We start from the raw sequence: 139,942 nt of genomic DNA, 5'->3' as shown, positions 1-139,942 counted from the left end.
TGGTCGGAATTCGTAAATTCCACTACAACTTTGGTGCCCCAATCCTGCCTCCTGAATCGTGCGCTTCTCACCTATATGTAAACAAGCTGCTGGCACGTTCCGACAGATAAGACGCCAGGCCCCGGCAGCATCATCGGTCTCTGTGGTGGGTCCGAAAATGAAATTGAAATTGAAGTCAGTCGCCGGGCGTAAGCCAAAACCAACCGGGGAATCACTTAGCGGAGCGTGTGGTGGCGTCCGTTCCGGTAATTTGTGCGGCTTCTCCGGCTAGACCTATGTGCATCATCTGAGATCGGTTGGCGTCTCGAAGATTTGCTTCTTCTGCTCGCTCGCACGCTCGCTCTCTCTTTCTCTTCGTCTCGGCGCCGTCATGGTCCTGCTTTGGATTTTTAAGGGCGCTTCGTAGATCAGGCGCAGCCACGTCGCGCCACTGGGACGTTGGAGCCTCTCTGCTGCCCTGCACGTGTGTTAATTGAGATTCGGCGTGTTATCTTTCCCTAAATTTTTCACCAACATACAAGCGTGCTGATGAGGGAACGTTTGTTGTTTCCTTTTTTGTATTGGTCCAGCTTATCTGGTGCGATGGACGTGTAAAATTAATTTAGTTAGATGTTGTTTTTTCCTTAATGTTTTCCGTACTAAGCTCACGTTCGTTAACCTCGACCTCGGCCACACTTATCAGAACAATTTGGAGAAGTTTCCTTTTTTGCCATACGAATTGATTAACGGTTTAGCCTGCGCCGTGCACGTGACTACAGTTTTGAGGAAAATAATCTCTCCGAATGCTTCCCTGGCCTAACCCACCTCACTTCATTGTTGCATCGAAATGGACGATTCGTCGTGAGGTTCACTTTGTCATAGAGCCCTCTCCGAGACGCTGCTGGCAACTTTGTCGTCTCGTCGGCCGCTTCAATAGTTTCTCTTCGCGACGGATCGCGATTTAAACAAATTGTGTATGTGCCAGTAACTTGTGGTACTAAAAGGGCCGCATCCCCAGACGCCCATCCTTGGCATCGCAGCGTTTAGCGATTGCCCTTTTGCTGGGCGGGCGTTCGCATTCAATTAGCATCGCGCCGGGGCTATGTTTTGCCATTTCTATTGGCCCGTTTTTCCGGCTCACTAGTCAAATGGTGCTCTGTGAAGACCTCCTGCGCTTGGTACCGGTCCAAAGTCTCCGTGGAAGCTCCGTTTCTTCTTTGCACGATTTGCACGATGCCATTTGTCAAAGTGGGATTCAAGTTGGAATCAAACTCTTGAAACCGTTCCAGGAGCGGCATCGGCGCCAAAAGCATCGGCCAGCTGTTCGGTCGATTCCGGTGTGAGGAATGTTTACCCTTGTTGTCCACAATTAATCATTCGGGCATGAAAAATATGCTCTCGCCCCTTCGCGCAATCGTTGGTTCGCAGTTACTTTTCGCCGACGACATTCCTTATGGGCTGTGCTGGTCGTATTGCTGTAACCTAATGAAGTCGTTGAGGCTCAAGAGCGTAAGTACACAGTTACACAGATAACTCGATGGCTTCATGAGAGATGCTTTCCTTTCTTTCCGACGACCACCATCGTCTCATCGATTTATCATCGATGTCCAGGAAATTGACGACACACGACGATGACGATGAAGATGCTGAGATCTTCAACCGGGTAGGACTCCCAAAAGTGAATCGATCGATCCGGCTGAAGAATCGGGAAACAGATTGTATCTCCTCGCGTTGGACAGAGCTCGAGCCCTCAACCGGCTAATCGGATTACATCGGCGATTCTTTCGTCTTCTTCGTCGCGGTTGACTGGGAAATCCGATTTTAATCAAATGGAAAGGTTTGTGCGCGTGCTTGCGGGGGAACTTACCTCGGATTGGAGGCCCTCTTACGAAACGGACCGGGATTGGGCAGCAAACGTTCGCCGAGCAACCGAGCTGCAGCCACGAATGGAGATTAGACTCTAGTCGAACCGGGGGACTGATTGGGGATCGACCGTGAAGGGGTTCGTGAGCCGGAGTGAGTCACCGTTTTTTGTGGAACTAAAACAACAGCCGCTCCGTGCCCCTACCGTTTTAAAAGCGAAAGCTAAACAGTATTTGATCTTATCGATTCTGAGACCTCTTAACCCGCGAGAAGTGGCAGGCTGAAGATAGCAAATCATACGACAAATGACAGTTAGCAATGGGATTGCGTCACAATACTCCAGTCCTGATGTGGACTATCCTTGCCGGGTTCAAGGATTCGGAATCGGATTGCGCCCTTGCGAAAACGAGATTTTTGCAAACTAAAAACAGTTCCTGGAACTGTTCGCGTCAAAACCTAATTTCTGAAAATTGGATCAACCGAAGGCCAACGACAGCGACTGTCAGCGAAATCTGATCTGAAAAGGTGCTTCCATTGAAACCGGATTAAAATCAGCCAAAACAAACATTCAGCTACGAGGCGCGAATTGGAATGCCAAATTTGACGGTGATTACCGACCGTTCTTGTCGGAGCAGCATGTCCAGACAAAGAAGGATCTCGATGATGATAACTGTAACGATGCCCGATTTGCTGGCCAAACATTGAACGTAATTGAACGAGACTGATTTGGCAAACACTTTCCTGTGCAAACGCTAATCTAGGTGACGTTTGTGAGGTCCACTCATCGATTCTGGTAATCAATTTGCGCGTGCGAATTAGGAGTCACCTTACGATAAGAGGGGGATTGCGATAATTTTTTGAGCTAATCCACCTGAGCTTTGTCAGGCTAGTTTGCCAAACAAAGTGTTTGGCCAACACTTTACACATCGGACGCTGGGAGGTGCGTCGACCACTGGAAACTGGAGCACCATTAAGTCCTTCGAGAGGCCATGGGAACACCAGCCGGGTAATTGAAGCTTCCCAGATCTCCGAAGACAGGCTGGCCTTCGGATTTTCTCGAGGGCGTACTGCTGGGGTATGATCTAATTTTCCGGCAGTGATACCGCCTTCCTGGTAGCGCCGCGGCTCACAACCATTTTGGCCGCAGGCGCGCACAGCATATTTCAAGCATTTTTATTGTTTCCGCGTCCGGCATGGCGGTGGCAGCCTTGTTGTTGTCAGTAAACATATTCGCCGCCATCATTATGTTGCGTCGCGTAGGTTGGCGAATTGTGTTGGCCTCTCGTTGGTCTCTCGGTGCTTGGGAGATTGGGAAAACTGGCGGAGTTATTTAGCTACCGCTGCCGTTGCTGCTGCTGCTGCTGCGTGAACAATTGGAAAACACACGCCCGCGGTGTTGGTTGCTCCGGCTAGTTGGAGGTTAAATGGACGAATGGAACGCGCCCGTCTATTTGACGGCACGCAGGAAGTCTCATGGCACCACCCGGCTGGGAACAGCCTGCGGTGTAACGCATTTAGAGCGCGAGATCTAAATATTTGTGCAATATTCGCATGGTCTAGATTTCCACCGAGCAGAGCACAGCTCAGCTGCGGACAGCGCAGCGCACACATCATCTCCAAGTGCGCGTTGGAAAATCAATATAGCAGATCCGGTCCGGAGCAGCAGATCTCGAGAGGGAGGCAAGAAATGTAGGGCAAAGTTTGTGGTGGGCGACGTCGATTTGCTATTTTTCGCACCACGCACCACCGGCTCAACATGTGGGTGAACCACCACGAACGCCTTCGAAGACAGCCACCGGAGATAAATTGGAGCCGGGCGGGTCTGTTGTCCCTTAGAAACCACCAGTGTCACGCTCCGGTGTCGATGATGAACCTAAACGGTTCGCATTTGTTTCAAATTTCGCTGCCAATGAGTTTCCCGGAGGCTAACGATCTCCTTTGGGGACTTTTGGTGATGATGGTGAGTGGAACTTGATGCCCCCCACAAGTAATGAAGATGGGTTTCTAATGAGTGGAGCGAGATGCATTAGGTGTTGTGTCCCCTAGGATTTGACCCATTTTTCGTATACCCTTCCTTTGGGCGGTCTCCCTCGTCTCATCAAGTATTTCGCAGATTACTTTCGTCCCCAGGCAATTCTGACGACCATTAATGGTGCGGAGCAAGAGTCTAGTGAACCCGAAGTGATCGACGGCTTGTGGGGTTCCCAGCAACGACGCCAACTAGACAGACGTCTAGAGCCCCCGAGAAGTCACAATTGGAAGATTGATTTCACTGACCGGCAAAGTCCAGTTTGACACAGAAAAGAAGTTGAGCGTAGGGCGCGACTGGTCCCTTTCTCTGGTGGTGGGGCCCAATGGAACCCGGGTTGGGCCCCGGCCCCAGGGGTTGTCACTTTAATCTAATAACCATTTCGAGCAATTGAGTGGCGCTGCTGCGGCGCGAGAATTCACATTTTATTCCGCCCAATTGCGGCGGGGTCGTGCACTGTTGTTGGGGTAGTTTTTGCGTCGTTGTGTCGGGACAGCGTTTCTAGTTTCTATGAGCTGGCCATTCCCTTATACCCGGATCCAAGATCCGGGCCTATCGCGAACCTGGGCGCCAAGTGTGCATAGTAATTTAGAAACGGAAGGGGTCATTTCATATGCACCGCCGAGCCGTGTAATCCATAGTAAAAGGGAAACCATTAAAAGATCAAGTTCCTCTCGAGGCATTTCGCCCAAATGGACAATGGCGCGCTGGACAATAGTGTGAGTCCACTATGTACACGGAATTCCCGCATTGGAATAGCCGATCTAGGGGACGACGACAGAGTAGCCGATAAAGGGGATTTTCCTTCATCGTCGCCGGTGCCAAAGAATTCTCGCGTAGCGTTTAGTTCCGTCGCACCCAAAGCTGGTGGTTTGTGAACTCCCCAAAAAGGGTCGAAGGTCTATGACAAAAGTTTCTTGGCCGCGCTCTGTGTCACGGTGTCGACGGTTTTTCCACCTTTCTGCTGGCATCTTTGTCGCCCAGGAGCGGCGTGGACATGTGGGCTCCCCTAGTCCCCAAGAAAGGTGAGTTGGAAAACTAGCACGCCGATGTATGCCCCTCTAAACGACCGGCGCACTTGTATGTATCGTAGTTTCGGAGGGTCCCGCAGGTCGCATGAACTCACCTTTTTTATGTCCGCAATTCCCATTTGAACCCCTCTCCTGGCTCTGGCGCCGCCGACTTCTTGGACGTCGGTAAGTGCGCCATATATTCTCAGCCACCTTCCATGACCGCCGGGCGATGCATGCCATGTTAAGGTCTCTTAGAGGGCCATACGCGGGTCTCTCGACCACAAAGCTCACAAGGGGGTTTTCCGGGCAAAGTTTTCCCCAGGTTTTTTTCCTTGGCGAAACCGTTTTCTTCGCTTCTGAAAGGTGGGTCCAAAATCGACGGCCCAAGAATCAGAGGTACACCTTGTGTGTGGTTCACCCGGCTCACCGCCCGGCACCGAGCGGGTATGAATTGCTTAATGACCGGAATTGCTGAATTAGCCATGTCCGCCCCGGAGAGTAATCGTGTTGTGCTCTTGGTCGGCCAGCCAGAGGCCAAAGGGGTTAGCTTCGTGTTTTGCTTTATGCTGTGGCAAATCTCGTGTTCTAACGCACCCCGCTTGGTGGCCAGTGGTGTAAATGTTTTTATTCAAAACCCGTGCATCGAGTTATGTTTTACTTTCGCTGGGCTGTGGTTAAGGAACGAAACGGGGGAATGGCCACCACCGGATCGACCCACCGGAGAAAGTGCGGCAACCAGTTTGGGGAATCCCACTGTAGCAGCAGACAAGTGTTAGACGGTGAAAGAAGACGATGACGCTAATGAAATGAAGACGAAAGACGATGTGATGAACTAGATAAATGAGAATGCACACCGAAGGGGAGATCCTCCAAAAACTCGTGACGGTGTGTGTGGCTGACGAATAACAGCCAGGAACGATTTATCTTTCCGTCCGACGAGCCGACATTTCCTACTCGCCACGTGAGTGTGAAGAGTGGGTGGGAATAAAAATGATTTTTAGTGTCAGTTTTGAGAAGATCATTAAGATTGTGCGGCCCCAGGTTTGGTGTTTGCTGGTGGGGCTCGTTCATTACAGAAAACGCGCCTCGCGTTCCTTAATTTGTGCACTTTCTCACCCCGACACGGTGTGTTTGGCAACGTTTCAAACTGACTCATTTCTGTTTCGGTTTCTGTCGTTCATTTCGGTTTCTCGACTCATTCGGTTTCTGTCGTTCTGACGGCGGGCCGACCGCTTATAACAGCGGCCCCAAACATTTTACTTTCTCGCCGCTGAGAATTGGTTCACGCTTAATTAGGCTACGGTTGATTTGTGGAATAAATTTTCCAAAAACTGTTTATCATTTACATAAGAATGAATGGTATTTTAAATTGCCCACCAGGGCGCGCGTGCCAGACGCTCTTCCTGGAGATCCCCAAGCGTGCGTTTTTGGAGATCCCCAAGCGTGGTGTGTGCGTCAAAGTCCTGTGTCAGCAATTTGCACTTGTCTTTAATGCAATTTTAATGGCACCGGTAAACGAGCGGCTAATGGGTACGAGAACGGGGAGCCCGACCGACGAGTGCATTGCAACATACCGCAGCAAGAGGCCAGGGACCAGACCTTATTAGTCCGGCCGCAGTAACGTGTGTGCAAAATATGTTGGGGTTTGCATACACGTTCGATGCAAAACGAACAGAGTGAAGCAGAAGAAAAATGGAACAGCGCCCGGTATGAGCAATAAGGCGGCCGGTAGATATTATTTTAATGTACCCAGTTAAGGATCACATACCTTGTGGCGCCGATGGTGCTGATCGAGCGTTGGGGACGCAATTTGGTCACGTCCGAAGGGGTTGCATTTGTTGTGGACGATGTTAACACGTGTTAGACGCGCTCTGTCCATCATTAAGGGTCTTCTCTCCTTGCGTTGCGGGCTTTTGTACGACAGAAACGGTCAGCGATCGGTTGTTCAATGGACTGGACATTGTAATTAGTTAGGACTTTACCATAGACACGCATCATTGCATGATTCTTACGGTCCGATCTACGGATCGGACACGTTGTTTGTGTACGATGCAAGCGAATGGTGTTTGATTTCTTTATCACGGACTTCCGGGTGTTACGTTTGGATTTTTTTTGTTTAGTACTTCGTTTTTGTTAATGCTTTATCAACATTGACATGAAACAATTTAACACTCCTATTTTACATGATCCTGACTCAAAAAAAGAGGCTAAAGAGTGGTGTGAACCTGGTTCTTCGGCTCCGAAACGAGATCGTGACCAAAAATCGGCCAAGAAGATCATTTTTTTGGGATGCGAAAGGATTACTTGCAAACTGGTAAAACAATAAATGTTGATTATTGTTCTCAGCTTCTGAACCAACTGAAAGAGAAACTTCGTGAAAAAAGACCCGGTTTGAAGAAGAAAACAATCGTCCTTCATCAGGGCAGTTCACCATATCACAAGAGCAATTTGAAAAAGACAAAAATCCTTGAATTAGAGTTCGAATTGTTAGAATATTCACTGTATTCACCAGTTTTGTTTTCCTTAGCCAATGCTTAATCTAATGTACTCTTAAACTAGTTACTGCACACGCCCCGCGCTCTCATTATTATTTAATTTTTAATTCCTAATTTCGTTTTGAGGGATTCGTTAAAATGTTGGTCATGTAATTAGAACCGAGTACTAGACAGTTTTAAGCAGTTGGAACGGTTTTAAACGTGCGTACTACGTAAGCATTTTTCCGATGCGAGTTTTTTGAGGAGATGTTGATGCTTTTCTGAACTGTGTTGTCCGTCTAGATGCGTTTTTCCCATACCCATTCTTTCTCCCACGCCGGCATCATTTCACTTCTGGTCCACTTACGAACACATCTTATCCCTGCGTTGGTGATAAGCTGGCCATATATGTTGATTGCGCACGTCGGAAGTAATTGGCGTAATCTATTGACAGTAGACTCCCGAAGACACCCGTTGATCAAGTTTAATCGGCCGAGTTGAGGGAAAATTTCCGGCAGCCGAAGAAGGTCATCTTCATCGTACTACAAAAGTCAGAGAAAAAGAATCATAATTTTATAACCAATCGATCATTCATCAGATGCGTTGTTCATTTACTTTATATTCGAGATGCAGCGTAAGGTAACGAACTTTGTTTTTAGGGATGATGCTGATGAAGAATTTTTTAGTATCAACTACCATCAATTCTAAATAACAAAGATGCAGTAACCGGTCGATTCCGTAAAGACCCTCGCACGATACCTGAAAAAAAAATCAAATCTATATTACATAACACTGGAATGGCAATCGTTTAGTCTTCTTACCACTTCTGAGTATGTCAGCTGCAAACGAGTAAGTTTTGTGAACTGGCTGCAAATGAAATAAATGGACCTTGCTGGAATCACGTCACACCCTAATTCCAAACATCTTAACTGTGGCGCAATCTTCAAAAGATCCTCGAGGAAACCGAGCGTGCCTTTGTGATCAAACGTTGTTTCATTAATACACAAAGATTGGAGCGAGTGAAGCGCTTCACACCCGCGAAAAATGCATGCGCTCAGATTATCCAATCTTAGATGCTGCAAGAAGACACCACATTGAATATGATTACGTTGCAACAGAGGTTCATACATTACATGCTTACCTCTAGTTCAGTCAGTTTCGCCAAAGATTCCAACGATCCTTCTTTACAGTTACCTTCATTTTCCCTACCGATTAGGTTAATACCTATGATTTCTAAAGACATCAACTGTTGACTGTGGTTCACGATATCTTCAACTAAGGTTTTACATAGGTAAATGCCGTCGAGGCGAAGACGCCGCAAAGAGGCAATTCTTCGAAAAAACTCGTGGTGTCGAAACAAACAGTATCGTTGAACGAATTGTTCATGTCTACCATAATCATGTATGGATGTAATTGACAACTCCTCTACAAGAGGAAGCGAAGTCATTGCGCAAAAGCGGTACAATAAATTTCCTCTACGGAAAGTAGCATAAACATGCTTTAACTGGCCACTTAAAAGTCTCCACTGCTCCAACTGGTCCTCAGAATCACAAAACATTTTCAGACCATACAAAGAAGGGGCGATCGTATGCCAGGGGAGTGCACTTTCCGGAAGATTATTGCCGATCTCCAAGCGTTCTAACTTTCTCATAACCGGGAGCGGTTCAATCATTTCGTTCATTTTAAAGGGTTCACCAACAATCGACAGATGCTGAAGATTTGGTACCTCCAGCAAAATCAACCGTGACGAAAAGTGCAATGAATAATGCCCTATTATACGTAATGACGAAATATTGAACGCTTGGAATATTTTTTTCGCATACGCAAAGTCCTCTCCGCCTAGTTCAAGGTGGCGATATTTTCGGTTACTTTGGAACACATCCTTGTCCCTCGGAAATTTTAGCACCAGCTTCACACGATCAATTCGACGTCCGGAAAATGTTAAATCGTACCATCGTCGACACACTCGGGACGCTTCCTTCAGGTCATCGACGTCAAGGTGGTCGAAAATCATCTCCAACAGCTACGAAAAACAAATACTTTTTGAGCAACTTAACCTGAACAAGAAAATTAGAATCACTCACTTCGGTTGGAAGGTCATTAATCGTCGGATGCTCCATGCTTATCGCAGAAATCACTTTATCACGCGGTCGGTACTTTGTTGGGCAGCATTGAGTCGAACGTAGCACAGCATGTAAACAAGTCTGTTGGGCGCGCGCTTTCTCCGTATCGAATGACTTAGCGCACGTCTGACAGCTCAACTGTCAGCCCGCTTTTGACAGTTCGTTGATCCGACTTGAATGTTGATCCGTTTTGAATGATCCGTTAAAAGTCGTTTTGAGTGTTCAATCTGTTTTGATCTTAGTTGATAAATTCTGTTGGATTATTTACTGCTGCATCTTGTTTTACCACAGCATCGATTGAAAGCCATATATTCTCCGGATCAACCATTCCCCATTTCGGCAATTGTTTCGCGAACTGTGTGGCTGATTGCCATTGTTCAGTGGAACATATAAACATACAAACATTCACTGAAGAAAAAAAACCCTTTTTCATCGGGACGAATTATCGAAGCTCAAAATTTATTGAACAACCCAGTAGCTTTCTCATATTTTATTAGGCTGTTTGCTTTTGTATTTCCCAATTATTGAATGGATTACCGAAAATATCTTCATAAATGTAGCTCTTTGTTTCTAAGCCGAACCTAACATCTATCTTCTCTTTCCTTCTCATTGCAGGTTGGTTAAGAAGAAGCACAAAGGGACACCATTAGCGTAAGGGGAGCACTCCCCGCGTTAGGAGCTGCAAATTGATTCTGTAATGACATTGTCACCTAACCTCACTCACACCCGGACCGAACCGACCGACTGAAGTCGGGACTCCGTTGTCTGGCGGGTCGGTACGCCTCGTCGAAGTGGCCGCACTGCTGTTGCGCGGATGATGGATGCTGAAAATGGAATTTAATATTGCGGTGGCGGTGTGGCCCGAGAATGCACCCGAGCAGCATCCCTCCCGAGAGTGGAGGTCATCTGGTCACATTTGCATAGAGTGCACCACCGTCCAGAGTGGTCCTCGTGGCCGACTCCTCGTGGCCATCATCCGTTTTAATATATTACAATTTTTCAATTTGCAATTCCCCCCTCGGCGGCCATCGATTGGATGGGCGGGCTGGGTCGGGTGGGCAGTTTGGTGCGAAGATGTCGCCCTGTCGAGGTCGCCCTTAGCCCCCCCAGTAGTTCAACACCCAAACGGTCACCGGCCTTTTTTCTAATGTCCCAGCACACCAACGTTGGCCACAATATTAGCGCATGAGTGGGTGTCCTTTACAGTTTATTACATTCTTTTCGTAACACACCACATTGCGCATATCGCTCTTGAGCCAGCCGTCCGTGTCGGCTGTGGTTTCGTGGTCTCTCGGCTCCAGACCGAGCTATCCAGGTGGCCGCATCGGAGTGAAAGAGCTGCAAAGCAAATAAATAGAAATCGATATTGGTCGCGGTTCGAGGTTGGGTTAGGTGTCTACCGCGGGGATGTGGGGACCACGGGGCAACAGGTTTGCGCTGCGAGGTACAGCAGCGCAACAATCTAGTGGCTCCCACCCCATCTGTCAAGCGCGAATTCTTGCATTTCGGCCGATTTGTACGCCGTTTTGTGTTGATGGAAATATATTCCACTAAAAGCAAGTGCAGGTTATGCTCCCATTTTAACCCCACCGGCTTGGTTGCTTTCTTCTTGACCTTTTCAACCCTGGTGTGGTTCGCCTTGGGTTAGATAATCAAATTAATGTTTTTCGAGATGATAATTCGATCGAGCCGACACTTTCACATCGAGCGAACATCTTGCCCACGGAACGATATTGATTGTACTTCGATTATTCGGCGCGCCAATAAGTGTATGTTGCCAGCCTATTCGGTGGTGTGGCGTGGTCATTAATTTTATGCCTTCCCTCTTGAAACAGCCCCCTTCACGGTCGCCGACACAAGTGGCCGTTTGGTTAACCTCGCGCGCCGCCTAAAATCAGCAACCCGCTGTTCGCCCAAAAACTGCTCACCGGGGCTCTCGTTCGTTCGTGAATCACGTCGTGATGGCCGCTTTATGGCACACATTTACCGGGGGATAACTGCTGTGTGTGTTTCGTAACGTTACTGGCTTTTATATGACCCTCGTGGAGCTCAGGTACAGAGACAAACGTCGGTTGTTTGTCGATCCACGCCGCGGATGACGATGATTGCGCTGCCTGTCGATGGTCGATGGTTACCCAACGGAACGCGTGGCTCTCGCCCGTTCAGTTCCGGTTTGGTGAGTGTTTGTTAGTCAATCGGCGGAAAAAAAGGTTATAAAAATTCCATCCAACTCCCTCGGACACGCGGGAATGTGAACAAAATGGTCTAAACGGAACGATGCCCGTTGGTGCAATATAGTTGTCCGAAATCATCGAACGCGACAGACCCGTCGATCGGTCGAGCCTTTTTGGGCCGGACGGATCCACCACTAGAGAATCGCGTCGAGAAGTCATCATCCACGGTTCTCGTGTGGAGTGTTGTTGTGGGGCTTAGCCTGAACCTGACACCACCACCCGGGGTGTTGATGCCAATTTATTGAACCAGCGAACCGTGTGGCCGGCCGCCTTTCGGTCCCCGTTTCGGGCAAAAGGAGTGGGTTCGACCGAACACACTGGCAGTTACATTTTTAATTGGGAGCAATTAGGGTTCATCGCGTTCCGGTTCCAAATGACACAGAACCCCAGCCACCCATTAGATCATCGTTTGGGCCGCGATCGTGAAGAACTAGTTTCGTTCGGTGGAATTCTGCAAGCGCCGGCTGGATCGGTTTTCGTGTCCCGTTTTGACTCCCGGAAATGCTGGCGATCAGAATCAGGAATATTAGACAAGGTGTCAATTCCAACGGACCTCGGATCTGAACAGTGACGACAACAGACTCGCCATTCGGATGAGTCACACCCCGGTGGATAACGGGAGTCTCGCCTTTGCCCGGTGCTCGTAATGAGCGGAACACGTTTTTCCCCGTAACGCTCGACAATCCAGTCGCCCTGCTTTCGTTGCTCGATGTTCATTTTCCTTTTGTACGACACTAAATAAAGCAATGATCTCACATGCGCCCCTCACGGTGCTATGTTTAAGACGATGATGTCGCCCTCCAGAATGAAGCACGCGACACGCGTTTCGGTAGCGCAGCAATCACGGCTCCGGCGGTCGATAAGTTCAAACGCAAACGGAGGATCACCAGCTCTAGATCACGTGAAACACGACAACGGGTCGCCACGGGCCGATGATCTAATGGAGCTGACGAACCGCGAGAAGCGGACAAAAGTGAAGGCTGTGGGTCCGCTCAGGCCCAGTTATTTTTTCGGGCCATACCATGCAGATGACCACCACCGGGAGGAAACTGGGTCTGTGTTTGACACTGAAGCGGCTGCCTCAGTGTCACCTCGACCTTCCTCGACGTAACGGCGCGTTTAATGGCGTGTTGTTGGTGCATCGCGGTTTTGGGTCCGTTCCTGAAAAATACGGATGCGGAAGGTGCACACCACCCCTAAAGCGCGCCCAACTGGGGGGCTGCACATAAATTAGTGTGCCACGAGGTCAGCGTCACTGCATTGTGGCCGAGTGGCCGTGTTACGCGCGCAGACTGTTGGGTAGAATAAATCACGTCCACGCGAGAGTCGGTCAGCAGCAACCCTCGAATTCGCCTGGGGTTCGCCTTTATTTTTTTGCTCGTGTCCGCTTAATCCCCCGTGTCGGCCTGCTGGCGTGAAAAATTGCGCGCGCGCTCGTATATTTTCCCAATCGGTGGGAAAATGTGTGTTACACAAAACGCGCGGTTTTTCCGGGCCCAGGGTTCAAAACCGCACGGGAACAAATAATTAAACATTGATTGAGAGATCGGCATTACTTCTGGCTGCCTGCCTGCCGGATGGCGGGATGATGAAAATCGTGGGCTGATGGTGGACTGTTTGTTTGTCCAAATTCCGGGGTCCAGTTTAATGTTGTTCGATTATGAATTTTGTTCCCGGCCGGGGCGCGCACTGTTGGCACAAGCTGTTCAAATAATTCCATCAACTAAATTCGGATGGCAACATGTGTTTTGGGTGCACACACGGAGAGAGATTATTTCGACAATTCGCCCATCAGTTACATGGCCCGGTCCGATTAGGCCATTAAAAACCTTTCACTTTAATTCTACAAAAAGGTATAATGGATGGCTTTCGTTTTAATAAGAAATCATTTGTTTCCCCCCCCTTTTGGCGATGGAATTTATTGGGAACGTACGCTAAAAATAGAAAATACTTTTTCTCACCCGGAACTGTGTCTAATTCCCGGAGCGACTTTCGCAAATTAAAGGCTCCTCTCGCGATTTATTGAACTCAATGGTATTGGGCATCGCGATTAATCGATTTCTCACACCGAGCTGCATCTCGTAGGCATCTCGCCTGACGGCGCATTTCGGCATTACTGCCTGTCAAAAATATCGTAATTCATGCTAAACTTTACGGGGATTTAAAATTGCTTCTTTGCGAAATCACCCCGTAATATCTGTCATGCGATCCTGCCTCGTTGCGAACGGCGCGAGGGACAGGATTACGGGGCAGCACCATCATAAAATGCTTCATCTTTCTCGACGGGGTTCGGCAGTACCCAGGAATGTGAGCCCCATACACGTCGGGCCCGGCCGTTTTGGGATGCACGGCTGTGTGCCGTCATAAAACATCCTTTTTCGGGACCACCAAAAGGGGGAGTCGCCGTTTCGAATGACATGGGGCAGGGTCCCGGCCCGGGTGTTTGAATGCTTTTTGTCGGTTTTGATGTGATCGGTTATGTTTCCTGCCGATCGCGCCTTGCCGCGAAAGAGAAGCAGAAGGAATTCACGCGATCGCTACACGCCGATACCCCACGGCATGCATCACGCTTTTGTGTGTCCTGTGTCTTGTTGGACAGAGCAACCGACAGCAAACCGGGTCGGGCCAGCTGTTGTGTGCATCCGTGGAGTGAAGTTTTTGTGTTGGGTTTTTGAGGCCCCAAAGCTGGTTTCTGACACAACCCCTGGCGATGCCGCTCTGGGCCGTTCGTGTTGGGGTTAACAAATGTTTAAGATTCCTCCCGGTTTTTTCACCGTTGAGGTTTCGTTGGACCCGCCCCGATCGTCAGGTATAGCGCCCTTTAGGTTGTGTCCCGGTGCTGCTTGATAAAGTGTGATAAATTAATTGCAGGAATGCGATAACCGAAATTCTAAGGGGTGTTCTTATTTTATCATTAAAGTGGATCATAAATTTGGAGCGAAGCATAAATTCACGTTACACGTTGTTGCGCGGATTACAAACATCATCCAATCCGCGGTCTGGTTTTTGCTGTGATTAATGTAACAACCCTGGACCCGGGTGGCCACTTTCCTTCTTCCCGCCCGGGGGCCAAACGATCGGCCATCCTTCACCTGAATAATCATAATTCTTTGTTGCGCAAAACATTGCACCCGCTCACTCGCGCGGCGGGAAGTGGTACGGCGCCGGGTTGGTGTAACATATTTATGATTCCAGCACCGCACCACACCGCAGCCTGTGTAACTGGAGCACTTATGTTTGCTTCACTTCCAGGTTTCCACTTTTTGGCTCACTCCAGCTGTGTGGGCCCGGGAAGAATTGGTTTAATTTTGACTGTTATTTTTCCTCTCGCGTCCGCGCGCTGCGTACAGGGAAAAACACGTTGCATCCATAAACTGTGCCACGACCTGCTTGTTTGTGGTGCTCTTCTTTTTCCACCCTAACGCCGGTGCACGCCTTACCCGACCCGAGAAGGATGCTGCAAAATGGAGGATCATTTTTTCGGGGAGATTCATTGCCACCGCCATTGCGCGCGATACGTTGTGAAATTCGGGAATGATGGAGATTGTGGCCTGGTGCCTTCCAACGGAAAGTGTGCGGGTTTCGAATCGGTAACTTTTGCAATTTGGAAGTACCGGGCGAAAAACAGAAGGAGCAAGTTGCGCAGCATCGATTAGCTAAATAGTTGCCGGTGGATAGTGGCGTAACTTTCGGACACGGGCTTACATAAATTATGCTAGAGAAAGTGTTTCAAAAATGAGTTCTTAGACTGGGAAGACTTTGGAATGGAGACCTCAGGGATCCAGAAGTGCCTGTGATGGGGACATATTGACCGAAGGCTCTCCGTATAATAGCTTTGCTTCATTTCTTTCAACTTTACTTTCATTTCCCCTGTCTGTTTTTCGGTTTGTGTCGAGGTTTTCAACCTTCTGTATCGTTTAAGGTCAATGACGAAACGTCAGCGCAAAGCTGAACATTCTTTCATCAATTTGCTCTAACCACGAAACGCTCAAATGCTTCCCGGCTGCACTTTCAACTCCTTTTTTGGTGTCATCAATCACATACTGCAGACGTCACAGCGCGTCCCCGATGCTTAACCTGTCAACTCTTGCCACAGGAGTATGTCATCCCGCCATCGGACCTCTACGGCTTGACGGCTTCGGTCAGCAGCTTCACGTCCGCGAGCTTCACACCCTTCGTGGCACCGTAACACTAATCTTAATTGATTCGATTCTGACAACCGCCAACGCACACACGGCACATGTCGTCCTCGCGTGAGTGCGATCTCTGCCTCACCCAGCGAGTGAGGTAACCTGCCACTGCAACCCGACGCGGCATTTTTACTTTCACGCAAAAGGTTACGCAATGTCGGATCTCCCGGTGTCTCGATCGGCAAAAAATGGCCGGGCCCGCGGGTTAGAGAGTCGTGTAGTCGGCGCCCATCGTCTTAGCAGCCCATCTCTCTTCGTCACGCCGGACGAAAGCAAATTTCAACGAAATAATCTCGTGCACCGCACCGATCGGACATCTTTCAATTAGTGCCGCCGCGTGTGCTGACGTCGGCGCGTTCGTGCCGGACTGGGCTGCAGGTTTGCCCTAGACGATGTGTCTGGGTCCGTAGTACGGGATCTACACGGGATCTTCTTAGAAAATATGTTTCGGGACGGGCGAACGGGTGAAAGTGACGGAATTAACGTCGCACGCAAAACAAATCACCGCTTCGTGATTGGTGTTGATTGCTCATTAATTACCGGAACGCCACGCTGAGTAAGCGTCTTCTCGGACGCTGTGTAAGTGTCCGCACCGAACGAGGGTCCGCCTAAGCTGGCGTAATTTCCTTGGCATAGAGAGGAGTGGTACCTAATTTCTTTCAAGTGCCCCGAGGCCCAACTTCGGGGTCGTCCAAGAATTGGCCAACTCTTCCCTCTAAAGTGTTAAAATTTCGAGGTGCACCACCGTTTCGGCCCTCACTGTAGTGTGGCGAGGACGATGGCCTCTGATTTATTGCAACGGCCGGTGGCCCATCAAGTGGTCTCAGGTTTTGATGACCGCCGTGGCCCGCGGACTTCATGTAGCAATCATGTCGTCGGGCGGGGCGCGCGAATCCTGACGCGCACGATGAGGGCATCAATTTTCGGCCACGACGGAGCTCTCAGTGACGTCCTCGTCTGGCCGAAAAGTGTGTCGCCGCGAGTTGTAGTGGCCGGTCAGCGAAACAGCTGTAGCCTCCAATCGCCAGCCAGCCAAGTCTGAGGCCACCGGACCATTCGTGTTATTAGTTGGGGAGCTATGAGTTGCGGACCCAACCCTCTCTGTGGCGAGAGGTCGAAAATAGTTTATGAGAAGTGCGTGGCGCACCCTTCCAACGGTGACGACGGGGACGACGTGTTTGATGAGGGGGCAGAGCTACCGTTTGGCAGCTACCGTGTGCGGTAGGAGGGCCAGTGGGGGTTGTACTCTAACATTGGGTTAAAAATACAAACCACCACCGACGCGCGCGGACTCTTGGTGTTGACCACCACCGATGACTGGCGGCGAAGTCCGTGGGTACTGCTGTGTCCGGCTGGGCGTCAACCCTTCATCCAACAGGTCATTAGGTATCACCCCCGTGCTCTCCGTCCGTCTAGAGGTTTGTTTCGTTTATGTTTAAGGCAGTGGCGCGCGGTGTGTAGAACGAAACCACATAATCTATGTTATGTTCATTCGGCAGCGCTGTTGCCCCGCGATGTGTTGCTTCTCGTTATGCGCGTCTTGCGAGGAGTCTGGCTCCTGTTGGATCGCTCTCTGAAGTACCGTGAGTTAACACTTTTTCTTGGGGATTTTGAATTTGTGCTAAAGGCATCTCTAATTTTTCTCTACACTTCGCTCCGAAAGGGTAAACGAGACAGCGAAAGAGGAGCGTAAATTGTTCGGAAGTTGGATTTAAATTTGCGGTACAATCGACGAAGCTATCGACGGTGGATGGTTTTGGTCTCTGCTATATCGACGATCGTGAAACGATTTTCTTAGCAATGACCCAAACCACTGCATCGATCGAATCATGTTGTGCGGGTTGCATACCTTCAGGCGCTTAAACAGTATGTTGCGTTTACGTTCGAATTTTCGCAATGCTGTTATTGCTACAGTTTATATGATTAATCACATATTTTTCTTAACAACATAAAAATAAGAAAATAGATTTTAAGTTGCAAAGAAGTTTATCATGAGATTTTGAATGGTTCAAATCGATGGCGCTCTCTTAACTTCATAATTGAATTCGGGATGTGTGGTTCCCCGTTCGAAGAACCTTCCCCGCGGCTTGGTGTCGCTTTTCATAACTTCAACGTCTGGGCCAGTCAGTGGTCGACGACGAACGGTGTTTTCTTTTTCGGGTGCGGTGCGTCTGGAAATGATTTCTGGCGTGTCTCTGGCATTCGTCTTCGCGTTCGTTTGGTGCTTCGTCGCGCGTGTGTACGATGTTCGCAGTGCACAAAAATGAAAAACATGCTTCAAAACATTATTCAACTTCGGCCCTCACCACCACCACCAGGACAGGAATCCAACATCAGGACGCACGACCGCAGTGATAAAGAATAGGTTAACTGTACTTCTGCGCCCCGCCCGGGTTTGGGAGCGGCGCGTTCTTGCGCCGCAGACGGACCGAAAACTTTCTTTTGGGAAAGTCAATTTTTGCGCAAACTGAAAACGGGCGGCGGGAGGTCACATTAACACCGAAAAGCGGTTCATTAAAACCCGGCACTTACCTTACCCGCCCCAGAGAGAGACACGAGTTCGCCGGATCGTGCGTTCAACGATCCGGTAAGACGAAGACGATGATGCACGGACGGGACGGGGCCCCAGAAATGGCCAAGAATTTCTTGACCCGGCGAACCGGTCCCTCGGCTCGGCTGCCTTGGCAGGTTGCTGCCCGCAGAACGATGCTCCGAGCGATGCTCCACACGTAGGCACACGACGCACCGTAACACACAACTCCACTTGCTGTGTGAAGTTTTTCGAGAGTTTTTGATTAATTAGAAAACAATCTCTCAACTGGCTCTCGGGCGGGTGGTGGCCTGCACTACCCGTACTCTAATGGCCGCTATGACTTTGAAATAGCGTGCGTAGGGCTGGGCTGGGCATTCGCCGCCGACGACGACGACGACGGGCTGTGGCTTTCATGTCGAGTGATGCTTTCTTGCACTGCCGGTCGGGCCGCCGGGTTACATCATAACACTCTGGTGAATGTAATCTGTTTGTAGGGGCGTTGGCGGTCCCAAACGAACGGTTCTTGACTTTCTAAGGAGCGCTTTAAAAACGTTCAAGCTGCCGGTGCCGGCGCGTAATACGATGTTGTGCGATGTATGGGAACCTCTTAAACTACGCTTAAGCAATGCTAAATTCAATTCAAAGCACGATAAGCAATGTGATCACACTGGAATCCACTTTACGAGTTTATTGGTGATAAATTAATATTAAAATCTTGGGCTTCTAAGTGCGTGCGGCGATCTCATCTGAAATCTCATTTTGGTTTTCATTTTTCTTCATCTCGTTGTAGGTAATGCTCATCACGCTTCGGACCGGAGCATAACACACCAACGAGATAAAGGATCGTGCCCATCGCGGCACATGGGCATTTAATTAAAATTCGCCTAAAATGCCTTCGCCAATTAGCGATACCGATCCGTCACCTGCTTAAGGCCCGTCGCAAAGTCGGCTCATTATGAGCCCGGTTTGGGCCCAACGGGACGGAGGTTCAATAATTTCAATTATTTTTAGTTAAACAGCATAAGGACTCGAAGGGCCTGTTTCTTATTCTCGGCACGTCCCGACACTACGCGTCGCGTGGTGGCGCAGCAACATCTTACTTTAAATTGGTCCTGAGTGGCGTCTAATTAGTCGTTTCCATTGCACCTTCCAAGTGCGCCCCCATCGTCCATTGGCCCTTTCGCGCACCGGCAGCATATGGCATGTGTTGCAACATGGACCAACCCCGCTTCTGGTCTCGATTAGACAAATCGGCGTCAGACGATGACAAATCGTGGATGATTCGGCTTCGGACGGCTTTTTGCGCGCTCCCTTTACGGTGTAAGCCTTCGGAACGGCTAATCAGACTCACTATGCTAAGGTCGCGGGGAGCCGGGTCACTTTATTGGTTTTTAAGTGCACGGTCGCCATATTTGGACCGGACCGGACTGGCGGCGGGCGGTTGGCCAAGTGTGTCCGTCCTTCATCCTATGGCTTCGGTGGCCGTGTTCGGATTTTTTGCCACTCACGGGTTCGTCCTCTGAGCCTCTGATGCTCTCGAGAAGACTGGGTCTGGAGTTTTTCTTTGCTACAGAAAAATCCATTTTTGTATCCGAAAAAATATGATCCGCGCAAGAGGCAAAGAAAATTCAGCGCGGGAAAATCAAGCCAAATCAATCGCATCTCGCCTGAGAGATGCGACCTTGGTGATCGGTTTCATTGGGTGGCCCACCTTCTGGGGGGCCAAACTCTATTGAGATCGGCTGCGGTGCGCGGAGGGGACCCAAAGTTGAGCGGAATCTCACGAATGGTCTCACGGTGACCGACGGCCGCCGAGTGCTGTGGAAAGTGCGCCATCGGCACGCCAGTAAAGATAATTTTGTAAGTAGATTAATGGGTTGTGGCGGCGGCGAGTGCCATCAATTCGGCTCATTGATTTCGACAACTGTGCCTGGGAAAATTGGTCCAACGAAAAATTGGCCCATTGCGGCGGTGGTCTCTGGCTCTCTCTCTCTCGTGCTTATGGTCGGTGCGCGCTACGCCGCACAACATCGCCAACGGCCAGGAGGTTGATCGGTCCCCAACAGCATAACGAGTATCGATTAGATCCATCACGAGCGATTCGAGTCATTCGATTGTCGTTTCGTCGATTGAGTCACTTCTTGTGAAATTATTTAGAGAAAATTCTTTTTTTTGTTAATGCTTTCAACATAAACATCGGTCAAACCGCGTTGGTTTGTGGAAAGGACAATGAACTACGAGGTGTGGTGAAAATACGCCGGCCAATTGCTGTCGAAGGGAGGTTTTCTTGGGCAAGAGTTTCTCCTATAAATTGGAACGATGCTCTTCAAAGTTGAAATGGTGATGTCCCTACATGCAATGGTTCAGTGTTTGGTTTGAATTTTCCCAATGCCGTCGCACCTGACGAATGCTGGACGCGAGGCTCTTGATTCATAATAAAGTCATAAAGCCAACAGGCCGAATCCCACGGAAATGGAACTGTTTTTATCACTATTAACATAAGAAAAAGGCGTCGAATCTGCAGCTCCAGTTGTACCGAGAAAAGCAGCATCAGTAATCTCTTGAAACCCGAGAGCTGGGCGAACCTTCCAGCGAACCGATCCCAAAAGGACCGTGTCGGACGACTTTCGTTAGACTTTTTATTATCAAACGACATCGCCTGGCAGTGGACCAAACACTGAAAGAAATCCGAGAGGGATGGTAAATTCCGAAATTTAATTAGACCGTAGCCGGCCTGTATACGGCCCGTAAACAGTCGACCGCATCACAACGTCGTGAAGGTGTACAAACGCAACGAGAGAAAGGATCAGCCATCAGAACACCTCGTATGCGCCACTTCTTGACAACACCTTGTGCCTTGTCTCTCTCTCTCTCTCTTGGGCCCGTCTTGGAGAAAAAATAAGGCCCGTTCTCGACACCTTCTCCTTCGCTCTCGGTACAAGGCGTGAAGAAGGCTCTGGCTGGCAGCATATGCTGATGGAATGTTGCCAGCGCAACGATCGTCGTTGGTGCTTTGCCAGCTTAACGGCAGTTGACAGGATTTGAACGATAATTCATAAATTTTATGATCCCAAACGCGGCCGGCAGTACAAACTGCTGGGCTCCTCGCGCGCAGCAATCGGATTCGCATCGAACGAGGAATGTAGTTTGGGGAGATTGTTATGGTTTTTTTGCTCCCCTCGGTCCTGTTCTTGTTGGTGGAAAGATGTGCCCGACCGTTCCGTAGGAAGCGCACAATCTTTCCGGTTCGAGATGCAACAAATATTCTGGTTCCTGAAGCGCTCGAGAGCGCTTCCCATTATCAGACCCGTCGCGGCTTACCGTTTGGTGTCATGCCGTAAACTTTAAAACCTTTTGCCCCGTTCACAGTCGCAGTATTGACTATTTAATTACTTACGTGCCTTTACGCGTATTTTATGTGCGAAGAAGAATGATGGCTCCCTGGTGCGTGGTACGTTACGTGTATCTGCGGTCTGCAGTGCGATCCGTTAGGCGAACCCGTTCCTCGAGTAACAGTGGGCTGTGCCAATAAGATGGCTAAACTTGTGCTAAAGATTTACTGCAAAATGGATCAAACCGGCCCTTCGATTAAAATGCAACAAAGTACCTCGAACAGCCAAGCTAACCTTCTCTTCATAACTTATTTTGAAATCGATTCGTGGAACGTCCTCCTAAGACGAGGGTCCGAAATGGGTCCTTCTTTGAATTGAAAGCTGTAAAAAGCGTTTCAAGACGGTTTGAAGTGCTCTCGTCATCCGTGCTCGTCCTTTGCTGGTTGGCTGCCTCGCGCGATGCCGCCGGAAGCCACGATGAAGGCCATTTTTTATCAATGTCCACAAGCGAGCGACCTCCAGATGACGTTCCGTTGGGTTCCGCGAGTATTGCACGAGAAAATAGAAAATATTCATTCTTCCGCGGGAGACACGGTCAAGTTCCCCGTAAATCAATCAAACAGAAACACCCTGAACGGATCCTGTTGGCCACGGGCTCGGAAGGGGTGCATCAACTGCACTTTATTGCACGCTCTATCGAGCATTTGCCGAGGGGACTAAGGTCACTAAACACAATCGCCGTTTCGGTCGATAAAATGCCCCAACCGATCGCGTGTGGCGCTCGCTAATCATCGCTTAGACGATCGAACCGCGACCGAGCGGGATTCGATCGGAATTTTCGGCGAAGGGAGTTGATTGCCTCCGTTTCTCGGGTTAGCTATCCACTTTCCGTCGGCGAATGGCGCTTCCGAACCCGATCGAGCGTATAATGAGAGCGTTTAGGGGGAAATGTATTTCGTTTTTCGGAGGTGAATAATTTATGATTCGCCCACGAGGTTGGGCCTTTCGCTCTCTCTCTCTCTCTCGCTTCGATTTTCTTTACCAAGAAAAAGCTCATTATGCAACGGGGGCTCGGATATTTTTGAAACATTAGAAAATGAAAAGTGTTGCGAGCAACAGCAAAAAAAAAACTGTTTAATTAAGGTTGGGCGCATAAGAGATGTGTGCGATCATTACGCCTGCCTGTGGTCCGAACCGGTGACGGAAATGGTGGCAGCACGCGTTCCGTTTTCTGGTCCACCATAAATTTGAAGATCTTATGCTGCTGCGGCCTCTGCACCGCGAATGCACATTCTCTTCGTTCGGGTGAAATGGAACCGAAATTGAAACCGGTTTCGCGTTGCTGGCCAACGACTTCGCGATCGAACTGAGATTGCACCGAGCACGGTCCCCCCGGAGGGCGCATCAGCCAAACAGAGCGAGAGAGAGAGAGAGAGGGCGAGAGAAGGGACATCCAGGCGATGCAACCTGCTTTGGTTTTTGGTACTTTCCTCTTCAGTTTTCTGTCTCGCTTGCAAAAATAGCGCGGAAAAAGTCGAGAAAACGAGACGCGGGGCCATTTGCATTCGCCCTCAGCTTGCACCACTCGGGTGCATCGGGATGCAACACCCTCTGCCTCTTGCGCCCCCTGTTTGCCCCAGTTGCTCCCTAACCTTGATTGTTTCTCCTTCTGCGACTTCAAGGCGCACAGCGTTCTTGTCGCTCCGGTCGCTCTGAGGTCTCTGAAAGGTCAGTTTTTTGGTCCTGTTCCTTGTGAGCGATCCGGCGTATAGTGTTTGTGGTCCCGAGAACCTTAAACGAGCGTTCGGTGGGTGTGGAAAATCATCTCTCAAGACCATCACGACGGGCTACGGCGGCGGCGACGACGACGGAGCTAATGTTTCACGATGACGAAGCCGGCGTTCCGTGAGCCGTGGCCGTTCGTTAGCTCACAATCGTCGTCCACAATTCGCTGCAGTCAATCAGTGCGGCCAATGTTACTGAAATTTGCTATGCTTTTCGCAGTAGCAGTGGCGCTTTAATTGAGTTTTTAGACTCCAAATTCCGATTCAGGTCTTTGGTATACGAAGATACGACGCGATGATGGGCGTCCAATCAACGGTTTTCAGGTGGGTTCTGTGGTTCGGCTGTCTCATTTACACCTGACATTTGCAAGGCGTTTTCAGCTGTCGCTCGGTTTTTTATATCCCTTTTTTAAATTAGTTTAAGTCGTGCTTTGACACAAGGCTGTTTTTTCTTCATTTAAGTGAAGTATCGTTTTTGTTGCTTAATTTTCCATTAAAAAACATTCTTTATTGTTCAAAATTGTTTGCAAGTTCGGAACGACTAGTCGCTGCAAAACAGCTTTCAACAAACCTTTCCCTTAATGGTGTCTCATGTAGCGTGATATTTCCGGCTTATTGTTGCAGATGCACCAGGATATGACTGCACATTTTCAGTTCTCTAATTGTCCCCTTTGGCGCAAAATCCATTGTCATTCACTTGGTGATAGCCTTGCGCATGTCACCAAAATGATTCGAGAAAATCGAGTTTCTTTTCGATTTCTAAGAAAATGAATCATTGCTTTATACAACTTTTCTTACATAATCGGCAAAATCAAAAGTATTGCCCATGATTTGATGAGCCAAACCCGCTTATTACCGATCCATCTTTGCTGCTGCTTCCTGCCGAGCTCGAACCACGTGACGGAAATGTTTTGTCCATCGGCCCGAAACGCATCGCAACGATTATCATCGTTTGTCGTCCGAGCGATTAGTAAGCCCCACCGAGTTTTCATTTTAATCGCCAGGAAATAAACTCACTCAATCCCACCACCGCCCACCTAATCGGGGGAGGAAAAATGGCTGCCGTCAGCGGAAAAAATGTATACGTTTTATACTCGCCGCTCGGTGGCTCCTCGTGCGTGTCGCGTGCGTATCAGTGCCTCCATCGGTGCGCAGCATTACGCAACCGAAATTCGCAATTCGCATTAGAGCCGCGGCCTGCACAGTGACCATTGTTAAATCGTTGTGGGGGAGCGTTCTCTATTTCTGCACACCGCCGTGATGACCGTTATTAGTGTTGATTTGGCCGGTTTTTTTTTGCTGCTCGATCATTGCTTCGTCCGAGTTGTTTTGTCGTCACACTTCACTTCACGATGGCGATGAGGCGCCACGACACTGCGCCGCGTTCTGGTCACGTTTCTAACCCTGAACCCCATCCGCCGATCGATCTCGATGTTATAGTTGAAGGTCGCCACAGGCCTCACGGTGTAATTGGGAAGATCCAGTTTTGATTGAGCGATGGGGTCGCCGTCGTCGGTTTCGATTTTTACTGCGCCGCATTGGAGGGTCCAATTTTTGCAGGTTTAATTGGACCAGTTCGCCGGCGGAACGTGGCGATGTGCCGTCGAAAGCGGTTCGTTACAATTTTTGGGTGACAGTAAAAAGATGACCGATTGAGCAATTGGCGGATTCTTCTCCGCAAGTCGACCGTGAGAGATTTGGGATGAGTTGGGCATCTAATTAAATGCAGCCAGCTTGGTGCCACCTTGACACCGTTTTTTCCCCTTTCGGTGTCGGTTACTTCGGCGTTTGATTAAATAATGGAATGTGCGGCGCCCGCAAATGAGGTCTTGCTTGCGGATCAATATTTTAAGGCACTAAAGAGGTGGCATCATTGCTATTCGGAGTTCTCTGGTGTGAAGTTTATTGTTGCTTTGGCATTTTCTCATGTTTCAATCATTCTGTTTGCACAATTGCACAATTCAATTATTTACTTCCAATTTGGATTCTTTTCTCTGCTATACCTTTTTATTACTTCATTCTGTTCCATTTTCTGTTTTCTTCTGTCCTTTGTTTAGTGATTAGATAATCGGTCGATATTTATGACCTTTTTCCTTTTTTTTTTATCAAGTTTCGTGTTTATTTCTTTGCTATTTATTCCTTAAACGAGCCGCTCTTCGTTCATCCGCCCAAAAGAGCTTTTTATGAGCAAACAGTTTTTGGTCAATTTTGGCCATCACGAGGGCGTCTTTGGACAACCTATTTGGATATGCAAACTACAACATAAAAGCTCCCATCGAAAGACCTTGCGCTCTCGCGTCTCTTTGGCACAGTGTTTGTCATTTCCTGTGATCCCGTAATCTTACGAAATACGTTTCATCGCGATCGCTCGAAACGAAAGGAAAACGGTTTCGGTTTCTATTCGAGCGGGTTCCCAAAAACTCCAAAAGCCACCAGCGACCCAGATATGGTGACGTTGCTAGCGCACGGTCAAGCTGCGGTCCTATCCGCGCGACAGATGGTCTCTCTCGCGCGCCAAAAGGAACAATAAACATTATCCAAGCAACACTGCAGCTAACGGCCCGTCCGATCCCGAATCGGTTGCCTATTTCGCTTTCAATTCGCCCTAACTCGCGGCCTGGCACAGATTCGTTGTGGTGTGGTATGTAGGCAAAGTGGCAAAGGTCGGAGATAGTTGCGCCGGTTTTATGTTTCGCTTCCTTTCTTCACGACGGCGGCCACTGGAGGGGCACCAAAGGGCGACCTGCGCGCTGCACTGCACACTGGTGGTGATCGGTTTCTGGATCGCTTTGAGGGGGAACCCTCATTAAAATACGCGGACCACAAAACAGGCGCCGTCAGTCAACGCGCGTTATTCAAATCTTACCGTCCCGGGCCCTGGCCGTGGTCTGCCGGCAGCGGCGTCCCAAAAGATGTCCGAGATGCTCCGAAGGAGACCAAAGCACCACCAACTACAACGAAGTAACGAGATGCGGTTACGACGGGCCGACGACGACGACGTCTAGGACGGTGTTGGTTTTGCGTGTGAGAAAGTTACAGTTTGAGGTTATGTGTTGGCCGATGCCGTAACATACGCGTACCGAGTCGTTGGACAAGCTAAAAGTTCACTCAACAACGGCCGGACAGTAATCGGTATCTGACTCCGGCGAGTCTGATGGGAACCGGGCGCCGTTGTTTTCCACCGAGCGCGCATTCTAGGCTAAGATCGGAGCCACGGCCGAGGCTTCAATATGTTTATGGCGTGTCGGAAGCGGCATGTGAAGTCTATCTAGCGACACTCATCTTGCCACACGCATACGAGGTCAGGCTGCCTCTCCGATGTCGGTCACGTTTCATCGACGCCTATTACTCGGCGCTCCTTACACAAAGCAGGTCTGATCTCTGTCCGACGCGCGCACGTGGTTCACATGGCTAGGGCCAGGCACCAACAGCGCACAGATGATGTCTAACAATGACCAGAGCGAACCAGTGACAGATGGCCCTTCTAGTGGTGTCGTGATCAACAATTATCCGTTTGTTACGCTCGCTCTGTCGCGCGTGGAATGTTTCGATCTTTTTGATGTGTTATAAAACTATTTCCGAAGCATGCAATCCACGGACACCGGATGCGCCCCGACGATGTATGCGAAAAGTTCGTCGCCACGAAACCGCGATCCTCTCGGGGACCGGATGATGTCTTTAGCGCGATGCGGTCGACGCACTGCCAAACGCGTGCTTACCTCCATAAACCTCAGCCAGGCAACTCTTGAGAAATGTCCCCAACCGGTGGCCTGACATATGTCGGTCTTCTCCTCGCCAAGTTCGGTTGATTATGTGACCACAACGTGTGGCAGTTTATGACACCGCAAGGTCATTGCCAGAAAGGAGATCTCTTCACTGTGGACGCCATTTTTGGGGGTGAATCGCTTTCCACGAACACAAAAACTTGTTCCACAGCCGAGCCGGCCCGCCAGCTAGTTAGTCGTAAAATGGCGTCCTGCTGATGGAGATGTGGCCAGACCCTAAGCTGGGGATTATTTCGCTACATCAGAAGAGCGTATTGCCATCGTTCGGTTTCGGGTGGATGCCATTTTGGGAATTATTGAACTTCAGAAGATACAAGGAAAGTTATTGAATCGATACCTTTATTAGATCGTTCCTGATCCTATGGAGATCGCCAGGTTATAGGAGTGCTGGTCAGCAACAAAGCCGATGATTTGTCAGACATAAAATTATATTCCGATAGAGCGATGTACTTGAAATCGGCGTGATTAGCGTAATGCTGCGGGGGTCCATTCCAATATCAATTACTTCCCGGCAACATTAATGCCCACCAGAATTGCTCTCCGGGATGTCGAGGCTCGTCGCGGTGTACAAGCGAGGCGGTCGGCTCTCTAGGTCATTAACGGAACGGGCCCTATCCTGGGCGAACAGCCAGCCAGCCATCAATATACCGTTTCAGTTGTGAAAGCTGCTCAGAAGACTTACGGCCGATGCGTGTGTGCAGCGATCTCGCGCGATCATGACATAATGGCAGCCGGGCCGGACTCGCCCGACAAGAGAAACTAATGGCGGAGCCAAGAAGTAGACGGCACTGAAAAATGATGGCGCACACACTTTGGCGCTCCGAGAACCTCCCGAGAGGCCGCTTAAGCCCTGTGCGGTGATCACTGGGAGCCTAATCTTGCCTTGTCTGGCCGCCCGGCCGCTGTAGCCAGATGCCTTTGCGCGGATTGCGATTTATGGTCCCCGGGGAGTCGCTCGAAGAATTGATCGATCCTCGATTACCGGTTCTTTGCCCCGCGCGTCCGCGAGAGATAGCGGTTCGCCGCGCAGCAAGGTGCATTGCCTAGGATCCGAATCGATCCCTCGCCCCCCCCCTGGACGGATCGATAATTCTGTCCAATTCTTCACGCCCGAACTTGACACCATCCGCGGCACCGGAGAAACTGATACTTGAAGCGATTTTTATAACGCCCGAGAGGACCTCCTCAATCGCCGTTCGTGGGACGTCCGCTCGAGCCACCGAGGCGGGGTGATGCACTCGCGGGAACAGGTTTTGCTATTTATAAACGGCCAACGTAACCCCGTGTGGTGGCCCTTGCCCAGGAGTTCGTGACTGAACTTTGGCGTAAACCCAGAACTGGCGGCGGTGAGAGTCCAGCCCAAACATGGAGCAGCACAGCAGTTTTCCAACCACCACCTACGGACGTGGAGCTGGAGCTCCTGGGTTCCGGTGGACTTCCACATCGCCTCCGAAGGCGTGTAGGCCGTGTGCAATAAAGTGACGCGCCAAAAACAGGCCGCGCCCGATGGAAATCCGGACCTCGCGGTGGACAGCGCAGACAGAGCACACTTGAGGTTCTTCCATCCGGTTTTGTGCCGTGCCGGTGCCAGCATCCTTGCTCTTGAAAAGCCATGCCGTGATCACCACCAGCACCGATGATTCCCGAGTTCCTTTTTGGCGATGTTCTCCGGTTCGAGTTTCCTCCGGACAGCCATCCTTCTAGCGTTGTGTTGTTGCGGTCCAGGTCCGTCCAGGTCAAGACGCGTCATGTTGTCGCCGGCCAAGCGTCGTCGTGTCGTGCCTCCCTGTGCCCTGGAGGCCATGTAGTTCAGAGTAGATTCAAATTCTGCTTCCTACACTACGGCCTCTCGCCGGTATCCTGCCACGCCAAGGTTTTTATAGTCGCCCACCGTCGCTGAAGCGTCGAAAGAGGAATTAAGAAGCAGACCAAAAAAAAAAAATAAGACTTGGAATACCAATTCTTGCTCGCCCGGACCCGGACCACTCCCGGCTCGCTGGTCCCTTTCTGGTGACTCTTTGTCGTTCTGGAACTTCTGGCTGCTTTCCTTTATTTCGTTGCCAATTGGTTGCTCTCCGCTGCTGGACGTTTCTTGTGTTACTTACATTTCATTATGAGCACCGCACACCTCACCTCACGGTAGGACATTCGGGGTCCCCACCAAACAGGTTTTGGGCCAAACAGTGGTCTTCTCGCGCCGGCCCGTTGGCTTCTTCCCGGTGCTGGCTTCCTTCGGCCTTTTTTTTCGAAGTTATTTTTGATTATCGGAGTGAGCAAAGTCGAGCAACGTCAACGACTTCTCTGGGACGGTTCGTGGCGGTGCTGGTGGTGGCAGGGTTGAACCCGTTGTTGACCTGTTGACGACTTCGTCGGCGCCGCGGTATCCTTGCGTGAGCATCCTCGCGTGAGCCCTCGCACCGAAAATTGAACGTTTGACGATCCAGAACAGGATCGCGGTTCTCGTTTTCTGTGCTTCAAGTGGTCCCGTTCTCCCGGCGGAGAGTCTTCTCGGTTTGTTGCAACGATCGAAAGCCGAACCCACGCCAACTTCTGGCGGGCTGCCACCCGGTTCCTGAAGTTCCTTCTCGCCAAACAGGTTTTTCGTGTTGGGGTTTGGAAAATGATTTAATTGGAGCATTTCTTCAGCATCCCAGCCGCAGCAGCAGGATCAACGACTTGCTTGCGCTTGCAACGACCCTGTGGGCCGCGGCTTGATAGGGATCGTGTTCCTTGGGAGCCATGGGGTTTGTTGTGATATTTGATCGTGCAGGCGGATGTTGGCCCGAAGCAACAGGTGCTAGGATCGTTTGAAGGGTTTCGGCGAACTATTTTCCAAAAATCGACCTCCAGCTGGGCATCGAGTTTTCGGTTATAAATTTATAAATTGACTCCCTTTTTACTTGCTGTGTTTTAGAAGCTGCATTGATTAAATCATAGGTTTTTGAGGTTAACTTCCGATCGGCAAAATTGATCTGAACCCCAGTCAGAGATTGTAGTTAGTGCCAAAGGTCCTCTCATAATACGTTAGCACTCACTAAGAGGTTAGTTAGCTTTTCTTGATCTGCCTAAAATTAATAGTCGGAACATGTTTATATCTTTAATTGACTTTTAATTAATTGATAGTTTTAAATGAAGAGTAACAGCCCAATAGCCAACTGACGACGGTGTGATCGATGCACTTTTCTGCCAGTCAGTGGTTGCGCATCATTGGCCATTAAATAATAATGATTAAGTTGCGCGGGCCCATCAAACGATGAGACTCGGGGATTTCGCACGTGTGATGTCTTTGTCCCCGTCCCGAGAGGCCCTGCCAACTGCCGTTAGCCGTCGGTGTGCAAGGCCGACCTCGGCCTCAGACTCAACCCATATTTTACACACTGATTCCGCTGGCCAATTTCCCGGTGGATCCGTTCCACCAGATGCTTACTCTTCTGGATGATTAGTTCTCTCGGCTTTTGCTTTCGCACCGGGGCTGCTGCTTTGCTGCAAATACTTAACCCATTTCTCCCGGTGGGCTGCTGCCTGTGACTGAGATGTGCACTAACCGTACTCTGAACGGACACTTGCTGGTGCTTCCGTGTGGCTCGACGATAGAATTTAATTTTCCCCGCCGGTGCGCTTTCGAGTCGCACTCTCCATTGGAACAAATGGCCCAATGGCCCTGCGTCCAGTTGCAGCTGTTTTTCAGCAAGCAATTAGATAATGCAACGCATTCATTATGGCAAAAAAGGCCAACGGGAGCGCGAAGAACGTGCCGAAGAACGCGCGTGCGCGCGCAGATATGCGCCGGGCGCAAGAAAGGCGAGCGAATAGAGAGACGGTCGGGTCCATTAGAGGGACCTCATTGCGTGTGAAAAGGGAAAATTGGGCGCCGGGGAAAAAACGGATCGTGTCCGTTCGGGCTGTCCGGCTCAGTTATGCGCACCGTTTGCCCAATCGATGGTGTCATATTGCGTGTGTGTTCCCTTCTGGGTTGCAGAAGAAATAGGTTAATGTGTGACAGACTAAGCCAACGATGGTTGGCCAGCGGTCCTTGCGATGGAGGAAATTTTTCAATTAACTCTACCAATCATCCTATTAAGATCTGTTTATTGTTGACGGAAGGAATTTAACAAACTCATTTTTTCTTATTTGCAGGTAAGCATCGAATGATGAGGCCAATCTTAAACGAAACCCCGAACGAGTTCTGTGTGAGTTAAAAATTTCACATCTTTATGCCTTGTTTGGAAGACAATATTTAAACCAATTGAAAAGCGAACATCAAATCAAATGGTTGTGCAGCGTTGTAATAAAATCGACAAAACGGAGCTGCAAATAATAGTGATCGCGCTCACCCAATCGGACCCCGTTCATTTCCGCTGGGTAAACATCACGCCGATCCGCGCGGATTTATGCTTTATCTTATGCGCAATCTTTCCATCCTCAGATTTGCGGCACGATCTGTGAATTTATCTACGAAAATTACGGGTTTCCAATAGAGACGGGGCCGCCCGATTTCATGATGCTTGACCACCGACCACCTTACGATCATGGCGGTCATTTTTGTTGAGGGTCTTCTAATCAAATTGCTCGCCACACCTCTAACCGCGGTGCCGGGGGTGACCTGGGACACACTTTCTTTTTTATTGGGCCACCAGACGCGCTCTCAGTAGTATTGCAGTTGCCCTGGCAGTTGATGCTATCGCCCAGTCATAATCGTGCCAGGCGAACAGTCAGTCTCACGAGGCAGAAGTTGGTAAAAGTTCATAAAAACTGAAGGATGATCGTCGCAAAGTGGTTCGGCAGACGTAGAAAAAGCATAAAGTGGCCGTGCTCGTCGTGACCGTTTACGGTGGCATAACACACGACGATGGTCGGTGAACTTAGAATCGTTCTATTATTTAACTTTTTGCTAGACGAGATACGTGTTGTCGGTCTCATGTCGATTCCACCACACAGATTGCATAATTTCGATGCAAAAATGACTGCAAATGTCTTATTATTTAAATGTCTGTTTCAGAGTTGAATAACTATTTCGCTATTTTCCCATCGAAAGCGCTTCGAAATGTGTCGATCGCACTAGATCGAACTGGTTAACGCCACTTATCGAGAACCGCGTATTCTTTGATGATTCCCCTTCATTTGCTGGACCTGCCGACGACGGGCACTTGGCGGAGATCGGTTCTAAATGGCGGCCAAACGCTTCCCAATTAAAAAATGCCAAAGCTGGACAGAAAAAAACGGAAACTCATCTAATGTACAGCTTTCTTGACACGTTAAGCCTCTTGCTGCGCCATATCATGCATAGCGCTGGTGTTGATGATGATGCTGGTGGTTTTTTTGTGCTTCACCGAAGGACCTGCTTTTTTGCAAATGCTGTAAATTTTAATGGAGGCATCATCGCCGCCGTCGTCGTCGTCGTCGTCGCGCGTTTGCTCGCATAAAATAATCGCGGCCCGCGCAAAACCCTCAGCAGCAACCCGATCATCAACCCGAGCATAAAATATTCTACGCCACCTCGCTCGGACCGAAAGAAAACGAAACCTGTTTTGTTTTCTTCCTTTCCGCCGGAGATGGAGGATGTTCTGTGGAGAATATGATTTCGGTTTGGCTTTTCGTTTCACGTTCTTCGCCGGCCGCAGCATCTCACGATCGCTCACTGGAGAGAGAGAGAGAGAAAATAAGCGAGAGAATCGAGAGCGTGATCGAGAGGCCGCACATAATCACAATAAATGCCGTTGCGGATCGCTTGTCCACGGTGTGTTGTTGGTCGGTTGTTGGCCGGTTGTTGGTTGCGGCATATTCCGCGGTTTCGCTCTGTTTGCTTAGCTGTGTTGGTGTGCCGCTCGATCGCTTCTCTCTCTCTCTCTCTCGCATTCGAGCAGTTCTTTTCTCTCCGCGATCGCTCGATCCGCGTTCGAGTTCGCGAGTGATCGCTGGTCCCGGAGCGATGCTACCGGTTCAGTTGGTCGTCGACTTCCATCGGAACCGGTTCGCCGCGGATCGGCGCTCGGGCGATCGTTTAAAGCGCCGCTTACAGTCGTGTAATGGCCGCTCGGTTTATTAATGTTTATTTGGTAGTCGATGTTGGATACTAAGGATGTTGTGCCCTCGCGAGGAAGCGACATTAGTGCATTAGATTTAAGGTTACAGAAGCTCAGTTAGTAGTGATCCTGAGTGAGCCCCTCAAAGTGGTGCAGTGTGGTGTGAATGGTTGGTCCGAGATCGAAATTGAAGCCTCAACCTCAATCGGGGAGGTCCCTACGACAGTCAACAGATAACTGTGTGTTTGCAATTAATTTATCCCGAGAGTGTGTGATGTAAGTTGTGCGCTCCTCACGGTGCAATGCAGCAATGACGATGACCACCGTACGCCGACAGGATTATTCGTTCGAAACGGCCATCTGAAATGGCAAACACGCAAGCCACCACTCCGGCTCCGGGCTCAGCATAGGCCAACTGCAAACCGCTTCTCCGTGCGATCCATTTCGGGGCTTTCGGGGGAACGGATTGCATAAATCGGCGCGGCCGTGCCATACCGTGCCGCAAGAAACGGCGCAGCATAAGCGTCTCGAGGTGCACGCCAAAAGGTGCGCCGTGCTGCAGCGAGGCGTGCGCATCGTTCGCGCCGATATTTGACTGCACTTTCATATTTTTGTGGCGCGCTAATGTCGGTTCAGCTTGGTCGGGTCTCCGTCAGCAACTTCTCAGACAGACTAAGCCGGGGTTCGATGAAAGGAGAACCCAGCCGGATGATGCCCTCCAGCGGGGACGGGCTTCGGAGGGGGGATGCCTATGTCGGGGAACCAACGAACCGGGCTAACATTTGAACCCTCAAACATACACAGCACGGTTCTGAGGCCCGAGATTCGTGGTGGTGCCATATGCGATTCTCGAGTTGCGGGTTGAATCCATTTAGTTTTATGGAAGGGTGGTTTCCGGTACGTTTTATGCTGGACAGCGACAGGGCAACAGTGTTCATCGGTAAATTTGTATTACTTTGATCGAACCTGTGGCCCCAAAATTGGGGCGTTAATGGAGAGGATCATCTAACGATCAATTTACGCAATCCCAAATCCGGAACGCAATTCGATCGACGTGCGGATTAAACAAATATGTCTAACCGCCAAAAGAACGCACGCCGGCATATTAATCATTTGGACAAATTCAGCGCGACAAGGACACCCAAACCCGGTGGCCCTTATATGGCCCGGCGGGTGGCCTCTTAACGTTACATTAATTGCAGTCAATCGGTGTGGTTCGGTTCGGTGATGTCTTCCGTCAAGCGCCCCCCCGCCGACCACAAAGGAGGGCATTCAAAGCGGACTCCGGTCCTCTGCGAGTTAGACGAAAAGGTTCTAGTCATGCCCAGGCACGGTCAATCAAGAGTGAGCCTTTAATGGTTCCAACCCAGGCGTGTTATGCACCACATGCGCATGTCCCGTCCCGGGTGCCGGGTGTCATGTTGCAGGCCACCGAATAAGATCGAAAGACACAAAGTGAGATCATTCAGCCGCTAAAGACTTCGCAGAATCCGCTCGCCTCCCCTTCGGAGACTCCCAGAGCTCGTGTTGCTGCTGGTCTTCTCTCGGTGGGCTTCTTATTTTTGCAAAATGCGCCGCCCCAGAAACCCGGGCTGGCTTTTGTCTTTCCGTTTTTGCTGTTATTTGCGGGCCCAACGCTGTGGAACTCGTTCCACGATTGATTTGCACAAAAATTAAACTGCATCTGGAGCTGCCCGCTGGCGAGAACCGTCTTGGACTATGAATTGGTTTCACTTTCGACACTACCACCCGCGGGATGGCCGGGAGAATCGGGAGAAGGTCTCGAGAAGGTGCGGGACGCAATTTAAGCAAAAAACCGACAACCAACCGTCTGACAGCACAATGCGGATGAAGGCGGCAGTCGCCACCGTGCGGGGCGATTCGAATCGCGATCGGCTTGCGATCGGAGTTGCAACGACTAGGGGCTAGAGACTACCGGGACGGGATGTGGGAGTCAGATTTATCTCGCAGTCGGCGCAGCCCGTAGCAGAGCAATGGCGAGGTTGAGACCCCCATATCATCCTCCCTCAAGGTCAAGACCCGCGCCGCCGCCGAGAGTCGCGGAAGGCGAGCTTCCCGGAATGGGCAGCACCGGTCTCTGTGGGGTCTAAGGGGTTTTCTTTTCGCCCTGGTAGGAGGTCCCTGGTTCTGATAGGGCCCCAGAACCGGTCCGTACGACGAGTGACAACATTCTCCGAAGGGGAGCTATTCTATTGTTTTGGGGAGACTGGCCACAAGAGATCACCGATGGTTGTGTGCGCCTTGCTATCAAAACTGTTGGCCGCCGGTTTTTTTTTGTGGTGGGATGACCCCAATCCGCTTCTTCCAGGAATCGCGGTCCAAGGGATTCCACCACATTCCACCCGGTTCTCGGGGTACCGTTCCCGGGTTTTCGTTATTTGTCCCGTTCAAGCAAAGGAATCACACCGATATGCGATCGCGGTTTGATACGTTGCGGTGGAATTTGTTAGCTCACCGCCTTCTCAAGGTTGCTGAGGGCTCCCGCCCCGCTTTCTTGGAGGGTCTCGGTTTTGGGCGCGACCGAAAGAAGAAAGAATCTCGACGAACCTCTTGTGTTCTCGCGGATGCGCTCCAGTTCCAGAAGGCAAATATAGCCGACCCTCAACTCAACGGCCCAGGGGCTCGAAGCGATGCTCAGCGGCAGCGGTCTACACAGGGACACGCGATGTAAACATCCCGATAACGAACGGGAGACGAGCGCGGGTCTTAGAAGCGGCCCTTAGAAACCGGTTTCCTGGCACGGAAAGGGTTCCCCGAGCGAACGAGATGTGTGTTAACGGCGCGGGAACGACTCGTCTGCTGCTGTCGTCGTGATCTTACGAGGGTCTGTCGGCGGTTTGAGAAATCCAATCGCGTCTTAATTTGTCACACCGTTAGCCGCGGACGGATCGCGGTTATCACGTCGGGCGATCCGTCTCGTTTGGGAAGAAAGTTTATTGACAGGTGATCCGCGAAGATTGCCCGTCCGGCTGGCCGGCTTATGTCCGATTGTCTTCCGCACGACCAGAAAAAGAAAATTTCACCCCGAGGGCCTTTCTTCTACAGGCTCTCCACGCCCGAGCAAAATAATAGAGGGCGCGTGCAACATATTCCGCGCCCCGTGAATTTTTAATAAAGGCCACCCGGGCACGAAAACATTATAATCGCGCCCGACACACGATTTCCGGCACAATTATATGGGGTCACGCGGGAGCAGCAGCAGGCACAACAGTGGACAACAATGGTGGTTTGTCACGCGGCAGTCGGTGGTCGTTTTCCAGTCCACTTCATATCTTCAATCGGCAGAGCATGACTTTGACCGACCGTGGCACCGACCACCGACCGGGTGGTGGACAATCGACAATGGGACAACTAAAAAATCGGCTTTTCTATGCTTCAGCGGGCGCCGTTTATCGCGCCGTGCTCATCGGCATCGCCCCAAAACCAATCGTCACCCAAACCACGTCGCCGGACGAATCACGCACGCTCCCTGTTCAATCTGCTCACGATCCCCGTGCGCGCGATCTACGGATTCGAATTTTCTCTCGCCGCGGCCTAGTTTTTCCCCTCGTTTGTGGAAAACCAAACTGGAACTCGGTGACGTTATCTTCTCTGGCCTCGGAGGCGGCGGCGGTTTGTTGATGCAGACGAGTGAACGACACGGTTTATTTACAGCGCCACACCCGGTGTGAAGCGAAACCGATGTGGATGATGATGATGATGATGATGGCAACCAATTTTCTGCTGCCAATGCGCGCGATCATGTGTCCGTGCGCGCGCGCGCTTTTTGCTGCGCAGATTGAAAAACGCGTCTCGGAGCATGCAAGTAGCACACAGACTGCCCGCGCTCCACGGTTGCATCCCTCGATGCACCCTCAATCCGGTGGCCCAGAGTGAGGGGGAGCTCTCCCACTACCACCAGCATTGGAAATGCATTTGTTGTGCGAGTTTTTCCGCCTCATTTTTCGCGCTTCTGGCTTCAAACCTCTCGGTGGTGGTGGCGGAGAGCTAATTTGCACAACATGCTCACCGTGGCGCTGATTTCCACGGTAAGAAGAGGAGGCGCAAAAGTGTAATGTTTGCTATTTGCGTGTGCATTAAAAGTGGAGCAAATGGATGCATCAGCAGCCGCCAACCATCAGCACGCCAAGTGGTGCTCTCCGGTTCGCATCCGATCGACCTTCGACCGAAAGGGTACCCCATGAGCCACCAGCTGACGACGACCTTCCACCTCTTATGCTATTCGAGGGGGTCTCCTCGGCTACATTAACCGTTTGGTGGGGCGGTCTTACATCAATCAGTGTGTTTTGGGTTGCCTCTTTCGGTGCTCAGCTGAAGCACCATGTCAAGACCTCCGCTTAAGCTGTTGCCACGATCTTGAGCGATCTTCGGGGCGACAGATGGTGTCCGAGCGCACCGTCGTCCGCTATGCTGCGAACCTCTTATGCTACATCTGTCTCTGCACCGCACCGAGCTCTGTCGAGAGAAGTGTAAAACGAAAGTGTTTTCGTCGTCGCCGTCCCCCCCTTTAAAAGACGCAGAAATGGACAGAAGAAACTCCAGGCGCAGTGCTCGCGGTGCGTTGCGATGATTTAATTCAGTCACGACTCCGGGCACGTAATCCTCGACCACACTGAACACTTGCGGCCAATTAACTGTCTGCGCCACTCTCGTGCGTGCGTTTCAAATATTATGAGGTCGCGATGCGCCCAGAAGTCACCTTCTGGGGAGGGCTGATTTTAATTGAAACGCACGAACCGAGGCCCGAGGCTCACGCACGCGTCTCGTGGAGGTCATCATGACGAGACGAGTTCCCAGGCGATGTTGAGTTCCTGGTCCTGCACCTGGCATCCCACGTAACAATCGCCTATTTACATAATCAAATTCGCATTAATTTGACCATTGTGCAGAAGCACTTCCTAGAAGCGTTCGACAATGTGTCACCACTACTCTGGTGGGCCCCACATTACACCGGCAAGCCACCGCCTGTTCTCACCGCTTAGGTCACCGGTGGGGTCAACTAAAAGCCCTTGTACTCGGCGGGCGGCTCCAATTATGGTCACGACGACGGTGCTGCCCTTTGACAGGCCATTCTTTTGGTGGCGCCCGCGCCTCGCAGTTCGCCCTTTTTATTCGCCGCTGATCACCACTAACCCGCCCGGAGCGGTGGCCGCAATATTAAGTGTAAAGTGTTCGGTTCCCTTTTGTCGAATGAATTATCGCTTTGGGTTTGGGCGGGTTCGTCGCTTGTCGTGGCGTACCCGCTCATTGAAGTCTTTTGTTCGAAAGGCGATTTTATGGTGCGCGCTATCAGGATTCGATCGAATTGTGCGCTTTTCTCAAACATCGCGAAAGGGAAATTTCCCATCTTAAGTGACCAGGGGTGTTTTGTTTGCTGAATTTCGGGGTCCGGTTAAATCGCACGCCCCCCGAACAGTTCGCTTTCATCGCCGTCGCCCTTTTACGGAAAATAAGAGGCTATACCGCCGTCGGGTGGATGAAGAAGTAATACAAAACGCACTCAAAGCGGCGCTCCGTAAATTATGCGCAAATAAAGAGCGATTATGAAACCCGCGCTCTAACCGCGACCGACCGACCGGCGCCGACCAATCGTAATGTGTTTCGTTCGTTACCAAAATCGACGGGAAAATCGAAATCAAAACAAAACCGCCCGTCGCGAACCGCCCCTAAAAGATTCGGCGAGGGAAATCTTGGTCGGCGCGGCTACTCTTTATCGCGGTGGGTTACATGAAGAAGTCACCGCCTGTAATGGCTGTCGAAAGTGCCATCTCGCAACAGAGAGTGGCCAACAATCGAAGGCGAGCCATAATCCGAAATGGGGTGCCTTCTTCGCATTCTGTGTGTCCCCGTGTCGAGTGGCCCTTGCCGGGCACTCGCTACTATCAGATAAACTTCGGAAAATTTTCACCAAGAAAGCCATTCGGCCTTTTTTCTGTGGAAACGGAATTTCCTCCGAGCGCTCCGAGCGCCTGTCGATCATCGCTTTAAGAGGGTTTTATCATAATTTAATCAACAATTTGAAGGATGCCTACCACCATTAGCGGGTGTCTGGCCTTCGCTTTTCCTCGCCGCCGTTGTCTTTTTAAAGGGCCTCGCGAAAGGAAAGCAACCTCGTCCGTGCCTGGTTTTGCGTAATCGCGTGCCGAAGAAGATGCCGGGGGCCGGATAAAGTCAAGGGCTGATACGTGAATCTCCGCCGGGCCGCTTGTCAACCGCTTTCATCTCCTTTTGGCCGGCGTGGAAAATCCGGCCCGCCGGCCAGAAAATGGCGCTGAAAGTGAAATCGTTGTTAATTGTCGATCAAATCATCGCCCTGGCAGACAGACAAAAGAAGGGTTTTTCTTTGCGTGATCTTGCAAAAATCGATCGGAAAAATAAAAAAGGCGATCGAAAGGTATTTTGGGGTTTGCCGGGCCTCAAGAAATAGTTTAAAGCCCCAAACCAGAGGCCTTTGTCTATGTGTGTGTTCGGTTTGTGCCTTGAGATCGATAATTTGTGTTGATTTTTTTCGCTTTATTATCGTTTACCCAGTGTTCCGGGCCGCTGCTGCTGCTGATGATGATGATGATACAATTTCCTTTTCTTTTCGCGTTTGGCCGTTTTAAATGGTTTTCCAATTGATTGGGGAGGGCTTTCGTTTCACGGCGAGGATGCTTTCTGCCGTTTTTTTGTGGGAAATTCCGTTCCGTTCAAGTTTGTGGTTTCTTTTTACCACGTGTGAAGGAGCTCGTTTGAAAGGTCTGATCGATCAATTTGGTGTCGATGTTCGGCGAACCACCCGAAGCATTCGATCCTTCCCTGTCTGTTGGTGCGCCGTTAATTCGCGGACGATAGAACACTAAATTACGGCTAATTGAACGAGGTCCGTGTCGATCAAGTGAAATGCGCCGACAAAAGTTTCGCCGACCACACCGATCCGACTTCACTTCCAGGCGGATAGTCGTGCCGTTTAATGTCACTTTTTATGGCCGCAAACAATGTTCCGAACAGGGCACATTCAGATAAGGCAATGTGCTATCTGGAGTGACCTGGATCGGTGTGCACTCCTCGAGGTACTGGCATAATGCCGCTTGTTTATCAGAGCCTATGCAAAGCGGAGAAAGCGAAATGCATTCTCAGCACCACCCTCGGCAGAAATTACCGAAGCGTGTATTATCGTTCCGAATGGCGCAACTTTGTCCGGTGTTCTTCCAACCTCGACGCGACGACGTTCTACGCAGTTGAAGAAACTTTCACCATTCACGGGCCAAATGAACGGTTCTTGGTTTTCGATTGTCCTCCGGTTGAGTCCCCTGCCTTTTCGTAAGTTTGTTAACCGCAACCGGAGCGACTGTGGCGATTCTAGGGGTGTGTTACCCAACACGTTAGCCGCGTCGGCCGGGCAGACTTACGGACCACTAGACAGGCGCATCGTTCCGACAAATTAATCGTCAAGTTTCACTTTCTCCCAAAATTAAACACCCCAACAGACGGGGTCGGCGAGAGGGTAATTTTCTCCCTCAGCATGATTAAGGCAAAATTAGAGTTCAGCCTCGTCGAGCGAGATTAGCTAGACGAAGGGCCAACCAAGGGGAGTACTCGGAGCGCGAGGATGTTGCCGGACGAAAGCAGGAAAACGAAAACTGAAACGAAATTATCCAAACGAGACCCTCCCGCCCGTGTGTATGGAACGGTGTAAAATGTTGCTCCGGAGCATCATCAGGCTGTGTTTTTCTTGAACAGCGTTTTGCGTATTAGCGGCCCAAATCGTTGCCAGATAGTGGCCAGCTCGTGAAATTTCCTAATGCGCCTCGTGACGCGGTCATCACACTTCTCCGCCGCAACAGGGCCTTGGGAAGGCCCGCCGCTTTAAGACCCACAGAACACTGTTGAGCTGCTCCTTGACATAAGCAACAAACGTGCTCGGAAAAGGGGGGTGAATAAAGTGAAAGAAGGAAAATACTTTCCTAAAAGTAAGTCAATGGCCCGCCATCGACTCGATTGGTTTGGATGCCCCAAAGCACCGACTCGATATGTTGTGCTGTACGAGAAAGTATCTGCTCTCCGATGCTAAAACAACTTCCATATTTCGACTTGTGTTGCTTAACGAGCCAGCATTTTGCGATGAGTTCCTCGCACACACATGCACCCTTCCCCATTAAGTGGCCGTTGGTTTGTGAGAAAATTGATAAACGTACCTTTAAAGGCCAATCCAAAGTGTTGTGGGAAGGCTTCCTCGATTGAATCCTCGTCAATCCGAATTGGCCAGTGCTAGGGCGTTTCAATTTTTGCCAATGCCAATAATGCAAATTTTCAAAAACCCCGTAGCTGTTTGCTCATGCACCAATGTATATGTCCCTTAAGTTTACGCGACCATTGCGTAATGTTTGTCTGTGGGGAATACGGCGTACTGTTTGGGGACCCTCAGAGTAACCTCAAAAGCCGGCCACACCAAATCTGCCCTTTGTGGGATGTGAAAGTTAAAAAGAAAAATGAGGTTGACCCGGGAGTGGCCGCCTACGTAGGACGGTTTGCTATGAAATTTATAAACCCCTCTTGAGCGGTTCCTGGCGCCAATCCGGGAGATTGGCGTAAAGTATCGCGCCCCGTCAAGCCGGGTCTCGAGAGTGCAGACATTGGCCGAGCATACGCTCGTAAAGCGCCGTCGATCCGTGCCAATTAGTGTGAGAATTATGTCAGCCCGTGCCACGGCCCGTGATGTTTATGCGAATGAGGCCCATTTTCATTCCATCAATTTATTAGACCCCCGGGTTTGGTTGGCACGAACTGGCGAGGAATGTATCAATTGAGGTAGTAAAAAAAGGTGGCGATAATTTACACGCCCCAAACCGATCGAAAGTGAAGTCACCTCGTTTGCGAGTCCTGTTGTTAATGGTACGAACGGAAATGGAGGTATTAAAAATGGACGCACATGTATTACACATAATCACCTCCGACGCCTCTGTCGCTCTTTAACGGTTAATCTAAATTGATATTTAATAATTAATCATGTTATGTGGTCGATCGGTAACAACAATGGTCAATGTTTTGATCTGTCCACCCTAGGCTAGGGGCTGAGTAAATAAGGGGGTTTCTCACCAGTCTTTCTCCTGCCGCTTTTTGTCGGAGATGCTCCGATCCTCTCGTAACTGCAGCGGGCGCAACATTGCCCAACGATTGCAGTTGCGATTGCTGATCGCTGCGAAAATGTCACGTAGGTGTGCCACTCCGACCGGCCAAAGATGTGCAATGGAATTGTTTTCCGTGTAATTTATAGGTTTGTTCGGGAGGCTCGATTGCGGAACGCTGATTTTTGCGAAGAAGTTCGCACGCGTCGACGTAAAAAAGCGGGTCATCGGCGGATCAGTTGCACAATCCGCCAGACATCTCCCACCCGGTCCCGGAATAAATTATTGGCATTCTGCCACCCGGGGGGCGTGTTGTTGTTTAAGCGAAAGATTAATGACATTGTTTGGGTAGCTGTAATGCCAAAAAAACTCACGAATCAATTCGAAATCAATATTAATTTTCTGCTCCACACGCACTTTGCACACTCCGCGGTTACCCATTAAAATCGCCATCGATAGAATTGTTTGCCCGTAGAAGGTCTCTTTGATTGGCCTTTTTTGCCATCAAATTAATTGTTGGCTGCCAGCGCAGGTTGTTGCGTAATTTGAGCACATCTGCCGCGCAGCACTACGCAGAACGCAGCTGCTTTTTGCGGTCCTCTCAACGAAAAAAATGGCCTCAAAAATAATCGTCGATCCTCCGGTATGTCCTTCGCTGAGGCAACAACAGCAGCAGGTGCATAAGGCAACAAGGTTACCCGTACCGGAAAGTACCTGTTTGAGGTTGGCAGCCCTTTCGGCCCTGCCACTTCCTGCCCAGTTGGAATTCGTTGCCACACAAAAAATTGAAACATAAACATCGCACGAAAAATGCAACTCGAGTTTTGGATGGTTCCAATTACACGGACCCACCGACAAATTAGGCACCAAAAGTAGCTGAACCTGAAAATATATCAACTTTATTACCGGTCCTCTTGTAGGTTTACGCCGTCCTAAATGGGTCATTTTATGGGTGCTCCTTTTCGCGCAAAATATGATTTTGATGATCGTGAGAAGCGAGTGAAGAGCGGGTCCGTAAACGCCTTCAGCCCTCAGAAAGTGGTGTAGAAAATTTATTTACCAAAATGAATTCACTTTCATTGTGCCGTGGCAGTAAAGCGGACCTCAAAAACTGAGACTCCCAACCAATATGAGTTATAATTTTGAAGTGCTCGAAAGTGCCCGAAAAGCGCCCCGTCCTATGGGAAACGTCCGGCGAAGTCCAGTCCGCTCTCGATCCAGTTCGGAAGAAGTTCAATGTCGTATGGACCACAAACCTAGATCTCGCCTCTAGCCTTCGGGAAGCTGCGATGCCCCGGAATCGCATTAAAGGTGGTCACGCCGAGAAAGAGAGAGGGAGAGGTGCCCAGCAGCAGCAGTGACACCCGCCGGTGGCGTCCACTCGAGGACTGGGCCCCGTTTGGCTTTCTAGGCCACCAAACGCCGCACCCAAACCCGGTCCGTTGGTTCCGACTTAGCAAACACGATTAGCACACGGCTTCCAGACCAAACGGCGAGTTTCGAGTGCAGAGAGCAGCGTCTCTTCTTCTTGCCTTCTCCGGTCTTTCCTTTCGACACCCCGGAAAAAAAACCCGGGCTGAGTGATGCTAATTGTGCCCCATTTGGGCCCCCCAAAATTGGCCCTCTCGACGATGATCACCGTCAAGAACCCGCTCTCCTATTCGGAATCGGATTGGCTCTGTCCGCGAACTCGAACCCCGATTTGTCACGCTCCGGCTGGCACGGGGCCAGGGCTGAGTTCTGTGTGTTCCGTTCGGGTGCTACTTACCGTTTTTTTCCATTTTTAACGGCTGCCAAACTAAACTTCTTCCCAAAATCCCCGGAGAATCGCGTTCCACATAAATCGCGCGGCGGCGTCCGGTGAGCAACTATTTGAGGAGCGTGCCCAAGAATTTAGCCAATTTGGCCAGGGGTAGAATACTTTCTGCCGACGTTGCGTGCCGTCGTCTCTGATCCTGGCCGGCGCGGTTGCTTCACGGACCATATCGGTTAACCGTTCGACTTCGGGGAGCGGCTGTTTGTTGATTTCAAATTAGATCTGTGCTGATCCGCTGCTCCGCTTCGGTTCCGCTAGTTCCGTTGGGCGCCCTGACGCGCGGAGATTAATTTTTGTTATCGGTGCCGCGCTGACGTTTTGCAAGATATTAATTAAATTAATTAGATTGCGCACTGGTCAGGCTGGTCAGGCCTGGAGCCGTTATTTGCGGTTCGCGTGCTAGGGACGGCCACGCTGGCAGACACAGGGCATGAGGCGGGATGTTTGAACGCATGTTCCCGTTTTGTAAGATGCAGAATTACACGCGCCCATCCGAAGATGGGTTCCCTCTCTCTCTCTCTCTCTGGCTTTCGTTGGTACAGTTAGATAATCTTTTGTCGAGTGGCGGGCAAACCGGCATTGCGGCGGCCTACAAAAATTGTCCCGGTCAAGTCCGCGCCACGGCCAGTCCGCGCAGAACCGGTAATCTCCGCGGACGGTCCGGTTCGCGGTCCCAATCCCCGCGATTGGGACCGGTTCCTGAAAGATGCATTAATCATCCCGTGCGTCCGTGTGGCGCGTAACCGGAACGCGCGCCAATGATGCTGGACAACGATGGTCCGGATTCGGCAAAGATGGAAAATGATGCAACTTTGTTTCAGATTTTTGCTGCACTCAGCCGCGCTTCCATAGAGTGCTTTAAGGATTCAAGGATTAAGAGGTTGCCGAAACAAAGGCCTTCGCCAGAGCCACGTGAGCTGCCAATGAAAGAGTAGAACGCCACTCGATGGGGGGGCATCTCATAAAGGAGCCTCTCTCCGATCGATCTCCGGTGATGGATCGTGATCTGGTCTCGGCGACCCATACGGGGTGGGGGCCCATCACCCATCAATCTTCCTGATGATTTCGCAAAAAAAAACCAAAAAAATTGAACCACTACCCCCAGGGGTCACTATTTGGTGATGGAACATTTCGTTTCGAATTCGCGGCGCATTCCACGATCCGATCTGCTTTTTACGAGAAAAGATCCCCTTAATAGAGGTCTCGTCTCCTGCAGAGTGAAGTGGCTTTGTTTTCTATTGCATAACCTGTTTGCGATTGGCTTAACCGCTTTTCTATTGGAGAGGTTTTGTGGTCTTATAAAGACTTTATAAAGGCACCATCAAGGGGTGTACCTCAAAAACAAATGATCTAAGATCATGTATCATCATCTTAATTGCTTTCTATGAAATGTTTCAATTTGTTTGGAAAATGCTTTGAAAATTAATTCCTTTTTGAATCCTTTTTATCTGAACTGCTGTCCAACTACCGTCTTTAGTGGCCAGAAATGTTCTCCAACATATTTTGTTGTGTTTCTGTTACATTCAAAGCTCCGGTCGGTTTGCCCGGACGATTTCCTTTTCGCCCGTAACAATCGACCAAAAAGAGCTTAGCCAATTGGATTGTTGCAAATTTGAAATTGATATGAACGTGAAAATGTGGCTCATTAAAAACAAATGCCTCGGCTGCTTACAAGACGGCCTACCAGCCGAGTAGTGACGGATTGGGATAATTTAACGCTCTAAAGTGTAAACATAATACCGATTCGCCGACAACTGTTGGAAGCGATAAGAAAGCGATGGAATCGGCCGGCCCGGGACGGCCAACGTGATAATACGCCGAGCGCTCTGACAAGGCAATCAATCACCAGGCCACCAGCAGGGAGGGAGGCCACCCGAGGGGGTGCCAACATATGCTCCAGTTTGTAGCCCAGAGACCCCGCGGTTGAACGTTTTAATCAAAAATGCATTCAGCTCTCTCGGTTCCAGTCGCATGCGCTCGCACCGCCAGGGTCCTGCTGCGGATGAGCATGGCAAAACATATGTCGACCGGCGCTAATGGTTCGCTTCTCGATTGGAACCGCAGAGCGTGCGGACAATAGGCGCACAAGGATGGGAGAGCGAAGCACAGAAAAAAGCATAGCCATACAAAGCCAATGAGACATACGGCCCTTGCCCGGAGCGCATAAAATGGCATGTAACGGGAGCTGATTTATTTACTTATCAACAATGACTCTGCGGCTGCTGCTCGCGCTCCGTGCTCGGCACATAAATCTTCCGACCGAACCCCGCCGCACACCTGGTTATCGGCCGCTTTCCTCTCAGCCCGCCCGTGCCTTTCTGGGGCTTGATCTCACTTTAATTGAAATTTGTCCGCCACCGCACACGCCGTGCGCCAGAGGGTCCAGCATACCTGGAGCCACCACCACATCTCTTACAGGTGCCTGGTCTTCTCCACTTTCGAGACGCGCAAATGGTGCGGACAAACGTTGTCCTCTCTCTCCATCCCTGGTGCGCTCATCGACAGCCGGTTGGTCGGTTTACAAGTATTCAAATTAAGCAGAAACCAGGTCTGGGCTGGGAAGCAGACCCTTGTGGGCCCTTACACATCCCAGCCACCATCTTATCGCGGACCCTCGCAGAGCACGCTCGGGCCGGGCCGTGGTATTGATCAGATCATTAGGGTTGCCGTTCCGTTGTTGTTCCGCTCCTGTTCCGTGCTCGTGCTTCGTCCGAAAACTTTCGCAGACAAGGGCTCCTCCGCGGCTCTCGCTCGCTGGCTCACTGTTTCCGGTGTCGTTATTACTTTCCTTGCGCTTTGCGCTTTTCACTTTGCGCGCGCCCATGTATCGACAGACTTCGAAGCCACCGCAGCGTCTTCTTCGCTTAATTGAGCGATAAGCAGAACACGCTGTGGCCGCGCGACACACTGCGCTGGTTTCAATTACATCTTGGCAGCGGCGGTGGTGAAGGCGAAGAAGATATTCTGTTTTTTTTTGTTTTGGACCAACTCTCTTTCTTTCACGCGGGAGCATTTGCATTCATCTCGTGAGGCGCAAATCGGAGCATGAATACGGACCCCCGTTGACTAGCCGTCGACCCGGTAATTAGTCGTGCTTTCCTTCATTGACTCGTTGGTTTGCGGAAGCAAATCGATCAACCGGCTAACGTAGCTAGTACAACGGATGTGGAAAGCATAAATTGATGAGGGCGAGAAAATGAGTCCGAAGTGGAAAAATTTTAAGGAAATAATATGAATTGTGGCAGAAGAATGAAAATAGTTAATGCGAAACAAAAAGTAAACAAAAATATAGGGAAAAAGGATGAACTGGACATGGGGAGCAATGCAAGCAAACGACAACGACAAAGCCAAAAATATAGGGAATATATAGGGAAAGCCATCAACACATCCACATTCATTTAGTGGTCTGTTAAAAAAATATCGCCATTTTTTGTCTTTTTTTCAAAAATTATTTATTGATGAATATCTTTTTTGTCCCCTTCAAAGTAATCCCCATCAGCTACACTCGTTGTTGATTGTATTGGCTTCTCTTGCACGATGTGTAGGTTTTCTGAACCACAATACTGCTTATTAACATAGCCACAGAGGAGGAAATGATCTTCAATGAAAGGTGCTTTTGACGAATGGTTTGGTGACCTACCACCTTGGAACTAATTTTTTCATATTTCCCAATTTTCTGCAACCAAAATTATATTTTATTCCTAAATGTCATGAATGAACCTTTCAAACAAATGTTCAACCATTGAAAAACATTCAATCGTTTTTTTATAATCAAATTAAAAAATGTGGCGTTATTGAAACACTCTTTATTATAGATCATCAGACCATCAGAGTGATTTTTCCAACAATCCACCGGATTGCTTCGTACAAAGATAATTTACCGATAATATTCCTTATTGACCGTTCTAGCCCATGGCAAGAACTCATGATGCACCACGCCCCTGCCAGTCGCACAAAACCTTGAAATGTGTTGTGATACTTTTTGGTCGGCACCCTATATGTGTACTGATGGCGCGAGAGATTAGAAGGTGTTAATTTGGTGCCCAAAATTATGGGAACCCAGAACCTCGGCCCGGCAATCCTTCGGACTCTGACGCAACTCTCGCAGCGCGGGTGCTACGCTCCAAACTCCTCGCGTAAAGCAGTGTCTAACCGTTCGCCATTAGCGAATTCCGGGCCCGAGGGCACACGCGCGCGCCACGGTGACCTACAATCGACAAACTAACCCCCCGGTTTGGTGGCCTTTCTGCGTTATACAATCCCCGCGTGGTTCGTCAGGGTGCCCAGGACAGCCTCGCAGTTCTCTCCGACGTGTTTCCGGCCGGTCCGGGTTAAGAAGAAGGTGCTTGTGCGGGGCGTGCCCTCCACAGTGGCACTACTTTCTTCGGTTGAACAACTTTCGTGGCACGCAAAACAGAAGGGTCGTTTTATTTTTCTCGTTCGTTCGTTTTTGTTTATTTATGTTACTTCACGATGATGGTCAAGCGGGGCGCGCACATGCGGAGTAGTGGCCAACGTCAGCGAGGGTCGGTGGCTCGTTTCTTAACGGTACCTCGCTCTGCGTCTCTTTCTGGGGGGGAGCTGGCGCAGTAGTGACTCACGAATCTGCGGTGCGCAAACTTTGTTGCATTCCCAGGTCCCAGGTGTCTCTCGGTGCCCAAGCCAGCCAGCGTTACGTATTGGTTTCCCGTAAGTTGCGACGACCTCATTCGCGGCACCATCACCACGAGGAGGGCTCGATTGATCTCCGATCTGCCAAAAAGTCCATCAACGAATCGGAGATCCGAAGATCGCGGAGATCACCACCGGGAGCTGGCTATGCTTTGATGTGTACCCTCCAGCTGTGTGATCGTTCGTGCGATCGTTACCAGCAAGTTAGCCCCGTTTCGAGATCGTCTTGCTCTGGCGCTTGTCTGGTTGTCTGATGAGGCCGCGAGTGCCTCACGAGAGACCTCTTCTCGATGGCTGACCTAATTATGTTTACGCGTTCCCAGCGTCTCCGGCGGGGGCAAGGTGAACCTCTCACTCACGTAAATGGCATTCCAAAATGAGCGTAATTGACGGCGCCTTGGGCTTACTTCACTTCTGGCGCTGGCGATCATTGATGAGTAGGAAATTTCATGCAGCTATTCCATGATACTAGAGGGGTCTCCTCGCGAATAATGGTCCATTCTTGGTCCAGACAGTTTTCGTGAGATACCCGGCGTGTTCCAGACGAGGTTATGAAATGGAACCCAAGCCTAGAAAAGCTGAAAAGGGATTGGACGTCACAGATCTCCGTGTCGATTCGCTAACTGTACCCGGAGTTCGGGGTTTCGGGAACGACTGGCAGAACAAGTTTATGAGTCACCTCAGCCCGCGACCCAGCTCCACGTTCTGCAGTTCGTTCTACGGGCGTTCTGGGTTCACTGGGGCGGAAACGACCGTTTTCTTCCCCGTGACACCCTCGCGGACCTTGTAGAATCGTTGTGGACTTCGGCTTCGGACTTTTTTTGCGATTCCGATTCCAATCCACGAAACAGTTACAAAGCCTCCCCGGGCCGGAGTGGCCGATGACCGACCGGACTCCAGCCGGGCCCCGGGACATTGGCTGCCCGTGGGGAGAAGGGAGTTCAACAACTCCTTCTCTGACGGGCCATATCGGAGCCCCTCGCTGGCGGGCAACATTTATGCTCCGAGCGCACAGAAACGGCGCATGAATTACGCGGGGCGTGTTGAAAGTGTGCGCGCGTTGATCTGGAGAGTAGTTTGTTGTTTTAGCACGAACCACTTTCGGTGGTAGCTCTCTGGTCCGGACATTGTTTCTCCAAGTAGTACCTGCAGCTGCGCTCTCCTCCTGCGCTCTACTTGTTGACGACGGTCGCCTATCTGGCAAAGCGTGACCGTTCGCGTTGTTGTTGTGTTGTTCGGTCGGCCGGCTGTCGGAAAGGAAAGTCGTCGTCCGGGTGTGAAGTGCGTACGAAACGCGGACGGTGCGCGCACTCCCCTCCCTCAGCGAGCCAAGGTTCCATGGCCAGGCGGACGCGCGGACTGTTAGTCCGCGTCAAGGTCACACCGGAGACGGTTCGGTTTTGAAGCAGAAGCGCACGTATCCTTCTGCGCACACTCGACAGGCAGGTGTCGATCGGGGTGCGTAGTTGCTGTGGCCCGAGTCCGGAGTCTGGAGTTTTCGACGAATACGAATCTGTCCGCGTCCGCGTGTGTCGTTGCTGCTAGGCGACATCGTGTCGAAGTCGTGACAGACTGTGCGGAGACCGTTCGGTGATCACCAACATCTTCCACCTTTCAGAGCTCCGAGTGAACCTCCCTCGAAAGGTGACCGCAAGTGTAAAGGTGGATAGAGAAATGTCTGCTAGTGCGTGATTACTCCGACCGGGCACCATGAAGCCGATCACGTTCGAGTCGATCCGCAATCTGCTGAAGACGAAGAAGAAGCAAAAGGACAAGTCCAGTATCGACCAGAGCTTCAAGCGGAGCGACTCGTTCAAACGGATCAGCATCCGCAAGAGCTACCTCGAGCGGGGCCGCAAGCGCAATGCGGCGGCCGTGCTCCGCGGGTCGACCAAGAATTTGGTCAACATCAGTGAGTTCGAGGATCAGGCCCGACTGGTGAAGAAGGGCTCGGAGAAGCTCCGCACGAGTTCCGCGAGTGTGGATCCGGACCCAAACGCAGCGGCCATTCAGCCAGCGACGGCAGACGGAACTACGTCCGGGACGTCAGCCCGGAACGAGCTGACCGTCGAGCAGCGGCTCGAGTCGAGCGATGCGACGCTGGACGAGAAGATCCGGGCCCTGCAGGAGATCAACGATCGGTACATCAACGAAAACAGGCATCTGATCGAGCGAACGTACGAGGCGAACCGGCGGGTCGAGAAGATTAAAATAAAGAAGCCTCCGAGACCGTCGAAACAGCAGACCCCACCACCGCCACCACCCGGCAGCGAAGTACAAAATGGCGATCTCACCAAATATCAGACTCCCGTGGGGGGAAGTTCCAAACCGAGTGGAGAAGGTCGGGTGAAGAATGTTTCGCACGTCAACATTAACGTCAGCACGGAAGCGATCCCGGAGGAGGATGAAGCGAACCCGGAACCACTTCCGATACCGGGAGCTCGCCGACAGCCACAGTCGGTGGATGATCCTGGGGACGATAAGTCGTTCTACAGCATCAGTACGTTCACGATCGAGAGCAATACGCTGACGAATCCTGGTCACGATACGGGTCGTCTTGGAAGTTACCCACAGCTAACTGACACGGCCACCGCCTCGTCGAAGAAGTCGTTCCGCAGTAGCTTCAGCGCCGGGACGGGGAAGACCCTGACGAGCACGAGCACGGCGACGGCTACGGCAACCGCGACCAACGAGCTGCCCACACTGGTCACCATCCGGACGTACTGTGAGCCCAACTCGTCGATCCAATCGACCACGCACGTCAACGAGCGGTATCTGGAGACGAGCTTCGACAACCCGGATCCGGAACCGGCGGGGACTACCGCCGGGGAGCGTCCACGTCCGGCGGACCGACACAAAAGTTCACCCCAGGTCCAGGCGAGGATCAACACGCAGACGTTCAAGATGATACGGAGCAGGTCCCGCGATGGGATCGTGATCCGAATCCCGGCCATGGACCCGACGAAGCGAACTACGGAGGGTTCCGAGATGGAGAATCTCAACCGGCAGCTGAGTAACGACTCGGCCCTGGACTTGATCGACGTCGACATCCGGGTGGACGAGAAGGAGCTCCAGCAGCAGCGTGGTGGATCGACGACGACCACCGTTAGCTTGGGTCCCACCGCCGTGGGCACGGTGGAGTTGAAGAACCAGAAGAACAACAAGTACCGCAAGAAGGCCAAATCGGCCGGCAAGACGAACGGACGGACGGGAACGCTGGACGTCGTGGACGTCCCGACGAACGGGCACGAGAACTTTGAACTCCAGCGCACCCCAAAGGACCCGGTGGCTGAGCCGCCCAAGTTCCTGTTCCCGAGCCCGTACTTCGAGGAGGAGAACACTATCTTCTACGACCAACAGGGCCAGCTGTACGACGAAGCGGAACTGGGGTCGCCCGAACCCAGCATCCCGTACGCGCTGCGCATCAAGGAGAACCCGTTCACGAAGAACAAGGAGTTCTACTCCATCAACACCGGGCGCATCTGGAAGCAGCTGAACCTTGGCCAGCAGGAGGAAGATCTGTCGATCCTCTCGACTGGAGCTGGAGCCGGTGGCCCGAGGTTGGTCCCGCCGCCGAAAGTCAAGAACGAGTCGTTCAAATCGATGTCATCACGTGACTCCGGCTTCAGTCTGACGTTGACCAAGCCCAAGAACCTGTTCCGGCGCAAGTCCAAGAAGGCTACGCTGCTCCAGCGAAGGAAACCCCCGAAGCTGGCCGTTAGCCGCGATGGGTACTTCAAGCGCGTGATGGTCGTCCAGCGGAACTCATCGAAGCGGAAGAAGTCGATTCGCAAGCAGCGCGTCCCGAGTCGGGACATTTTCCGCGAGCTGTACGATGAGAACTGGAGCAAGCTGGGGGGTGATGGCTTCGACGGTGGGGATCCAGCGAGCCTGGCGGCTCTGGCAGCGGTGACGGCATCGGCGGTCGGCGACGTGGAGGCACCGGACTTTGCGCGGGATTTTGAGAACTTCTGCAACGATCGGCGCTACAATCAGGAGATCCACGATCTGGAGGCATTCTACGAGGAGCACCTGAAGCGGCTCCGCCATTACTACATCCAGAAGAAGAAGATGAACGAGGCCGCCATCAAGGAGTTCTACCGGGACTACTCGGGGGCTGGGGCTGCTGCCGGCGCCGGTGGTGTCACTGTCCTGCCACCATCATCGGGCGGTGGGGACGAAGAGAACGATTACTACGACACGTTTCTGGTGTCGAAGAACGAGACGATCCGATTCAAGAGCGCCCAGGTCGAGCGTTACTTTCAGCCCGATGGGCTCGAGTTTATGTTTCCCTTTCCGGACAAGCGCAAAAGTGGCCGCCCGGGTGGCGGCGGCGGCAGTACCCTCGGGTCGACCGCCAACGGCAAGCAGAAAGCTTCGGGTAAGTCGTCCCTCGGTGGAGGAACCGGTGGCGGCATCGGCCTCTCGGCGTCCGCGACGTCCACGGCCATTGCTGGTCGGAAGCAGTTGTTCCACGAAGTTCGCCCATACGGAAGCCCTCTGGAACCACTGACGCAGATGATGCTGATCGGTCGCCAGGGTGGCGAGCTGGAGCCTTCACGAGGAGCCGCCCAGGTCGGAATTAGCACTCGCTACCAGGAGCCGTTCATGTTTAAACGCAGCATCTCGGCCCCGTTCGGGGACTCCAACTTCCAGCTGACCACACCGGGACAGGAGCGGGATCTCAAGCGGGTCCGGTCGACAGGAACCGTACACCAGAACGAGATCTCCCTGGCCAGTATCTTCCCCTCGGTGAATGCGGGGTCGAACGGTAAGGGCAATCACGTCTACCACGAGGACGATGATGATGAGGAGGAGGAGGACGAGGAAGAGGAAGAAGATGACGACGAGGATGACGAGGACGATGATGATGGGGAAGAGTTCAGCGAGAACGAGTTCCTGATCAACAGTCTCGGGGACAATCTGTACTGTACGCGGTGTGACAAGGGCAACAGTGACTGTGAGTGCTTCGAGTGCGGCCCGGCGGCCGGGTCTCCGACGCGGAAGAGTGGTGTCTCCGTGAAACGGGGAAGTAAGCATCGCGGCAGGGGCAGGGTCGCGTACGGCACGGCGAAGAGTGAAGTGGTGGTCGGTGGTAACGAGGAGGAAGTGAATGGTGTGGCGGGAAAACGGTGCGTGGAAAACGGTGGTCCGGACCATCCGGAAGAAGACGATGAAGAAGACGAGGACGACGACGACGACGACGAAAATGATGAAAACTACTGTGACGTGTTCGACTTTAACGACATCAACATCATCCACGTGAACCACAAGAAGAAAGTGAAGCGAAAAAAGTCCAAGAAGCGCGTCGTCCGGAAGAACCACTCGACGCTGAGGCGGGGCAGCTACTGGGGTAAGTAATCCGGGGCGCGGGTGGGGCCGGGCGAGACGGTTCTCGGACCTAAAGAGCCCCCGTTGGGAGATCTGGATTTTATTACGCACTTTCACGAAAGTGGCCACCATTGAAGTGACAGTAAAAAGTGGACGATAAATCGTAGAACTTGAAAACCCTCAGCGTTGTTTTTGGGGCCACGATAATGACGTCTTGTTTTGACAGTTCGATAACAGCTATTCGGGAGGATTTAACACAAATATCTGAAATGTAATAGGATATCACTAATGCTCTCCTGCTTGGCTTGTCTCATGGCAATTATTCGAAGATATTCGAAAAAACAAATATATAAAAAAATCAAATTACAATTGCCTGGAACTATCGACATAAACATGGTTGGATTGAAAGGGAGTAGTCCATTATGAGAGTGTCACTCATTTTATTTCGCCTTCTGTTGACAGTTGCCCCAATTTGTCATTATCAATTAGCGTTCTTTGCAGCTGATGACATGTGTAATGTGCTGTCTAATGACCGATCGATGGCCACCGGAATTGGCAACCATTGGCCGCGACGATAAATGTAACCTATCAAAGCAACGGCCACAAAAAAACATCCCAAAACGGTTGGATCAATCGGAAATGATTAGTTCGCCGTTTTTGCTATCGATCTGGTTCCGCGTGCTACTGTTGAGCATTCCAAAACGCACCCAACCTCCTCATTTTTTCGCCTTGGTTGTTGCCAAAATAGAATCAATTTCCCGGTCCATCCCACGTTCTCTTTTTTTAGCCACACAACTGGACGGAAGTTTATCCAAAACTAACAACAAACCCTCTCGGATCTACATTTTAAATTTTGGCGCTTCGTGGCCAAAGTGGCTACACCAAACGTTGTGTTAAGTTTGGGTTGGGGCCAAAGGGTGACTTTTCTCTTGCACAAATCCCATCATCCGTCACACACAATGGCGGCCCGTCTGGGCCGGACCGACTAATTGGCATCAGGAGCCCATCGTCACACCGTCGGGGTCACACCAACAATGCGAGGTCGAGGTCAGGCGGCATATACAGCCGCCCTTGATGGCCATGGCCACAGCCCCACACGCAGTTTTCTGTTTTTGCAACTTTTGTTTTCGCTCGCGGGGCGTGGTAAGGAAAATGGGAGCACCTTTTTCGGGGGTGAATAATTCATTTTCTTTGGACCCACTTTTTGCCCGGCGGGTGCTTTTTGTGGGGGACCGCTTGTTTCACTTTTATGCGATTGTGAATCGTGTCAACAGGCGTCTTCTGTTTCGAAAGTTACAATGGTCAAGAGTCAAGTGAGGCCTTTTCACGCGGTCCATTCATTATCCTGGCCGTCGCTTTAGCTTTATGAATACAATCTGTAAAGCTTAACCTTATCTCTCTTTCTAAACGCTCATTGTTATCTGTGAAATGCAAATCATCTTGTGTTTCGTGTGAAACCAAACGAAAGCTCGTCCCCGTTCATCGTTTTATGGTCCGGACTCGACGAGCAGCCGTCTAGGAGCCACACACGAGCCATGCACAAGAACTCCGATAGACAAATCTCACTCACAGCTCGGACCATAAACCCTATCTGCCAACATCAAGCGTCGGGCAAGAAGAATAAATTCTGCTTCACAAAAAAAAAACGGAACTTGTTCCGCTGACGGGGAACCGTTAACTCCAAGGTCAATAGCGCAATTCCGCGGACTCCGTGAACGGGTCCCCGCGACAGAGTGTCGCGTGGGCACGACCAGGCGGCACTACCGCCCCCGGAGTACTTTTGAGTCACCCGCTGCCCCGGTCCCTCCAAAAACTCCAACCTATCTTTACGACCGCTTTCGAGCACGCTTTAATAAACCTATCAAAACAAATCTCTATCTTCGTGTTGTGTTGGCCCAAGATAATCATGTTTGTTTGCATGTTTCTGGGCCGCCGCACCTCCTCGGGGATCCTTCCAGGGTTCGGAGCCAACCAACCAACCGGAATCGGATCCCAAAAACGGACCAAGATGTGACCACGCTTTACGCGGGCGGTTGAAGTTTTATTGCAACATGCGAGCAGCGCGCCGGCGGCTGACAGGGCTCGAAATTTATGTTCCGCGAGCGCGACGACGAGAATTTGCGCACCCAGACGCCGGCCAAGATTTCGTCATCCAGACAATGGGGTGTGGCAATTATCTGCAAACCAGACCAGACACACACCATCGGGCGGCCAGGTCGCGAGTCTGCAGCCCTCCACATATTGATGATTGATTTACGAATAATTCGAAGGTGTGCTACCATATAACAGGCCGGGCCGGGATTAAGTCTATTGAGGTGGTGATTGAATAATTCCACCCTAAAGTTGACTGCGTTGGCCAATGAATTTGATTAGCCACTCGAGGGAGGGTGTAGAGGGATATTTAGTGGAACACCTCTCGGCTTCGACAGAGTGAATCACCCGCAGAGTGTTCCGCTAGACCGCAAGCACGGTGGTTGTGCGTGGAAATTCCATTTTCTTCGGCTCCGTTTTGTGGACAATTTGCATTCCGCGTGACACGGGTTGACGATGATTTACAGCGACAGCGAGCCTTCGGGGTCCCAAGAAATCCCCATTACCAAATCGAGAGACCAACGAGCAAACGTGTCGATGATTGATTGTTTCTCGATGGTGGAAGAAGTAGAATTAAGAATTAGAAACCGTCGTCGTCGTCGCGAGTTTGCGAATCACCCCCACGGCAAGACCCCAACGGGGGGGCTTGCATCTCTAATGGATTTGATGTCCGGTGTCAGAATCCGGAGAAAAAGACCTGAAGCCTGAGGCCCCACGAGCCTGAGGCTGTTGGTGAAATTTGTAACCGGAACCAATCCGTCGGCCTAAACGTCGGCCAAATGTCGTCGGTTTTTTACTGTAACGACGGGGCCTCTCGGTGGGATTCGGCTGGTTGATCTGACCGGTAGTCAGATTTGACGATGGACGACTTCTTCGCGGTGTCCACCAAATTAGAGTGGCTGTCGCGTCGTGCGAACTCCCAGCAACCGTTGGGAAACGACCACCAGCAACTCTTCCCACCCAGAGGAGTTCCCATTCCGAGGGCGGCCACGTTCGCCCTCGAGAACTGTTCCAAGAGTTCCAACGGCACGGAAACCGCTTTTTTGCGTACCGCGTTTGGGTAAAGGCGTTGCTTTTGGGTGCAATCGGTTGCGACACAGCACAGTGGTCAAGCCCCTCGTGCCGCTCGTGGTCAATAATGGACGAAAGTCCTGTGCCTGGTGTAGAGCAAATTAGCAACGCGTGTGACGCAAATGGTGGTAACTGACTCTGGCCAAAGCGGCTGAGGTGATTGCACATTTCCGCGACAGACAAATTGGGGCCGCGACAAAATTACTGGCACTCTCTGGGGTCTCCACCGGGGGGTAGTTATCCTTCTAGAAGGATTGGCTCGTTCAGATAAAATAAATAAAATATGGACGGACTTGTACTGTTCGAGTGGCCTAAAATAGACTTTATGCAATGACCTTGTGTCGGGCAATGTTTGTACAAAAACTTGAGACAATTAACAGCTTGAGTGGTACACGAACATCCCCAAGGTCAGCGTTTGTAGGAGTTAATAATGGGCACCGGTGTGGGCGAGGTGTTAAATGGATCGATACTTTTTTGTCACAACAGTCGCCAACACCAAAAAATGGTCCTTTTCGTTGGATAGAAGGTTCTAGTATTTTGGAGAAACTTTTTACTTGCGAACATTCTAGAATGCAGGGTCTTAACTCCTGCATATTGCCATAACAGATGGATTTCGAAGATGGGGCGGAAAATATCGATTGTGCTGTCATGTTGGAAACAAATATCGGTCAAGTTTTTGGCTCTTATTTTATATTCGTATTAAGAACCAATCGGTCAACATTTCGTGGTATCGTTCGTCATCGACGGTTATGGCCCCTTCTTCATTTTCGAAGCAAAATGGTTCGATGTTTCCGAATTTTCTGCAAGCGTATAACGTCCCGTCTCTTAAATATCAAAGTTTTTTTTTAATGTTTACAATTTCAAGAATGAAGTTTGACGATCATAAGAGTCAAGAAATCAGTAGTTTACAATTCAAGCACTAGATGGATCACTCTGGATATGGTCCATCGCTTGAGGGCGAATGAATTTTACAGATACGGAACCACCACAAACCCCACTTTGGAGTGATCTTGAAGCATTCAAGAAATTTCTGCTGAGAATTCATTTCGCATCCAGCCTATTCTCTAGACCAAAAACTTTTGGAAGATATTATTGAATGATTGGGCATCGATCAGGCAATTTATTATTTCACTTCAATTTATTCAATTCAATACAATTAGTTTACTAACTCGTTTGCCAACTTTAACGATTATCCTAAAAACAGTTAATTTATGCCATGCCATTCTCAACAGTGTCTTCTAATCCGGCGATCGTCTCGCACTGAGCACGCCGTCCATTAGACTCTGCTGCACATTTTTAATGGCTTTTCATTACAAAAAACGCCCCTGCACTGCGCTTCGGGGTGCAGCGCGTGGCCCCGCCAAGAGAATAACAGTTCCCCACCCGAGAGACTACACGCATTCCGTACGCCACGCACCGCATTCAATTCTAGGCGTCCGACGACGACGAGGATGGGCCTTGAGATGAGCAACCCGTTGGCCGCGCGGCTATTAGCGCGGCCAACACCCACCCCAATCTCGGACTTGCGCTGACTCAAGCCCCGTACAGCTTCATCAACAGCGCCACACCTCCACACCGCGCGGACTGGGCACTCAATCCCCTGCCAGTGCGAAACTGTGCAATTAGCGAACATTAAAACCTGGCAATAAATAGCTTGGCCCCCGCCCGATTCCCCCGGGGGAAAACAATACACAACTACACAACATCCCCTGGAGCCCAGCGTTAGGGTTAAAACCCGGGACAGGTAGATTGCAGGAACTCCACGCAACTTCATCGGGCGGCGGGGATTGGCTGGTGGTCAGTCAGTAGTTGGTGGTGGTGGTGTACATTGACGTTCCAATTGGTTCCGAACCTCCGCGGTCATCCAGAGTCCGGCCACGACTGCTCATTACGGCTTCCCCGACTTCAGACGTCTCACCGACATCGACTTCAATTTATCAGCCGATGGAAACTCATTTCCATTTCAACGCCCTCGCGCCACCTGGCCAGGTTCAACAACACTCCCGCTGGCCGAGTGTCCGACTATTGTTTCTGAGCTTCACCGCTGCTCCCTGAAGGTGGGGTCGCCTAGCGGCATTCCCGAGTCAAGGTTATGGCGATCGGCTAGTCTCGATCTCCATTTTCCACCCTCTACGGTTGTAGAACGACGACGATCTCCGGTGGTCCGGCGCTGGTCACGTCTGGGGTTCGAAAAACACGGTCTCGAAACGAATCTGCTAGAATTAATATTTTGTGCCCTTTGGATGATGAGGTTCCCAAGCCTCTCAGATGACGTACCGACCGGACCAACCCGTTGGCCCGTTAGTCCGGCAGTGGTAAGTGACCTCCGGTAATTGGTTCCGAGGCAGTGAGTTGCAAATTATGATCGACCCACGACGATCTGTGCTCGGAACTCGCTTTGGCGCTGCCACCGGATGATGAGGTGACCGTGGAGATTTTGGAAAGTGGTTCCACAACCCCAACTACGAACCAAGCCCGCCATTCGCATATTCATCGCCGAGATGATGAAGGGCCACTTGGTGAAGCTCGGTGATTTTGGTCTGTTGCCACCGGATCTAGTTGGAAAGAAAATCTAGTTTACGGGGCCACCATCGGAGCGGCCAGCAGAGTTGAACCGCTAGCACCGTACGGAAGTGTGGTGGTCAAATCTTAGCGTGGAAATTAGAAATCCACTTCCTCGGATCGGCCGGGGCCACCACCCTCCCGTGCATGGTGATTAGCTGCGTGGGGGTGCGTGTTGGCCGTGAAGTTCCCGGCAGAAGACTGGCCACTTTACCGCAGCATCGTTCAGCTGCGTAAGAAGCTCCACATCACGTGCCGATCGGGGGCCTCCGTGAATGTCTTGCATCGGTCTAGTTGCGATGCGAACCGTGCTGTAGACCACGAAATGCTTTCTCGACCATCCTCTCCGGACCATTATGGTCCGGCGTAGACATCTGTTGGCACCGTTTTGCTGTTAGCTTCCTATAGGGCTCAATTCTGCACATCATCAACCACGACGTGATGTATGGCGTGATGTATGGCCATTTGGCAAGGTTCGGCCTCCCGAAATCGGTGCACTTAATGGCCACCCTCTGAGAGTAACCTTCGCCACAGCGCTCGGCTGGCGTTCTCGCAATTTGGAGCATCTGAAGGACTGTGAATGTTCGGCGGTGCTCACTGGGCTTCGGACGAGCTTGGTGCACTTTCTGCTAGGGGCCCATTTTGTCTACGTCCGAAGAAGATAGGTTAATTTATGGTCACCACACATTCGGCGTCAGGAGAAAGAGAGAGACACCTCAATAGAGGTCCGCTACAAAAATATCACGAATGTTGTGTGTTTTCTAAAATTATTTATTTATTCATCAATATCTATGAACAGATCTCGTATGAAAGTTTATTACTAAAGTCTTGAGAATCATTTACATTCTGCACATCTTAAACCTCGTCGACACCAATTAATGAAGATTTCTCTCTCTGTCTCTCTCCTCCAGGTGACATCACTCAGAAAGGATACGAAAAGAAGCGAACGAGACTCCTGCAGCCATATTTGTCCAAAAATGTGCAGCACGGTACGTAACACTGCCCTCGGGGCCCCCCAAAATTTAGTGTCCAAACTATAGTGAAACGCCTCGAAAAAAAAAACCCGACGCCGACCGGGGGAGAACCTCACGACTCGGTCTTATGATTTATGAGGATGCCCCTCGAACTCGGGGGGGTGGCGACCACTTTATATTGCTCTGGTGCATGTGTGGGATTAAATGATTAAATCGCTGTCAATTAACACACCGCGCACGCCTGGTCCATTAATCAGCAAATGCGTTGGCGGACAAATTGTCTGCTCTGGTCCTGCTCCTTTTAGGCGGCAAAGATCGCTCCGAACCGGCCGAAATGCAACGAAAAATAAATAACCGGCACACACCAGCAGATCGATGGCAGTTTTCCACTTTCGCAGAACTCACCCAGACGCCGGGCGGTCTTTCGGAAAAAAGCTCCAAAGTCCTCAGTTTTCCCCTTAGCTCATTATGTCCACTTATAGGCGCCTGCAGCCGACCAAGGTTGCGCAATGTCTCTCGGGTGTCTCTTTTAATGACTGAGTGTCGCAAGAATGCTGGCCAGGTCTGGCTGGCTGCTAGTGTCTCTTCTCTGGTCCGTCCATCCGTATAATTATGATTGCTTCACTCGCCCAAGAACGTCTCACGGTGCGGCAAGGCGTAGAGAGCTTCTCTCTCTCTTGAGCTCCCTCTGGTTGTTGACATGTTCAATAATTTCGTACATTACGGGACCGGTGGTAATGCTGATTTATGGTGCGCCGAGACTCCTCGCGAGATTACAGCTCAGCGGTCCGGTGCGCTAAATGCCATTCGCGGACTCAGTCAGAGTAGAGAGGCCGTGGCGGCAGATTGCTTTGCGAGGCTTTGCTCGCAGTTTAATCTTCTTAGCTGAAGTCTGACGGGACTTAGAATCGGCACTCGAAGTGGGACCCGCGTGGAGCAAGTTTTGAGGCTGGAGAGACCTCCTCGAGGAGCGAACCGGACATTAAGGGTTTAAGTAATTTATTTTCGATTGGAGTCCAACTCCCCTGCCGGAGTCCAGAGCCGAGTGAATGTTTGCGTCGATCGATCACCCGGATGTCGGGGACTGTTGGACTCTTGGTTCGGCGCGGCTCGGAGCGTCTTGATTAGAATTGATGATCATACTCCTCGTACCCAGAACCCCCACACAAACACCTTGTGCCGGAGGAGTTGGGTTACTTTCATTTCGAGGCTGTTTTCGAAGGGCGCCACCTCGCAACGGATCGCCCTGGATCCTAATGCACACTTTCGGGCACCAAATCTCGGGCAGGAAAACGGTGTTACGAAGGGCTGCGTTCACGATTACGAGCTTCCGCACGATTGCGAAGGGCTCCAGGAAGGGCTCAATCAATCTCTAACACGTCTAGGTTGAGTCCGAGGTTTTGGGCCTATCAATTCCCAGTGTATTAAACTATTTGTTGCTGTTGGGTCACACAGGAAGTTGGGAATAAGTTTTCCAACTATTTTTCCATCACGTAATTCATGAATGGTGCGTTTGAGTTACGAAGTTAAGTCACTGTGATCGGTCCTTCTCTGCGATTGTGAAACAGCGCCACCTGTCGGACCACGAATCGGTTGTAAATCGGTGCGCTTAATCGGTTCTTACCAGAATGGATCTCAGTAGACATTGTGAGGAGGTTAGAAACAAATGTCAAATGAAGTCCGCGAACTTTCTGCAGAGATCCAATAACTGGAAGTGTACGCCATTCACAATTCGGACCTCAATAAAGCAAAGCCATTTGCAGTTTCGATGGTGGCACATTAGTCACGTCACAGCTACCGCTTTTCGCTTTCTTGCTCGCGGAGAAAGTCAGCAAAGTGCACTTGTGGACACGCTGTCTGCCCGGAACGATGGTGACATGGTGTGTGGACAGGAAGCTAATACGGTAGTGTTTTCCCGCCCGTCAATTACAACCCCAGAGTGAGAGACGCCTCAGCATCGTTTCGGTCGCGAAAATTCCAGCCCATCATAAACGCTGTGAGACAATTAGGTCCGCGGGGAGCCAGCAAGAAAGTGGAAAATTGCCAGCAACGATTGTGGTGTGTCACGGCTCGTGTGCGTAACATTTGCGCCATAACAATTAGGAGGTATCTTTGTCTCGTAGTAGCTACCGGAAACCGGCTGACCTCCGGGTGCGGAAGTTCGAACGCATGACGCATTCCATTCGCGGGACTTACATGCTTAACCAACCTTACATGCTTCCTGCACCGAGTAGAGTAGAGTAGAGTCCATGTGTCCGTTTGGTGGTGGGTAGTACGCTTGTAATGTTCATCCCAATTACTAACTTTCCCACCCTAGGTAGTGGAGGAGGCAGCAACAATCCGGGCTACGTCAACGACATCCAGTCGCACCTCCATCATTCAGCGTCCCAGCAGAAGCAGCAACAGCAGAACATCTTTGCCTCCTCCGGCAGCAGTGGTGGTGGTGGTGGTGGTAGTAGTAGAGACAGAAATGATCGGTCCAGCAGTGGTGGACACCACCATTCCTCGTCCCATCAGCAGCGGGAGCAGCAACAGCGCGAGCAGCAGCAGCTACAGCAGAACCGAACCCGTCGCAGCACGCAACGGAAGGTGACGCACAACGAGAAGCGCTACCACTCAGGTTAGATCCCTTTGAAACCTGTAGTCCTTGGCGGCCATCTCAGGCGCAAGGGAAATGTCGGCTCGGGGGGTGTCCTCACTGCGTCCTACTTTTGATTTGCCCGGTTCCGAGCAGGTTCACGCTGATCCCATAACTTCTGGGGATCTCCACCAGGACGGGGCCGTTAGTTAGCTTCCCGTTAGAGCCTCCGACGTATTTAGTTGGCTACCAGTGCGAGCGAGAGAGAGGTTCCAGAGTGCAGGTTCCACAGGTGGGGTTTTTGTCGTTCATTCGGATCGCCCGAAACGGGTTTAATTTGATGAGCACCTCTGGAAACTAATCGATGTTGGCGCGGGATTTTCGGGCGCTCCGTCCCGCTACGTAGCGATCGAGCTAACGAGTTTCTTTTCAAACCCCCTCCTCAGACTCAGAAGTGAAGAATGATGGCTTTTTATGGGCCCTTTTTTTGGGGGCTGCGTAACACTTTTGCGATTTTTATTCCTCATCTCTCCTTTTCGCCCAACTCTCTGATGGTGATGGCTTCCCTTTCGGTACGGTGCTTCGGATGTTTGGGTTCTTGATTTGCGGCTTGCTGAGCTGAGCTGGGTTTCCATTTCTTGTTGGGTGATCTTCAGTGATCGCCCAGTTACCAGTTACCAGGCGGCTCAGGTACCTGAATAGCGGTAGCGCCGCGCAGCGTTCCATAATTTTGGGCAAATGCGATGATGATTCTATTCTTGGGTTGATGATGATGGTGATCGGCTGCGGTTCCGCCGGATCTTTTGGAGCGACCGGTAATTTTGGAGGCCTGATAGATCGAGCTCCCCCAAATCACTGCCCGGACCGCCCCAAGGTCGTAAACCACCGGCCGGGAAGCGAAGATCTGGGAAGGAAATTGGGGAAACCATCGCCAGCGCCATCCGGGCGAAGATCATCTCAGCCACACGTCGACGCGGGGGTCCGAACCATTAGCCACTAATTGTGACCATCTCTGGTGCTGATCTGTCCCCTAGCATAGCCAGCAGTAACATGCCTACGCACGCCAGAACCACCGCGCTGGTGTCGTGGCGCCCCAAAACATTAACATACCGTCAGGGTTTCGGACACCGTAGTTGCTGTAGGTTGTGGACTTAACAAATATGCATATTTTATTGCTAGCTGCTATCGGCGAGCTGCTGTGTTGTCGGTTTGGTTACACCCTGTTTTGTGTCCTGTTGTATGTTGTAAATCTGTTCCATCCCTAAATCCACTTCCACAGGGTAGTTCGTGTTTTTTGCTGTGTTTTTATTACGTTGTGTTCAATTCAATCACCTATTTTAACTTGTTTGTTTCGTTTTTCTTTTTTTTCTTTTCTCTTGGCGACCTCACCTCGCTCTTTCTTGCTGCATGTGCGCGCGCGCTGTGTGGTGTGGTGTTCCATTTACACTCTCTGTTCCATTTCGTTGTGTTGTGTGCTTTGTACTTTGTATGTTATCTTTTTTACGTGTACCTTAATTTAAACAACAAACAATCACGCCGCCTCTGCACATACGCCGAACATATACGCACAACCGCACAAAATGGCGATGGGTCGTCCGAAAATTTACACCGCACATACACGAACACGCACGCACGCTTAGCTGCTGGACGGCAGCCTGATGTGCTGCAGGCGGAAGAGCCGGTCGTCCTGCGGCCGGCGCCCCATCCGATCTCCGGCATTCCCGTGTCCCATCAGCTGCTGCTCCGCAAACAGCAACAGCAGCAGCAACACTCACGCAGCAGCCATCCCCCGCTGTCCACCACTACCTCATCCGGTTCGACATCCTCGGCGGCAGGTGGCGTCGCGTCGGCCCCTCACCACCACGACCTTCTTGTGCCATCAGCCTCGGTGGGCCAGCATCCGGCCGGCGGACCGCCGGGACTCTACTCCTCGGCACTGGTGGCGGCCGCCGCCGAGGCGTTGGTCCAGTTCAAAGCGACACGCGCCGCCCCACCACCACCGACGGCCGGAGGACGAGAGGAGCCGCCGGCCAGCGGCAATGTGATAATGCGCCCCAAAACGCATCCCTCGTCCACGGAACCGACGGACGATCGGTCAAGTAATAATCCTGCCGGCGCGATGGTGACGGCGGCGGCGGCGGCCGAGGGCAAGAATAGTAGAAATAATAGGAGAATTGGACGGCACGAGAGTCGCTACACCAGTGGTAAAAAATGCAACCTGCACCCCGTCTGCACTACCCCACAGAACATCATCCAAAAACTATTATTTCCATTTTATTTATTTTGGCACGCCCTTTTTTTCGGTTTTCTGGTTTTTCCCCGCTGTTAGCATCTACGTTTGATCCGTACCGTTCCTACGTTCTCTCTATTTCTTCTACTTTTCTTCCGAACCCAACCTTTACCTAACTTTTACCTAACCCCCGGACTGTACATACATCCTTTCGCTTACCTAAACTTAACTTAATGCGAAAAGAAGAGTTTTCTTTTCGACATCGGCAGCTGTAAAATTACACCACAAAACTAATTCTCAACTCTAATCTTAATACTCTATGCTGTCGATCGATGATCTCGAGTTGTAGCGGTCAATCACTTATCGCTTAACGGGTCGATCGATGACTAGTGAAGCTTCATGTTTAAAACTAATCTTAGATGTGCCATTGTTGTCGTCGTTATGTCCTTGTTTCAGTTCATTATTAACTATTGCCTATGCCATTTAACCACAGATTTAACCAGATTTAAAGCTTTTCGATCTGGTTCTAACTTTGTTACGCGATCATTACGTACGACAAAGACACATTTTTCTTAATAATTATTTGCCACATAATTATTACTACTTCAGATAGATGAAACAATCAAACGATAGCGTTTTACTGTTTCACTCGCATCCCTTTTGCTACTGTGTGTTATGATCCGTAAGATAGCCAATAATTTAGTGATGGACCGTCATAACGCCCTACCTACGTTGATAATTGCACCATTTTGCCGATCGCCACGAAAAGCAAAACGGGACAATTATAAAACAGCGCCCATCGTCTTCGAAGCCCCGGGGGCTTCAACTACCCCGTGCGGTCATCGATAATTTTAATTCATTTTCGAAAGGCCCCACTATCTGTGTTGGCCGGCCCCCCTCATGTGCGTAATTTCTAATGTATGCCCACCTCATGACATGCACGCTGAGTGTGCTTCGCACGCCATACACACGGTGCCTTCATTAGGCTGGGGCTAATGTTTTATATTGAGCTCCCCCGCGGTCTAATGGCGATTTTCGGTTCGGGCAACCATTGGCGGCCTCAGTGGTGCGTAACTAAACGCACTGACCGCTATCGCCACGCCACGGGTTACGTGGCGCAATCGATCACGGTGTAATCGGATCGACGGCATGTGCGCCAGCGAGTGAACCTCTGCACGACGATATCCGAGACTGCAGGCGGCCCAGCTCAGCAAATCGGTTCAGCAAAACATAACAACACCCCGGGCCGTTTAATGGAGGCATGTTTTGCATTTCGCGTGGATGTGGCTGGCTGGCTAATTTCGCGTCAATTATGCGCTAATGAGAAGGAAAAGTAAGAAACAAAAACCCGGGGGCCGGGTTCCACTTTCGGCTCGTGAAGTGTTTTGCATGATACACAACTTCGGTGTTCGGTCAGTGTTTTTGGTTTGCGATTACGTTTGCTGTGTGGTGTTGTCTGTTTTGTTTCTCGCTTGTCTCGGTATGCAAATAATTCACCGCCAAATCACTGGTTGTAGTTTAGTTCATCTTCGGTTAGCAATCGTGTTTTGCACTCACCCGTCTGTTAGGTCTTTCAACCCGCGAAGGCAGGAATGTAAAAGTAGAAGCACCACAGAAAGTCGACGAACTAAAAGGCGGGTTAGAGATTCGGACAGGTTTCGGATGACAGAGCTCCCTAAGCGCTCGCGGTCGCTGATTGATGGAGTTCCTCGCCAAGTACCTCCGGACATCGATCATCTACCACCCGGACCGTCGATCGCGAGTCGATCGATTAGCTGTTGGTGGAGGTGCCTCCACAGCACTACAGAGTACGGTGATTGACACTTGCCCACCCATCAAGTTCAGCCCCAGATGCCGGTTTGACCACCTCGTTTCGGTTGGCCAAAATCGGGTTGACCAACGAGTTTGCTGGGCGGCCGACTTACGTAAGCCAGTGGACCGAATGTCACTTCGAAGGCGCGTCGTATAGGTCTCGTTACGGTTTTCAAGAGCAAGGTCTGTGAGGCCTAGCTTAAGCCTGTCAAACGGGTACGCCAACGGTCACGCGTTCACATAATTTAGCGGGCCGATTAAATCGGGCACCCCATCGGTGACACACACCGGTGGGCTTCGCACTCAGCTTCAGTAGGAGGCAGAGATTGATAGCGTGTTGCGTGTTCTCACGAAATGATCATCGAGACCAGCGCGTATCGAACCCCACGTCGATGCTCAAGCGCAACCAGATCGTTAATCGATCTTCGCATGCAACGATCAACATCAATCTTGCACCGAACTGAAACCTCCACATTCGTCGGGTGGGGTGCGCTTCCGTCGCAGACAAATGGCTCTAAACGTGGCGCCAGACGACCGGGTGGTGATAATTTTGACCCACGCATATAGGCCTTCGGCATAGATTCTGTTAAAAAAAAAAGTTGATAGCTCGATACACGATCCTCTACGTGGGCATAATTTGAGGCTATCAAAAAATATGATATTTTTATTATAAAACGCAGCGTCGCTTCGTCCCAGTCCGGCACATCAATCACATCGCCGAGTGCGGCAGTAGCTTCACCAGCTAATGAGAAACCATTCCCTGGCGGGGTCTGTTCATGATTTATCCATTACCACCGACCGCTATGGGCCGCGCTAGCAACAATGATGTCGTCGCCCACACGCGACTTAATGGGGATCTAGCGAAACGGAAGCCCCACTTAGCCCACCCCGCCGTAAAGGTTCTTGCATGCGCAGAGATCTGCGCCAAAAACGGGTTAATAATCTTGTCATGATGAACAACTAAATAGCTAAATAGAAGCTCTCTCTCTCTTGCTGGTGATGTTGGTGGTGGTCATGCTGTAGTTGATGGATCTAGTGCCAACCCACCCACACGCCATCACGTGTCATAGTTCCGCCTGTTACTAAGCTCGCTCCCTAGCCCTGTACTAAACCGCATCCGAGGTCTTTCAACCCGCTCCGAACCCGCTGTCACCCGGAAAGATCCTCACATCGTTTCATCATTTTCGTTTCGTTTGCTCTCTTTCTTCCTTCTCTCTATCTCTCTACTGTGTGCCCGTACGCGCTTCGTGTGTTGCTTACCCACCATCATCACACCATCATCGCACAATGATCATCATATCCCGCGGTCCACACGCTCAACCCATCTGACCTTCAACCATTCGACGACAACACGGCGCTGATGATGGCCCAAATTTCTCCCTGGCTGCTCCCGTTACACCCGCAAATGACACTTTAATCGACGGATGGCTGCCCGGAATCCCCGACATCGACACACGATATCCGTGCCCATTAACAATCACAATCATCATCATCACACACGCGCGCGTAAAACCAATCACAAAATATCTCTTTTTTGGTGCCGCTTTGACCATCAAACACACACCATCAAATCGCGCACGCAGAGGTACGCCAGGAAGCGGTCCAACAGGCGCTGGCGGCGTTGAAAAATCGTCCCAAACCTAGCTTACCAATGCCATCCAAGCGCAGCTCGGTCCTAAACCGTAGCCCCGAGCGCGATCATGACGATTCAGGTAAATCTTCCGCAAACCCCATCATTTCGCGCTGCTCACGCTCCTGAGGATGCTCACGGAATGGGACACTCCATTCCGTCAGCACCCACAGGATGTTCGTAGCGTTCGCAACCCTTATGAGCTGCACGACAAGATCTGCGAATTGGGGTCGTATGATCGCAGATCACTCCCAATTCGCAGGTCTTCGTCTACTCCAGTTTCACCGCGCATGCGTCCCCGTAAACCCCGAACTCCATCTCTAGTCTCACCCAACACGCACACACGATCTCATACACGATCACAGGATATCGAATCGCTGCTTTTCAAAGTTTTGCTTATTGGCCACCGCGTGCAGATCGTTCCGAAAGTAAGAATCCCCTACGTCTTCTCGTCCACCGCTGGGTCTTGTTGTTTAAAAAATCGTGCGACCGGTCCTTTGAGAGACCCGTGATCCCGATCCAGATCGCACCTCAAAGTAAATGGTTCCTAACGGTGATCCTCACTTCCTTTTGCAGACTCCAGTACGGAGGACGAATCCATACCGGAGGAGGGCGTGCTGGGCAGAATATCGACCCCGGACCGGGACAACTACAATCTGCCCCGTGATCACATTCTCACACGGGAACCGATGCGTCTGCCGTCGTCCCGGGATCATCACCACGGTCAGCAGCAACCGCTGCCATCGTCGAAACAGGCCCCACCGCCCCTACCAACCCACCATCGGCCACCACAAACCATTCCGACGCAACCGCAGAACATTACGCAGCAGCACGCAACGCTCTCGGATACGTCCAGCGCCGGATCGCCACCGGCCGTCCACCGTAATCAGCACCACTCGGGCTATCCGCAGCAGGGCAAGGGCGGTGGCTACGACATGACGGATCTGAGCGAGTTCCAACCCCAGCAGCGACCGTACGCCGCGCCGGATATCACACAGTTCTCGGCAAACACCCGGCGTGGGGCGGATCGCGTCACGCGCTACGTAAACCTTGCCAATCAGGAACCGGGCGATACGAGTACGGCCGGTCGGTGGAAGGTTTCGGCGAAGATACAGCAGCTGCTCAACACATTGAAGCGCCCGAAACGGCGCCCACTGCCGGAGTTTTACGAGGACAACGATATCGAGCTGGAGATCGCCGCCAATCCGAAGGACCCGAACGCACCGAAACCGGAGGGCAGCATCATGACTCCGGTTCAGGGTGAACAGCTGATCGTACCGTCCGGGTTGCCTCGCACCCTCGAAGCGGCCCTCCAGCGGTACGGAACGAGCTCTTTTAAGGCCCCGATGGCGACGGTCCTCGATCCGAACGGCAAGATGACGACGACGCTCACCTACGGCAAGCTGCTTTCGCGCGCCCAGAAGATCGCGTACGCTCTCTCGACGAAGGTGTTCAGCAAGGGCCCGGAACAGGTCGCCCTCAAGCCGGGCGATCGGGTGGCCCTCGTCTACCCCAACAGTGATCCCCTGAAGTAAGTGCCCCAAGCAGCGGAACCAAAGGTGACGCTCACTAATGAAACGTCTTTACTTTTTAGCTTCCTGACGGCCTGGTACGGGTGTATGTTCCGTGGGCTGGTGCCACTGCCGATCGAGTTGCCCCTCTCCAGTTCCGACTCGCCACCGCAACAGGTCGGCTTTCTGCTGAGCTCATGCGGTGTCCACGTGGCGCTCACCTCGGAAGCCTGTCTGAAGGGGCTCCCGAAGTCATCGACCGGGGAGGTGGCCAAGCTGAAGGGTTGGCCCCGGTTGCACTGGTTCGTGACGGAGCACCTGCCGAAGGTGCCGAAGGACTTTAACACGAGCAACAATCGGATCAGTGAGGACTCGAGTGCCTACATCGAGTACACGACCGATAAGGAGGGCAGCGTGATGGGTGTGACTGTGACGCGGCAAGCAATGATTAGCCACTGCCGGGCCCTCACGATGGCGTGTCACTACACCGAGGGCGAAACGATCGTGTGCGTGCTGGACTTTAAGCGTGAGGTTGGCCTCTGGCACAGCATCCTGACGGCGGTGCTGAACGGAATGCACGTCCTGTTTATTCCGTACGCACTGATGAAGCTACGGCCCTCGTCCTGGATGCAGCTCATCACCAAGTACCGCGCGTCGTGCTGTCTGGTGAAGAGCCGCGACCTACACTGGGGACTGCTGGCCACAAAGGACCACAAGGAGATCTCGCTTTCGTCGCTCCGGATGCTGCTCGTGGCGGACGGTGCCAATCCGTGGTCGCTTTCGAGTTGTGACCAGTTTCTGAGCGTGTTCCAAACGAAGGGCCTGCGCCCGGATGCGATCTGTCCGTGTGCGAGCAGCTCCGAGGTGTTTACGGTGTCCCTGCGACGCCCGGGGCGATCGGCAGCCGGCGGATACAATCAGTCAGCGACCGGGCGCGGTGTTCTGTCGATGTCCGCCCTTTCGCACGGGGTCGTGCGTGTGGACAGTGAAGATTCCCTTACCTCCCTCACGCTGCAGGACTGTGGGCAGGTTATGCCGAGTGGTAAGAGCCCTCCGAGTGTTCCGGCCAATGGTCTGTAGTTAAACATATTTCATTTCCGTAGCTACGATGGTTGTGGTGAATGCCGAAGGACCTCCGGTGCTGTGCAAGACGGACCAGGTCGGTGAAATCTGCGTTACCTCAGGCTCGAGCGGTACGGCCTACTACGGTCTGGAGGGCATGACCAACTCCACCTTCAAGGTAAGTGGTCCATTCTGAAACCGGGAGCTTGGATTTACCGGTTTGTTTTGTTGACAGGTCCAACCACTGGCGGACGCGCCCGTTACGAAGGACGGCGAAACGATCCCGGCTAAGCCGATCAACGACGAGATGTACGTCCGGAGCGGACTGCTGGGCTTCCTTGGTCCCGGCGGGCTGGTATTTGTGTGCGGTTCTCGTGACGGTCTGATGACCGTAACGGGTCGGAAGCACAACTCGGACGACATTATCGCCACGGTGCTGGCGGTCGAACCGATGCGCTTCATTTACCGTGGCCGGATTGCCGTGTTCAGCATCCGGGTGCTGCGGGACGAGCGTGTTTGTGTGATTGCCGAGCAGCGCCCGGACTGCTCGGAGGAGGAGTCATTCCAGTGGATGTCGCGGGTGCTGCAGGCGGTCGATTCGATCCATCAGGTCGGTATCTACTGCCTGGCGCTCGTACCACCGAACCATCTGCCGAAGACGCCCCTCGGGGGCATCCATCTGACGGAGGCGCGCCGGCGCTTCCTCGAGGGGTCACTCCATCCCGCCAACGTGCTGATGTGTCCGCACACCTGCGTCACCAACCTACCGAAACCACGCGAAATTCACCACGGTACGTCCGCTTTTCATCTTTTCATTCACGCTTTCTGTATGTGTGCGCTGTATGTGGCTGGTGCATTCGTTTGCTCTCTGCGTGGGTGTGTACGTGTGCGTGTCCGTGTGCGTATCGCTGTTTGAATCCCCACTGCTGCTGTTAGTGTGTGCAACTTTGTTTGGCATTGTTTGCGTTCATTTCATTTTGTTCCATCCTCGGCGATTCCTATCCTGTCGGACAGGGCCACCGGTTGTTGTTTCATCACGTTTAGCCTTTAGACCCCACAGACCAACGCTCAAAGTAGATTGCAGCACCGCCGGTACTTTATCAAACCCAAGAAGGTTGGGAGCGTGATTGAGAGATTGGCAGGCAATTGATTGGAATATTTGCCAACTGCTTTCCAATGCTTTTTTTGTCGTTATACTATTCCAATCAATTACCTTCCAATCTGGTTGTTCTGCTGCTTTGTGGTTGTTTATTTTGTAAAATAGTTCATAAACGCCACATTTTGAGAATGCTTTGGAAGTCGAAACCACCTTTAGACTTCAACGCACCGCGGCACTCGCTTCGAAAGCACTTCTCAAGATGAGGCCAATGATTAGAATTAGTGTTTCCTTTTTATCGCCACATTCGTCTGTGTCACTACCTCGTCGACGAGACCCCGTGAAAGGCGTAGCTTTCTGGCGTTCCGAACCCCTTCACGTGGCCGTGGTTTTGCAAAGCACATCAGCACCTTCTGTCCCCCTGCTACTACACACCACCACCACCACCACCTGGTCCTTCCTGGTTTCCCTGGTTTTCGGAATGGTTTCACGGAACTCTTCTTCCCGCTGTCCAGTCACAAACCCACCCGGCCCTTTACAATGTGTCCTCCCTATGTTCCCCCCGTTTTGGATCATTCTCAATGGATTGGCATAATACGTACTAATTTGCTATAATTCGTTGGTTGGCCGTTGATTTCGTATGGTTTTTGATTTTCTCAAAATTAATATCATTTTCTCTCTCTCTCTCTCTCTCTCTTCTCTCTCTTCTTAATTTTCTTTTCAATAATGCTGCTCTGCTCTCCTCACAAAATAATAATGAATCGTGCGTGCAAAACAAATTACAATTACTAAACAAAATGCGAACGCGTACTAACCTGTGAACCCCCTCGGTGCCGGTTTGGTTACACTTTGGTTGACTTAACAATAACCACACCCAACACACAAACACACTCCACGGTTTTGGATTTGGAAACGCGCGTGTTGTTTGGTTTTTTTTTCGATCATTCATCCGGCCACCGTGCCACATCTGTCGGACTGCAATAATTACTGCCACAAAAATATCCACCAAAAAATCACGATTGTCAAACACAAAACAATGCCACAACAACAACAAAATCGCAAACGGGGGCAAAACACACTGCGAACGTGTTTTGGGTCAATCGCGTTGCCAACACCACCAATCATCACCCCGCCATCACCATCATCATCATCGCCAACGGCATCGACCCTCCCAAACTTCGCGTGGTGGATCACCTGCATTTGTACATACGATCATCGTTGTCCGTTTGATTTTTATCGTTTCAAAACGTCCCTTTCTTGTGGTTTCCGTTTTGTTTTGTTTCCGTATTCACATTACTCACAAACAAAACTGCAAAACACGCGATCGCAAAAATAAAATTGTTCACGATCACTCGATCACCCACACGTTGATCACCAAACCAACAACATTGTTATCATCACCCTCACAAACAAATACACATCACCAAAACAAAAATGAAAACACTGATCACCACCACCCCATCATCATCATCACCCGTCGTCTGGTGGTGCGATCGTGCTTTGAACGAACAAATGGCAAACCGACTAAAATCAGGCTCTATCCAACAACTTCAAATTTCCGGCACCTCGTCGTCGGCCACGAACCTCGTCGTCGGCGGTGGCAACGCGGCGGGCAACATCGTCGGCACTGCTGGCACTCCGGGGGGGCCGGGTGGTGCAGATGCCTCCGTCGGTCCGGCCTCGGTTATGGTCGGCAATCTGGTGCAGGGCAACCGGCTTGCCTCTGCCCAGGGCCGCGACATCGGGCTCGCCGATGACAACGAGCGTAAGGTAAGTTAGCGGCCACTCGCCTCATATCCTGAATCTCTAAGTTCTCCCTATTCCTTCCTTCTCCTTCCAGCACCAACTGATCACGGGTGTGCTGCGATGGCGCGCCAGCTCATCGCCCGATCACGTCCTCTACACGCTGCTCAACTCGAAGGGTGCGGTCGCGAAGACCCTAACCTGCTCGGAGCTGCACAAACGGGCCGAGAAGATTGCGGCTCTCCTCCAGGAGCGGGGCAAGGTAAACCCGGGCGATCACGTCGCGCTGATCTTCCCGCCGGGGCTCGATCTGATCTGCGCCTTCTACGGGTGCCTGTATCTCGGTGCCGTGCCGGTTACGATTCGGCCACCGCACCCGCAGAATCTCATCACCACACTGCCCACCGTGCGGATGATCGTGGACGTGTCGAAGAGCGGCATCATCCTGTCGATCCAGAGCATCATCAAGCTGCTGAAGTCGCGCGAAGCCGCCACCTCGATCGATCCGAAAAGCTGGCCCACCATCCTGGACATCGAGGACAACCCGAAACGCAAGCTGGCCGGTAAGTAGCGGCAGCCTTTAAGCGATCGATGCCGATATAATGGAGGATCTTTCTCCTTTCCGCACAGCCATCGCCAACTGTACGCTGGATTCCACTGCCTATCTGGACTTTAGCGTGTCCACCTGCGGTCGTCTGAGTGGCGTCATCATCACGCATCGGTAAGTGGTGATCTAGAGGTGTAAGGAGCATGATCACTCATCCACCTTCTCGTCGTTGCAGCTCCCTGTCGAGTCTCTGTGCCAGTCTGAAGCTTGCCTGCGAGCTGTACCCTAGTCGCCATGTGGCCCTCTGCCTTGATCCGTACTGTGGCCTTGGCTTCTCAATGTGGACGCTGATCAGCGTCTACAGCGGTCACCACTCGATCCTGATCGCACCGTACGAGGTAATGTATTTCGGGAGGATTTCAAAAGTAGCAGAAGTTTATATTCGCCGATCGCCGATTTCCACTTTCCGGAACAGGTTGAAGCCAATCCTAGTCTCTGGTTGAGCACACTGTCGCAGTACCGGGTACGCGATACGTTCTGCTCGTACGGCGTGATCGAACTGTGCACGAAAGCCCTCAGCAACTCGATCCAGGCGCTCAAGCAGCGCAACATCAATCTCGGCTGCGTGCGGACGTGCGTCGTGGTGGCCGAAGAGCGGCCGCGCGTGCAACTGACACAACAGTTCTGCAAACTGTTCCAGGCGCTCGGGCTCAACACGCGCTGCGTTTCCACGTCGTTCGGATGCCGCGTCAATCCGGCGATCTGTGTGCAGGGTGCCAGTTCGGCCGAAAGCGCCCAGGTGTACGTGGATCTGCGCGCGCTGCGCAACAACCGGGTGGCGCTCGTCGAACGGGGTGCCCCCAATTCGCTGTGCTTGGTCGAATCGGGCAAACTGTTGCCAGGCGTCAAGGTGATCATCGCCAATCCGGACACGAAGGGACAGTGCGGTGATTCGCATCTCGGCGAGATTTGGGTAAGTGCCGTCAACGGGGAGGAGAAGGGTTGATCCATTTCATTAATCCCGGTTTGTTGTTGTGGAAAACAGGTTCAATCACCGCACAACTCGAACGGTTACTTCACGATCTACGGCGACGAGACGGACTATAATGATCACTTCAACGCGAAGCTGGTGACGGGCTGCTCGACGAGCGACATTTGGGCCCGCACCGGGTACCTTGGGTTCCTGCGTCGCACCGAGTGCTCCCAGGCAGGCTCGATCCTGGACGAAACGACACCGAGCATAGCTAGTCGCGATTCGGATACCGAATCAATTCACTCACAGGTACGTAGCGGTCGGATCGGATCAGGTTTGTCTCCATCAGCATCAAGTCTCTTATTCTGGTTTTCCTTCTCTAGGGTCACAATACGCTCAACTCTACGACAAGTTCGAACGCCGGCGGCACCGCAACGACGGCCGCCGCTGGCAACGAGCAGGAACTGCACGATGCGGTGTACGTCGTGGGCGCACTGGACGAGGTGATCACGCTGCGCGGTATGAACTACCATCCGATCGATATCGAAAACTCGGTTCTGCGCTGCCACAAGAAGATTGCCGAGTGTGCGGTCTTCACCTGGACCAACCTGCTGGTGGTGGTCGTCGAGCTCGACGGCAACGAGTCGGAAGCGCTCGATTTGGTTCCCCTCGTGACGAATACGGTGCTCGAGGAGCATCAGCTGATCGTCGGTGTGGTCGTCGTTGTCGATCCCGGTTCGTGATCTCGCCTGTTAATACCGCCTGTTGTATCGGATTGTAATTGCTCGATTCCTATTTTCCTTTCCAAAAGGTGTTGTGCCGATCAATAGCCGCGGCGAGAAGCAACGGATGCACTTGCGGGACGGATTCCTTGCCGATCAGCTCGATCCCATCTACGTTGCGTACAATATGTAAAAAAAAAACAGGACGTGCTATCTCTCTAGAAGTCACGACACCGGCGGACGACGCACCCCGAAATGCCAACCAAACTGCCTCTCCACTGACACTGCATTGCCTCCCATAAAGTGGCCCACAAAAGCGCCGCAACACGCACAGTAATGGACTCGAAAGGGGGAAAGCTTGCCGAAAGGACAAGGGTACGACATAGGTGACGACCTGCTATTGGCTACAGTAACAGGACAGGCCCCCCGGTGCCTAACTATACAGACACGCACTGCACTGGCGGAAGCAGCAAAATATTTAAATTTGAAGTTAGAACTAAAACCAAATCATAGACCCGATACACTCGTGTGTGTGCGGCGACACACACGGTGCAATAAGAATACAATAACGACAGATTTTGTCGACGGCGAAACACAGAGAACGGATGAGATGTGAAGCGACACTATATTGAATTTAAAGGAGTAACAAACAATCGCACGAAGAGAACCAGAAAACCGAGACAACCGAGCATACGCACATCACAAACCTTTATAGAGTTGCATAGCTGCTGACGGAACACGTAATTGGCCGGATGGACCGATGCGAAATTGGTAGTTAATGTATGAGAGAGGCGAGTTCCACTTCTACTTATTGCACCAGGTTTTGGTGAACGCATGTAATCAGTGAAAAAAAAAACAATTTAAACGGAAATAGTAGCGAAAAAGGACACGGCACGAAGCGTGGTCACACTTAAAACGGTTCACACCTTTTCTCGAGTCGTTCTTAGTTAATCTGTTCTTGTGATCGGCAAATCGTAGCACCTTCCAACAACACAACCAGCCCTCCCCACAACGATCGGCACCAACAGCGTGTGTTTTTGGATTTTTACTACTTCACGATCTGCCCCGGGCCGTCCCGTGAGCTGTTTCTCCCTTTTCTTCCACGATAAGCATTACGATTATAAGTAGTATTAGCGGTTAGAGAGCTCTGTACATACTTATCTTAACGAGTTGCGAGAGAAAACGAGGAACGAGGTAAGGAAAAAGAATGACGACGAATCCGGATTCTTGAGCATACCGTGATTGGAGGAAGAATCGACGATAGCACCGGATAGCAGACAGGTTGTTGCCGCGCTGTTTGCGCGTAGAGTAGGTTGAGTTGAAGGACGCGCAACGTCGCGGGAGTAAGGTAGAACAAGTCAACAATTATTACGCGTACTCTTCTCTATCGTCTAACCGTATACTTACATTACACAAACCACCACCAGACACGCCGTGTAAGCACACAGGACAAAGTCCCGCGAGGAAGGCTCGGTGGGCGAAAATAAAAGCAGTTTTTCCTGTTCGATTGACACGACTTCAGTTTTCCCTTACGCCACTACACGCCACACAAAGCGGACGCTTCCATCGTTTCTTCGATCCTTAGGACCATGTTGCAGAAGGGTAGTACCGTAGATCGTTTGCTGTAGGTAAAATTACGCACTTTTGTTTTGTGATGTTTAAAACGATGTGGATCATAAGGTAAAACCGTACTATCGTATTGACTTTTGACTTTACTGAAAGTTAATGGTTTGCAGGGTCGAAGACGGAGCTGCTGGATCGTTCGGTATGGATCATTTCGGTATACGAGACCCCCAACGAGTTTTTCCCAACGAGATTCTCAGCTTCAGTTTCTCTTTGGAGTCAAAAACGGTTCAATTTTTCAATCCTAAAAATTGCCTCCCGGTGTAATGCCGATTGCATACCTTTCGGCGTATAACACAAAGTAACGCTGCGCAGCATTTGCAGTGATGCAAATTGCCTACAGTTAGGCGAATTTAGGTCTAATGCTGGTTCGGGTCCGGGCTAAAAGTACCAGCGCCGGAGCTACCTTCTCGTCTCCTGTTTTCCTGTTAGTTCGGCCGAGTGTTTGGATTCGCAGCGAACAAACTGTTTTTCGAGATTTTGCAAACAAACGACGCTCGAACTCGTTCGTCGTGTGTTGTTCCTTGGAAACGTCGGGGAGCAAGGAAATTCAGAAAGGATGGTATTCGATTCAAATAAAATTGCATTACTTTGTACTTTTATCGCACTCTTTCTCTAGCTCGCTCTCTCTCTCCCTCGTATAATGGTATAAATATGATTAAGGAAAGTAAAACAAGCATGATTCTGACCGGAAACCCGGGAACCGGCAACGGTTAGAGTAGCACAGCGGAAACAGATAGCCGGCGTAATGCGGAGTAACTGTGTTCCACGGTATAGTTGAAACAAATTAAACGAAAACAAATTTTCCACGCGGCAATCGCGGCGTCGGGCCGGCAGGGTGAAACTGTTTAAACTTAGAAAAAGAAAGTCAAATAAATGTATTTAAAAATGGCCGGAACGGTGTCTGTCTTTTATTCCTTTCAGCGTAGCAGATATGAGTTGAAATGTCCTTGCCTTGCATAATTTCGGAATTTATTTTACTCATTATCAAAACAGTATACGCAGTAATTCGAAATAAGCATAGTCCAATGCAATGCATCGGTATCTTTATTGGCCTGTTATTGAGCAGCACCGGCTTTGGTAGCGGCGCCAGAAACAAAAAGAGATTAAACTGGGATCCACCCCACAGCTATCTAGCAGCGACGGGAATAGAAGGAACATTTGGATGGGAACATAGGGAGAGAACTACAACAAGGTATTCCAGTTTATTCGTAATTGCATAGCGCGTGCTCTCCTCCTGCCTTTTGACTGCCGCATCATGCCTAAGAGACTCTCTTTCCTTCCGTTCGCAACCCAACAAATCGTCTTAAATATCCTACTTTCGGGTTGCACGCGCTCTCGCGGGCTAAGAGTAAAAGTCTTTCACAGTAATAGTGGTAGAATAGTTGTCCCAACCAATATCGGGGCCTACATCATTTCTCTAACACATGTTACATGTTCGCTTCAGAGTTTCGTACGGCTACCGCTCTCTGCTGTCCATTTCCATTAAACTAACTAACTCGTCGATTTAACCCCACCAACACTTGGAGATTCCTGTAATTAGTAAAGATTCGTTTTCTCCTGTGCAATCGCTTTCGTACACTCGCCATTGGCCGCTCATTCCGGTTACATTCCCGTGGTGCGCTTGATCAGTACTTTTGCCAATTCTGCCATTCGGTGCCAACTTTCTACGCTCTTTCTTTTTTATCATTTGTGGGACCTCCTATGATTTTACAATCCACATTTATTTCATTTATAATATGTGCTAATATTACGAAGTGATGGGATGATGTGTACAAATCATTCGTTCTTTAGATATGTGATGACAAAATGATGTGATTGTGGTGGACAAAAACTCAAAAAAGGACGGAGATCAATAATGCCACACAAAAGTGGTAAAATGGCGAAGCTTCAAGGGAAATCTCTCCAAAAAAAACTCAGCATGAATGACAAGGGGGGTATTGAATGAAAAATTAAATAAGAGATTCGTATGAAATGATGCGTTGTAATCTACATACATCTTTTCCGTAGAGCGCCGGATCACTTTCATCTACAGAGGCCCTCAGAGGGTCTACCTACATCGATTAATTTAAAGAACATCCAGCTATTACATCTGTCGCACCCAACTACAGCCTATCTCATTGCGTCCGCGTTCCTTTTGGCATCCTTTTTGCACCCAGTTGTCCTAGCCCGGCCAGTCCGTCTTCGTTACAACTCTCGCCCTTTAGCTCCTTCCCGCATTATGATTTGGTTTGCTTATAAATGCTTCGTTAAAATCGCACAATTCAGGGTGGCAATTGGTGTTGCAAACACCGTGAGACTTTTGTCCTATTGTTTCAACTTACTTGAGACGAAGATTTTTTTGCCCTTAGGCGTGCCGAATGATGTCTTACAAACCGAACCGAAATAGTCATACTTTGTTGCTTGCTATACTACTTAAAACCTGTCCAAACTAAAGCACTGAAAGAGAAACAAAGCTTCGTAAACTGCGAGTGTATGTAGAAGTGTATCTTGCTTTTGTGAATCAGCAACCCAGCACGAATGGCTCCGAAACGCAACAGAATGGCCCGTGTGTCGGGCAGCTCATACAGATGGTTTTTCGGTTTTGGAGCGCGTTTTTCCGGTGACCTTCTCCGGTTTCTTGGTGCGCGGAAGCGTTGTGCAGCTGGCCGACATTTTCTCCTGCAAATGGAACGTAAGGCAAATTGAATTAAAGTTTCGGTACAGCACGATTGGCCCTTACGGCATTCGATGAAAGAAGCATAGTTTTAGTAACTCTTCTTGATGGGAGGAAAATTTAATGTTCAAGAGACAAAAGCTAAGGAGTGGCCTCTTCAAAATGCAATCTTATTCACGGCTGCCGAGGCAATACATGCACATGCTGTGGATGGCATGTACCACGAAAGGGCAATCGTTAGTAACATTTCACCGTACATTCTAAACACGGCATCTACCTGCATTCCATTTCATCGAACACGCAAAGCAACAAAACTACGACGGATCGCTTTGTTAGTGACGGAGACAGATCGGCGGACAACCCAGGACCACGATGCTCGAGATGCAACGAAAATCAAAACCAAATCAAAAACAAACGGCAATCGAATGAGGGATGGGAACGAAAACCCGGAACGGAAGCAGCATGAAATCGAAACAAAAAACAACAAACAAAACACGAAACAGGAGAAGGGAATCACTCCTCTAACCTCGTCACCGGTCAATAAAATTGTGCGATTCAGTTTCAAATTTCCGTCTCTCTCGGGTGTGCCGACGACGAAGCCTGTGGCGGATTCTCCTTCGCCCTGCCGGCAGCAGCCACCGTCTCTCCTCCGCCGTGTGTCTTAAACATTCCGGTCAGTGAGCTCATAAGCTTTTTCGACCTGGTCCGTTCCGATGGTCCGGCTGCACTTGGCTTCCTCTCAACGGATGGTCCTCTGCTGGGGGGAGCTGGAGGAACCAGGGACGGTCTTGCGGTCGATGGTCGCTGTTCACGAACGACTACCATCTCCGGAGGTTGGTGGACGGATGTTGCCGGAACCGGAGGTGCCAAACGTTGCTTGCCGAACGATGCGTGCTTCCTTGGGTGGACGGTTGGGGGATCGCCAGCGGTGCCGCTGCTGCTCTCCGAAGGAGCCAACGAGGAGGTGGAGGAATTCAAATGGGACTCTGGACACTCCAGCAGAGGTTGTGGTGCCTCGGGTTCTTTTAACTCCGCGACAGGAGGATCGAATGCTTGTGCCGGAGTCACTGATGGGGTGTCCTTATCATCTTTAGTTTCGTTAGAAGTATCCTGATCAGGGACGGCAAGTATTTCAGTGGCTGACAGATCTACTTCGATCTTCTCAACGATCGTGTCTTTTTCTGCTACCGTGGACGGCACTTCCGCAACGTACTCATCAACCTTGTGGTCGTTTTCATCCATTTTGTCATCCGTTTCATGCTGGTCTTCTTTGACGATCGCGAACGAATCCTTTACTTCCTCCACCGACTGTTCGACCGTTTCAATTTCCAAAAACTCCTCATCCTCGTTTGTGGAGAGTGAGATCGTGTCCTGAAAGTCATCCTCCGCCGCTTGACTGAGGCCAACGTCGGATGTATCCGTGGCGAAGGGTAGATTTTGAACAACGGAATCAATCCGCTCGACACTTTCAATCTCCTGCTGCTGTACCGTGCTAGGCAAAATGGCAATCTCTTCGGCAGTGTTCTGTTCTGCATCACTCTCGCTTATCAGTAAAGGAGCTAATGGCACACTCGGTGATTCTTTTTCAACCGGATCGTCCGTTAGATCATTGTCTGTAGCTGTTGGTGCATCTCCTGTTCTCTTCTCGTCATCCTCTTTTTCCCGTTGCTGTTGTTCATCCATCCATTGCAGGAACATTTTATACTTTTCCCGTTCTTCAATCGGAACATTCGCCAGGGGCATGCCGCGCGATCCCGGTAAGGCACTCGAATAGATCGGAGAACCGTGAGGGCCCACCACAGTTTCTCCTGCTTGAGTAATGGCAGGCAACGAGCCTGTGCCTCCCGACGGCAGCTCATAGATTGTGGCCCGCTGTCGGTACGAAGGATTACCTCCGGTGATATAGTACCCCATGGATTCGCTTCCGGTGCGATCGTCGTAAAACACATCACCCTCATAATCGTCCTACGGAAACGCAACACGCAATGGCAATTTGGACAAATAAAATGACGAAAAAACGTAAGAAACGAAATCAGAGACTATTGAGGACGACTTGTTGTTGGAAACAAAACTAAGAGTAAAAACCAAAGTAAAAGCTTATATTGTTCTTAACCTAAACTAGAAAAAAGGGAGAACTAACACCTTCATATGTTCGATCAAGAATGTCTCTTAAACACGTTTGATAAACGGGATTGAGCCACCATTCTGGAGTCGTCCCCGTCCAAATACTCACTTCACGTGTTTTCGATTTCAGCCGCGGTCGAGCAGTGTTGCTCATCGAAGCTGTCCGGCTCAGTCCCGGTTCGGCACTCGAGTACCCTGAGCTAATGTCGTCCGACGATCGAATGTAGCTACAAAAATAATCGAAAAATTAGGGGCCCAGTTTCCGACCGACGAATCCCGCTTACTTGTACGGTGCCGCCGCGGCTGCTGCAGTACCGTGGTACGGTGTTCCGGCAATTTCCACCTCCGGGAAGTACATCTCCATCTGCCGGGAGCCAGACGACGATCGGGAGCTCTTCGAGCGCAGTACCCGTTGGGGCCGGTTCACGATTTCGTCGACCTCATCCTGCGTTCGCTGTGTGTCCGGCTCCGATAGGTCGCTCAGGCTGTAGCTCTTGCGAAGGGTTTGCACCAATCCTCCGCCACCCTGCGTGAAGGGGTTTGCAGAAAGGAATTGATATTGCGAAATGCACTACGGGGCCCTATGGGGTTTACTCATTTTAAGGCGCGAATCGCTTTTCGCAAGCGATCATAGGTTTTGTTTCGGGTTACTGTGAAGGTATGTTAGTGTACAATTGGCTTATGTTTGTGGTGAGTGGCGTGGCGTGGTGTGCTCTGCTAATGATCGGTGTGTAACAAATTTAAAAAACAAATTATTATACATAACAAACAAAATCAAATTGAGAACGGAGTAAAACCAGACAAATTAAAAGCAACAATTCATACATACCGGCGGCGTGAGGAAACACATAAACAGACACGTGACAGAGACACGTCAGCTGCAAGCTCGCAATGAGAAGCAATAGAAGCACGCATCAACCGCCGTGCTGATGAGCACAGTAGGCACGGCGGGTCGAACTTTTGCACACATTTGAGAACGAAACTTACCTAGCAAACTTTGGTTAACGGACGAGTATATCAACTATTTAAACTGTCAGTTTTGCAGCATAAAGCGAAAATCAGAATCAGTCCACGAAGCGCCATCTTGTCTAGAGCCACTATCTATTTCGGTAACAGAAAGCGCAAGCCGTTTCTCCTACCTTCACACATTTGATGAGAACCGAGATTTTTTAGTTTATTTCGAGCAAAATTGTAAATCAAATTTAATATTCTAAACGTTTCTGATCCTTTTCACGATCTACTCCTAATCTTGTTACTATTTGAAAGATAATTTTGACCTAAAGTGGCGGCCGTGCACTGTGAAAGTGAACCGGTTTGCTATTCTCATTTCTATCATTAGCCTACTTTGTGCTACTCATCAACTACTCAAACTTCAGTTAGACGGTATACGCCAAAGGTTCATACAAACTCCCTATACATCGGCATGTTGTCATGAGGATTTGGCATTTTGGGGGTAAACTATTTGTCACAAGGGAGCACCACGTTTTGTGACGAATCTAACTAAAGGACAAAGATTGAAAAATTGAAACAAAACACCACCGGGCTTGATAAATTCAAAGCATCAAAATATAGTAAAAACAAGAGCCACTCATCAGTCGTGTCTTTTACTGAGCTTCAGATGTTGTCTTTTCAGTTTTAGACTATAACTACTGTTCTAGATCCGGCACCGATTCCTGCTGATCGGCCGGAAGGCTAGCGAGCGCTATAAGCTGAAGCGGATCATTTGGCACGTGCTGGAAAAAGAGAAAGAACCGTGAACACGAAACAACAACCGAGAAGGGATGGATCATTTTAACCGGGTGGATTCTTTTTGGGCCAAACTTTGCGGTGGAAAATGATGATCCGTCCGTCCCGATCCGGGTCGAGACTTATTTAGTAAGTTATTTACACAACCACACAACACACGCGCACTGTTTGGGGACCCTTGAATGGATGACAAATGACCAATCCGTTTCAGCTATCAGTCAGATTAATCTAAAACGAACACAAGCACCCCAAAGTGTACCAATCAACAGGAGTTGGATTTATGATGACGGCCTGGCAACGATTCGCAAATCGTGTTTGAACTTTGTTGGTGATTCCTTTAAACCTATCGCTGTTTTATCACGCAGAGGGCCCGTGTCTCAGGAGGGCGCTTTTCCTCTGACGTTTGCTTTGTGGAGCGTTATCATTGATCCCACCGTTACGCCCCCTAATGTGTAGGTCCCTGCCGTGAGGGGACGAGGTGAGTTTGCGGCGCTCTACTCCACATCCATCATATCCGAGTCCGAGTCCTTGCGCACTTTCTTGCGCGTCCTTGTGGATGTTGACGCCGCACTCGCTCTGGTGCCAGTCGGTTCGTGTCGCTTTTTGGTCCGTTCTGTGGCCGACTGGGAGGTCCGTTTGGTAGAAGTCTTGGAGGCAGTCGATCGCCGTGAGGCTGTACTTTCGGTCCCGTCGGAATCATCTCCTTCGACGGCCGCTGCTATCGTCGCAGCCGCCCTGCTAGCGGCTGCCCTACGTCCACGCGGTGGTGATGGAACCGTCCCGCTGCTAATATCCTCCTGTAACAAGAATGCCGTTTCGGCGGCCAGAAACCTTTCGGCTTCCTCCTCTTCGGTGTCAAGTTCGTAAATGACAGAATGCTGATGGCCGCCTCCGGCCCGTGTTACACTACGACTAGTGGCCGATCGTGGTATTCCTCCTCCTTCGCTTCGGTTGAGGGCAGAATCGACGGACTGTGATCGTCGCACGCGGCTCAGCGTAGCCGCAGCCGTCTCGTACTGCGGCCCCTCGTAGATCTCCGTCGGCACACCATCGTGCTGATCAACCACATTAGGGCGATCCCGGGTGGACGAGGTGGCCGATCTTCCGACGATACTTGCAGCAGCAGTCTGAACAACGGCAGCCGTGACTAGTAGCGAGTTATCGGATTGACTTATTCGCATCATGCTCTGCCCCGACGATGGGTCGGAATTACCACCGAAAGCCTTTGGGGTTAGTTTACCAATGCAGTACGCGTTTTTTTAAATTATTTGAGTTTGGGTTACGAGTTTCCACAAACAGCAAACGCAAATTAAAAGCGGGAAAAGAAAAGAAAAAAATGGACGAAAAGAAATGGATCGAATTTGGTACGAATTTCTTTGTGTTACGCCATTCGAAACAAAGCGGTGTTGCATTTAGAAGTGTATCGGGTGTGCCTAGGTCCGCTAAACGCGGTCGCTAGTTCCGGGTGAGAGTAGTTATTTGGCAAGCAAAAAACAAACGCTGGTGCAAAACTATGCATTTCATTGCACTGTGAGAGTGTGTCGCTGTTGTGATCAGTTCTGCACCACCGGAGCACCGGAACCGGATAAATATGTCGAATGTTAAAAACTTAATCAACGTATCAAACGCAATTAAAAACGGTAAATCAACTCAAAAACCAAGAGACTCGATTAAACAAAACCGTAAATGAAACTATGACATCGTAATGTGCATGTGAGTGATAAGATGTTAGCAAAACGGGCGGGTTCTGGTTTTAAGTACAACAACGTTTCGTTTCAAATTAACCGCTCAACAACGATAACGGTCTCCACCGGGCGCAGCACCGGCGCTCTTACCTTGATGGCCGTTTGCATGATAACGTTGGTGGCGTAGTTGACACCCTTCGAACCGAGCTGCAGCACCGCGGTGTAGCCCTTCTCTTTGGCTTGATTGATGTAGTCATCGATTTCCTACAAGCACACAAGGGTAGCAAAAATTAGAAACTGTTTCAATAATGCAAAAGAATCGCCATATTGCTGATGGCCAAGGTCAACCCCGTTTCACGGTTGTTTACGGTTAAGCATTTAGCTCCTTCGCTGTAAGTCCATTAAACTGCTATTGCCGCCGATTAGCGTCTGTTTGCCGCTCTACTTCTTCGTTGGCTGTCGTTAACACTTTTGTGTATCGAATTTATCTTCCCCTATTAGCGCCGAGGATCGCCACTCACCTGTTCGCGCCGTGTCAACATCGGGTGCACGAACTTCCGATAGAGCGTCGAGCTTCCGCGGGTGGCCGGCGACAGTAGCCACAGGACGATGATCACCTTCAGCTCATAGTAGAACGGGAACCAGGACAGCAGAATGTCGGTGAACGTTTCGATGCACGTGAAGAAGGCGAACACTATCCAGTACATCATCCATTTGACCTGCAACCGGCGCGTGAAAGTGAGATGAATAAGACTGCGGTAACCCCAACACTCCGACCCCCCGGAAAGGACCTATACTTACATACTCCTTGACATTTTTGGTCCGCACCGCCTTGTACGAGGCGTAGGCCGGATAGAGCGTACCGAACAGCAGTCTGAAACCGGGAAACAGTATATTCGAACCGATCGCCCGCGGGCAGAAGAAGATGGCGACGAGCGAGCAAAGCCCCATCCCGGTGACGGACATCCGGGGGAACGGAATGCGGGACAGCATCTGCAGTATGGCACCGACGCGGGTCAGCGAGCCGGTGACACCGGGTCCGCCCGGAGGTTCCTCATCCTCAAACGGATCGTTACGGAGGGAGCGATCCGATCCTCTTCGGAAACCCGCCGGCGGTGATCGTGTATCCTCGAACGGTTCCTCGTAGTAGTCCGATTCGTTCAAGGACGATAGCGACCCATTGTGATAGAAGGAGGTGGTCCCAGGACGTACCGAACGATAACCGAGCCGTCCGTCCATCGCTGTAACGACTCGCTGGGGGACACTCTCCGCACTGTCACTGAAGTAAGCGTGCCGGCTGTCGGACCGACTGGTGCGGGACTGAGACGACCGTCGGGTACCGCCTGGCGTTGGAATTGGGTCCGCTGCGTACCGTTGGTACGGCCCGTACCACTCTGCTCCGGGGACTTGATTCCGAGGTAGTTCTCTATTTATAGGATAGTTGCGCACCTCGAACTTGCTTATTAGGCCGGTGACATTGTTGGTAGCATTGTCCTGGCCGACGACGCCACTACTGATGCTGCTGCTGTTCGGTGTCTCGAAGGACCGCTGATTTCTGTACATCCCCCCCGATTCGGAACAGGAGCGCCCGAGAGACAGAGAGACAGAGAGTGCTCCACATGTACTAGAGGCGGTCACCTGGCGTGTGATCGCCGAAAAACTAACAAACTCAACGCAGAAGCCAGAACAGCAGAACTCGCACAAGCTGATCAAACGAGAAAACTAATCGAAATCCACACGCACCACCAACAGATCCGGGGCCAACGCAACGGAATCTTCGAAACTGGGCCGCCGAAAATCTGTGTCGAATCCGAGACGACCGCTGCGCGCCTTCTTGGCGACCGGCAGTCAAGTGATCACCGGCGAAGAATGAGATGGCACCGGGACACCAAGACGGCGTCGCCAGCGTTGCGTTGATCGTGAAAGTGAAAATAGTTTCCCCGTTAGTGATGTGTGCCGCCGCCCGTGCGTCGGAAGGCACAGACGGGCGCGGCGTCTGACACAGTTCTGTCTGGTGCCAAATCTGCTGGGGCGTGCTGCTGTTGCTGGATGCGTTCAGAACCAACGGACGCCCCCGGCAGAAGTGGCGAAGCGGATTAACGAAAGCGAAGCTACGGATTCCGAACTAATTTCGTCCGGTACGTGAGCGGCAACGGGCCAAGAGGGCAGTGGGTATTGCAAAGGTGGTTTTAAAGCTTAGCAAAAAATTAAGTAATCCTGAGAGAAACTTTTGAGAGTTTCGGACGTCTGATGAATTATTCTTCAAATAATATCGACACTCTGTTCATATTTTAGTCAAATCTTGGCTTTAGACGATCAGCTGTTAGCTGTCGATGCAATAAATTTTAGTCTAATATAAATAATGTAAACTTATTTAGAGACAATTAAACTTCGTTCAAAAATGCACATTCAACGAACGAAAAATTCGCGTGGCCGCTCTGCCTAACTCAAGCACCTGTTTCGTAAGTTAAACCATCCACATTCCTTCGAGTTCCCCGGACAGCGAGTTAAAACAGTCGCCTATGGCTGGCTGCTGGTGCATAGGGCCAGTCGCCAGCATCTTAGCGTCTAGTGTCGGTCGTTACCATTCGTAGCTAATTTTAGAATCCAAACAAAAGACACATTTTACCCACATTAGCGACTTCCACCACCGGAAACCACGCATTGGAGAGGTTGCGTAGAAACGGTCGGGAAAAACTGCCGGGAAACTCGGAAACTCGAAACCCATCGCAAAAGTCAATTGCTCATCGAAAGCATCTTTGTTGGTGTAGCGCGCTGTTGTCCTAGTCTGTGGAAAGTTACCGGAGTTCACACAATTTCCACGTCACACCAGTTCCCGGACGCGTCACGGATTGAAGGATCGTGAAATTTCAATCACCGCAACCGCACCGCATTGTGACACAATCCGGCTTCAACCGGTACGGCGATGACTGAGGAACTGGGGGCGCACCCGAGACGATTGTCTTCTTGGCTTCGAGACGTGTTCGAGGATGGCACGCACGCACACACTGTAAAGTCCCTTCTCTCGCTCTCTGCGCCCGTCAGTGTCTTGGCGATCGGCAACAAAGCTAGTCAACGCGGACATCATAATAATTCGCCGGATAACACTTATTTTTAAACTCGACCAAAGACCGTTCCCACGACAGCGCCAACACAGAACACGGGCTGGCGGGGGGGCGATCGGAAAATGGAAAACTCACTGAAATTCCGTTCACCACAACGATCACCGTTTAGGATCACCCGGAAGCTGCGGCAAGGAAAGCCAGGCAAAAAAGTAGCGTAACAAACTAAGCATCAGCTGGCCTCAAAAGTGGTTTAAGGCAAAAAGGAACACACCGAAACGAGTTAGAATCAACAGCAAAGGAATCAGAAAACAAGCCACGCGAACCGGAAAATAGTGAACGAACCGAGGGCGCCGTAACGTGCTGCGCCGCGCGAATGAGGCCGTTCTACACCGGTTCACTCTCTACCGGGGGTTTCGGAAAAACTAAACGGGAAAGTGAAAGGAAAACCACACCCGAGCGGCATTCTCGGTTCTCTCGGAGACCCCGAGAGAGAAAGAGGGAGAAAAACGGGAGAACTACCATCTGCTGAACAGCATAGGTCCTGCGCATGATCGGTTTAAATAAACACACTACGATCCGTGCCGATCGGTTCGTTTACGATCGTGTGTTGCAGCAGCAGCCAAAATGCGTTTATTTATTGACGTGGATGTGGTCTCTCGCCCCTGGCACTGGGGCAGCCTTTTCCAAACATGTTTTTTTTTCTGGCGTCGTTTGGAGAAACTCATCTCAAAGATCATCTTTCATCGATCGGAATTGAGTATCGTGCAATTTTGTTTGCACATTTTCCAATTAAATCCCGTGGCCCCGGTTTCGATTACACCACCAAAACCATCACCTCTTTGTTCTGGAAATTGCACAAACTTTCACCTTCCCGGCGGGGCGCGGTTATCACATGTGGCCACGTGCGCTGGCCATAGCTGATTGAGTGATTTATTTCCCTGAGCTTTCAATTTATAAGTTCACTTTTCAAACACAGACACTGAAATTGAACAACATTGAAATAGGTCAGATAAGCGCCAACGGATGATGGACGCAGACCGCGCTGGAGCTGACACGACGGACGTCGAGCTGATCCAGCGTAAATCAATTTGTACTCAACCGCACGTCAGGAACGAGGTAAACCTGACATAAATCGCCTCTCGGCCACTCGGGGCCTATCACTATAAATCTGGACGGACTAATGTTTGAAGAAGAGTTAGCAATTGAAGTGTTCAGGGTGCTGTGCTCTTTAACATAAATTGAGACACGTTGTTTACACGTTCTTAACGTTCTTGTTGTGTCCGCTCCGCTGTAAACAGCAATAAACAAACAGTGGCATGATTGGTGTTCTCCGGGGGTTTTTAACCCTCCAGAGCCCACCCAAACGGGCTCCATCCCGATTCAATTTAAAATGGAACCCGACGGATCCATCGAACAACTCTCAGAAGGGTCAATCGGTCACACTAAACGGTCAATCGATATAATTAGTGGAAACTAGGCCGAAATGAGATGTTGACCCAGTCTAGTGGACATCCCGGGAATTGAGATTAGCATATATGAATCGGACTTCCAGCGGCCGCCAATCAATAACCACCCACTCGGGGTGGAAATCACGCATGCAACGGGATCTCCTAAACTGGCCAATCGACCCGAACGCCTTGCTGTTGCGTGCCAAGTATCACATACAGCCTTTTTTGCTGACGCCGACGGTGCCTGACAATCGTTGACGCGGTTGCCGATTGTTTACATGTGGGAAACGCGCAAACGATAAACATCAGAGACCCAGAACCGGCACAGCCGGAACCGGTGGACACCGCGAAAGGGGCCAACAAACTCTCTCGTTCTGCGACCGATGAATGGACAGCGAGAATGGGTGGCGCACGTCATGTGTGTCTCGTGCCGATGGTGCGTGCCGGAGGATCCGCCGAAGCGGCACTTAATTAATAATTCGGTCGCGTATGCTTTCTTCCGGTCCTTGGTTGGTAGAACTCATCGGAGCGTGACGAGCAGTTGTTTCGGTGACTGTCCAATGTTCTGAAGTCAAACATAAAACATATTAGCCTTTCGTCGAATGGAACGCGGATCATTGTGTGACGAATTTCTAATTAGTTTCTATTGATCGAGGCCTGTGAAGCATAATTATGCTAATACACCCACCACGACTCACGGCACCGTAAGCCCTAGGCCGAGCACTGGCTGTTCGGAGCCGCGGTTCAGAAACAAGTTCGGTGTCAAAGACCCCACCACCACAGTCGGTGACATTGTGGGTCGTGCGCGTGATCATGAACTTGATCGAAAAGGGATCGTCGCCCGAGTGGGTGTTACGCACGGCGAACGCGCGGCAAACGGTGCTTAATCTTCCGCAACCGAAGGTAAGTACCTCACTGGGACATTCGGAACCCCAAAAGAGGCGCGCCTGTAGATCCGTCAATAGGGCCCCCTCTCGGTGGCGGCCGGGCAATAAAGTGTCGTGGGAATTGTATGATAAATCGTCCGTGCGATTTACTCAACCGTGCGATGGTCACGCTCGATCGAGGCAAGAGGGTAGCAGAAAGGTTCACAAATCTAAAAGAAATAAAAGTCCAACAGACCAACCCAGAGCCTGGTCACCTGATCTTCACACACAAAGAAGCGGGCAGCCATTAAAAGCCGATCCGTTTACCGAAAGGACTGCGTGCGCGATTCGAAAGCTGAGCCCACCAAGCTGACATCATTCGACCGTATTTGGCCCAAAGCGCGAAGGACGTAAAAAATCGCCATCATTTTGGAGCACCGGATTCTAAAATGGAACCAGACTGTAAGCGCGGGTAGCACCAGCTTTTAAATATAGCTTCAAATTACTATATCTGGCAAGGTGTGGGGGCAACACGATCGGAGTTGTTTTGGGACTTCAAAATAGAGACAACCTGAGGATCACCAGTCAAGAGTCTGTAGGGGCTGTTCTAGTGGCACATATTCCGCATTCGGACCCAGCATCATCTCACTCTCTGTAATCCGGCGTGTAGTGGACCATTCGTTTACATTTAAAATCGCGAACGCGAACACAGCGCGGCGATCGCGAATGAAATCATCATCCGGCCGACCGGGACTGCTCTTCTCGGTTTCTTCGCGGCTATGTTTTACTGCTAAATCTTAAACTAGCAGCGAGAACGGGGACGGCACCGTTCCAGCACCGTCCACTGCCGTCCAGTCGCCGTCGCTTCAATTAGCGACCCAATGAAAGTGCCACGATGGGGTCCAGTTTACTTCTCGACATCTCGGCGAAAGACGTTCCTCTACGTTCCAGTCGATTGCAGACCGCGAACCCCTCCCATTACAGGCACCACCGTCGCTCACACGTCCTACGCAGATTCGCAGGTCCGACGACAAGGTCCCACCCAGCACCCCACTGAGAAGTGTGCTGCAGAAAAGGTGCTTGGTGCGAGTTGAACTTAACTGCTTTTGGCTCAAGGTGGCTGGTCCGAAACGAACGATTAACTTCTGTTGCTGCTCCGGGAAACCAGCGCACACGGTCTCGGTTTATCGACCACACGCACCGTAGTTCGAGAATCAGCTGATGGAGAACACGTGCGGAAAACATGGTATATTGGTGGGGGGAGGTTTATGAGCTACGGAACAGCAACGGTCAGGGCTCATTTAAAACCCGTCCAGGCGCCCAGCTTCTTCGTGCCATATAAAGGAAACAAGGTACACGGCGAGACCGAGGACACCGTTGTAAGGAAGCGAAAAATCAATACACAAACTGTTGGTTTCGTACTCGCCCTATACGACCCCGGGTAGCCTTCCTTCCGTTCCGATATGGAAACTTATCGGTTGAGTTTTGTGACCTTATTTGCTCTCGGTTCCGTTTGGCAGCGGAATCTCATCAGCTGACACTGAACGAGCCCTGCCGAGCGCAACTGGAAATGTTTATTTGTTCAAAACGGAGACCCTTTTTGGTCCTGCTCTATATTGCAAACGGAAGAGGGCTGCTTTGATTGCTTGCGAAAATAGTATTTATCTTTGCACGAGCTTTCTGAATAAATCTAAAAGAAAAACGAAAAAGCTTTAGCGTTTCAGACTAAGAAAATAGTTGTTTGTGCAAAAGTCGCTTGCCGGAAAAATATTTTTTTTGGGCACATTCCACTTAGGCAAAACCGCTACTATACCCAGTGGCCCAATCCGTAAACAATTAAACTAAATGGATGGCATTCAAGTTAGTGGACGCGATAAATGGCGATCTGTTAGTCGCATGCCGCACAGTAATATCAGATAAACTGTAACTTAGCACGAATGATTTAATACCTTTCCCAGCTGTCACGACCTAGCAGGCGACTGCTCGTCTGGCCCCTACAGTACCGGAAAGGCCACGAAGTGTCGCCTAGTCCCCTCGGGCGAGAGATGGCAATCGATGGTACGGCTCCTTTAATTGAAAACGCAACACTCCGCCGATGCAAGCGCGCTGCAATGAGCGACACTGTGCATTTAATAACTCCCCACAGGCGCTAAGCGACTTTGACGATTGATCTTTGTCTACTAGATCGTAACAAAAACCAAACCGATTTTTATTTTGCGGTGCACGTGGAACCTCAAGTCACGTTTGCATGGGTTCCAATCTAGATCAGAATGCGCCTCTGTGTTGCGAATGACCAATGTTTTTATTCCGTTTCTAGTACTGACTTCAATGTGCAGGTTTGGCTTACCCAACAAAGGACTACGGGAAACCGGCCGTCGCACCGCCCAGAACACACGGTCAGTGCGTTTTGCGGGTGCCTCCTGGTCTGGTGACGTAAAACGGTCCGCGCGGACTTTCCACCAAAAAGCCCTCCACCATTTTTTAGTTTATAAACATTATGTGTCCTCCAGCTTTTTTTTCTTTCCTGCCCATCGTTCCAGTCCGTTAGCTCTCCAAAAGCCTAGCGAATGTAACTCGAATGCAATTACATCACTCGGCGGTACGATACACGCATAAAAGGGTGGTTCCACGAACCGTAGAGGCGGCGGTCTACCCCTTTCTACTCTCCTCGCGGCACCAACACCTCGCGTTCAAGGGTGGCTTTATTTTCATGCACCAAAGCGCAATGTTTTGATGGAAATCCCACGGCCCTCGACGGTCACACCCGGGCTCGACACCCGTGCTGGAATGGTCACCATGGATACCCTTGTGGGGCGCAGATTTTCGAAGGTGTTGCTGGCGGTCGATGCGAAGGTTGAACCGCGATGCTTCCGTTCCAATTTCGCCAAGTGCCGTCATTTCGCGATTACAGGGCTCCAAACATACCAAACATGATACAAACCATGAGTGCAGTTCTCTCTGTTTCTCTCCCGGGCTCGCTCACTCGATTGCTCTCTCTCTCTCTTGCTCTTTGCTCCATCATCCTGTGCAATCCTTCCCGGACAATCAAGGCTGCAGAGGATCGATTTTTCAGCTGTCATCATCAGCATCCAGGCCAGTGGAGGAATTTTTGATTCACCCTCCAGATGAGTAATGCCCGCGGGGTGGGTAGCGAATCCACCCCGCCCGTCGCCCGTCCATCGCCCGTCACCGGTGCCATACTCCGCTGTCGTCCTCGTGAATCCCATAAAAGGTGTTCTTCTCAATGCTTGCTCTTTACGAGGACACTCGTTCCTTGCTTTGCTCGCTCGCTCGCTTGTTGCGACTCTGGTGCTTATGCAGAGGGTCAAAAACACACGCAAACAGGAAACAAAAAGTCGCCCTTCGCCGCGTGTTTTGGGCCACTTTTTTTACTCACATCACCAAACGCGAAACTATTGCGCTTATCATTTTGGCGCCCTCAGAGCGGCGGGGCCGCACTCTGCATCAGCCGCTTTGGAATTTTCCGATCACCAATCGAACAATACACTACACGCACTTCACGCAACACTCTGGCGATGGCCGGGTTTCCCTAGGACGCACAAAGAACAACCCGCAACCCGACCGAACGCGGATCGGAACGCTTTTCGACGGAACACTGGAAACGGCAACGGATAAAACTTGTTTGAGCGCGCGCATGAACCAACCTAGGAACCGCAGTGTGAGAGAGAGAGCACGAATGAAAACATATGACAAGTAACAACAATGCACACTATCGTGTTTATGGTGGCAGGTTGAAGGACGCGTTTTCAGAACGCTCTGCCTTTGCTTAGTCAAAAAGGATGAACCCTTATGGTGGTCGTACTTTTAATCGAAGTTGGGGAAGCGAAATGATCGATATTTATTAATTATCCTATTTGCTAAGAATTAATGTATAATCCCTTAAGTACAGGCTCTAGGCTGATAAGTTTGGACCATAAGTTATCGTCCTTCGAGATCCTGCAGGCGTTGCTCCAAGAGTCCGGTGTTCAATCGATGCATGCAAAGGTACTGGCCGTTAAGAAATAGGACAGGAATGTCCAAACGGTACAGTCGAAGGTATTTCACGTTTTCCTTCCGGGTAATATCGACTTTCTCTAGCCGGTATCTGCCGGCAAACTGTGCCTCTAGTTGCTCCACCAGATCGTCACACAGGGAACAGTGATCGTGCGTATACAACGTGAGCAGGGGCTTGTCGTTGGCCAATCCTTCCTTCCCAGTGCTGTGGCTACGGTCGGATAAGAAAAGAATAAAGGAGAGAAAAAACAGAAAACAGTTGGTGATTGGTTTCAATTTTATTGAATTGTTATAAAATCGCTTTCAGCATAGCAAAATATACGGGACCCATAGCCGGACCAGTAGTTCTAGTAAATGCACAGTTATTTTCACACATGGTACGAGGAAGACACGGTAAACATGGGCATCATATGGCCACTTTTCGTTTCTTACAGCTTTTCGATCAGGATCGACGAAGCGCCACCTCCGCCGTTGCAGATCGATGCGCACCCAACCTGTCCGGGTTTGAGAACGTGCGCAAGATGTGTCACCAAGCGGGCACCAGACATTCCGATCGGGTGGCCAAGTGAAACGGCTCCACCGTGCACGTTGACCTTCTCGGGATCAATGTCGAGCTTCCGTTGATTAGCAACAACGACCAGCGAAAACGCTTCGTTAATTTCCCAGAGGGCTACGTCCTCCTTGCGGACGCCCGTCTGCTTCAGCAGCTTCGGAACGGCCAACGCGGGAGCAATCGGGAAATCGATCGGATCCGTTTCGGCATCAGCAAATCCGACGATCCGTGCCAATGGTTTGCACTTCAGACGCTCCGCTGCATCGGCCGTCATCAGCACCATGGCCGATGCGCCATCGTTCAGGGTAGATGCATTTCCCGCCGTGACGGTGCCATTTTCCCGCTGAAACACCGTTGCCAGCTGGCCGAACTTGTCAAAGTTAACTCGCTTATACTCCTCGTCCTCCGCGACAACCGTATCCGGTTTGCCCCGCTTTCCTGCGATCCTCACGGGGGTAATCTCGGCATCGAAGACCTTCGCACTCCAAGCGGCCGCACTGCGTTTGTAGCTGTTTACCGCAAACTCGTCCTGGTCCTTACGTGTGATGCCCATCTGTTTGGCCGTGTTCTCCGCGCAGTTGCCCATGTGGAATTTGTTGTAAACATCGGTTAACCCATCAAACACGATACCGTCGATGAGATTAACTCCGCCGTACGGTGTGCTGCCGCGCTTCAGATAGTACGGCACGTTCGACATTGATTCCATGCCACCGGCCACTATCACGTCCTGCTGGCCGAGCATTAGGGTTTGTGCGCCGAGCATCACACTTTTCATGCCCGAGGAGCACACTTTGTTGACCGTGGTGCAGATGGTGGACTTTGGGAGGCCGGCAAAGATCACTGCCTGACGGGCCGGCGCCTGTCCCAAACCGGCCGCATTAACATTCCCAATGTAAACTTCCTGCACGTCCTCCTTCGCGATGCCCGCCTGCTTGACCGCCGATTCGACCGCCACGGAACCCAGCTGCGAAGCGGACAGTCCCGACAGACTGCTCTGGAAGCTACCGATCGGGGTGCGGGTGGCCGCTACGATCACCACATCCTTCCATTTGCCGGCAGAGGAAAACGAGCGCCGCTGGACGAACTAGAACGAGGCACGATCGGTTGGCGTTGATTACATAAAGAGCGATTACTATGTGGGCAGCCGATGACGGAGCGCCGTAAGGTTTGGGTAGAGAACACGGCACGTAGTTCTTTAGCGCAGCCCGGCAACAAGGAACGAAAGATAACCTGTTTTGTAAGCCCCTTCTTTTACGTACCTGAGCGAGTTTAAGGACCATTTTTAGACTGCAATTCCTTTCTCACAGGAAGACTAAGGGAGATGGGAATGATGAACTGTACACAACCAGGGCACCGCGAAACTGCCAAACTTCGAATTGATTAGATTAAAATGGCTCAAACCGACCGCGAATTGGAGGCACGGTTGTCGAGTGCGCCACGAGCGAGTTTAATGTGTCGTTGTGTTTTTCGCGCTTCCACGCCCAATCGCTGTGTAGTGGTGACAGCTTCTGCTCGACAGCATAACCCAATGCAGAGGTGGCTAACCTGCCGGATCAAGTCTGTGAAGAACAATCTAAAAATTACACTAAGAAAAGTTATTGAAATTTTTGGGAAAACCCCCAACGGGAGAAATAAATGTTTAGCATAGTTGGCATCAGCTAAAAATCCTGCTCATTTATTCGTTCTATGCGTTCTATACAGTTTTACGTTAATCCCGTTGCGGATGAGTTCGGGTTCTGATCGTTCCTTTAGTTATTTTCGATTAAATTGACCACCTCGCTGTGTAAATGCTTTGGACAGCCATTATTGAGCGGGCCAGAGGTTTACTTCTTACGACCACCACGCTCCTTCAGCTGCAGGGCCACCGTTACACCGTTTACTAGGTTGTAATAAGCGATCGTGTTGTTGTCCTTGAAGAACATACCCTGTGGAAAAAAGGCACACTTAATACTTGCTGCACATACAAACCCCCGACCCCATCATCATTCACTTACGTCGTAGAAGATCTTCTGCTTCGCCGGTGGCATTGCCGTTTCCGTTTGTACCTTCGCCTTCACGGAGCTGATCGTGTCGGTTAGGTTGACCACCAGCGACAGCGTCTGACCGCTCAGCTTCCAATCGTTCTTTTCGGTCATGTTGGGGCACTGCACCAGCACAGTGATCGGTCCGATGGCTGCGTGGCGCTGCAGGAAAGTGCTCTCCTCGATCAGGTTGTCCTCGGTGCGGGACTTTTTGTTCGGCGGCTCATCGACGGCCAGTAGCTCGTGTTGTTGTTGTTGCTGTTGTTGTTGCTGCTGCTGGTGCTGTTGGTGTTGTGCTTCGGACATGATCGGCACCGGAGGTTGTCCGCCCGCTTGCATCTGCGGTGCACCGTGCGGTGCCATCGGAGGAACGTAGGAGCCAACACCGAACGGAGGGGGGCCCATGGCCATCATCATCATCGGAGGTACGGGCGGAGGTACTGGATGCTGTTGCATTGCTTTCTGTGCGTGCTGCATCTGGGCAAGCTGCGCCTGTTGCGGAGCCATCGCAGACGGCTGCGATTGCTGGGAGACCTGTTGATGGTGATGGTGTTGGTGCTGCTGATGTTGGTGCTGTTGATGATGCTGATGCTGTTGTTGCTGCTGTTGCTGTTGGTGGTGCTGATGCTGAGAGGGTCCCTTCTGCTGCGTGGCCATCGAGCCCGGGATCGGTTTCGGTCCAATCTTTTCCTTCTCCTCGTCCGGTATCAGTCCCTTCACCTTGTGGATCTGATGGATCTGTGCCTCGAGCGTAATGTTGGCACGGGCCGCCCGCGTAGCCGCTTCCACCGACGACGTATGCCCGTCCCAGGTCACGCGGTCATCCTTCCGTGGTTCCTCCTCGCCCAGTTTCTTACCGATCGCCGCTTCCTCGTCGCCAACACCGAAAATATCGGTACGCCGCTCGGCCAACTGTTTCAAGCTCGCCTCGATGGCCGCTCCCGGCGCGTAAACGTTCTCCTGTGCCACCTTTTCGATGTGCTTATCACGCTGCTCCACCCAGCGGGGATCCAGCAGACCGATGCGCATATGTTCGGCCACCTTTGCGGCCGGAATTTTTTCGCCCGTAATGGGCGAAATGAGATAATCGTCGGAGGCTGCGGCCACCGGTTTCGCCACCTTTTGTGACTGCTTCGGATCGTACTTCTTCACGATGACCTTGTCGTGCGTCGGCGGTGCTATCGGAGTCGGCCCTGACTTTTGCCGATCGCCCTCGCCTTCGTCGCCCGAGGTGGATGACTCATCCATGTCCTGCACCTGCGTGTTGTCCTTCTGCTGCGCCTTGCCGACCAAATTCTCCATCTGCGACAGCTTCACGGTTCCATTACCTTCCACACCGTGCTGGCGGTGATCGTCGTCGCTGTCGTCATTATCGGATTCGATCTGCATCTCGATATCGTGATCTTCCTCGTTCAACCTCTCTTCCATCAGTACCCGGGCGCCCACTTCGTCCGGTGTGGTCGGTGGCGGAAAGTTACCCGACTCGTACGGTTGATAGTCGACCACCTCGACCACCACAAAGTCATGCCAATCGATCTGCGCGTACGCAATCCGCTCGCGTTCCACCTTTTCCTCCTCCCGCCGGCTCTGCATCTCCTGGTGCTTCATCCAGTTGGCCCGATACTTGACCTGCTCCAGCACCACGTTCATACTGCTGCGACCGGGCACACTCTCGACCTTCAGCTTGTTCATGAGATCTTTCGGCGGAACCAAAATCTTCGTGTACTGCTCCAGCAGCTTCGTGAAGTACTGGAAGAGTGAGTGCTGCGGTCGAAGAAAATCAAACTGACAGTTGCGCTGCTCGCGGTTCATCAGGTTGGTCAGGAAAAGGCGCCCATTACGGGCGACGAACTGTGCCGTTAGCTTTACAATATCGAGATCGAGGGCCGAAATCGATGGAGGGTCGGCAATGAACTCGAATTCCGGCGGTGGATCCTTCGGCACAAACTGTTGCTCGGTGACGGCCTTCAGCAGCTCTTGTTGCTTCTGCTGTGTCGCACTGGACACTTGCAGTTTCTGCAACCCGAGCCCTCCCGGTCCGCCGGACGATGCCGGATCGGCGCGACCCTCGCGTATCTCCTGCACCTTAAATTGATAGTACGCATGGTACGGATCCCCTGGACTGAGGAAGTTAAACTTTGGATTGCCCAACTCGTTCTGCCGGATGCGACTCTCAAACTCGGGCCCGTTGCGCGCCACAAAACTGGCCGTCTTATCGACGATGTCTGTGATGAAAAAAGCATACGATGAGAGATTTAGGGGCACAAACGATTTCGGGGGAGCTTGCGGCATCACTTACTTCGCACTTCCGGCGGTGGGTAGATGATGCCCACTATCGGGCCGGATAGCGTCGGGGCCGGCTTGTCGACGTCGAGCTCCTTTTCGGTGCCATTATTTTCCAACTCGGCCATAATCGAAAGCGTTTCTCGCAGCTAAGCAATACTTTGGCGAAAACTGCAAACCAAGCGAAGCACCGAAAAATACACTGACAGCCGCACGCGTCACGTTTGACAGCAGCAGGCGTATCGAGCAGGGTTGCCAAGGAGATTATTTTAATAACGAACTCTTTTCAAGTGTTTTCTCGACGAATATTTCTATTTTAGCAACTTTTCTTTGCGTTCGGATTAAATTGTTGGCGTCATCCGAAAGGTAAAATAATATCTAAAACGACGAAATATCATAAAATAACATCAACAAATATGAAAAAGCAAACCTGGCATCATGCCGGGATCGTTTTAAAGAAATTCTTTTTTCATGCAATTGAGATGTACACGATTCGTCTCGAAACAGCTGAGTGTTGTTAAAGAATTAAAGAGGATTTTAAAGGTTCACAGTATAGGTTGCTTTTTGTAGCCGAACAATTTTGGAATTTTCGTGAGGCGTAGTTTCTTCTCCAGTGCACCGGATGGCGTGCTGAAAATTGCATAAATCTACGGTTCATGTCCGAATATCGATCGCAAACAAAGTGCACCGGAGTGTTTATGTTTCGCGCAGTGTGAATCACCCTGCGACACGTTCGTGCAAGTCGCGAGCGACGAACGCTTCCGAGGAATCCCCGTCAACGGATCAGCATCGCTAACAAAAATCCCCTCGAATTTCGCGCAAACTTGGTGGCGAATTGTTCCTTCGTAAGCTTTGCCAAAGAGACAGGTCCTAAGAGTGCCGTTTACCGGAAACGTAGTGCATTGTGTCATTTTGTGGCCCGTATCCGGTTACGTGACAATGGACTCGGCAGACGAACGGCTCCGTTCATTCATGCTGTGGCCAGATTTCTCCGCCGTAGGTTCCGTGTTGGCCAACGACGGCTTTTATGCAGTGCCCGGAGGTCAACCGAGGGTGAAGTGCCACAGTTGCGATTTGGTAGTGATATTGCACTCTAACGATAGAACAAACGTGTCCCACGTAAGTTTTTGAAGTTCGAAAGTTGATTGTATCTGGAAATGTTTGATATTTTTCATCCGCTTGAATTTAACCGCCTAGGTTAAAGAAATACACCGAACCCGGAGTCAACCCTGTGCGTTTCTGCTTGGCCAGGAGCCCACCAACAATACTCGGTCCCAAAGTCCCAGCGAAATGAAGGATGAGCAGAAAAGGTTGGAGTCTTTCGTGAACTGGCCCGTTGCGTTCATGCAACCGACGGCATTGGCCAAGGCCGGTTTCTACTACACGCAGCGCTCAGACGAGGTGGAGTGTCCCTGGTGTTTCGTCGTGATCGGTCGCTGGGAAGTAGGAGACGATCCGTTCACAGAGCATGCTCGGTTTTTCCCGTCCTGCCAGAAGGTGATCGCTAATGCTCTTGTTAGCTCCGATCCACCACCGGACCCCTCGATCGGCATTCAGCCCGTGCAGCTCCCGCACAATCCCAGGTACAGCTCGCTCGATGCGCGCATCCGCTCGTTCGAAAACTGGAACCACGAAGATATACAGCGTGGCACAGGGCTGGCGGAGGCCGGTTTTTACTATCTCGGCGAAGCGGATGAGGTGCGCTGCTTTCACTGCGACGGCGGGTTACGCCTGTGGCTTCCGACAGATGATCCATGGTTCGAGCATGCCCGTTGCTTCGCTGACTGTCAGTTCCTTCTGCTCGTCAAGGGCCAACAGTTCGTGGAGAACGTGCAGGGACGGGTGGCCCAGCAGACAGAAGGCCATCCAGAGCAGCAGCACCAACAACAGGGTGCAACCCAAAGCATCAGTGTTGTAGATGCTCACGCTCTTATTACGCCCCGTCGTATGACCCTGGACGACGCTCTCACAACCGAACCAGTTCAAATGGCCCTTCAGATGGGGCTAAACATTGGGCGCATTCGTGCGGCCACAATGCGTAAGCTGCACACCACTGGAGAGCCGTATCTCAACTCCCAGCAACTTGTCGAGGCGATACTAGAGGATCAGCTCGAAGAGGAGGACATTGAACCGTCCACCTCCTCGTGGATGGGCCGTCGATTTCTTTCAATGGATGTGCCTTGCCGACGGGAACAGCAGCAAGAGAGAGCAGGCTCCACGAAAGAATGTTCCCACGCTTCTTTGCGTGCCGCAACTGATTGCGAACCCGAGAAGCGACCCGAAGTACCTGAGCCGAATGGGCAAAACACACTCACTGAAGAGGCAGCCCAGCGGCTGCAGGAGGAAAACAAGCGACTGAAGGATGCACGAGAGTGCAAGATCTGCATGTCTGAGGAAGTGGGTGTCGTTTTCTGTCCTTGCGGACATCTGGGTGAGTTTAAGCGACCGTTTGTTTGTTTCATGGATGTCTCAAGTCCACTTTTTCTGTTCCACAGTCTCGTGCGTCCAGTGTGCACCGGCCGTGCTTAGCTGCCCCGTGTGCCGGGCCACGATTAAGGGAAGAGTTCGAACGTTCCTGTCTTAAAACAAAATTCTTCCGCAACACTCCGGATGCGACCCTTACATAGGGGTCGCTCGCAGCGCTCAGGACTTCTCGAGCCTAGTCTTTGGGATTCTCCGGGCACAAGGCTACATTTTTGCTGCTGTAGTTCGATATCCTCAACCACGTGGGATATCAACGGTGGCGTTCTGTAAATGTCACTTTATAGTATAAGCGAACTGGTTTTGTTTGTGAAACACAAGCGGACGAGACGTGTGTCAACGTGAGATCTTAGAATTAGAAGAAGAGCGCAAGTACTGAACAATTCGAAATGAAAAAAGATTGAACTGTATTGAATACCTTACATAGGGAATGCCGGAACTACCCGAATTCTGTAATCGATATGAAATGCTTTAGCTAAAATAAAGCTCCCGGGCGATATGATATGTGTTAAATCTCGTTTGTCATTGTCATTGTTTAACGAAGATTGTGTGCAAAGATTGTTTATTGAATTCGCGGTGCTTGGCTGCAGAATAAGTTACACAGTGTGTCGGTCTCGGATACAAAGCCTTCGGTGTTTAACGTTTTTTGTATAAACATGGTTTCAAGCTAAATTGTTTGATCTTCGTCAAATCCCGCTGTACCGTGCGTTCCTTCTTGAAGGTGAAGAAGTAAAACAGCTTATGCTTTAGGTCCTTATTCTCAAGAGCAAAGCCACATTGCTTCACTTTTCCGATAAATTCGTTAACACCATCGAACCGGGACGATACTTCCGCAATTTTCAGGATGCCACTGGGAATTTAACAACCCAAAAGGAAGTTAGTCATCTCACGATGGTCGTTATGTGCATTGCCGCCCATTGACTTACCCTACTTTAAGCACACGGTTAGCTTCGAGAAGAAAATCGACCAGATTGGTGCCCATCAGCGAGAGGCAAAAGACGACCACGTTAACGAAGTTGCTCTCGAGTGGAGTTTTGGCCATATCACAAGCAATTACGTTGCTGCTGTTGGCAACCAAATCGAGCGAGTACACCTGATTCGGTATCGACGCTGCCAATCGCGCTTCTCCGCAGCCAAAATCAGCCACCACCGTGTTCTTGGGACTGTATGAAAGGAAATGGGTTAATCGACAACCATTTCAAACTTGCTTCGCTAAGCAAACTTACAGTTTTCGAATGTTTCGAATAATTCTATCCAGCGGGTTCATTGACCACTGCGCAATCTGATGCCGGTAGCCGTCGTGGTACGCCTCAAACGAACCGGGATCTTCTTCGAACAGTTTTTTCGCCTGCTCCCCGGTCGTTTTGTACAGCTGTTCGTTGATAAACCGAAACCGTGATCCCTTTAACTGGTCGAGCAGCTTTTCACGCAGATCAGTTGCCGTTCCAACTGGTTTCTTGGGTTTCGTTTTATCCGACAAATCGCCGTTTGTCCGTTTGTCCGCATGTTCTGTGGTATTGGTCTTGCCATTGACCAATTTCTGGTGCTTGGTTTTTTTCTTAAGAGGTTCATTTTCTTGCGGAGCGTTCACTTCCTTTGTATTTTCATTGTTGGTCCGCTCATCAGTGGCTTTCCTTTTCTTTGCTTTCCGATTTTTAGCATTCGTTCCATTTGCTACGGTTGCTTGGTTGTCGACATTTCCTGGTTTTGGTAATCGAACCGACCACCCGGCTGGTTTACGGTGTCCATTTTCTGTTTCAGTCGCATTTTCCTCCGATCTTGCCACTTTAGGGACCTTTTTCTCCTTCACTTTTTTAATTAACTAAGGATGAAAATGGTAACTAGGATTGTTGCTGTTTTACTACGCTTTGCCCACCATACTTACTCCTTTGTTGGGTCGAAAACGAAAGTCCGTACCAATGCTTGGTAGATCAGTTTCAAAATCACAATCCGAGAACACTTTACTCATTGTTTGCAGGATTGGCCCAAATCCGGTTCGGAGCGATCGGTGCCGAGGTAAACAAATGCACGTGCCGGTGTGTAGCTGTCATTTCTAGCGCACTGAAATGTTCCGAGAAGTAATCGATTGAGAAAGAGATTTAATTTTGTGACGATTTACAACGACAACGACATATTTTAATAAATTTTTGTGTATCTAAAATCTTTATTCAAACAGAACAAATCACGATAATATCTCCTTGGAGCATAGGTATTCTTTAACCTCGCCATCACCCTGTGAACCACTTTTGACAGCACTTTGTTATGAAAGGAGAACGACCAGCTGAAGGTTAGTGTAAAACTAGAAATGATTTTACTGAGATCTTTACTACATAATTTCACAGAAGTTTGTGACAAATGTATTCCCTTTTAGTAAAACAGTTGCTGTAACAGTGACGGACCAACTTAAGAAAGGATATTTAGCTTTTTTGCCTGCATGTACGTGACTACGTGCTGAAATCAACTTCATCGTTGCTTCATCATTCTTAGGTCACATGGGTGGCAAATCATCGTTTCACTAAACATCGTGTACTTTAACTGCCCCGGATTCAGATCGACTACAGTAATCATGTTGAAACTCCCCATCACGGATCCGGCCATTCGGATAGTTCCCTCTAAAGATTTGAAACAGTATATTGGAAGTAAAATCGAGGTATCTTCGTCAACGCCGCAATCGGTGCGTGACATATGTGCGGCTTTTAACACAGCCAAACGAACCGGGACGAAGCTCAATGGCAATCCTGTTTCAAAAGCGGCCATCGAAACGGTGCAATTTACGGCACCAGAACTTAAAGTAATAGGAGAATGCATCGCCGCCAAAAGTGATCCAATGGACGAAACATTACAACAGCCCTGTGGACTGGATTTTGACGATGCGAAAGAAGTAGCTACCTCGGCGGGATTGGGACTGTCCGACGTAAAATGGTTGTACGCTACACTCAACCAAATGCGGCAGTCCGATAAAATGGTTCCCTATTTGCACACCTTGCTGCAAGGATGCCAACTTGTGTTGCCGCAGAACCCGGAACAGGAACGAAATCCGGTCTTGGAGGAACGCTGTAAGCTACTGAGGAAGCAGCAGGAAGACCGGGACTACCATCGGATGACGAAGAACGTTGATAGTATACGCCGGCACATGCCCGAGGAAACGATTGCGTACCAAAGTAAGATGACATATCTCTACAGCATCTTTCGTTTCGTTAATTATTTGTCTTTCACTCTACAGTGAAGCAAATTAATCGACATCTGATTGCGGTGGCGCAGTTTTTGTTTTCCGTGGCCGCTGGCTTTGCTTTCGGGTTTATCGGCATTGCACTGATCGTGGGAGAGATGGATTTCGGTGTCCGCTTGATGCTGGGCATCATAATCGCTCTCATAATCGCTCTGGCCGAGATCTACTTCCTGGCGAAGAGACTTAACGCCGAGTACGATTTGGCGGTACCACCGCCGATGGCTGCCCCGAAAGAGATGGCTACGAAGGTGGTGGAAAGCGTTTCAATTGAACCCAAGCCGAAGCGCGGACCAAAAAAGAAGCAGCACAAGGATTAAGGACCCACACTGATTCAAATTCAAAAGGACCCACACTGATACGAACAGCGAGCCATTATACTTTGTAGATCATCACTTTATTATTATTACAATATAGAGCAAAATATTCCGTAGTTATGATTTTGTGAATGTTTTATTTCTTGCCATATAGCCGATCATTACTAGCTGATACTACCAAAAGCGGGTATCCAACTGCGGAAACGAACTGCAGGGTATCAATGTGTTGTTAGCCGTTATCGATTGAAAAGCACGGGGTTGCATCGTCACCACGCCTGGTGTATTGTTGCAGAGTATGCGCGCCATTGTGGCCTTCCGCACTTCGCGCAACTGTGCCAGGGTGAAGGCCCCGGCAGTGTTACCATTTTGATAGAAGAACCGATCGCCCCGGCGTGTACGCATGAACTGCTCCATCAGGATGCAGAGGTACGTTGGTCCGGCCTGGGTGCCCGGGGTAGGCCGCTCGAAGAACTCGGCCACCGTTAGATCAACGTCATCGACCGTGCGGTACAGTGACGACAACATTTGATAGTCCTGCAAAGGAATTGATATAATCAACTGAGTCCGCCTTTGAATTTTAAGACTCTTACCCTGGGTCCGAGCTGCGTGAAATCTGTCCATGCTGTGGAACGGTTGAAACCACAGGCCTGCCGGAATGCATTGTAACCCGCAATACCGTGGTCACGGCTTCGTTGAATGTCCAGTGCTTTCAGATCGGTTCCGAAGCGATTAGAGTAACGGAATAGGTAGTCTCTTATTTGTGGATCATAGCTCAAATCATTGCGTCCCGACGGTTGCGTGGCCATACCACGAGTAAGCTGAGCGTAACTATCATTTCGTTCTAGTACCGTCGGATTGAACATTTGATCGTTGATGTTCAGTGATCCAGTGATCGCACGCGATTCCTGCGCAAGGCTGAATTCCAAAGCATCGGTAAGTGTTCCGGTCTTAATATTCGTTTCAACTGACCCTTACCTTAGCGACCCCCAGATGGACGAATGGAAGTACCGGTAGGCACCGTTCGAGTGCGAGTTCAGCGTGGTCGGGTTTACGGTCGCGTTGTAGTCATTCACGTAGTTCGGCGTACGTACCAGTAGACCCTTCTGTTGCATTTGATCAGGACCCAAAAACCACGGAAGCCATTCCTCGTACACAATGCTCTGGTATTGCGCGATGTTGATGCGGCGAGCCTCTTGGAAGAGCCGCTCATCGTTCCATAGGGTATGTAGTGGGGCAAGTAGTCGCGCGAGTCGATTGTGTTCCCGGAGGAAAGCGATCTGAAGAATCGTTAGCTCCGGTGTAATGTTGCTTCGTTCGTCACCCGTCAGGTAGCACACGTCTGTGGACAGCTGTAGCTTACAATCTCGGCTCGACTGAGGATCTTGCGGTGGCCACTCGGTTCCGTTCCGATTATCTACCTTCATAAGACCTCCGACGAAAGCGCGGAGTAGCGCATTCTGCTGCGCACTGTTACCGTAGACGATCGACAGATCCAAGAACGAGGTAGCATTGTTTAGCTGTTGCGCTGGATTACTGGCGCTGCAGCTGGCCGGATTAGCATCGCAAGTGCTTCGTGTGCGTACGAGATCTAAACACTGAATTCCACCAGCAGCCAGGACAGGATCGGTCGATGACACAGGGATAGGGAAACATCTCCTTCCGGGATTGGCAATAACTTGTCCATTCACGCAACAGGGAACCGTATCAGAGCCTGCGAAAAAACATGTGTTAAAAGCTGGCTTCTGTCACATAATAATTCCCGCGATAGTTACTTCCTGCTCTCAGGCCCATGTCGTGAGCTACTACCTGTCCGAACTGCATATTAAGCAGAGTGGTCAATGGATCGAGAATACTTTGCTCATTGAACAGAGACACCGACACGAGCCGAGCACTTGGCAAGTCGTAGCCTGTTTTCGATCGCCGAGGTGTCGAAATGCCATCACCATATTCAGGGGGCAGCAAACGACCGTACGGAGTGTTGGCAGCACCCCAGGATGGGTTCTGTAGGTTGTTACAGCTTCCGTCGAACGTGCGGTACGGTGTGGAGCTATCACATTGGGCCAGAACACTCGGCCTGCCTACTAGACCCACCAGAAGCACTACGGTGGTCCACATTCCGGGACCCTGCTGTCCTTCAAAGCTGGAGGAACCTTAATTCACGGTGCGATCCGATGCGAGCCTCTTTATATCGCGTAGCTGGAGACCGAAAATTCAATCGAAGCGATTTAGACCACATCGGAACAGACCGCAACATTCATGCGGTGTGACAATCCATCTCTTTATCCATGATTGGAAGTTGATTCCATTTTTAGCAAGCCTTTTTTGCCAACTTTCAAAACAGATGGACACGAACATCTGTTACATCGAAACTCTAGCTCCGTGTTGGCCTTTTTCGGGTCCTTCATGCATGATGATACTATGTCGAGTGATACAAATACGTTTAAAAGTTTAATGTAGCTTGTCCAGCAGTTACAACACTCTCACTCGGTTGTTACAAACATTTTTTTGTTGTTAGCAATGAATTTCGTTTATTTGCTCACTTCCAAGCATTCAAGTCAACCCCGCCCAACGCGGAACAAGGCAGCACCTTGTTCGACGTGGACACCGTTACAAACGCCTTCTGCTGCATACCCTTCAGCCCGGGCGTATTATCGCACAGCAGCCTGGCCATGGTTGCCTTCCGGAGCTGCTGGAACTGCTCCCCATTGAATCCCACCACCGAGTCGGAAGTTTCGAAGAAAAACCGATCACCAACCCGCGTGCGATGGAACTGCTCCTTCAGAATGCACCGGAACGTTTCCCCGACCTGGGTTCCCTCGACGTGTTTCTCGAACAATCCGGCCACCGTCAGCTCCACATCGTCCACCGATTTGTAGACGGAACGCAGGAGTTCAGCATCCTGTAAAAATACGGCAAGACCGTGAGCGTGAGCTAGCGTTCCACTGAGGCCCAGGGGCAAACCTTTGGCGACCGTAGCAGCGGCTCCAGGTCATCGAAACTGTTCGCCTTCCGCAGACCGCAGTACTCTCGGAACGCATTGTAACTGGGCAGGCCATGATCTCGGGCGCGCTGTATATCCATTGCCCGTAGATCATTCCCGAAGGGAGCGCCAAACTTGAACAGATTGTGCTTCATCTCACGATCGATATTGTGGTCGATGCGACCCATCGGTTGGGTGGCCAAGCCCCTCGAAAGCTGGGCGTACTTGCACGGTGCCTCCAGAATGGCAGGATTCAGTGTGTGCTCGGTGAAGCTGATCTCGCCTACTTTGGTGCGGTTCTCGTCGTCGAGCCTAAGCCATCGAAGCAACCATGAAACACCATGTACCCTGTGGCAATTGTCAAATACTTACTGTAGTTTACCGACGATTGCACTGTGGAAGTACCTGAACGCTGCCATTGCGTTGGCATTCAACGTCTCCGGGTTGACGTCGGCTCGGTACTGGTAAACGAGTGAGTCACCCGACTCCGGTGGCAAAGGCAGAAAGTTCGGGAGCCACTCGTAGAACACAATCTGCTGGTACTGGGCAATGTTGATACGGCGTGCCTCCTGGAACAACCGTTCGTCGTCCCACGTCGGCTGTAAGTTGGCCAACGCCTTCGCTAGCCGATTGTGTTCGCGTAAGAACAGGATGTGCAGAATGGCCATGTGCGGACTAAGGTTTCCCGGACGTCACCGGTCAGGTAACAGGCATCCGTGGGCTTAGCGAGCACACAGGCTGCCTCCGGATGCGGGTGACGTGGTGGCCAGTCGCTATCGTCACGGGTTTCCACCTTCATCAGACCACCCGAACCCTGCCGAAGAGGACCATTCTCCTGTGTACTGTTACCGTACACGAGCGAAAGGTCTACGAACGAGCTGACCGTGTTGATCTGTTCGGCTTTCTTGCCACCCTTGCAACGAGATTCATCCCCATCACAGTTGGTGACCGTCCGCAGGAAGTCGAGGCACTTGATACCAGCTTTTCCCATGACTGGATCATCCGAAGGCACCGGGATGGCGTAGCAGCGCGGATTAGGCTCTGGTACCAGCTGTCCTTCCGCACAGCACGGCAACATGTCCGCACCTAGGAATCCGAAAGATCTGAATGACCTGGACAGCCCAACTGCTTGGCCACCGCTCACTCACCACCGCTGGTGAATCCCATGTCATGGGCAACAATCTGCCCGAACTGCATGCTGAGCAGCGTAAAGGCTGGCTCGAGCTCGTCGTCGTCCCCGAATAGCTTCATCGACAGGAGCCGGGCACTCGGTAGATCTGACCCATCGGTGGCTTTCCGGGGGCTCTTCACACCGTCTCCATAATCAGCGCCAAGCAAACGTCCGTACACCGTGTTGGCGGCTCCCCACTTTGGATTCTTCAGATTGTTGCACGTACCGTCCAGGGTCCGATAGGGTGTGGACGCGTTACACGTGTCTTGGGCACCGCCCAGGACTTGGCAGGTAAGCAGCAGCAACAGGCCCAACTGTAGCCACATTTCGAGAAACTTTGCGTACTGATCGATTAATTGCAAGCCTCAATCGGAACGCGATCTATTTTATATACCCCCCATACCTTAGGGTATGCAGTTGGATGCGTTGGACACTCGGCAGTGCAAATAGTTGCGCAGATGGCCCGATGGAAAGCAAGTGATAAATCTTGAATCAAATATTTGCCAGCGACCGTAGCGACACTCCCGACTACAAGCGATAGTTATAAACCTCAAAGGAATGATGCCTGAAGTGTACACTGAAACTGTAAATCTGTTTAGTGGTCTTTTAATGATTTAATTCGCGAACTTCTTATAAAAATGATATAGTTTTCGAGATAAAAGCGTCTGTCTGATATAAGAGTCTCCGAGACCCACCGAATTCTTTCAGGAGACACTCGAACCGTGCCCAGAACACCAGTTAATTCCAACCGTTATTTTTTCTTTCATTAAGTTAGGAAACTTTATTCACAAAACAACATACAGCTAATATAATTTCATCGTTTTTAAATAACACTACTTCGCTTTACCACTACACTACAAGTAAGGTCAGTAGAGAAGGGAGTGTGATAGGGAGAATGCAACGATGAAGGATGCAATGTAAATGGATGCGCTTAACAGATGCTGCCCGGATCCCGGAGGTAACCTAGGACGATGGAGTGCCTCCATCTCGCTGTGCGGAAGAATCGGGAACTCTGGTCTGGATGGACGAGGATACTGATCCTCGGGACCAAAGTGAGGTTATGGCAAAACAAAAACAACGAAACGAAACGAAACAGGGGACGAAACGTGGTCCGGGATCCAGGATCTGCTTATCCTTATCTACACACTGGCGATTGAATGTTTGGCGTTTTTTTGCGGGCTGACGGAGCTGATCGTGGGACGGATACCCGAAAAATGGGAGCCGTTTCTCTGCTGCTGCTGCTGCTGCTGGAAGGAATTTCCGCTGGACAAACGCTACACAGGCTGGGTCAGCAATCGAGCGGGGGGGTGGTGCGCGTAATGGATGAGTCAATCTCAAAAAGGTGTACACAACACAACAACAACAAGAAGCGGTGTCGTCCTCGCTGCTCCAGACAATCATCCGGAGGAACCGAGTAACGGGCGAAAGGATCGTGTGCAAAGAAGTTGATAGGAGGTGATTGGAGGGATGACAGGACGGGTGAAGATAGTGGTGCAGAGGAGGGAAACTAAACACAACACTCGCTTGGTGCATCTTCTCAGTCCCAGCCTTCCCACCCAATGGCTGGCTGGCTGGCTGGCTGGCTTATTTCTTGTAGTTGTGGTAATAGTGGAACGAGTGGAGGCTGTTGTCGTACGACAGGTCCTTCCACAGGGACAGATCCACCTCCGGGAGCTGCGGGCACGGCACCACCTGGTTGCTGTGCGAGATCCGCAGGAACGCCTTCGGCTGCATCGACGTCACGTGGTTGCCGTTATCGCAGAACAGACGGGCCATGCTGGCCTTCCGGAGTTCCGCCAACTGTTCGCGCGTGAACGCCACATCCTTATCGCCCCGCTCGTAGAAGTACCGATCACCGACACGCGTGCGGTAGAACTGCTCGGTCAGGATGCACAGGAAAGTGGGGCCGGCGAGGGCACCGTTGACGTGCGCCTCCAGCGAACCACCGACGGTCAGATCGATATCGTCGATGCTCGAGTACAGCGATTGCAACTTGGACACATCCTGCGGGAGAACCAAGCCAAGTCAAGCCGCGGGGTGGTCAAGTGACTGGCGATTGCCACCCGGATCCCGAACTTACCTGCGGCGAAATCAGATCCATCAGATCCTCCCAAGTGGAGGCCCGCTTGAAGCCACAGAACTCGCGGTAATCGTTGTAACCCGCCAGACCATGGTCCCGGTTGCGCTGGACGTCGATGGCCCGCAGATCACCACCGAACGGACGTCCACGGCGGAACAGGAAGTGCTTGATCTCGGCGTCAAAGTTCGTATCGGTAAGCTCCTCGGGCTGCGTGGCCAGACCCCGGGTCAGGAAGTCGTAGTTGTCACCGGCCTCCAGGATCGACGGACGGTTAAACCAGTCGCTCAGTCGCAGCGACCCGGTCGGTTTGCGGATCTCCGACACCAAGCTACACGAGTGATGGACAGACCCTCAGTTAGTGGGACCCCTCTGACCGACCGAGTCTTCAGTCTACTTACTCAAGGCGTCCCTCAATCTGCGAGTGGAAGTACCGGAAAGCGGCGGTGGCGTGCGAGTTCAGCACCGACGGGTCCTGGCTCGGGTCGTAGTCGTTGATATACTCGCCACCCTTCACGCGGTAGATCAGCCGGTTCTTGAGCATGTTCTCCCAGCCAAGGAAGATCGGCAGCCACTCGTAGTAGTTGATGTGCTGGTACTGGGCCGTGTTGATGCGGCGCGCCTCCTGGAACAGCAACTCGTCGTCCCAGTGCGGGTTGTACTTCTGCAGCTGATCCGCCAGCCGGTTGTGTTCGCGCAGCAGCACGATCTGCATGATCGTAAGGCCCGGGTTCTGGTTGACACGCGAATCCCCGGCCAGATAGCACACCTCATCCGGTGACTCCAGATCGCACTCAGCCGTCGAGTTCGGGTTGTTCGGGGGCCACTCGTACCCATCGCGCTCCACCACCGCCATCCGGCCACCGGTGAACGCCCGGATCCCGGCATTCTGCTGATCGGAATTACCATACACAAGCGACAGATCAAGGTACGAGGTGACCGTCGTCAACTGTTCGGCCGGCTGCGTTGGGTGCGTCGGAGTGCACTGATCCTCCCGGTCGGTCATCGTGCGGACAAAGTTCATACATTCGGTCGCGGTCTGCGAGTGAGCCGGATCGTGCTCGGGCACCAGGATCGGGTAGCAGGCGCTCGGGGCACGCTCCTTGGCGATCAGTTTGCCATCATCGGTACAGCAACGGGTGGGGTGTTTCTCTACACGCGGGGACAGGATACGACGCGGGTCAGTGCCATGCCAGTGCCAAAGGCCGCAGGATCTACTTACTCGACTGGGTTCCACCGGCCTGCATGCTCATGTCGTGCGTCATGATCTGGCCCCACTGCATGTTGGCCAGGGTGTACTCCGGATCCGGGATGTCCTGTTCGCCGAACGCAACCAGCGATACGACGCGTGCGTTGGGCAATTCCTGTCCGGTGACGGACACGGTCGGCAGTGAGATACCATCACCGTACTTGGGCGTCAGCAGACGACCGTAGCGACGGTTCGGGGTTCCCCAGGTCGGGTTCTGCAGGTTGTTACACGATCCGTCGAGCGTGCGGTAGCGCGACTTGACGCAGGTCGGCGGTGCCGGACACTGAGGCTGCTGGTGGAGCGCACTCAGAAACGGGACGGTGTAACGGGTCTTGCTGACCAGTGGGCTGTGGCGGGTGAAACATGAGCCTTGGAGTCGATACTTTTCAGGGTTACAGGGTCGGGTACTTACGCGTAGTGCGGTGCCTCGACGGGGCTGTAGGCGAGGTGAGTGCCGACCGGAGCGTAGTGGTGGGCTGAGCCTTTGTGCAGCAGCCGGGGCTGGGCCTGGGACGGCTGATCGTGGTGGACCACGCTGTACGAGGTGGCCACGTTCACCGCATCGATCGCCTGGCTGCTGAGGGCGATCAGCGCCGATGCTACCACCAACAGCAACATTATCTGCGAAATGCAAGCCAAGCGTTTGATTAGTTCCTGCGCACAGGGGGTTCGATTTCTTGCGCGTTCTGGACTTTCACACGCCGGCGACCTTTGCTATCAACAATTGCCCATGCTTGGCTATGAGAAACATAAATTCGTTTGTTTAGCCCGTAAACCCGTGCCTTGTGTCTGGCGGGTAAATATGTGAACCACTTGGCAAACAGTTGGCGCTATTATTTATGTTGCCGTGCACTTAAATGTTGCATGCGCTGCTTGGAATGTGCCGCCCCGAACGCTCGGGTGAGGTAAATTAATAATTCATTGAATGGGCTGCCCACGGTTCTCGGGGGCTTGGGGTGCCTCCGGGGAGTTCCGAGACCGAGCTAGCGCCACCGCGCACAGTTCGGTCGTGATTTGTTGAGGTGGAGCTCGGAACTCTGGAAGCGTGGTACGCGCTGAGTTCGGACGCGTTGTTGGAGGGCGCCCAGTTGAAGGAGTTCATGTTTATTCAATGTCAGCCGGATCGACCGGACTTGCCACCGGGTGTTTTGGTTTTTTGTTCAGTACCAACTCGACTTTTTTCTGTTATCAATCACCTGCTCAGCCATCGATGTAATTGGCCCAATCCGGGCCACTTTTCGGATCCCGGTTTGGGTTAGTAATTATTCGGCTTGGGCAGGATAAGGAAATTAAAAGACGCAATTACTGGGGGGTCGACTGGAAGGATGTTGGTCATTTGTGGGGGGCCGTTCTCGGGGCCGCGACTCACGATTTGAAAGGATCCACTTTAATGCACCTGGTGACACCTGGTCGTACCGACGAGAGAGAAGTTGGATGGCGCAACAAGTCGCGGTCACACACAGGATCACTATCATTTGGGTGGTTAATTGTGTGCGAAATGCGATTCAATCGAGCCCCCGGACAACAAGAGCCCTAAGAGCGCGACCTTCAGCACGAGACACTCGCAAGAACTGCGGCGGGACTTCAATTATTCTCCACCCATTACGGGCGGGCGCGGTTTTCGCGTGACTCACGTCCGTCCGGCTCTGGGCAACTCATTTGGCAGAAGTTGGCACCGAGTTGACCCAGGCACGAAATAACAGTACTCCGGTTTGATTGCAGCAGCAGCGTTGAGAAGGACACCCGGCACAGACGTCATTAGAGCGTTTGTTTACTCGCCTCTCGGTTGCCCCGGGTAACCGGGCCCATGATTGATGCCCACGGCCTGCCCAGTTGTTGGTCCTGGGCCGGGCGCGATATGATTGGGCTGTGGTTTTGTGATTAGCCGTTAATCATGCACCGCATGATGGGCTTCACTCCGCAGTGGCCAGTCAGTGCCCAACCAACTGTTTTGCTATTCAGGAAGACTTCGACTCCAAACACTCTGGCCTTACCTGCACGGTGGCGTAGGGTACAAAAAAGGCGTGCAGGCCACAAAGCCCACGACGGCAAAAGTGCAACTCGGCTTCGTGCATAATGCCGTGCCGGAGCTCAGAACATTTTATCAGAAGGCGCCCATCAGACTGCTGCTGCTGCCGAGCCTGGCTAACCTCGCTCGCTGGAGCAACGACGAAGTTGTCACACTGTTCGGTCGATATGTTCAACCTACATTCGAGCGGTTTCTGGTGGCATTCTGACCGCTCGGCGGGGCTGGAGTTGGAATTTCAACCCGAAGTGCTGAACTCTGTACCCTGCAGTCCGCCAGGGAGAACGTGACGTCCGATGATCGCACTGGGAAACAAATTATGTAATACCGAAGCAGCCCCCCAAAACGAGCCGAGCTCGGGTCTAGTTAGGCCGCGGGTTGATGTGCGGCCTTCTCGGGATCGACGACAAGCAACAATTTATGTTCAAGTTCCCGCTGGCTGGATGGCTGGCAGGCAGAAAAAACTGGTTCTCCATTATTTACCGCCGTAAGCCGTACCGAGCGAGGGGGTTTAAGGTCCTCACCGACTTTTCATGCCCGCTTTGCACACACATTGTTCGGCCATAACGTGGTAAATTAATTTGCGGACTAGTAAATCGTGTCGAACCGCGCATTCGCTGCGCTACCGTTCGACACCGAGATCGACGCAGAGCCTGATCGGGTGGGCTGGCCCAAGGCAGCTGGGCCCACGAGGAAGTGGATAGAGTCATTTGGTGGAAATTGATGTGACGAATTGATGTATGATGTGGCACTATCGTCCGACCATCGTCTCACGGAAGCTGCGGCAATAAATTTCCAATCAAAGCCTTTATTACTTTCCGATCGACGCCTGCTGGACCTTGGACGCGTGAGATCGTGTTAGGCCGGGTTAGTGGGTGCCAGCTGGTTTTTGTTTTGTTTCAAAGTAGATGGATTATCCGGAATCTGCATCCTCGAGACCAACAACCAATTAGCTGCAGGGTCCGGACCTTGTCAGGCTGCGAGATCTCTGCGAACGTTCACTAGACGCGCTCTCCGACGAAGCGAATGACGAATGGTGACCAGATCTCGATCACGATCGCGATCACAGAACGGGGGTGTTCCTCTCGGGGTGCTATCGGGCAGCCGGATCCTTCTCATCGGATCGGACAGGTGCGGTGATAGAAATGACTCTGTGACTGAGACTGAGCTGACGGTAATGGGTCTGCGTGGCGAAGGCGAAGGTCGAATGAAACGCGACATCTGACTGGCCAGATCCGGGGCCAGATTCTAGATATCGATCGAGAAGACAATCGCATTCCGACCGCTCAGCTCGGCGGATTAGTCTCCGGTGGATTTCACTTTCACTATCGACTTGAACCGTTTTGTGCCATAACCTTCAACTTGTTTGCCACAAGCTGCCATGGAAGGCGCAAACCAGTAACCAGAAATCAGTGCTCCACTTTCGGCGAGACGATACTCGCGGACGCGGCTACCGGGTTTTCGTGGGGTCCTTTCACATTGCGCTGTGAAACGCTGTGGCCACGCGGTTAATTCGGAAATTGGGACATTTTGAAACAAATGTGACCCAAATGTGACCATTAATCTTGTTTGTTTTAGCGGGTGTCCGGGCGGGCACATTAAGGCGGCACAATTATTATTATGTGTGGCGGCCCCTTTTGGGCTACTTTTCGCTTTCATCGATCCGTTACAAGTTGCAGAAAAACTTGTAATGGGCGCTGGGCTGAACGAACGCATTGGGCAACAGCCTCGCTACCGGGGAGGAACCGAGGACACTCTCGGACGGGCGAATTGAAATTTGAAAGTGTCGATTAATCGCTTCGATCTTTCTGTGCCACCTGCGTGCGTTGGGCAAATGGACTCCGGTTACGTAATGCGCCCACCCGTCTCGGTCACATCTCGTCAATTCTCGTCCATTTCCCTGCCTTCTCCGGTACGGTGAGATAATGACAGCTGAGAGTGATCGCGACCGACCACCACCGGGGAAACCTTCACCAGCCTGCGTTCGTAAACGCTCAACCTTGCGGTCGTCGTCTTCGTAGGTGACGACGAGAAGATCTGTGATCCGAGTAGAACATAAGCCCCGAGAAGTGGTGCCAATTTTCCGTCCAACTTTGTCACGTCCGGCAAACGGTGTTGTGGTCCTTAAAGGGTGCTCGGTGATGAAAACCGCCAACCAATATTAATTACCAATTGCCCACAGGAGGGAAAGCATCGATCGGTACGGGTTGAAGTGTAGTCCAATTATCGCATTACACATCGCGGCCCGTTTATTCGATACTCTTGGTCTGTGGCCGCGCAGAGAAAGAAATCCTTTTTGACAGGTTGCGCCGTGTGCCGGGGTGTCGCTTTATGACGCTAATGAGTCAGCGAACAAATCGCTCGATCGGACATTCTTGAGAACCACAGGCTCGATCACAGCACCTCTTACCGGTCTATGGTCTATAATTAACTCGATAATGGTCAGTGTTTATTTCTGGGCTTCAAGTAATCGGGCCTTTAAGGTTATGGTTAAACGGGCGCTGACGTAATGATTGTACTTAAAATTGGAACTCTGTCTATTAAGCCGACGGGGGTCGACGATATGGTAATAATGATGCCCGTGTTGTTTTTTCCCCGCTCATTGTTCGCACTGTCCCTAATTGCTTCGGGGCTGCAGGGCAGATTTGGCGCCCCGTCGGTGTCCTTGCGCCGATCGGTAAGGTCGACGCAATTGCGTAACGATCCGCCAGTGTTAAGTTCAATGGCGTGTTAGTCAAATGTTTTGAACAGCGGAAAAAGGGCCCTACTTAAGTGGCAACAGCCCCTTTTCACAAGATGATCACTTGGGTGCTGGTGGGCCACAGAAGAATTCGATCCGCATTCGAACATTTCCCTCGCGTGACGAGCGATCGCACGGGTCTGGTGAAATCAAGCCGGTGATTCGATAAAACGTGGTTGCAGTTTCGGTGGCCAGCATTGCCTAAGGGCGCATCACGATGTCCGAGCATCGGTCAACAACAATCCGATCCAATCCCCGCGGTGCCTCCGATCTAGTCCGATCCCTTCGGATGAGGATTCGGTTCGATTCGGCGGTGCCGTTTTCCTCACATTTTCACGATCACGAATCTGTTTGCCTTTTCTTTTGTGTGCGCTGCGCTTGTTGCGAATTGAAAGTCGTCGATGTCCAAACCATCGTGCCCGGTGGCTGGCTGGCGATGGTGTAACCTTTGCCGGGTTACGCCGGGCGTTTATGCTCCGTCGTTTATTTGCGCTGCACTCACTCCAAAAATGCGCACCAAGCTCGTCACCGCACGAGACCTTGTGCCGTCCTGTCCGAGCTGGAGCCCGACTATGTTGCCAATCGACGCACGACGAATTTTGACTCACATTAACGTCCGCTCTCGTCCGTGCCCTGGGGGTCCCTGCTTTTTGGAAAGGTAATTTTTCACCGTCGTACCGGGGGGCAATAAAATCGGTTTCATGCATGCGGCCCACCGATCAATATGCTAATGGACAGGTTCTCGATGAAGAACTAAGTGCGCCATTCAGACGAGAGCACTGTGTCACGTGAGTTTGATCATAAATCAAATACAACGTGGTGATCGCGATCGTTGCAGGATGCTGGCACAGCACCTTTAATGCCTCCCGTGGCTGTACAGCATAAAGCATAGAGGCTGCCCGCGTTGATTGGAAGCGCGCCGAATGATAACTTTTCAAACAATGCCCGTTGCCGTTGTTGCGGATAAATGTCAATCAAATCGGTCCACTTTGAATAATTGCCAACCCATTCCCATTGGTGTGCACTTCATGCTTCGATCAAGTGCGACCGTGCGACGTGTAAACTTTGGCCACCTGATTGATCGTGATTGATCTGCTGCTGCTGCTTTCAAATCAATTACTTCACCAATCATCGATCGGACCGCATCTTCATCGGCACACCACGCTCTTCATTAAGACATCAGATTCTTGGCCCCCAATCGGCGACCGGTCCCATTAGCCTAACGAAGACGCGACACGGCGGTGCGGTGTCCGCGATAATCATCTTCATAATTGCGCCGATAACCGTCTATGGTCCGGCAGCGCAGCGATCGACAGTCCGATCTCGGGCGCTTATGCTTCGCGTCGTGCTCCGATCACCGGTTGCGATTTATTATGCTGTGGCTGCAGTGAAGCTAGAAAAAAATCAAATGCACCGATCGATCGATCGACCTTCGGGGCCACCTGACATTGGCTGATCACTCGCTCACTGTTCGTCTCGTTCTTTTTCTCGTCACATTTTTAGTCAATTAATGGATTCGCACCGGTTTTGGAAATTCCTTCCTTTGCGCTGCTTGCACCATCGCCGACGCATAACGGTCGATCGGTGGTAGCATTGACGGAAAAAGGGTGCCTCTTTTGGGATTGGGAAATGTGCCCCCCAATTGTCTTAGCGACGCACCGGCGGCCTCCAGGCGGCCTCCGGTGAGCTCGAGCGAAGAAATGGTGCTAAACGCGTGTTCACGGCGTGTGCAGGTTGGGCAAACCCCCGGGCGGGGAACATGAGCAGCATAATTGTCAATGGCAATCGATGCGTTGCGCCGGTCGTTGTGACATTTCTACACATGGTTCCACCGTCGTCGTCGTCGTTGACAATTGTGACGCAAATTTTGGTGAAGAAAATTTTTCACAAGCACTTCAGTTTGCTAATCCAATCGGCGATCATACTTTCCGATCGGGACTCTGTGGAACGGATCGAAAGGAAGTGGCAACAGAAAGCAAACCGGGTCACAGGTCCCCGGTGCAAGCGAGCAGTGATTGCGGAAGTCGTCCAAAGTCTCATCAGCCCCGGGGGAATTGGCCACCCCAGGGTGGCATAATCCGTCCAGCCAGCTCGTAATTGCATCACGTGCGCGCATTTCTATCGCGTCTTCTGGTGCAACGCAAACAAGGCGAGAGAGTGAAAAGTGAGCAGACACAGTTCTACTACAGTTGCGGAAGCCGCTTTTGGGTGCTTCGGTGGGAAAAAAGGGCACCCGTAATTGACCGGAGATGAAGCAAAGCCCAACCCAAACTGCCCAACACGGTGAGCACACGCAAAGTTCTCATGCGGCCCCGAAAGGAAAGCGACGGCAGCAATCATAACCGTGACAAACGTCGCGTGGCCAACAAGTCGGAACCGGAGCCCTTGTTGTGAGCGCAAACATTGTTCAGCATGGAAGCAAAATGGTGTGTGGCCCACGCACCGGGCGCCTTTTCGGGCGGGATCCTTGAGAGGCCCCCCGCGCAACGCACGTGTTCGTGGAGTGACGAAAGCGGGCCATCGCGCAAATGAATGGTAATTGTTTTGTGGTGCACTAGATTTTGAATTTGTTGTTTCGAGTGCCGAGCAGCTGCTGAGAGATTATTGCTCTCGAAGGAAAGGGAAAACAAACAAATGGCGGACGGCAAACAGCGGAGCGTCTAAGCTTGCGTTGGTGAGAAATGGTCGCACAGGCCTTACCGTGCCCCTACATATCGTAATTAATTGGGAGTCACTTCTTTTGCATAATTTTGCACCCGTTTGTGGGGAGGGGGCGGCGGCCAATCAAATGTTTGTGCGAAACGGACCATTCGCCACGGGAACCCGTGAGCGTGAGCAAACCCGTGGCTTGGGTTGCGTGTGATAAGAAAATGCTGACGAAATGCTTGCTGCATACCAACGCAACGCACGCACGATAAGCGGAGTCTACTGTTGTGGTTTGTGGTAGTAATAATTCAATTTTTGACTTCCAGTAGCCGAGATTGATTGGCTCGATACCGGACGAAACCACCGATCCACCGACTGGCGTTGGTCGTACGATTTTAATCGCTTTTTAGCGCAATCATCACCCGCGAGAGAGAGAGATGCGCGGAGTCTATCATTAGCGTGTCCTAGGCCGCCGGACATAACGCACGTTTCCGTGTCTCGCATCATCATCATAACAATAATTATGAACCCGGCACCGCAGAACGCTGCATTGCGCGCGAAAGCAATTTTTATCTAAATACCGCGCGAGGTGTTTGCTGTTATGTAACCACTTAGGTTTGATGCTGCCGGCGACCGTTTCTCGAGTGCCGTCCATTTTTGCCCGTACCCGTGGAAAGGGCTCCAAACGCCCAACCGGAAGCCTCAAAGCCGTTAGATATGAGGCAAACGCACTCATAATTGGGTGGTGATCAATCAGCAAAAGAACGGCAAACGGATTCCGGGCGGCCCCGAGCGTGGGGCGGATGCAGCCGCTTTGTTGTTTCGAGGGGTTCCGTTCGCAGCGCCGCATTGAAGTCTTTTGAAGGCCGCTAGTGAAAGGGGCGCGCTTCCTGTGGTGCTGCAATTTCGGGTGCTGTTGTTTTCCGTTTCGGTCTTCGGATCGCCTAATCAACCAACCACCGGTGGCAATGTCAAGTGGGTTGCTAAATCAATTAACCATTAACTAGCCTCGCTAAAGTGAGATCGCCTCGGTTCGATTTTACGATCGCCTACCAATTAATCGGCCCCACGGGGGTGACCTCTCTCGGGTCGTGTCCGTTACGCGGCCGCGGCCTAGGCGGCGGCCAAGGCACTCGGTAACCGATCATTTCCTTCACGGTAAAACAGAGTGTAATATCCGCTTGCGCGAGCTCCGAATCGTATTGTGGTTCGGGCCACATTTTTCGTCACGGTTCATCAGCCGGTATAACGATCGTGGCTAGTATTTTTGAGGGGATTTTATTATTTGTTCAACACAGCGGCGGGGCGGATTGTTTTTAATAACCCATTATAGCGTGAGCGCCCGATCGAGAACCCGATCGAGATTGATGATCGATCAATTTGCTCGCTAAAAGCGGTTGTCAGGAAGCAATCGCAGGAACCAAGGAAACCTGGCGATCGGTTTTCGAAGACAGCTCATTAACGGCCAAGCCGACAGGCGAGATCGGTTCGCACAAACAATGTATCTGTCAGCCTGTGGCGACTTTTTGAAAGGCCACATAAAATCCAACAACACCTGTCAATCAAACGTGCTGCCGTGTGGCCAATTGTTTAGAGAGTCATGGCGAGCGCGCGCGCATACAGTGTCGTTGTCATCGTGGATTATGCTTTTCTCCATCATTATCCTGTTGATGCATCGGGTGACGGAGAAAAATGCTCGGTCTCGGTCTCTCCGGTCTCGTCCATTCCATCGATCGGTGAACGGTGTGACACAATTTTAATTCGAACCACTATCACTTTCGTGGCGATGGCGATCGCGAAGTGCCCACGATGACTCGGCCCGATCGGTGAGCGTGAAATGCAAATTTGCATTCCTCCTCCGCCATATCACGGGTCCTTGTGAACCTGAGCGTTGCTCTGCCATTTGTTGCTGCTCTCTTCCTGGACATTAATTTCTCTCATCTGGTGCATGGGCCACCCGTTTGACCTCCGACTAATGGTTGCTCGGAAAAACCGGGGGGTTACATATTACGCGGTCCGCAATTTTGTTTCGACCTCTCGAGGAATCCGGCATTCCGGCGCGCATTGGAAATGCGGATCAATAAAACCCTTGCGCCAGGGCCGCGGGCCACCGACAATGCCTCGCGTTGTATAATTGCTCGATCCTAACCGGAGGGGGCCTCGGGGGCTTTCATTTTTATGCACCATTTTACCGGCGTGAGGAAAAAGGGCCACTGTTTTCCACCGCACACGACACCAATCTTTCCATTTGTGCGGCTCTAATTGCACTCGGCGTAAAGTGCAGGGGGAATGGAAAATCGCATTCACTGATCGGTGGCCCCGCCGCAGTGATGAATGCACTATCGTAAACGCAAAATGGGCCAAACATTAGCGACCGAGAGAAAGAGAGATAGAGCGAGAGAGAGAGTGAGAGAGCAACGAAAATGGAACACCATGAAGGGTAATTAAAATAAAATTCATAACCAAGGCAAGCGGCGGCTAATGTTGGTGACATAAAAAAAGAAAAATGGCCATCGAAGTAGCCTTCGATTAGGGCGACGGGCGACAAATCGTGAAGGCTCGTGAAGTGTGCGCAGTCTAATTCTTGTGTGCCTGCTGGGTGGTTACGAAATTTCAAATTTTGCCCCGCTTTTTTCCGCTTCGAAAAATGGCGTACATTTTTATGCTCGAGCTGATCGTGGAGGATTTGGAACTCTTTTCCGAAGAAGGCGAAGGCGGCGCCCGCCGTTCATCGGAAGGCCGCACCGGGGAACTGTGCGTTCGGGTGGAACTGAAGGGCCTAGCTCGGTTGGAGGTTTGTGAGAAGGATTTCGGGTCGGCCCTGGCCCTAGAGTCCGGTCCCAAGACGGGCGAAAACTGTCTGTTCGTGTACGATCCGAGCCTGGCGCTGAACGGGGCCGGTTTTACGGTTGAGGCGTACGAAAAGTGTGGTGAAGGACGGGGCAAGAAGCTGCTCGGAAGTTGCCCCGGAGTGCACGGAGAGATGCTACAGAATTTGGCAAGGTCCTACGAGGGTCAGCGGGGCTCGAAAGTGCCGTCGAGTGAATCGATCCGATCGAACGGGAGGGCCCAGAGAGAGCCCGTGTCGCAGACCCTCAAAGAGATGTACTCCTTGAGGGCGGTGGGTGATGAAGCGACGGTGATTGGCTACGCGGTGCTCACCCTCCGGTTGTCCTGCCTGGGGAGCTCCATCAACCAGAAGGTGCTGCTCGCCGAGCAGAACGATCGGTCAGTGGCGTGCCTCAAGCAGAACGACGAACTGATCGTAAAGTGCGTAAATCTCGGCCAGGATGAGCTGCAGGATCAACTGGTCGGGCCGCAGACAAGCTTGGCGACCGTTACGCCGGTGAGCGAGGAGCCCGAGCAGCCACCGTACGATGAGTACGCGGCTCAGCTGAACGGAAACTCGATTTGCATCCGGATCGAGAAGGACGCCAACATTGCCATCTGCTTGGACGGCGAACAGGAATCGACAGGATGCACCAAGGGTTGCTGGGTAAGCCGCCCAATTTAATCGATGTCCTTTAGCATTGATCATTGGTTTCTTCCGTCTAATAGACTTCGCTGACGCTCCCGGAAGGGGTCTACGGTTTGAAGGAAGAGTACGTGCAACAGCAAGCAAACGGCTGCAATCTGCCCGTCGTCCGTGGCACGCTCAAGTATCCGGCGTACCACTGGTCGGGTGACTTCATGTTGGGTAAGCAACGAACCCCGGTTACGATCGAGGACTTTCGACGAAAGCCGGACCCAACTCGGACAGTCGGACTGCAGACCGGCTCGGAAGGACGACAAGACGTGAAGCCCAATCTTGGGGGGATCCAGTTTATCCACAAAACCCCCGACGACCCGGCGTTCGATGTGTTTACGTTCAAGTTTGGCAAAAACAAACGATCACCGAACGGGCGTAACCAGATCGAGATTGAACTCCGCACACCGAAAGCACCGTGGCGGGAACCGTGCCCCAAGGTGACCCGTGGTGCGCAGGTCCTGGAAGATGAGTTCGAACCGGTCGCCGTCGATGGTAAGAATCCCACGCTGAAGCCACCGGAACCTAGCCCGGCCCGACCCAGTGCTGGTGGTGGTGGCGGCGATGGGAAGGCGAAAGGCAAAGGAAAACCGAAGGCGGCGGCAACGACGGCTGTCAAGAAGGGCAAAAAGAAGTGATTACCGTGTTTGAGGCCGTGTTTCTTTTGCATCGCGGCCCCACACAGCTACGTTCCGAACCGATTACTTAATCCCGGTGCGCGGTGTGTTTAATGAAGCGGTTTGGTTGTTGTGCGTGGCGACTCAAAATCTGCGGGCGAGCCGCTCCGGAACAGCGGTAATAAATCGGAGAAAGTTTGTGTGCGATCTGTGTGTTTCCGTAGCATAACCGGCCACGAGACGAGACGTGTCTGGTTCGATCTGAATATGCTTCATTGGCACCGGCACCGGGGGCCAATCGGAGCATTATGCAATCCGGCGCGTGTGACTGGCGTGTGATCGGAAGTGCCGGTCACATTCCCACAACATTATGATGTCAACATTATTAAGTCATTCTATGCCGCTGGCAGCCCGATTCAAAATTTTGGCCGTTGCCAAAACATTCAATTTAATTTCCACGATGATGTACCATGATTTTGATGGCGCCGGGACCCTAAACGAGCGAATTATGAAAAGAATCACGGTTTCACGGTGTCCGCCCGTCCGTGTTCATCACTAGCCGTGGCGTTAAATGGGCCATAAGTGGGTCGAAACCGTAAATACATCATCGTTCATCGTGATCATCACCAGCGCCTCCGCCCCAGAGAGAGAGAAAAAAAACCAACAACCAAACCGAAAAACTTAATTAGCCTCAATTTAGGACACAGCGGACAGTCGAAAACCATTGGGTGGAGACGCACGCCCGAGAGGCTGGCCATTCTATTTTCTTATGCTGCCAAATTGTGTTTTTATGCGGTTACGCCATTACGCCGACTTCCAAAATGCAATAATTACACTGTGCAAATTGATTATGCTCACACGGCGAGGGGTTCGCAAGTTACGTATCGTCCCGTGCGTCGCGTTTCTGTTTTTGAAAATTTTGAAAGTATAACCTTGCGTTGAAAGTAGCAGCTAAATCGATGATTACGATTTTGGAATGGAATCACATTAAGAGTGTAGTTTTTTGTTAGGCCATTAAGCGAGCCTTTGGTGCTGCCGGAACTGGATGTCCCCGTGGCCAAGAAAACAGATCCGATCACACACGTTAGTCGCCCATTAGTCGCCCGGTGACTCAATTACTCGCTCCGCCACGCGTTCGGACCTCTCAATCACTTCGGAAGTATCCTCCGGCTCCGCCGAGTGCAGTGCGCATTGGATTCCGCGTGGCTCAGGTGCATAGCAAACAGTGTGCATGTGCATGGCCACATAATCTCCCGGGGCCGGGCCCGGTACCGGGGAAAAGAAAAGCCGCCTGTCAATTGCATAATAGACCGACCGACCGACTGCTGCCGCCTCGGCGGTAGCGGGGGCCTCAAAATCAAGGTTCCCCGGGTGCTTTTACTTTCCCGCACGCGAATGATAATCAATTTGTGAAGCGGAATAATTTGCTTTTCTTTCCTCTGCAACATGCGGCCGAGCGGCGAGTGAGGTTCGTCGCTTACCGTGGCGTTGAAGTCTTTCGTGCGTTTGGCGTAGTAGCGCTGCGGCCCTTTCGGGTGGGAATTTCCTTGGCGCCCCATGGCCCACACTTTTATGACCGGAATTTGATTGAAAAGGTCTTCCGGCGTACCGTTCGCGAATCGTCCACGAGTTTCAGAGTGGCGGATGGTACCAGCTTTACTGTGCTACTGTGAATGTCATGACCGTGCACGGCACGCCTCGGCGTGTATCGGGCGGCCCATCACGGAAACCGAATTATGGCACCCGTGGCATAGCGGGAGATCGATTGGGACCGTTTCAAGGTGCGCCAGCAGAAGATGAGTGCACGCTGAGAAGGAACCTAGGCTCGCCTTCAATCGACTCTCCGTGTGGCCCCACTCGTTTAGGATTTGGGCCATCGGTGGCGGTGTTGCGGTTTTTGTTTGGTAAATGCTTTTCTTGTGTTTTTGTTGCTCTCGCCAAGCCGCTGGGACCGATTGGGTCGAGGTCGTGTGAAAGTGTTTGCTTATGCTGCCCGCTACTGGGCCGGTGCGTGCCGAGTGGCATTGAAGCTAATTAGCCAGCCGATGTTGGGGTTGCTCTCCGCGTGTGTCGGTCAGCCAGTTTGAAGGAGAAACATTCTAGGCCTCCGGCCCACTGCGGTGCTTTTGTGTGTGCTTAGCAATTGTCCGTTGAAGAGCATTGTTCCGGTGCAAGAAAAAAACCCCACGCCCGATGCGAGCGCCGTCGAGTAGCTGGCATTCGATTGAATTGTTTTATCAATTTTATCACACGTGGGCTCAATAAAACCGGTGCCATAAACAGAGAAATTCGGCGAAACCACTTAACAATTCATAAACGAAACGAAAGTAACATCGAAACGTCTTTTTTTTGTGCTGCCGATGGGATGAGGCTTCTTTTAATCGAATGATCATCAAAGTGAATGGCCCCCATGGTTGGGGGCTTATCGGCAATCAGAAACTGCCGACTGGAGTGGAAACGCTGCGAACGGCCCCCCTCTGATGATGCTCCAAATTAAATTACAACCGATTGCTTACCGAAGCTCTAACAAACGAACCGGATCGACGTAACTCATCCCAGCGCCAGGGCGACACGGTGATAGAGATACGTTCGTACATCGCCTCTCTATCAGAAGGCGCGACCCGCGGCCGGGCCGGGTCGATGAAAAATGTATGAAACGTAACGAAGAGAGTGTCTCCCCAACCAATGGAGCCAATTGGAGCGAAACGTAGAGGCTCTCCGAGGTCCGAGACGCACAAACGCAGAGATGGAATCGCGCATCGTAAGTGGCGCAAAATTCGCTGAAAAATGTATAAGCCAATAAATCGTGTCGGAGACCCGGGCGGTGGCGATTGCGTCGTGAAAGTATTTTTTCTTCCCTTTCCTCAGGCCTGGCACGAGCGCGGTGGGCGGACGGACAGCCACATGTCAATCATGTCAAATGGTGAAAAATTGCCCACATCAATCGTCGAGCCGAGGGGGAGAACTGGACATCGAAGCGCGAACCGAACGCCCACCTGTGCGTTGATTAGTCACGTGGTGGGCCACTCATTAAAATAACCTTTTTCGGGTGTTTGCGTAACGGCAGGCTCGGGCCGGAGAAAGAACAGAACCCAGTGAGGGGGCCCACTACTCAATCACTGCCGCGGCACTTGCTTAAGACGTCACTTTTTGAATTCTTTTATGAGTCTAATTGCGCGCGTGAACTGCGCGGTCGGCCACGTGGCCAACCGACAGGTCCGCGTGTGGCTTGAGCAATCCGGGCCGGGCCCGCTCATAAGGCACGTCTCGTTGGGGCTTCGTGTGAACGCGCCCGCTTCTTGGGCCGGGCCCGGTCCTTTTTTTTCTCCTCTGCTGTCCACACTGTGTCACAGACTATTGTCAGTTGCTTTTTCGAAATCTCCCGCCGCCGTGTGGTGACAGCGACGGCGTAGATCCTTCGTTAAGCGAATCGATCGCCCGCGGAGGTCCGCACCGGGCCAATTGTTGCGCGTGTTAATTATTGGCCATTGGCTACGACCCGTTTCTTGCCGAGGCCCCGACCGACCGGGTGGCGGCCGACGCGGTGTCGCGCAATCCTCATTCCGAGTGTCATCGAGCGGGCATCGAGCGAGAAAAGGAATTCTTGAAATGTCTGCGCATTTAAACGGAATCAGCCCTCCGTGAGGGGTGATCGAACGGAGTTCTGTCTCACACGCCTACTTAGTACTGGTTTTGGACGGGGGTTACATCACAACGTCACAATTAGAGTGTCGCGGGTCCAGATCGCGGTGACCGATTGTCCCATGGGCGACCCGAAATGGCCGGGACACGAAACAATCTCCCCCCCCCGGGAAGCCCGTCTAATCTGAGCTATCGCCGGGTATTTCGGTCTCCGGGAATCGAATTCTCCCGCTCTCTGTCACGCGAGTCCGGGTCTAATTGGCACGCGGGCCGGTATTTAATCTTTAAAAGCTCGAATTAAATATGGAATTATTCGATTAGCAGCATGGAATGCGCCCGCCTGCCTAGTGAGACCCCGCCACACTAATTAACTCCGGTCCAGCCCGGCCCCTGGGGTTCATTAGTGGCCGTTCAAATTAAGTTAGTATGAAAATGTGTTGGAATTGTTTCCACATTCCGGGAGCGCGGGGTCGCGATTACGAAAGCGCACGTCACGCAGCGCGTCCAAAAATCGATGAAAATGACAGTTCACTCTCACTGCGCCTTTCGATCCAGAGCCCGCCGAAGGAGGCATTTGGCGCGTTCATCCAAGGCTAACTAAGATGTTTCATCTTCTACAGCCTCTGAAAGCGACACCGCACCGCATGGGGCTGCCAATGTGTTTCAATTAACTGGGCCTGGTTGGCTGGGTCCATTTTTGGCGTTGGGAATAATGCTGTTGCCCGGGTGGTTCCACTTAATCAGTTCGGCCACTTCCATGCTGCGGCAACACGCTGAGCAGAACAAATCCGCGTCCGCGTGTTGCACATATCTCCGGTGGCCTAAATCTGCATCGATCGAGCTCGGCTGCGATCGCCCACAGCTGCCCACAGACCTCACCGATACCGGTCGTTCGTCAAAGGGCCCCGTAGGGTTACCACAGCCAACCCCTGGGAGTCAATTTATTAAATGTGTCATTAGACTTTCATTAAATTCTCCCCGAACGTTTACACGGCAGCAGCGGTCGGTGATTTAATGTGACGTTTGTATCGGGGTGGGAAGCTGCTGAACCCATCAATCTCCATGCCCAGAGCCAGCGTAGGGAAAAAGGGGGGCTACGCATAAGTTCATTACTCCATAGGGCCCCCCTCGTTACAGAAGACTCACTTTTCAAATCTCCATGCTCCATGATTATGGCGAACAAATCATAGACCGCGCGAACTGCTCGGTGAAGCTTCCACTCACTTCGTGATGGGAATTGAAAAATTGACATCCACCTCCATTCACGGACCGCCGCTGGGTGGTGGGTGGAAGCATCATGCCGACGACCGACCGGGTCTTGCGCTCCAGTTTCTGAGTGCGCCTTTTTGGAGATGCGAAAGTTCGACTTTGCATCGGGGCCACTGCACTTTTTTACATAACATCTTCGGTGGCGGTTTTGCAGCATCAGCTTGCGCGAAGTGTGGTAATTAAAATGCGCCATTTCGGTTTGCCTCACTGTGGTGATGCAAATTTCGTGCGTTTCAAGGAAGCAAGTGCGGTGCTTTTGGCGTAATAAAATCTTAAATGAAAATCCGAAACCACAAGGAAGTCCCGGATCGTGGAGATTTCTGGGGAGTTCACTATCTGAAGGGCACTTTGCAACGGTGCTTGTATCTTGTAAACAGAACCACATTTTTTCGTTTCATTTATGCTCTTTCGCAACCTCAGACCCTGTGATATTAATTATGCTTTTCGTTTTTTTTTTTTTGGCCTGCACTCCATCAAGTTCAAAGTCATGCTGCTTGTTTTGGTGCTTCGTAAAACAGGCTCTCAGGTCAAACCTATCGCCCGATCGGATCGCCGGCCACTTGGCGCGTTCCTTCCGTTCCGTCCGCGTTTCCTTTCATGCGCAGGACCGCCCGCGGCCACGCGGCGCCCAGTGTTTTCGGTTTTGACTGACGTATTTGGGTTAAAATTTGAATTAAAAAACAACAACTCAAGCTCGAGCGCCAATCTCCCGTCGGTGGTCTCGCGCGGCTTAATGGAGCACGTGTTTTATTTTTGTTTCACCCCTCGGGTCGGGAGGTTGACCATCACACAACATCGTTTATGTTTTCCTTCGGGTCAAGCGGCATTTTTGCGGTGACCCTGCCACAGCTTCGTTGGCCGAGCGCAGAGTTTTTTACGGCCAAAACCAGGTGAACCAGATCGGGTCGGGGAATCGAGCGAACAAAGCGGTCACAAAACCTCTGTGGGACCTATAAAACCAAAAGGAACTTCTGAGAAATATTGTGAACCGATTGGTGCCTGAAGGCACTTGGTTTAGTTCTCGTGCCGCGATCCTTATTGCGTCAGGCTGCGGACAGTGTGATGCAAGTGAAAGCGATCGAAAACGTGGTGCGTTTGTCCTTGCGCGAACGCCACCACCGAGCACCGACTTCAAGGGATCCAAGGCCACTTCGCGACAGACAGACACAGTGGACAGTTTGAAGCCCGCCGTACGAAACCTTCAGATTTCGCCCCAAAAATACCCACCGATGGGAAAGGCGCGCTAAACCGGTTACGCCCGCGGAAGAAAAACCTATCACCTGGAAAGACACTGGAGAAACCTTGAATGGGTGGACCGGTTCCTGTTCCTGGTTCTGACTCACGCACCATTCTCAACCGAAAGTTGCTTTTGGGGGGAGCCTCCGATAAGAAGGTCTACGAAGGTCACACGCAAATGTGAAAAACCAAACTTCACAAAAACCCCCCTCTGGCGGGGGAAGTACCCCACTGGGTCATTAAAGCGATGATATAATTTTTCTCGCACCTCTCGGTGTGGCCACCCGCAATAATGAGGTGAGGTGGGTTTGCGTTCCGGCAAGCCGATCGCGCCAGACATCTCACGTACTTGCGTGTGCCTGATTACATGACAAGTTGGTCGGTGCCGAGGCGAGGCGCTGTCTGCCGATCATCGTCAGCCATCAGCTGGCGGCCGGCACGGCACGACAATCCGGTCCACGCGAGAGGTTTCACTTTTACGCTACGCGCCCCCAGAGTCTCGTCGGAAATCCGGTGTCGGGTTTGAAGCGCTGTGACAACCGTGGAACAGGACGGATGGCGGGATGGGGCTTGAGAGCTTTCCCGTTTCCGTGCGAGGTTAACTAGTTTTCAGTGCGGCAGAAGGACACGCTCGGCAGCCCTTTACTTCCGGTATGATCGAAAGATTTTCATTCGAAAAAAAAATCCACAACTATGAGAGTGACACCATTGTATTTAAAATGCTTGAATCGCGTGTCAAACGAGATGTTTCGATGCGCTTGGCTCAAAAATCATGGTGAGGGATGGAAAACAATAAACTGCAGGGATCATTAATCCTGAATATGCAATTGTAAAATATCTTCTAATCTGATCTAATCTAATCTCCATCTGAGATGCATTGATCGGATAATAGTCTAACAAACTTTCTCCTTCACATCAAGATCAGCAGAAAGGAGGAAAGAATGTTCCACGAACTCAATGCGCCACAAGCAGCCATGATTGCCATGATGTCTTAAACCTATCAAACTCTGCTGTTAAGGATCTTCCTCTTCCAAAGGGCTTCCATCCACTCCCTAAAGGACCGAATTTTCCACCAAGTTTCATGCCTCAAAAAGTTGTAAAATACTCGAACCCGTCGTAGAACTTTTTGGCCTCACTGCGTTCTGCGTGGAACTTCCTGCACTGACTGCCAGGTCGCGATCGGCGGCACTGACGGCAGCTGCCCAAAGTATGTCAGTGGCGTGCACGGAAAACTTGTTCTTGACGCGTTTTGGGGCAAGTTCTTGGCGTTCCGTCGAGTCTGCAACCGTAGAGTCGGTTCCTTGCTGCCGGTCTACTTGCTGGGTCTTTGACACACTTCGGGTTCTACCCACCCTCGGTTCTATTCACACCACCGATTCAGTTCTTGGTTCGCCACACAAACTCGCCAACCTCTGTTTGGTTTGGTTCACACTTTAACAGTCATTTGCACAATCGAACAATTAACTTATCGCTCACCTTATCGCTCGTATACGTTGCAGCGCTTGATAACACTCTCTCGCTAGCACGACAGGATCACGATCAGGGACAGGGCGCGGACCGAAGGATAACAGAAACAACACGACCACGCATACGTACACAAAGCTCAGGCGGTCTCAGCACACCCGGAGGTCCAGTGCGTGCCAAGGAGGACTGGCAAGATCGAACTGTGACCGGAGTGGATCCGCTTGGTCCGTTTTATACGTGCACCAGTTATACCAGTGCGCGGTCCCTCTCACCTCCCCCTGCTCTGGCCCCGTGTTTCCGCTCACGATCGTGCATTCAAAAATTGCAAACCCCTTGGCGGGCCGTTACCATAAAACTCCGGCCGGACGCGGTCGCGATCGGGGGCCGAACGAAAACGAGAGTAACCGATCGTTGCCGCCGTCGTGTGCCATAAAATTATGTTCGCGCGGGCGCGGACTAGACACGATCGGTTAGACGATCGCGCAACGGAAGCCGACGGAAAAACCCGGCGAGACGGCGAGAGGGAGAAAACCCGGCGAGTGAAAACGAGAGCGGAGCGCACAATGATTATTGTTGTGTCGGCTCGTGATTACAGAGAGAGAGAGGCCGCGTGGAAAGGGAGCTTTCTACTCTTCAAAATTCGAAAAGGAAGTTCTTATCAGCAATCGACTTGAGGCGGGTTTTCTTTGGGGTCAGTTGCGGAAAGTTGTGTTGAAGTTTGTTGAAGCCCAGAGGATCTTCCCAGAAGGATCTTTTTGCATGGAAAGTTATAGAAAATGAACGATAAGATAAGATGATCAATAAAAGGTACCTACTCATCAGACCACATTCTCAATTGAGAATAGTTGGAACACAACTACGCCTTTTATTAGCGGCTTGAAAGGATCTACTTTTGCTGGCACCGAGCCTTCTAATCATACGTGTAAAGCGGCCACGAAACTCCGATTTCTCTCACGTCTTATATCATTGGATCTCGTATCTCGTAAACTGCGAACACTAAAGCAGACCGGGTCGGTTGTGTGATTTTTGGTTAATTTGCTTTGACAGTTTCCATTTTATGGCGCCTGACGATGCCGTGGCCATTGTGTGCTACTTGTCGTCCCCGTTTGATAATGGCGAAAATTCGATAATGATTGTCGGTGAAATTGACACGCAAAATGGGGCACGCGTTTGGTGTTGATCATCGGCGAATGGTGGCAACTGGGTAAGGGCAGGATCTAGTCGGAGACATGGCTGCATATGTGGCAATGCACGGGTTGCACAATGGTGCGCAATTGCACAATTGGCCGACGGTGGCACAATGGCGCACCGAGAGCACCCAAAATTTGATTTCATTTTCGTCCATCCACGAGCGATCGGGCTTCTTCCCTGTGTTCTTGTGGCCCTCTTTTCACACAGAAGATTCTTGCCGACGACGAAGAAGACTTTCTCCTCGATTTTTCTCGGTCAGCGATCGGCGTCGGCGGCATCGGGGGCTGCGCAAAAATTGGGCTTACCCTGACCCTGGCCGCGGGCAAACTTCTTTCGAGGAAAGTCGGCTTCGCCGTGTCGGCGAGGCGCGACCAAGGATTTCACGGACTGCAATTTTGGCACCGCCTGCAGCGTGCCACACCGCGGAAGGTAACGCTCGCGGCAAGGTCGGCTTTGCGACACCCCGAAGCGCATCCAACGATGCAGCTCATCGCTAATTACTGTGCGATCTTCTCAGGAGCAGTGTGAGCCGACGTGTGACGCTCGCGATCACTGGTTAGCAAAACGATCGGATACTGTTTCTTTCTAGTGCTGAGTTAGAAGCAACCGATCAAATAGCACGCCCGGTTCACACACCTCAAATGATCGTCGATCGTCGTCAAAATCCAGTTGGATTTTTAGCTCAATTATTCAACGAATCCCATCGACCGAATGTAACAAATCGTCGAACGGAGCAACGTCTTACGCGTCGAGCACCCGGACCATAACCGGATGGCGGGTGCAATACTTGTCGCGATTTTTGCGTATGTTATGTTTCGTCGTGTCTTTTCTCTTCGTTTGTTTCCCCTCGACTCCCCGTGACTCTCGGCCGACCACACCAGAAACCATCCGACTGTGAACCGAATAATCCGGCGGCGATCTTTCACCTGCACCGTCCACCGTGACAGATGAGTGGACCGCATCGGAAGGCCCCCTGTGAAAGGGGGGTTGAAATAAATACGTCGATGGTGATGGTGGTGGTGGGCAGCCTAGCTGCGGTCACAGCTGGCGGACAGCACGGCCGAGTGACGATTGACCGCGTGTCCGATCGGTGAAAGGAGCATCGTCACACACGCGTCACCACCGAGGGGTGGTTCGATCGAAGGACGTCCGTGGACCTACGCACTGCGCACGTCACGGCATGTGAAAACGGGCGAAAATTGCCAACCCATCGATTGTTTGATCGGGTTTGATCGGGTTTTCCACACAACGGCGAAAGTCTTATTAAAATCTCCGACTTTCCGATTTCGAGTTTTGTACGCCTTTTTCCTTAATTATATGCTTTTTCTACGTACTACTTTCGAAGCTTACATAACCACAATCGGTATAAGCAACAGGAGAACATAGTGCTGACATTGCATACTTGCAGGCGCTTTGAATTGAGTTGAAAATCAAATGTTTAATCGAATCAAAAAATTTAACTGAGATCGGATCAGTGTCTCTCTGCCGCAACCAGTGCACCGATTCCCATGAGTGTGGCCGCCCCAAAAACGCCGCCAAAATTCGCGAAACAAGTGAGCGAAAAGTCGAAAAGAAATGAAAAATTATGCCGCCACTGACTGCGCCTGACCAGACGGCGATGGTACCGATCTGCCACCAGACGGTGCGTGTGCCCGTTTGTGCCCGGCCAGCGGACATTTCGAAACATCACCTACGTTAGGGGCTTGTTGCTGGACGTGGCCAGACGCGCACGGTTCGTCCCGAAATTTGTGCCAATTTTCGTGTTCGTGATCCGCGAACCGGGGCTGACAATTGGCCAAAGAACTGAGGGTAATGGAAGCCGCCCCCCTTTTGGCGCCATCACTTCAAGCCTCCTTCCTGGCGTCGTTTGCGGTTTGCAATTTATGTTTCGGTTAAAGGTTTCACTCTAACTGTCTCTCAATAAACAGTAAAGCTTAAATCCGTCCTTCACCGATTCCGTCACTGCAAGAATGGTACATAAAAACTAATGATCAGTGGCCAGCTAAGGTCACCGGCAGCATACGGTTTATAGTGCCCTTTTGCCTAACGGTTGCAGGAATCACACCGCAAATTTTTCACTCACATCCACACGCGATACGTCCACACTCATTGTCATGCCCGATTCTCATAGTTTAATCCAACGCCAAAGTACTGAAAACCATTGCGGCCAGTTGATGAGAAGTTTGCGTTTTTGTCCCTCGGTCACAAGATCGAGTCTCAAAACTGTGGGACAATGTATGTAACATTTCCAAAAAACCCCGCGCACAGCGCATCGATTCAATAAAACGTTGAATAAGAACGTGGCCAAGTGGCCAAATAATAATTGCGACCGATTATGACCCCCGTAATGGATGGGTTTTAAAGTGAGTTTTTGGCCAATTGAAACCAAAATTGAAAGTCGCAACCAGTGTTGCCAATCCGATCGATTGCCGGCGCTGGCGGCGGATGTTCATCTAACGTGAAGAGAAATTGGCCAAAGGGGCGGCAACAGTAACAGACCTTCAATTAATTGCGACTTGAAAACTTTATTAAACCTCCGGCACCGGCCAAACTTTTATCATTTTTCGCGAGTGCTCCGAAAACGATACACATCGGGCCCAGGGGGCCACAATTGTTTGAAATCCGAAAATTCCATAACCATAACGAACGGAGGCGTAGGCCCGCCACTATAAGCTCCGCTCGGGCCATTTCCACGAACCGGTCGACCCGCGAGGGCTCATAAAACCCAGTAGTAGAGTGATTCAATCTCCGCACCGGAGAAAGCCTACACGTCCCGGGCGTCCGGGCCGGAGGTTATGGTATCATTTTTATTTGCCCACACTTGCCACACGGGGCCACTTGCCGTCACTGGCCGCCCGCCGTCACCCAACGTTATCCTCCCGAAAGCCTTGCGCACGGTGCCTCGGATTGAGTTGTCACACACGCGGCCGTCCGATGACGGGTTCGCGTATTAGAGGCCGTTCCATGCGCCAAGCGTGGCGTACCGGTTTAGCTGGCGGACGGAAGATCCCTCCGTGTTTCCGCCCGCTGCGGGACGCCTAAGTGCCTGTCCGCGTACAATGTTGCGCAAATGGTGCGCACTGTCGCATCGAACAAACGATTACGAGTGCGAGCGGGTTGGCCAGCGCCATTATGTGGCCGCCGTTTGTTTTTCAACTTCTTTTTTTTGCAAGTCTGAGTTTGACACAGTCCAGTGACGAGTTGGCAGTATTTTGAGCGCCTTTTTGTGAATGAATTTAAAAGGTTCGTCACTTTGGGTCTTTCGATTTTGCCTCGAAACTCCACCGGGGCGCTTGTTTCGGTTAATTTAAGTTATTATTTCCCGCTGACTTCTTTGACACTTGCCTTCCGATTTCGACAACGGCCAGTCGACGGCCAAACGGTCTTGGCTTCTAATTGCGGGCAACCATTTTTGTCACCGCAATATTCGCGCCCAAGCATAGTTCTTCGGCAATTAGCCCTCCGACAGTGATGCCCGGTCAAAGTGGCCGGCAAGAACCGTTCTTTCACCGGAGCGGGCGGCCCATCAGCTACCCAGAAGGTGCCAGGATCACCGTGTATGGCGAAACACAGACGAAGGAAAATAAGAAACAAACTGCACAAAAAAACCGAAACCACCGCGCTTAAGTGGACCAAATGCTTAAAAGCAACTCACTCAGCTCACTGTGGCGAGTGGCAACAACAACCAAAACGAAACGAAAAAAAAAACAAAAACACACAACGACGAGAGAAGATAAAACAACCGACCACCGGCTAGCCGCCCATCACGGCGCGAAGATTGCGAAAATTTTATGCGCCCCTGCGCGACGCGGCGAGGCGCAGTTTTCACCCTCGACGGATGCAACGGTTGCCACACGGCCTGTAGGCATCACACATCGGCACACGTGTCCGTCCCGTGAGCTGGTGGCTTGTTAAGATCGCCAAACGATGCGCAAGCCAAAAACATGGCGATCACGATTACTTTTTCGGCAACAACACCACGGCGGCGGCGGCATCAGCGGACGACCCAGGGGTACTGAGCCGTGGCGGCCGTATGCGGCTGGCCGGCCACCGTCCGAGGGGGGGCGTAGGCGATCCTGACGGACTTCTCGCGGACCGCTGAACCCGCTGATCAGCTCTTAACGGCCGTGAAAAAAGCCATAAACGTCGCCGTCGCCGGTCCGCCTTCGGGCGGGGTGTATTGTTACCGCAAGCTAATTGGACACCTTATCCACCTCATGATGCGCTAATGGTTCGGCAAACATGCGTCGCCCAACATGCGAAACTTTTTGCATTAGATAAACAGCATAAATCATGATCTTTGAGGGCAGTGGAATTGAAAAGATTGTCGACCGAGGGGGCCGAGGACTCACGAAACAGTGAGGATGATCTGTTGCAGGCTTTTTGTTTAAAGTTTGTTAACTTCTACTGGTGTGTTCCATAAGTTCGTAGCCTCGATAACAAAGAGCAAAGGGTCTTATTTTTTGTTATATTGGTACCCTCTTTCTATGAAAGTATGTGAAGTTTCATTTAAATCGTTCGCTTAATTTTTTTTACAAGCCATTTAGTATCGACATGTCACAGCATTTTTACGAAGGAAAAAATCGAGTATCGTGCAGAGATTGAATTTTTATTTTTGGAAGGTAAAAGGTTTGGAAGCAAAGGAAAATTATGAACGAATGTTGAAAGTGTATAAGGACACTTCGCCTTCAATTAGAGGGGTTAAAAGGGGTTAGCCTTCAAGCCAATCCTTCCAAGCCTTCAATCGTACTAGCCTTCAAGACGATCCATGTCAAAAACGTTAAAAAGCAGACAAAACACTTGAAATCGCAGAAAAAATACAGGATATAGTATAAGAAAATCGTCGAGTGACTGAAAAAGATGTCACTAGAGCAAAAATCCATGAATTAAAGCATGAATTGTCTGAATAATAAAGTGTATTTTAAATCATAAAAAAGTATTTTTCTTATAGAGACTACGAACTTATTGAACAGCTTAGTACATTAACCTTATTCTATTTTTTAAAATTGTGAAACAATATTTAATCAATAATAACATTAAAAGTTACTACTTACCTGTACACTTTGCCAACTTTACTCTTTAGTTTCTAA

At 51.2% G+C, this 139,942-nt stretch overlaps 10 protein-coding genes and 1 pseudogene across 14 annotated transcripts; 4 read left to right on the top strand and 7 right to left on the bottom strand.

Moving 5' to 3' along the window:
* The first annotated feature begins 50,687 nt into the window (after positions 1-50,687).
* LOC131206674 (disco-interacting protein 2) lies at positions 50,688-78,517 on the top strand. Its single transcript, XM_058199336.1, has 18 exons — positions 50,688-54,330; positions 60,944-61,025; positions 61,837-61,854; positions 63,328-63,626; positions 65,225-65,788; positions 69,210-69,338; positions 69,833-70,787; positions 70,851-71,809; positions 71,871-72,007; positions 72,065-72,620; positions 74,586-74,695; positions 74,766-75,231; positions 75,299-75,389; positions 75,451-75,613; positions 75,691-76,188; positions 76,261-76,497; positions 76,572-76,923; positions 77,000-78,517. Exons 1-18 carry the CDS (start codon positions 50,688-50,690, stop codon positions 77,101-77,103), a joined length of 9,363 nt encoding a protein of 3,120 aa, XP_058055319.1. The 3' UTR covers positions 77,104-78,517.
* A 2,498-nt stretch (positions 78,518-81,015) lies between these two features.
* LOC131206207 (receptor expression-enhancing protein 1) lies at positions 81,016-95,727 on the bottom strand. Of its 3 annotated transcripts, XM_058198670.1 has the most exons (7): positions 95,521-95,727; positions 87,546-87,618; positions 87,266-87,463; positions 86,895-87,008; positions 83,598-83,839; positions 83,423-83,540; positions 81,016-81,194 (listed from the first exon to the last, which is right to left on the bottom strand). In XM_058198670.1, exons 1-7 carry the CDS (start codon positions 95,550-95,552, stop codon positions 81,096-81,098), a joined length of 876 nt encoding a protein of 291 aa, XP_058054653.1. In that variant the 5' UTR covers positions 95,553-95,727; the 3' UTR covers positions 81,016-81,095. The 3 variants fall into 3 exon arrangements, with proteins under 3 accessions (XP_058054653.1, XP_058054651.1, XP_058054652.1); XM_058198668.1 differs by lacking the exons at positions 81,016-81,194; positions 83,423-83,540; positions 83,598-83,839 and adding an exon at positions 84,501-86,282; XM_058198669.1 differs by lacking the exons at positions 81,016-81,194; positions 83,423-83,540; positions 83,598-83,839 and adding an exon at positions 84,501-86,186.
* A 676-nt stretch (positions 95,728-96,403) lies between these two features.
* Positions 96,404-98,143, bottom strand: LOC131208497 (acetyl-CoA acetyltransferase, mitochondrial). Its single transcript, XM_058201311.1, has 2 exons — positions 97,950-98,143; positions 96,404-97,774 (listed from the first exon to the last, which is right to left on the bottom strand). Exons 1-2 carry the CDS (start codon positions 97,968-97,970, stop codon positions 96,566-96,568), a joined length of 1,230 nt encoding a protein of 409 aa, XP_058057294.1. The 5' UTR covers positions 97,971-98,143; the 3' UTR covers positions 96,404-96,565.
* A 263-nt stretch (positions 98,144-98,406) lies between these two features.
* Positions 98,407-101,155, bottom strand: LOC131214891 (splicing factor 3A subunit 1). 2 transcript variants are annotated; one of them, XM_058209230.1, is made up of 4 exons: positions 101,011-101,155; positions 99,254-100,936; positions 98,685-99,160; positions 98,407-98,615 (listed from the first exon to the last, which is right to left on the bottom strand). In XM_058209230.1, exons 1-4 carry the CDS (start codon positions 101,120-101,122, stop codon positions 98,514-98,516), a joined length of 2,373 nt encoding a protein of 790 aa, XP_058065213.1. In that variant the 5' UTR covers positions 101,123-101,155; the 3' UTR covers positions 98,407-98,513. The 2 variants fall into 2 exon arrangements, with proteins under 2 accessions (XP_058065213.1, XP_058065212.1); XM_058209229.1 differs by having other exon boundaries at positions 98,685-100,936.
* A 615-nt stretch (positions 101,156-101,770) lies between these two features.
* Positions 101,771-103,962, top strand: LOC131216762 (death-associated inhibitor of apoptosis 2). The gene is made up of 3 exons (XM_058211338.1): positions 101,771-102,113; positions 102,192-103,425; positions 103,490-103,962. Exons 1-3 carry the CDS (start codon positions 101,934-101,936, stop codon positions 103,576-103,578), a joined length of 1,503 nt encoding a protein of 500 aa, XP_058067321.1. The 5' UTR covers positions 101,771-101,933; the 3' UTR covers positions 103,579-103,962.
* Positions 103,963-104,055: 93 nt separating this feature from the next.
* LOC131216628 (ribosomal RNA-processing protein 8) lies at positions 104,056-105,454 on the bottom strand. The gene is made up of 4 exons (XM_058211169.1): positions 105,361-105,454; positions 104,702-105,297; positions 104,402-104,638; positions 104,056-104,325 (listed from the first exon to the last, which is right to left on the bottom strand). The coding sequence occupies exons 1-4, from the start codon at positions 105,442-105,444 to the stop codon at positions 104,112-104,114; spliced, it is 1,131 nt and encodes a 376-aa protein (XP_058067152.1). The 5' UTR covers positions 105,445-105,454; the 3' UTR covers positions 104,056-104,111.
* A 199-nt stretch (positions 105,455-105,653) lies between these two features.
* Positions 105,654-107,134, top strand: LOC131216351 (uncharacterized). 2 transcript variants are annotated; one of them, XM_058210817.1, is made up of 3 exons: positions 105,654-105,762; positions 105,847-106,636; positions 106,699-107,134. In XM_058210817.1, the coding sequence occupies exons 2-3, from the start codon at positions 106,042-106,044 to the stop codon at positions 107,019-107,021; spliced, it is 918 nt and encodes a 305-aa protein (XP_058066800.1). In that variant the 5' UTR covers positions 105,654-105,762; positions 105,847-106,041; the 3' UTR covers positions 107,022-107,134. The 2 variants fall into 2 exon arrangements, with proteins under 2 accessions (XP_058066800.1, XP_058066801.1); XM_058210818.1 differs by lacking the exon at positions 105,654-105,762 and having other exon boundaries at positions 105,846-106,636.
* A 58-nt stretch (positions 107,135-107,192) lies between these two features.
* LOC131216266 (peroxidase-like) lies at positions 107,193-109,133 on the bottom strand. Its single transcript, XM_058210716.1, has 4 exons — positions 108,791-109,133; positions 107,994-108,729; positions 107,609-107,933; positions 107,193-107,552 (listed from the first exon to the last, which is right to left on the bottom strand). Exons 1-4 carry the CDS (start codon positions 109,131-109,133, stop codon positions 107,193-107,195), a joined length of 1,764 nt encoding a protein of 587 aa, XP_058066699.1.
* A 401-nt stretch (positions 109,134-109,534) lies between these two features.
* LOC131211001 (peroxidase-like) lies at positions 109,535-111,508 on the bottom strand (annotated as a pseudogene).
* A 1,245-nt stretch (positions 111,509-112,753) lies between these two features.
* Positions 112,754-115,113, bottom strand: LOC131211277 (peroxidase-like). The gene is made up of 5 exons (XM_058204690.1): positions 114,908-115,113; positions 114,469-114,842; positions 113,648-114,398; positions 113,250-113,577; positions 112,754-113,173 (listed from the first exon to the last, which is right to left on the bottom strand). Exons 1-5 carry the CDS (start codon positions 115,111-115,113, stop codon positions 112,754-112,756), a joined length of 2,079 nt encoding a protein of 692 aa, XP_058060673.1.
* A 9,441-nt stretch (positions 115,114-124,554) lies between these two features.
* LOC131216176 (uncharacterized) lies at positions 124,555-126,071 on the top strand. Its single transcript, XM_058210597.1, has 2 exons — positions 124,555-125,403; positions 125,466-126,071. Exons 1-2 carry the CDS (start codon positions 124,555-124,557, stop codon positions 126,069-126,071), a joined length of 1,455 nt encoding a protein of 484 aa, XP_058066580.1.
* Positions 126,072-139,942: the final 13,871 nt, after the last annotated feature.

This window comes from Anopheles bellator, chromosome 1 (genome assembly GCF_943735745.2).
Source record: "Anopheles bellator chromosome 1, idAnoBellAS_SP24_06.2, whole genome shotgun sequence".
Taxonomy (NCBI): Eukaryota; Metazoa; Arthropoda; class Insecta; order Diptera; family Culicidae; genus Anopheles; species Anopheles bellator.
Note: the sequence above shows the minus strand (reverse complement) of the source record. Positions and strands in the feature narration are given on the sequence as shown.

Coding starts and splice junctions, on each gene's coding strand:
- LOC131206674 (XM_058199336.1), top strand. CDS start 50,688: ATGAAGCCGATCACGTTCGAGTCGATCCGCAATCTGCTGAAGACGAAG. Junction 63,627..65,224: donor CGAGAAGCGCTACCACTCAG/GTTAGATCCCTT, acceptor ACGCACGCTTAG/CTGCTGGACGGCAGCCTGAT. Junction 75,390..75,450: donor GGCGTCATCATCACGCATCG/GTAAGTGGTGAT, acceptor TCGTCGTTGCAG/CTCCCTGTCGAGTCTCTGTG.
- LOC131206207 (XM_058198668.1), bottom strand. CDS start 95,552: ATGATAAGCGCAATAGTTTCGCGTTTGGTGAT. Junction 87,464..87,545: donor CCAAAAATGTCAAGGAGTAT/GTAAGTATAGGT, acceptor CGCCGGTTGCAG/GTCAAATGGATGATGTACTG. Junction 86,283..86,894: donor TCATGCAAACGGCCATCAAG/GTAAGAGCGCCG, acceptor CTAACCCCAAAG/GCTTTCGGTGGTAATTCCGA.
- LOC131208497 (XM_058201311.1), bottom strand. CDS start 97,970: ATGGTCCTTAAACTCGCTCAG. Junction 97,775..97,949: donor TGGTCCTTAAACTCGCTCAG/GTACGTAAAAGA, acceptor GCCTCGTTCTAG/TTCGTCCAGCGGCGCTCGTT.
- LOC131214891 (XM_058209229.1), bottom strand. CDS start 101,122: ATGGCCGAGTTGGAAAATAATGGCACCGAAAAGGAGCTCGACGTCGAC. Junction 100,937..101,010: donor CCCACCGCCGGAAGTGCGAA/GTAAGTGATGCC, acceptor TTTTCATCACAG/ACATCGTCGATAAGACGGCC. Junction 98,616..98,684: donor AGCAGAAGATCTTCTACGAC/GTAAGTGAATGA, acceptor TTTTTTCCACAG/GGTATGTTCTTCAAGGACAA.
- LOC131216762 (XM_058211338.1), top strand. CDS start 101,934: ATGGACTCGGCAGACGAACGGCTCCGTTCATTCATGCTGTGGCCAGAT. Junction 102,114..102,191: donor ATAGAACAAACGTGTCCCAC/GTAAGTTTTTGA, acceptor TTAACCGCCTAG/GTTAAAGAAATACACCGAAC. Junction 103,426..103,489: donor CTGTCCTTGCGGACATCTGG/GTGAGTTTAAGC, acceptor TCTGTTCCACAG/TCTCGTGCGTCCAGTGTGCA.
- LOC131216628 (XM_058211169.1), bottom strand. CDS start 105,444: ATGAGTAAAGTGTTCTCGGATTGTGATTTTGAAACTGATCTACCAAGC. Junction 104,639..104,701: donor ATTCGAAACATTCGAAAACT/GTAAGTTTGCTT, acceptor CCTTTCATACAG/TCCCAAGAACACGGTGGTGG. Junction 104,326..104,401: donor AACCGTGTGCTTAAAGTAGG/GTAAGTCAATGG, acceptor TTAAATTCCCAG/TGGCATCCTGAAAATTGCGG.
- LOC131216351 (XM_058210817.1), top strand. CDS start 106,042: ATGTTGAAACTCCCCATCACGGATCCGGCCATTCGGATAGTTCCCTCT. Junction 106,637..106,698: donor GGAAACGATTGCGTACCAAA/GTAAGATGACAT, acceptor TTCACTCTACAG/TGAAGCAAATTAATCGACAT.
- LOC131216266 (XM_058210716.1), bottom strand. CDS start 109,133: ATGTGGACCACCGTAGTGCTTCTGGTGGGTCTAGTAGGCAGGCCGAGT. Junction 107,934..107,993: donor TCCATCTGGGGGTCGCTAAG/GTAAGGGTCAGT, acceptor TTTGGAATTCAG/CCTTGCGCAGGAATCGCGTG. Junction 107,553..107,608: donor TCACGCAGCTCGGACCCAGG/GTAAGAGTCTTA, acceptor ATTCCTTTGCAG/GACTATCAAATGTTGTCGTC.
- LOC131211277 (XM_058204690.1), bottom strand. CDS start 115,113: ATGTTGCTGTTGGTGGTAGCATCGGCGCTGATCGCCCTCAGCAGCCAG. Junction 114,843..114,907: donor GTCGAGGCACCGCACTACGC/GTAAGTACCCGA, acceptor CACCCGCCACAG/CCCACTGGTCAGCAAGACCC. Junction 113,174..113,249: donor TGGATCTGATTTCGCCGCAG/GTAAGTTCGGGA, acceptor GTTCTCCCGCAG/GATGTGTCCAAGTTGCAATC.
- LOC131216176 (XM_058210597.1), top strand. CDS start 124,555: ATGGCGTACATTTTTATGCTCGAGCTGATCGTGGAGGATTTGGAACTC. Junction 125,404..125,465: donor GATGCACCAAGGGTTGCTGG/GTAAGCCGCCCA, acceptor TCCGTCTAATAG/ACTTCGCTGACGCTCCCGGA.